The sequence below is a fragment of the Triturus cristatus genome, chromosome 6 (assembly GCF_964204655.1).
Source record: "Triturus cristatus chromosome 6, aTriCri1.1, whole genome shotgun sequence".
Taxonomy (NCBI): Eukaryota; Metazoa; Chordata; class Amphibia; order Caudata; family Salamandridae; genus Triturus; species Triturus cristatus.
In genome coordinates this window covers 1,663,384,916-1,663,529,094 of record NC_140589.1, presented here as the reverse complement: position 1 = coordinate 1,663,529,094, position 144,179 = coordinate 1,663,384,916, and the positions used below count along the sequence as shown (strand labels likewise).

General features: G+C 44.9%; 1 long non-coding RNA gene across 1 annotated transcript; it reads right to left on the bottom strand.

Annotated features, from left to right (window-relative positions):
- Positions 1–45,731: 45,731 nt before the first annotated feature.
- LOC146821775 (uncharacterized) lies at positions 45,732–117,498 on the bottom strand. The gene is made up of 3 exons (XR_014962773.1): positions 117,290–117,498; positions 88,117–88,176; positions 45,732–46,665 (listed from the first exon to the last, which is right to left on the bottom strand). It is a non-coding gene; the product is annotated as an uncharacterized LOC146821775 (long non-coding RNA).
- Between the last annotated feature and the right edge of the window lie 26,681 nt (positions 117,499–144,179).

The window sequence follows — 144,179 nt, the reverse complement described above, 5'->3', positions numbered from 1 at the left end:
TCAGTGATGTCATCAGTGATGTCATTTGAGATGTCATGAGTGATGTCATGAGTGATGTCACTGACCATGTCATGAGTGATGTAATATGTGACGTCATCAGCAGTGGATTGCGGGCGCGCGAGTTATAGTTAGCTGAACTAACTATAACGGGGGAATTTCAATGGTTTTGTACGAGTGAAATGTCCAGCTAACTATAACATGTGTGAAACCTATGGTTTTTTCAGTGAATTTGCAAGGTTTTTTAAATGCTAATTCCTAACTATAACGTGTGTGAACCTATGGTTTTTTCAGTGAATTTGCAAGGTTTTTTAAATGCTAATTCCTAACTATAACGTGTGTGAAACCTATGGTTTTTTCAGTGAATTTGCAAGGTTTTTTAAATGCTAATTTATGAATGTATTATTATATTTTTTAAATATTTATTTTACAATAAGCTACCTATGTATATAGTTATAGATTGACTGTATCCTGTAATATGGAATGGCTCAGCTCTTTTTTTTTTAATTTGGATAAAGTTGAACAGCATAGTTAATATCTTCTATAAACTTCTAAACACTTTAAAAATTTTTGAAGGGTTTTTGACCGTGCGCACCGTGAGCGCATGCGCGCGTGCTCCGTTCGCGTATGTGCGCGTGCTCCGTACGCGCGTGTGCTCTGTACGCGCACACGTGCGTATTCCGTGCGCGTACCGTGCGCACACGGCAAGTCATGTGATTAAGTAACAACACTTTTCATTGGTTTATAGTAGTTTCAGGTCATGTGATTAAGAAACACTTTTCATTGGTTTATAGTAGTTTCAGTTCCAGAAACTTCCAACACCACACCCACTCCCCTCATTATTTCTTCTGATTCCCTGGGAGAAGGAGCTGAGCAGCTTTTCCAGTACTCCAGTACTTGAGAATGGCAGAGCAGCAGTCATCTTCTGGGAGGGAGCAGGAGACCATGGTGCCACAGAGACAGAGGAAACAGAAAGACGCTTTTATATGGCAATTTTTTACATTTCCAGAGGGGCAGAAGAAGGTGAATGCTCCGAAAGTCACCTGCACTATTTGTGGTGTTGTCTTATCAAGAGGAGATCCTAAAAAGAAATACTCTTTTAGTATTTTCACTATGATTAGGCACGTTAAAGGAGTACATCCTGTGGCTTATGTTCGAGCTGCTAGAGACCACCCTCCAGCAGCTCAGCCGAGCACATCCGCAGCAGCTCAGCCGAGCACATCATCGGCAGCTCAGCCGAGCATTTCATCTGCGGCGGCAGCTTCACCTGCTTCTGTTCCTCTGGATATGCACCCTCTGTTCAAGAGGGTGCATATACGGTGCAATGCGTGCAATGCTCTTCTCTCTTATGGTGACACCAGCATTCCCCTAATAGAGAGCAAGATACAGCAGCACACATGCGGCACCCCATAATTTTTTTCATTTTTTTGTTCCTCTGTTCCTCAATTAACACAACGGCTCTTTTTAGAGCCACCTAACATCTAAACACTTAAATTTGATTTTTAATTCTATTTTTTTAATGATTTTTTTCCGCCATGCGCACACCTCCCGACGGTGCGCGCACGGTGCGCGCAACTCACGATTTAAAAAAAAAAATAAAATGTTTTTTTCACCCTTTGGGGTCCTTCAGGGACCCCCTGACAAAAGCTAGGGGGTCAGGAACTCTGTACCCTGCCCCCTTTTCACGTTCTCCACCTTTCTTTTTTACTGTCACACACAAAATGGAGGACGACACTTCCTGATTTCGACCGATTCGAATGTTGACTGACATGTAACCACCAATCACAATTATGCTCGCGCACGTTATGGTGCTCGCACGGTGCTCACACGGTGCGCGCACGGTGCACGCTTATAGATATTTATGTACTTATAACTGCAATTTTCTCAGGAACTACTGAACAGATTGACACCATATATGCAAAAGGCACATCCCTAACCTGAGGACTACCTCTTTGCCAAATTTCAAGTAATTCCGTTCAGCCGTTCGGGCTGTACCTTCGACTAAAGGTCCTATGGGAAAATGCATGGGGAAAACGCGTTTTGGGACCCCCCCTTTTTTCTCAGCCCCCGCTTGACGAATCACCCCGAGACTTTCAGGGTAGGAGCTGAGCGGAGCGCCCCATTAGTTTTGAAAATTTCGCGAGGATTCGTCAATCGGCGCCAAAGTTATTCAAAATAGAATTTTGAGATTTCCTATGGAAACTCGGTCCTAACTATAACTATAACTATCTACTGGCGACCGCCAGTAGATAATATATATATATATATATATATATATATATATATATATATATATATGTATATATACCGACGAACGAAAAACTTTTTTCACGTTTGAACAGCATTTGAAAAAGTCAGCCCCGACGAAACGCGTCATGCTGAGTGAAATAAAGGCTTCCAGACCCTGAGTGCTCCCAGTTTGTTCCTTGAAGTAGGGGCATCCTTGTTGGTTTATTTTACACGTGCATGCCATCTGCACGGATGAGGCACCCGTCACGAAAGGAGTTCAGCAGCATAGGTGGCATTTGAGGGAAGTTCTGTACGGATGCTGCCGGAACCGCCGCAACTTGAGAGGACTAATGTACCTGCCAAGAAACTGGTTCGTGACAACACGGAAGAGCACAAACTACTATATTTTGTGCCCTCAGACATAATAATCTCGAGAAATGCGGCTGACGAATGGGCTGGTGTAAAGAACAATGGGACTCCCGAAAAATTTGCAATGGCAGAATGCGATCTTTGTTATAATTCCCTTCCCATCACTCATGGAAGTTTACTTAAAAAGAGATACCGCCGTGACAACATTACTACGAGGCCGGTAATGACACCCACACTCAAAGATGGCGGCCAAGAACATTTAGGAGAGACTGCCTTCCAATACAGTCCTTCCTTGCTGAAATTGCGAAGGAGGAGCCCTGTGAGGTTTAAGAATCACCGACAAACGAAAAACTTTTTTCACGTTTGAACAGCATTTGAAAAAGTCAGCCCCGACGAAACGCGTCATGCTGAGTGAAATAAAGGCTTCCAGACCCTGAGTGCTCCCAGTTTGTTCCTTGAAGTAGGGGCATCCTTGTTGGTTTATTTTACACGTGCATGCCATCTGCACGGAGGAGGCACCCATCACGAAAGGAGTTCAGCAGCATAGGTGGCATTTGAGGGAAGTTCTGTACGGATGCTGCCGGAACCGCCGCAACTTGAGAGGACTAATGTACCTGCCAAGAAACTGGTTCGTGACAACACGGAAGAGCACAAACTACTATATTTTGTGCCCTCAGACATAATAATCTCAAGAAATGCGGCTGACGAATGGGCTGGTGTAAAGAACAATGGGACTCCCGAAAAATTTGCAATGGCAGAATGCGATCTTTGTTATAATTCCCTTCCCATCACTCATGGAAGTTTACTTAAAAAGAGATACCGCCGTGACAACATTACTACGAGGCCGGTAATGACACCCACACTCAAAGATGGCGGCCAAGAACATTTAGGAGAGACTGCCTTCCAATACAGTCCTTCCTTGCTGAAATTGCGAAGGAGGAGCCCTGTGAGGTTTAAGAATCACCGACAAACGAAAAACTTTTTTCACGTTTGAACAGCATTTGAAAAAGTCAGCCCCGACGAAACGCGTCATGCTGAGTGAAATAAAGGCTTCCAGACCCTGAGTGCTCCCAGTTTGTTCCTTGAAGTAGGGGCATCCTTGTTGGTTTATTTTACACGTGCATGCCATCTGCACGGAGGAGGCACCCGTCACGAAAGGAGTTCAGCAGCATAGGTGGCATTTGAGGGAAGTTCTGTACGGATGCTGCCGGAACCGCCGCAACTTGAGAGGACTAATGTACCTGCCAAGAAACTGGTTCGTGACAACACGAAAGAGCACAAACTACTATATTTTGTGCCCTCAGACATAATAATCTCGAGAAATGCGGCTGACGAATGGGCTGGTGTAAAGAACAATGGGACTCCCGAAAAATTTGCAATGGCAGAATGCGATCTTTGTTATAATTCCCTTCCCATCACTCATGGAAGTTTACTTAAAAAGAGATACCGCCGTGACAACATTACTACGAGGCCGGTAATGACACCCACACTCAAAGATGGCGGCCAAGAACATTTAGGAGAGACTGCCTTCCAATACAGTCCTTCCTTGCTGAAATTGCGAAGGAGGAGCCCTGTGAGGTTTAAGAATCACCGACAAACGAAAAACTTTTTTCACGTTTGAACAGCATTTGAAAAAGTCAGCCCCGACGAAACGCGTCATGCTGAGTGAAATAAAGGCTTCCAGACCCTGAGTGCTCCCAGTTTGTTCCTTGAAGTAGGGGCATCCTTGTTGGTTTATATATATATGTATATATATATATATGTATATATATATATATATATATTTTTTTTTTTTTTCTTCACAGAAAAACACCAAAGTTTAAAGGTGCATTATAGTTAGATCAAAATGTCAGATGAAAAATACTGTGTACATGAACAAGACCACTGAAATTCAGCAGTTACAGTTATCTCAAGAACCTATAACTTGTACCTTATAGTAATTATGACTTGCACCACTGCCATGCACAGTGTTGCCATCAATGATGTCATTTCAGATTCTGCAGTGATTTTATCAATTATGTCATAGTTTCATAGTCGTTACATCACTCATGACATTGTCAGCGACATCACTGATTACATCGCTATTGACATCACTGATGACGTCACTGATTATATCATCCAGTGATTGTGAGTGTTTTCTAAAAGTTTCTGAGTGTTAAAGATATATAGTAGATACTACAAATGTTAAATTAGTAAACTTTGTGTACTACTAATGAGAGACACTATATGTAATACATTTTATCAAGTGGCTGTGTGACTGTGTGTATCCATGTGTGAGTAGGTGTCTGAGTGGCTCTATAGATGTGTGAGTGGTTTTTTGGGCAAGTGAAAGGCTGTAATGGTGTGTGAGTGGCCATATGGTTGAGTGAGTGACTGTGTGTGTGTGTGGCTTTGTGGGTGAGTGAGTGGGTGTGTCAGTGGTATATGGGTGAGTGAGTAGGTATGTGAGAGGCTGCATAGGTGAGGGATGTGTGAGTGGCTGTGTGTGTGAGTGAGTGAGGGCATAAGTGTTGTATGGGTGAGTGAGTGGGTGTGCAAGTGACTGTATGGGTGAGTAAATATGAGAGTGGCTGTATTGTGAGTGTGTCCTTGTGTTAGTGACTGTATAGGTTAGTACATGTGTTAGTAAACGTATGAGTAAGTAAGCGGTGTGTGAGTAACTGTATGGGTGAGTCAGTGGCTGTGTGAGTGGCTGTATGGTTGAGTGTGTAGGTGTGTGAGTAGCTGTATGGGTGGCTGGCAGTGAGAGAGTGGTTGTATGGATGAGTGAGTGGGTGCATGAGTGGCTGTATGGGTGAGTTATTGGTTGTGTGAGTGGCTGTTTGAGAGAGTGAATGTGTGAGTGGCTCTATGGATCAGTGACTGAGTGCTTGTATGGGTCTGTAAATGGGAATGTGAGTGGTTGTGCGGGAGTGGGAGTTTGAGTGGGAGTATGAGATGTTCTATAGGGGTGTGAGCAGGTGTGTAAGTGGTTCTGTTGATGATGTCATCAGTGATGTCATCAGTGATGTCACTGACCATGTCATAAGTGATGTAATATGTGAGGTCATAAGCAATGCATTGCGGGGATGCAAGTTATAGTTAGCTCAGCTAACTATAACCCCTGAAATTCGCTGGTTTTGTACGTGTGAAATGTCCGCCTAACTATAACGTCCCTGTAACCTTTGGTTTTTTCAGTGCGTTTCTATGGTTTTGAACCTAGTAGTCACGTTTGCAGAGTTGTGAAGAAAGGGAGCGGCACCTCCGACTAGCTCTCAGGAATTCCGCTGTGTAGGACTTACAGGAGGTACCACGAGGGATTCTCCTCCCTCAAGGTCCCTCAAGAGTAAAGTGGACTTCATCCCCCAACCAGTAGTGCACCAGTAGCCGAGTTTGCAGAGTGGTGGGGAGAGGGAGCATGGCTTCCGAACACCTCTTAGCAATCCCACTGTTTGGAACTTACTGGAGGTAACAGGAGGAGTAGTTGGCTCCCAATGGCATTCTTCGGAGGTAACTACCCCTCCTGTTACCTCCAGTACGTCCCACACAGCAGGATTACTGAGAAGTTGTCAGAGGCCACGCCCCCTTTCTCCACCACTCTACAAACGCAACTGCCGGCGCACTACCAATTGGGGGATGAACTCCTCATGGCTCCATAGGGTCTTTGGGAGCCAACACGCCCTCCTGTTACCTCTAGTAAGTCCCACACAGTAGGTTTGCTGAGAGGTTTTCGGTGACCATAGCCCCTATCTCCACCACCCTGCAAACGCGCCTCCAGGTGCACTCCTAGTTGGTGGATGAAGACCGCTTGAGGGTCCTTGGTGGTCAACTAGCCCTCCTGTTACCTCCAGTAAGACCCATACAGCCGAATGATCATCAGAAGTCACACCCCTTTTCTCCACCACTCTGCAAACGCGGTTCCTGGTGTACTATTGCTTTGGGGATGAAGTCCACTTTAGTCCTGAGGCCCTCAGGAGGCAAGGGGACCTCATTCCATACCAGTAGTGTGCATTTTCAGAGTGGTGGATAAAGGGGGCTGGCCTCCGACAACCTCTCAGCAGTCCCACTGTGTGGGGCATACTAGATGTAACATGAGGTCTTGTTGGCCCCTAAGGACCCTCAGCAGCCAATGGGAGTTCATCCCTCAACCAGGAGCGCACCAGGAGGTTGAGAAAGGGGGCAGGGCCTCCAAAACGTTGCCAGCTTTCTTTCATTTTTAGGAAGGGGGACCTCGTGGTTCCCCTTTCCTGGAACATGTTGGGTCCCAGGGGACCGATCCCCCTGGTGCCTGTCCCTTTTTAAAAATTGTAATAAAAAAATGGGAGGGAGCCACGCCCCACCTCCGGGATTGATATCGGTCCCAGGGACCTCATCCTCAGGGCCCGGCATTTATATATTTTTTCAAAGGGAGAGGGGGGTGCGCAGCCCCCCTTCCCAGGCCTATTTTAGCCCTGGGGACCCCATCCCCCGGGACCAGGCCTTCATAACTTTGTTTTAAAATGGGAAGGGGGACCACATGGCCCCCCTCCCCAAGCTGATATTACCCCAGGGACCCATCCCCTGGGGCATGGCCACCTCGTTGGGGGCCACTGAAGGGCCCCAGGGTCTCTGTTGGCTTCCCACATCTTGCAGGAGCCAGCATTGATTTTGGACAGAGGAAACTGCTAAAATGGCAGTCCCTGGGGCAGGGGGGTCTGTGAGCCCCCCATATTATTGAAATTAGCACCAGGGAGGTGGTGGCCCCCGGGGCAATGGGGTCCACTAAGGCCCCCCATACTGTTTTGATTGGCCCTGGGGCAGGGGGGTTCTTGAGGCCCCCACACATTATTGGAAATAGCCCTGGGGAGGTGGTGGTCCCTGGGGCTGCAAGCAGGCCCAGGGGGACCACCTGCATTCATAATGAAAAGTGCCTGGGGAGGTGGCTTTAATAAGCTCTAGGAGGGGGACCCGTGTGCCCCCTTCCTATATTTATCATATGCCCCCCAAGACCTAGCCCACCCGGGGGTTATTTAAAAGCAAGCGTGGGAGCCCGCACTTGCTTTAAAAAAACAAATAATGGCGATGAATTCAAAATATCGCGATTTTGCAGCAACATTTAAAATAAAATGCTTTTATGCATTGGCGGGGTCCCAGGAGGACCCCAATACCATGGCAATGGCTTGGGGGTCAGGATATTCCTACCCTGTCCCCTTTTCTTTATTTTCTTTTTCTGGGGGCACTCTGTGAAGCCAAGATTCCTGGTTGAACTGTTGGCAACGAATCAGAGAAGTGCATATCCCAGCACAAAATCGTCTTTTTCGCAAAGGCTTCACAACCAGAGATATCACTATAATTTTCAACTTATATTTCTAAAAAACTACTGGACAGATTTACATCAAATAACAAAAAACACAATCTGTGTAACAAAATCTACCTTTCTGCAAAATTTGGTAAACAAAGGTTCACATTAGAACCACCTTTCATGGTTTAAAACAAAGATAAATTGCATCTTTCTGTATGTATAAGAAAGAGTATATGTGAGTGAGTTTATTCCTGTGTTAGTAGGTGAGTGGGTGAATGAGTGAGTAAGTGGGTGTGTACATGGTCGAGTGAGTGACTCTATGGATGAGTGACTGAGTGTGTCAGTGGCTCTATGGGTGAGTCAGTGGGTGTGTCAGTATGTGTATGAGTGAGTGAATGTATGTACTAGTAGCTGTATGAGTGAGTGACTGGATGTGTGAATAGACATATGGGTGAGTGAAAGGATGTGTGAGTGACTGTATATGTGAGTGAGTGGGTTGTCAGTTGGCGTATGGATGAGTGAGTGCATGTGTTGCTAGCTATATGAGAGAGTGAGTAGGTGTGTGAGTTGCTATATGGGTAAGCGAGTTGATGTGTGAGTAGGTATATGGGTGAGTGAGTGATGATATGAGTGACTACATGGGTGAGTGAGTGGGTGTGTGAGTAGGTGTATGGGTGATGGAGTGGGTGGGTAAGTGAGTGCCTATATGGGTGAATAAGTGGTGTATGGACGGCTATTTGGGTGAGGAAATGGCTGCCTGAGCGCTACATGGATGAGTGAGTGTCTCTATAAGTGGTAGTATTGGTGAGAGAGTGGGTGTGTGAGTAGCTGCATGGGTGAGTGACTAGTTATATGAGTAGTTGTATGGGTGGCTTAGTCATTGTCTATATGGGAGACTGAGTGTACATGTCAGTAGCTGTATAGGTGACTGGCTGTTAGTACCGATACAGGTGAGTCAGTGGCTGTGTTAGTGAATGTATAGGTATGTGAGTGGGTGTGTTAGCATCTGCTTGGGTAAATAATTAGGTGTATCAGTGGTTACATGCAAGAGTGATTATATGTGTTAGTGATGTATAGGTGAATGATTGGTTGTATAAGTGGTTGTATGGGCCAGTGAGTACTTGTGCCAGTGACTGTATAGGTGTGTATCTGCGTGTGTTACCATCTGAATGAGTAAGTGAGTGGGTGTGGGAGTATCTGTATGGGTCAGTGAGTCTATGTAGTAGTTGCTGTATTGGTAAGTGTGTCAGTGTGTTACTAAATGTATGGGTGAGTGAGTGGGTATTTGAGTGGCTATATGGGTGAGTGACCGGGTATATGAGTGGCTGTAGACTATTTTGGCTTCACAACCACTGGGGAGAAGTGGGGGCTTCGACTCAATACATAAATCAAGGATTTATCCCAATCAATAGCATAACCGGAGTACTTTTGGAAAAGAGTAAACATATGTAGTACCCTGTGGATGGAGAGGCGGGGTTTAGCTAGATAAAGCAAGATATCATCAGCGTATCCCTCCAGTCTACTAACCAATTAAGACCCCTGATAGGGGGATCCCCCCTAATCCAGATAGCCAGTGGTTCAAGAGCCAAAGCAAAAAGCAGTGGCGACAGGGAACAATCCTGTCACATGCCTTTTTCCAATACCAAGGCCGTCAATCGGCTGCCATTTACTGCGGCCCGAGCTAGAAGACGTACCCAAGACAAAAAACGAGGACCGAAACCATATCTTTTGAGCGAGCAAACAAGAAGGGCCATTCGATCATGTCAAACCCATTTTGGCGTCAAGCGACATGATTACGGAGCCTTCCTGTATAATGGAGGCCCGCCCCAGAACTCCGTACATGCAACGGAGATTCAATGCAGTGTTTCGTGCTGGCATAAAGCCGGATTGATCCAGGTGTATCAGCTTGTGCAGGTAGGGTGAGAGACGCCGAGCCAGGAGTTTAGCCTGAATTTTGACCTCTGGGTCCAGAAGGGAGATGGGTCTGTAAGAGTTGCACCGTTCAGGGGGTTTACCCTTTGTGTGTATGACCGCGATTGTCACGAGACGCTGTGTCTCTGGTAACACCCCTTTCGTCACACTCTCGTCATACATTCACATGAGAAATGGCGCAATTGTGAAAGCGTTAAATTTGTAACGTTCAATTAGAAGACCACCAGGGCCCATAGCTTTACCGGACTGCAAGGCACCAATCGCTATCGACACCTCTTCGCTCGTCAAAGCAGACTCAAGATCCACGACATCTTGAGGTTTCAAGACAGGCAAGTGCAGAGTAGTCAACAGTTCCGCCGTCTCAACCTGAGTGGATGAGTGTGTGGTGGTATAAACCCGCCCAAAGTAATCGGCGAATGCTTCTGCAAACCCAGCTCCGTCATATATTTCTCTGCCCGGATGATCTATGAGTTGAGCAACCCACCTCTTGGCCATTTCCCTCTGGTCAAGCCACGCTATGTTTGTTTGCCTTGTCGCTTATGTTATAGACCCGGTGTTGTGTAGCCCGGTATTGGGCCCTCGCCGCCTCTTCCGCAATATCCCTACACTCTTTTTGTTTAATAGCCAATTTGTGCGCGGTATCCGATGTGCCTGAGGTCATCGAGCCACTCTCTAGATGGGCAATCTCCCTCTCCACCTCCTCCATCTGCTTACGTTTTTCTTTTTTATGGCCTGCTATCTCCGTGACCCCACAACCCTGGACACAGTCTTATAGGCCTCCCAGAGTATAACATCTGAGTCAACTGATCCGTCATTTTCATCAAAGTAATTCTTGGTTGCTTTCGCTAGTTTGTCTCTTATTTTCAGCACTCTAAGGTACCAGGGACTAAGTTTCATATCGTGACAAGAGGGAGGTGGCACCCCCCATAATATGCCAAAATCAGGGAGTGATCTCAGATGCCCCTGGGAAGGAATGAGATATCGCCAAACATGGGCAATTGGGAGGCCCTACCCAAAAGGTAATCTATGCAGGAGAGACTCCCATGTACCCCTGAGTGAAATGTGTAGTGTTTGGTTGAGGGGTTACAGGTCCTCCAAACATCTGTCACGCCTAGCGCCCCCAACAAGTCCGTCAAGAGTTTACCAGTTGGTTCCCCCCATTTAGTAGGCATACGGTCAAGATCGCCATTTAAAGCTGCATTGCAATCGCCCCCCATCAGTACATCTCCCTCAGATAAACTCAATGTGTGCGGGCCCAAGTCTTGTAGTGTAGGAGAATGAAGTCTAGGGGGCACATATAGGGAGGTTACATTAAGGGACTGACCCTCCCATCGCCCGAGGCCGTTACAAATCTACCCAACGCACCCCGTGTGACTTTTTGTACATTAAAAGGCAGGGAATTGCGTGCCAGGATACACACTTCTCTGGACCCCTAGCGTAGCTGGCATGAGCCACTAACTTATAACCCCACCTGTTAAGAGCACAATAGGAAACTCCCTAGATGTGTGTTTCCTGGAATAATACAAGGTCAGGGGTGTGGCGCTTCAAAAAGTGCAGTAATATACATCGCTCGATACGATCACCCAAACCGTTCACATTCCAAGAGATTAATTTAAGTCGGCTCAGCGGTGGAGCCTCACCATAATCAGCACTCATTCACACTGGGGTGGTTAGCCTCTTTGATCACTATGTCAAAAGATACAGATTTTGGAATCTCGAAGTGTTCAGTACAGAAATCGCTCAGAATTGGTTTGAGTGGTAGATGTAAAAGAGCAATCTTCACACTCACGGTTCCATGTGTATCTCAGTCCAAATAAGTATGACCATTATAAATTCATGTGCATCTTGTTGACTGTTGTGAGTAAATAGTCCTGATCCACTACATATATCTACAAGATCTCAAATGCCTGAAGCTCAATGTATTACAGTCCTATCACTACATAAACATTGCGGTAAACTACACAGTCCAGAACATAATCTCTTCTGCAGTTGCAGTTCAATTGCATTTATAAGATGTGGTAAATGAAAGAGTATATTGAGAACAACATTTGCATAGCAGTTGACACAAGAAAAGTTTGACAACTGGTAACCTACAATATTTCCCTCGCTCTCCAGTTTTTTTCTTGTTAACACCTTACTTGTTGTCTCTCTTTTCCTGCATTTCAGAAACAACAGGAGATACTTTTGTAAGCTTTCTCTTCGGAAAGATTATCCATTTTTCATAAATGGGATACTGATCTAAATGATGAGCATATACAATTCTTAACTGTTTGCACTCTTTTACGCAACTTGGATTAGCGCTTATTTTGCTATCATCAAAATCAACCAAAAATCTTCTAACTCAAGACAAAGTTACATATGACATACCTTCTTTGAACACACTACTACCAATATTAATAAAAGCTGTGTCTACACTTAAACCTTGGAATTTATGGACAGTTACATCATATGGTAGAGATGCTGGCAACTGCTTCTGCAGACATACACATCTTTTACAAGCAAAAAATATACAATACACCTACCAATCTGCTTCATGCCAACAATCTGATAACATTTTATTGCTAGGTATTCAATCTCATTCTTGTTTGGAAAGTTATTGAAATCTATCCCTTTACCCATAGCACTATTTACTAATCCATTCTCAACCAATTTGATGCTGTAGTCCTCTGCAGGTAAGTTGTGAGAACTTCAATTAAAAAGCTTTTCCCAGTGCCAACTTGACCACTGATATATAATAGTATTGACTTAAATAACAAGCATTTACTTTCCTTTTTCTTGTGGAGTAATCCATGCTCTATTTTCTCTTTTACTTCCATATATATTTATTTCTGTCCATCCTTCAGTTGTCCGACTAACTCTTCTAAATCAACACTTTCCTGTCTCTCTTGTTGCATTGCACTTCATATCTCATTCATGGCTATTGCAGCTTCGTTTTCAATAATTGGTTGTCCAAGAGGATCTTGAATTTTTTCTTCTGAACCTTGGCTGCTTTGTTAACTCTCCTTAGCTATCTCAGCAGGAATTGTTTCTTTCTGTTCATTCACATCATTTAACATTCTCAAATAGTTTGGAAACACTGAACACTGAATGCTGTCTTTCACAGCACTGAAAAAATCTTCGTAGCAGTTAACGTCTCCCCGTAATTCTGATTTAGAGCTGCAAGGCTTGAGGAGTTGTAGAAGGGCCAAATAAAAAAAAAAACAGTTGTTTGTCTGGAGTTTGGCAACTAGGTTTTCTGTGGTTAATAAGATTTCCTATTTGTGTGTTGGACCAAACAACCATCACAACCAACTACTGCATATTTTCCTTCATTTGTGTTTTCTGTGACATTGCTTCTGTATCTGTAGTGTTGAAGTATTTGATAAAGACACATGTTTTCAAGATGTGGACTCCTTCTCGGATAGTATATGTCCAACATAGTTGATTTCACAATGTCTGTACTTTCCAGTTCGAATTCTGCTAGGTACTTAATTTTCAGGAAAGACTTCATCACTGTATTTCGTGTGCTTCCAAGGCCTAGACTTACCCAAACAATTCCCCTTGACTTTGAGTGTCTCTCTGTGGGAAAGCATTTTCAAGCTCAAGCTGTACAATTCCTTGGTTGGCGTCTTTTCTGCAGAAATCACCTCCCACATCTCCTTCATCTCTGTCTTATCTAATTTTGTAATGTACGAAGTAACATAATGAGCAACAGCGATTGAGTTGTCTGCAACAAATTGTATATCCATATTTGCATTCCACATTTTCAGAATCACTGGGACACAGTCATTAATATACTTGGAGGCCTCTGTTCTTCTCAGGTTGTATGTGTTTTTCAGTGGCTATCATGCCAGTGTATGTCTGACTGCAGATAAAAAGCTGTTCACTGTTCCTTGGGAAATGACAGGTCGTAGAAATCTCCCAAAACATCTTATGTAAACCTTTCCTTACATCTGTATTTTCAATGACAGTACTTGCCACATCTGTGTGTTTGAAATCACAAAACTTATTGACTCAGGCCTTTTTCATCATTGTGTTTTGGGATGGCGCATGTCACATACTGTTCTATAAAAGAGAATACAGAGTCATCACTGTTTCTCCCATTTTTTATCCATAACAGCATGTGAATATTAGGAGTACCTCTTGCTTGGTACTCTTTACGACCAAAAGAAATCTCTAACTTTACCATGAGAAGGAGTTCTTTTATTGCAGATGAAAGACAGCATGGCTTGACACCTGTGGTTAAAATATCTACAAACATTAGCAGGATCCAAAGAGCAAAGTTCTCCTCTGTCTTCACATGGATATCCTCAATGTTTGAGTTTGCTTCTCTTAAAAATTCAAGCAAGTCATCCCAGGCATACTCTGCACAACTCAGTGTCACAAACCAAGTAGGAGCACCTAGGTTTCTCAGCATACATTTAAATTCTCCCTGATGATGATACCAATGCTCATTGGTGCCACGTTGGCACGCAATCAAATTAATCAAGTTGTATTCCAACTTCTTATTCCTCCCATGAAGTTTTTCAACAAATTCCTTAGTAGAGAGATTTTGTAGGTTACTCCTGTCTTCAGTATATGATCTACAGCATATGATAGTCAAGACAAGTCAATATCAAATAGAATATGGAATATATATGGAATACAGTGGTGAAATCTCAAATCCAGTAAATGTAATCTGGTTGACCTGTATTCAGCTGCTGTTATTTGCATGGAGTGGTCATCATACTGGCCACCTGCTCCAGTAGGAAATAGTTGTGGAAAACAGCGAACCTTTCAACACTCATGGGAGCTCCTTTTACTTGTTTGATTTGAAAGAGATCAATAGCATCACCAATAACTTCTTTAGAATGCTGTGGATGGAGTATTATAGTGTTCACAATTTATTTCTGATGAGGATTGATTTACTGTTTCAATCTGTCTACCTGAGGGTAATGTTTCATCCTCCATACAAGTTACATCTTGAATAATGTCAAAATTTTTGTAAGAAATATTATTTTCTATTTGGTATAATGTTGCTTTTTTACTTTATTACCATCCACTAACTGATGCCAGATTTTCTTGTTCTTGGTAGGCCTACCATTTACTAGAATGATAAGTGGTTCATCAATATCTCTCGCTATCCCTACAGTTTCAATATTCCATTTAAAATCTAAAGGAAAGTAGACAACTCTTCCTTTAAGGCCTTTCTGTAGCTCAGTTGGAGGCAGCTTTCCTGTCTTTGGTTCCATCCAAACTATAGCCTGGAATGGGCATATATTGTACGAGAATTGATCCATAAACATTTAATTCTTTAAGTTGTTCTGGAATTGATACTAATGCTAATTTGTTATGTATTGCTGTAGCTGGCATTTTGTTATCCTCTAACATATCATAACAATACTTACATATAATTTGTCGTGTGGACAAATCAAAGAGTTCCTCTTCAAATTGATAGCAAATTCTTTCCACGCAAAACAACATTTCGAGTTTGGCTTTTGTAGTGAGTGCTTTAACAACAAAAACAAAAACAGTTTGGTTTCTGTGAGGCAACTGTGTTAAAATGTGCAATATCTTGTATAAAGTTATCAATACCAGTGTCTGTGTCCTGTTCCTTTACACCCGCACATACCAACTCCTCATTGTCCCTAGACTCTTGTTCATGACCAAAGAAACAAAACAGAACATATTCACAAATGTTTTCTACTTCTGTTACTGTACTCTTCAAAAGAGCTCCATTCATTTCACCCAAACATAAGGCAGGAGTTTCCACACAGTAAAGTCTCCTAATTAATTTTTGCATTTTAAAGTGGTGAAAAACGAGCTTTCTGAAGTGATAAAAAGTGCTTCTGCACACTTTCTAGGATAGACATGCCAGTGTCCCTGTAAATTAGTATTCTTCCTTACTTTCCATAGATCTAATCTTTGAAAACTTGCAATGTTCTGTTTCAGACCTCTGCATGGAGACTTGTGTAGGAAAGTTCTCAATATATCATTTGATTCCTGAAGAACTCTGCAAATACTGCTGCAGTTCCATTTATAGACAGGCCCCTGTCTTAGTCTTCCTTGTACCTATTCAGCTATCACTTCCTCAACATTCCTAGGAACCACGTTGATTACTAATTGGGGTGATCGAAAACTGGATGGGAAAGGCGCTCACTAAGTCCAGTAAGTATTTCGTGGCTCAATTATTTGTGCTATAGGTGCCACGGGAGGAGGTAATCATCCAACACCTCACCATTCAGATCAGCAGATCTGTACAAATTTTAAAACAAGCCCTGGCACACATTTTTAATCATTGAATCATGTCAAAAACATCAGTTTCCAAATGAATATATAAGGAAAAATGAACAATTTAATAATTTTTCTTGTTGAGACTCCAGCCAACACGTGTTTCGTCGTTCCTAGGAACCACCTCCTCTTTTGCAATGAGAGTAAAATCTTTAACTTTATAACATCAACCAGTTGTTTCAACTGGATGTACTGCGTTCTCATAGAAGTAGCTTTCTTCATTAAAGAAAGGTTCAGTACTGGGCGTATACTTCCACTCACCTCTGAAGATTTTACAGAAATTACTTCCATTCACAGGTATTTTTTTAGCTGCACCTTTTCATAGACAAAACTATTTTATCCAATGCTCTCATTCTGCTCAGAACTTTTTTTAGTTATTTTTCAAATTTGCGGATCCATCGTGAATTCACAAAACAAAAGCAGACATTCAATAGCACATTTAAAATTCACAACTGTGTGAGTGACTCTATGCATCTGACTGAGTGCCTAAGTGGGTCTGTGAGTGGATAAGTGAGCATCTGAGTGCATCTGTGAGTGGATGGGTGAGTGCCTGATTTAGTATGTGACTGGATGCATTAGTCTCTTGGTGGGTTTGTAAGTGGGTCTCACTGGGTCTGTGAGTAGGTGCAGTGTATCTGAGTTGGTCTGTGAGTGGGTATATAAGTGTCTGTTTGGGTCAGTGAGTAGGCACATGAGTCTCTGAATAGGTCTGTGAGTTAGAGCGTGACTGTCTAAGTGGGTCTGTGAAAGGGTGTGTCTGTGTTTGAGGGGGACTGTGAGTGTGGCATGAGTGCCTGAGTAGGTCTGTGAGTGGGTGGGTGAGTATCTGAGAGGGTCTGTGAGTAGATTATGAGTGTCTGAGTGAGCCTGTGTGTGGGCGAGTGTGTGTCTGAGTGAGGGAGTCTGTGAGTTAGTGTGTGAGTTTCTGAGTAGGTGATTGTGTTCATGAGTCTCTGAGTGGGTCTGTGAGTAGATGTGTAAGTATCTGTGTGGTCTCTGAGTGGGTGTGTGAGTGTCTGAGTGGGTCTGTGAGTGGATGCATGAGTGTCTGAGTGGGTCTATGAGTGGGTGTGTCAGTGACTGAGTGGGTCAGTGAGTGCGTACATGAGTGTCTGAGTGGGTCTGTCAGTGGGTCCATGAGTGTCCAAGGGGGCCTGTGAGTGGGAATATGAGTGTCTGAGTGAATCTCTGTGTGGGTGAGTGAGTGGATCTGTGAGTGGGTGCATGAGTCTCTGGATGGGTGCATGAGACTCTATGAGTCAGTCTGTGAATGGATGCATAAGAATCTGTGTGGGTCTGTGAGTGGGTGTGTGAGTGGCTATGTGAGTCTATGAGTGGGAGCATGGGTCTCTGAGTAGGTCTATGAGTGGGTGTGTGAGTGTCTGAGGGGATCTGTAGGTGGTTGCATGAATGTCTGAGTGGGTCTGTGAATGGGTGCATGAGTATCTGAGTTGGTCTGCAAGCGGGTGTGCCAGTGTCTGAGTAGGTCTGTGAGTGTGTGCATGAGTATATGAGTGGGTCTGTGAGTAGGTGCATGAGTCTCTGTGTAGGTCTATGAGTGGGTGTGAGTGTCTGAGTAGGTCTGTGAGCAGGTGCATGAGTGTCTGTGGGAGGGAGTGTCTTGGTGAGTCTGTGTGTGAGTGAGTGTGTGTCTGAGTGGGTCTGTGAGTGAGTAAATGACTTGTGAGTGGGTGAGTGAGTGGGTGCATGAGTGTATGAGTGGGTCTAGGAGTGGGAGTCTCAGAGTGAGTCTGTGTGTGGGTGGGTGAGTGGTGGAGTAGATCTGTGAGTGTGTGCATGAGGGTCTGAATAGATCTGTGAGTGAGTGTGTGAGTGTCTGAGTGGGTCTGTGAGTGGATGCATAAATGTCTGCGTGGGTCTGCGACTGGGTTTGTGAGCGTCTCTGTGTGTCTGTGAATGGGAGCATGAGCCTCTGAGTGGGTCTGTGAGTGGGTGCATGAGTGTCTTAGTAAGTCTGTGAGTGGGTGTGTGAGTGTCTGAGTGGGTCTGTGAGTGGGAGCCTCAGTGTCTCTGTGGGTTTGTGAGTGGGTGTGTGAGTGTCTGAATGGCTCTGTGAGTGGGTGGGTTAGTTTCGGAGTGGGTCTGTGAGTCCATGCATCAGTGTCTGAATGGATCTGTGAATGGCTGTGTCAGTGTCTGAGTTAGTCTGTGATTGTGTGCATGAGTGTCTGAGTTGGTCTGTGAGTGGGTGCATGAGTGCCACAGTAGGCCTATGAGTGGGTGTCTCAGTCTGAGTAGGTCTATGAGTATTTGCATGAGTGTCTGAGTGGGTCTATGAGTAGATGTAAGCGAGTGTGAGTGGGTCTATGAGTGAGTACATTAGTGTCTGAATGAGTGTGTTAATGTATTTTTTTTTAACATTTCAGCCATATTCAGGAATCTGTCACGATTTTACATGAGGGGCAGCGCTGAGCTTCGCAAAAGATTTGCAAATATCGCATGTGGGAAAAACAGTTTTTCAACATCTTGTACACTTAAGGGGTCCCACAAAGACCCTTATATTCCAACCATGGGGTCAGGGTCTACCCTGGCCCCCCTATTGCTTTGAATATTTATTTTGAACCCCTCGGAACCATGTCCATTACATAAAATGGCAGCCACAACCTTCTACACAGGTTGCTGCCAGCCAATCATGGCATTGTTGTGGGCACATAGATTCTCAAAGCGCTGTAAACTATTAGTGAAGGATTCACACAGCTAGATAGACAAATTTATTTTTACCTTTAATATCTCAAAAACTATTGCATAATATGACACCAAAAACAACAAGCATTGGCATAGCCAATAGGTCTCGCCTTTGGGACCTTATAAGTGTTTAGCCATGCAACAGTTGATGTTGTTGCACCAAGGATATTGTGCTGCATAACTAAATACTTATAAGGTCCCAAAAGGAAACCTGTTGGCTATGCCAATGCTTGTTTTTATTTGGCACATTGCACAGTTTCCTATCTGACTGCCTCTGTGATTATGTATATTCTGGCCAATGAACTTACTTATGCAAAGAGGGAAGGCAAACATTGAGGAGCCATTCTACTTATGTACTTTACTTGCTTATAAACGTTACTACCTTTTATCTTGTGACTTTACACATCAGTACTACGTATGCACTTACATGCATACAATTCCTGCTACCTTTTACCTTATGAGCGTCCACAACCTTCAATCCGACTACCTCTGCGATTCTGCACATTCTGGCCAACAATTCTACCTTGCCACGGGGCAGGCCAGCACTGTGGACCAGTTACATGAGAACACTTTACCTGTTTAGGTTTTTGCTCACCCCCAACCTGAGTGTCCCTGCGATTCTGCACACTCCGGCCAATGATCTTACTTATGTCAGGGGGCGGGCGCTAGGAACAAACGGCTCGACACATGATCTGCTCCATGAATGAGGGTAGAACTATCCCCCAGAGTTCAATCAAACATCATTGGCTCTACTCTCTACTATGCCTCAGACCACGCATTAAAAACGTATCCTTGTATATTAGCGGCACATAAATGTGATTTTTTTTTTTTATAGCTGGCACCGAAATATTTTGTAATTGTATTGTTTTGTATTGCACCTCTGGGTTAGCTGTTATAAATGTCTTTTAATTGTGTGCAGTGGTTCTAATTAACCGAACAATAATAAACATACTTATCTTGGGAGGAAAACCGGGCAGTTTGCTGGGATGAGTAGCACAGTGCATATGAGGGAGGAAGGGTAGAAGTGCCTAATATGAAACAGCATTTATGAGCATCCTAACTCAAGCATATGGTACTTTGATGTGGGCTTACTTATACCATGTGAGTGGTTAAAAAGAAGGCCTGGTGTTGCCTGGTGAGGTGGGTCTGGTGTGGTACTCGAATTACTTGATTAAGCTAAAGTTCAACTAAAATACACCATTTTTATATAATAGGTTTTTTCTACCTTTGACCGCCTTTATAAAATATGTTAGATCTTCTAGTTAGGCACATTGCTACCTATGGCTTTACATATATTTCATAATGTCTAACTGCTATGTTCTGTCTTATTTATGTACATTTACAGTAAAGCAACATTATTCATTGATAGTGTATTTCTACCTCATATGTTATATACTCATGAGGTGTGACATCAAGAGAAAAGCACAATGGATATAAATACGTTTGCAAAGCGAATTCACACGGTTTTATTTTCACAGCGTGAATTGTACTATAATAAGGTAAAAAAATATTAAATAAAGCATGCACACAAACTCTTGGAGAGAGGTCTACTACAGACATTTTTAGCAAGAACATCTATGAGAAACATTCTGCCAAGGTCACATTTGCCGCATAGGGGCATATTATCAAGCCAGGCGATAAAATTATCGCCGCTTTAGCGGCAGAAAACTGCAGCTAAAACGGCGATAATGGGCTTGATAATATGCTCTATGGAAATCCAATTGAAGCCCATGTTAGACGTCCTTCACATTTAATCGCCTGGATTGATAATATGCCCCATAGTCTGTTTTAGCTGGAAAAGGAACACAACAGAAACGAGACCCCACCTGTCAAAGGGCAGTCTGCAGTATGGAAAAATACAAGCAATAACCAGGAATGTGCAACAGCTGTGAAACTCTTATTTTTGGCAAGATTTTACTGCTAATGTAGACATTAGCTAGGACTATGAAAAGGGATTCCATCAAAGATTGCCACATAGTCTGCTGTCAAGTTTCATATTATTTACCTCTTGTGCCTTCATATTAATCACAGTGATTTTTATGTCTGCAATTACACATTTACAAATATTCTGCATTAAAATGGGGCTTAATATCCAATTAACACCTTTATAAATATGACAGTGTGGAGTTCCTGTGTGTACATCTTTGAGGAAAGGGTATGAGCAAGCCAGTCGACATATGAATATATTACTGGCAGTCTCAAACAAGATCTTATAGCTGCCCAATACGCATTATTTCTGGGTAAGTTGTGGATGAAGCATGGTTAACAGCCTGTACATTCCAGGCTATTTCTCTGTCATACATTAAGATCCTTATTCTCAGGAGGTCAGCTGAAAGCATTATATTGGTTGAATATGAGGGCATCATTTATAAGATAATACATGAGACACTCAACAACATGCACCAACTCCCACCAGACAGCAGTTAACAGGTGAACTATTGGGTCTGAAATGCCTGACGATAAGTGCGGAAGCTGTTATATGCTTACCAAGAAGCCTTCAGAAAACACTCATCTCAAACCTTCCCATTTTCGCCTTTGCATCACCTCTATATAACACGAGTGAAGAAAAAGAAATTTGATTACTCATAGTCTTGGAAGACTCACACAGCCAAGCCAATAAGCACGCGAAAAGAAAAAAAAAGTGATCGCGAGCAAGTTCGGCTGCGACTTGAGCAAAAGTGAAAGTGATCGCGATGCACTTAATGACCCGTGAAAGACAGATGGCGGCTGCGCGCGTGCACGCTCGCGTGAACGCAAGCGCTAGGCCAGCCAAATTGTGGGGTAGCACTTTGAAAACCCACCTACTAAATGTCTCGCAGGGCAGCGCATACGCTGGCTCAGAGAGACCTAAAAAGGGCTATTTCTGGATCAAGAGCTATCTTTCTGCCAAATTTGGTGTAATTCCGTCCAGTGGTTTGGTATATAGTCATGTTCAAAATCCCTATGGGGAAAACGTGCTTTGGGACCCCCTTTTTTTCGGCCCCGCTTGATGGATAACCCTGAAACTTTCAAAATAGCAGCTGAACTGAGCATCATATTAATTTTGAAGGTTTTGTGAAAATTCTTGAAACGGCGGCAAAGTTATTGGCAATATATAAATACGCAATGTTAACATACCTTTGGTGGGTTCATAGTGTGGTCTGGGACCTGATGAAGCTACAAGTGTCTTTATTTGTGGCACATTTGATGCTTGTTGTTGAAGAGATGTGTTTAAGAGAACAGGGAAAAAGCTTCTACACTAGTGGTGGCTTACACACACTGCCCATCAGTGAAAATTAGCTCTGACCTAGGCTTCAGTTCAGGCTCATATATTTCTTGACTTTAATCATGTATCGCTTAGAAGCTTTAAAGCTTGTGTGTAAATTATCCCTGTTTAAATTTTGACTTTTTCCAGGAGTAAATTACAGCTATGAAGAGGGTTCATAGTTTCAGTTCATGTGGCAATCAACACTTGAGTGTTCTCACTTTCACTCGCAGGTTTTCTACTCCTGCATATTTTTGCTAAACACTAGGGGCCTCATTAATGAAAAGTGTCAAAAAACAGCGATGCAACACTTTTCATTGCACCCTCATTGCGACACCATGGATGAGCCGCATTTACACTATGGCTCTCCATTGCTCAAGGATTTACCAGATACTTCAGGAACCCTGACGTATCTGGTGGTGCAGTAATGACGCATTGCGGTAATGTGTCGGTCAACTGACGCAACTCCAGCAATGGTGTCATTACACATGGGTGAGTCCCATGTAAAAGGCCCTGCAACACTCTTTACGGCTGCTTGAAGCAGGCGTAAAGATTTGATGCAGTCAAGTCGTAGAAGTGGTGCGGTGAAATCTCAGAGATTTCAATGCACCACTTCAACGAGCCTTTTTTACGTGGGGACGTCCACCCTGCATACATTATACCTGACACAGGTAATGTAGCGCAGGCAATTCCAAAGTGACGCATCTGTCTAGATGTGTCACTTTGTAAATGGGGCACAGTATGGCGCATTTTGATTACGCCGCCGCAGCGTCACTGAAACGTGATGCAACAGCGGCGTAAAGGCTTTTATAAATAAGGACCAAGAGAGTTAGAATGTGGTTGATGCTCAACAAAATTGCCTGTTTTACATCTTAGATAGGCAGTGACATATGTACATGGCTTATGTCTGGGGAGGAGTCATATTTTGTTTGACATTTCTTGGCATGTTACTCTATACTGTAACCATAAGTGGGTGGGTCCTGCACATTTCAGACAATTTGCAAGAATAGCATTGGGGTTAGAGTGCAACTTAAGCATTTTTTCCTTTAAATCTAATATTTTCCATCTAAACACTTCTTTCTCCCTGGCCTCAAAAAGAAAATGGGGATGTCAGAATTTGACACACTTGTACCTTACCTGCCTCATCCAAGCGTACTTTCTCAAGTGCAAGGAACCATTGGAAAGCATTACAAATGTTTGTGAATACCCAGAAAGTTATATCTTTACATGTGTACATAGCTAGCAGTGTGAGCAATTAAGAGAGTTGTGGGCGTGGTATGCCTTTCGTTGCTTGCAGTGAGCAATTTGTACTGTGTTCTGTGTGTGGCCTGATGTTGGTGGAACTTTGGGCGTAAATACATTGAGAAGGTGAAATAATGTTATCATAGTTTTAACCATCTTTATTTATCATTTTATGACCAATACATTCATTATAACAAAAAACATTGTCACAAATTATTTCTATTGGATGCAAAATATTGCATACATGATGTAGAGTTTAGAGCATAAATTTAAAGAAAGCAAACCTGTTCGGTTCCAAATAAACCATGCCCTCTGAATTTCCTCCCACCTTTCAGGAACCTCTGCTCCGCTCACCTCGCCCGCACGCAGACACCACACATGCACATCCACTACCGGGGGATGCTTCTTCTCCCACTTCATCGCCAAGTACTGGAACACCCTTGCTCTCCACCTCCATACTTCACCCTTGGTGACCCACTTCAGGAAGGGACTCAAGACCTGGCTCTTTGACTGACTCCCACAGCACAGCACCTGGATACCCTCTTGGGTAAAATGCTGTGCAATATAAGTACCGCTTGATTCATAATTCCCACAAACAGATCCTTCTATGATGTCCTATTCCTCAAGACCCAACAGGTACCATTGTGTCTTTTCTCTGTTACTTCTCCAATGTTCTTTGTCACCTGTTTCCCATTCCAATAATTTATTGGTTTCCAGTTTCTTTTGGTTCAGATTATTTTTTTGTCATCTCTGTCAATTCCGTCCTATTTGCCATAGCCCTTTTGTAGTAGCTACCATGTGTAGCTCCTGTATTATAGCCAATTCGATAATGTCCCATTCCCTGCATGCCACTGTCAGACCTCAGTGGTGTACTCAATGAAAGGCTATGCTGTGCTAGAATGTTCCCAAGGATTGCAAATGTATTAGTCATTTTGCTCTTTTGTGGCTTTGGTATTATGGCCAACAATCACTGCCTTATTGAGACAATTGGTATTTTACCTGTTACAGGGAGTAATCTGGCCGCTATGCTATCATGCCATGTGTGTTAAAGAGGTTGCAGCAATGCGCATCTGGGCCAGACTGGAATATCCATGGGTATATTCTCTTGAGTATCTGCAGGGTTACATATGTGTGGTGAAAGAAATGAAAATATGTGAATTTGACCATTGTGTTACTCAATGCAATTCTTAACCTGTTGCATGTCGCTTCCCATTCTTTGTCTTCCAGGGCCTGCTGTCAATCTTCTTCTCATGGTTGTTGAGTTCTTAGAGTAGCCTGTCTGCCTTGATTGCCCTGTATAACTTTGACACCCATCTACAACCTTTTCCAGACTCCATCATGACCTTCAACATTTATGAGGACCTGGCCACCTACAGGAACTTCATACGTATTTCCATGGCTTTCCCTCCTCAGTTCTTTTGACTCAAATTGAAACATTTCCCAGCAAGTTCATTAATACTGTAACAGCATCCTTTTCATAGCCTATGTATGTGTTTCACATGAAAGTCGTAATTAGAATTCAGAAAAAGAGTAATCAGTTTTTTTAAATATTGTATAGTATTAAGTTTCATTATATAAATCTATTTTTTAAGTGCGTGATTACCCAGTAGAGTTCTACTGTTTGGAGTCCTTTTTCAGGTGTACAGTTATTATTGAATATTATTCTGTAAAAAGAGAATCATTAAAATATAGTTGTAATCATTTATATATTTTTTTTTAAAGGTGGTGACTCTCGTGAGACGCCCCTGGGAGTTGAACACACAATCCCCTGCATCAACTCTGAGGGGGATTTACTTCCTAGTCGGCTCTTGATACACTCTCATGAGATCGTACATTTGGGATCAAGTTACGAACAGTGTTTTCCTGTAATTCTCAACAAAATAACAGATTACAGAAGTTGATTATGTTAGTAAAATTGATTATGATTTGTTCCATTGAATATATAAAGCAATAATAGTTTTATGATATCGCAACGAGCTCAAAGGACTCTAACATACAATCCCCTGCGTGGATTCTGAGGGGATGTACTTCCTGTTCAGCTCCTGTGTTCTACCCACTAGATAATGCGTTTGGAATCAGGTTAATAATAGTGTTTTCTTGTCAATCTGAAAACATTATGACATAAGAGATGTTAATTAGCTTGGAAAAATTGATTATAAATTGTTCCCTGAAATACATAAAGCAATAATATTTTTACGATTTCACAAGATGCTCATGGGAGTCTCGCGAGAAGTCCAGGAGAGGAACCACATCCTAAGAAAGGATTGTGGTTCATATGGATGTCTTTTTTTCAGAAGAAGATGCCACCCGTTTTGCTTTATTTCACTTTTGGATTTTGGTAACAGTAGACATATTTGGCTTGCTCTCCTTTCCAGTTTACCTCTCTTCACAAATATGTCGTTATCAGTTTCAGATGAACAGTCAGCCTCTGCACCAGCTCAGCTACCCAAGGAACCCTTGGTAAGGCAATTCTTCGAAATGCAGCCAGGTGGCAAGAAAGTTTCTTTGAAGTACATTACCTGTAAACTTTGCAGCAAAGAGTTCCGCTGGTCGAGCAGAAATAAACAATATAGCATGAATACCACAAGGATGTAGAAACACCTGAGGTCAATGCATCTGCAAAGGCTTGCGCGGGCAGAGTTGGCTCGTGCTGTAGAGATATATAACTCTACAGGAGCTTCAACATCATTTGCTCCAGGAGATACTGTGCCTACGCATGTTCTAAGTGCACAAGTGGACAATAACCCTGCTTTTTATAATGAAGTGCTATTTTGCTGCTTGTGTAAGCAGATCATTTTTTTTGTCAGAGACAAGCAGGTATGCCCAGGAATTTGTCCAAAAGCACAAGGCCCCCTAGGCAGTGTTTTTTATTTACGAGTTTTGTTAAGTTTTTCTTATTTTTGTTTTTAAGGAGATCTGTTGGTGTTTGTTTAACACTTCAAGATGAATGTTTTGTCATACCCTTTAAAAAAAAAAAATATATATATATATATAAAAAATTGAAAACACAAAAATGTTTTGTCGTTTTTGAAAATATTAACAAAAATGCATCTTTTCCGAGCTGCCCTATAGTTTCATGTTCTATGTTGTGTGTACTATGTTTCTCTTTTTTCTCTTCTTGTGAGACTCTCGTGAGAGCCAGGCAGGCAATCCCTTGCATGCAGTCTGAGGGGGCAATGCTTCCCGGTCTGTTCTCATGAACCTCTCGCAAGATCGTACTTTTTATAATGGACTTTGCATTTTTACTGAGTATATCCTGATGTAGAATGTAGTAACAGTGTGTTTAATTTAATGAAATGCAATCCATTATATAATTGTGGGGAAAAATAAATTACTTAGATTTATGAAAAAACCCACATGTTTTATCCGCATGAGACCAACATTGGTACATAGCACACATTGATACGCATTTATTTTATTCAAGTCTATTTATTCATATTAGAAAAAGTGTAATCACTAATTTTTTAACGATCCCGCAAGAGTCTTGTGAGATCGTAAACTATTTTTTCAACAAAAAAAGTACATTTTCCTTTATTATAGTACTTATGACTTATAGTCACCATTAGTAGGGTGTGGGGAGAAATTAAACTCTCAAATAAGTCCTTTTCACAGTATAACAGCAGTGCACTGTAGAGTGTAAGGAAACACTGAGATCTCACTGACACCTTTCCACAGCCTAAAAACTGTGTATAGTAGACTATGGAGCCTCTCCAGTGATACCTTGCATGAAAGTAACCAGTGTCTAGAGAAGGGTGTAAAGCAACACTGCCTCTCCACTCACACCTTTCCCCAGGCTCAGCAATGTGTATAGTAGGGTGGGGAATGAACACACCTCACATTTAAGACGTTAGTATTCCATAGTAAGTGTAACAAGTAATGGCCTCTCCACTGAGATCTCCCCGTGGAAAATAACCATTTATATTAGTTTGTGGTAATGAATTTAACTGTCCAGTCACATCCCTCCCCGGGATGACAGACATATACAGTAGTGTGTAGGCAAAGATTCTCCACTAACACCTATCACCAGAACAACATGGATGAGCAGTACAGTGTTGGCAAGGAGTGCCATCTCTGCTAATACCTTTCCCTAGACCAACAGGGTTATGCAGTGTTGTCTGGAAAGGGAGGGACCTGTCTACTAACACATCTTATCAGGGTGAGAGGTGTCTGTAGTAGGGTATGAGAAAAATGTATCTCTCTGCTCATACATCTTCCCATGTTGACAGATATGCATAGTAGACTATGGGGAGGATGTGCCCTGTTTGCTGACACATCTCTGTATGATACGTTTTCCCAATAGAGTGTGGGGGAGACTGGCCCCTCTCCTGTGGCCTGTGTCTTAGATGATGGGTGTGCAAATCAGGCCGTGAAAATCAGCTTACATCTCTGGTCACAGAATGACAGATGTACAAGAAAGGCCTCGGAATGAAACTTACCTCAATGCTGAGAAGTCTGTCTTGGATAACAACTATAGAGACTATGATGTTTAAACACACATCCCTGTCGGCTATGACATCTCTTCAGAGAAATATATATGCAAAGTACCCGTAGGTAGTGGGGTATAGAAATGGAGTATTCTTTCTGCTTAGCTCTGTTTCTTGGTTGATTGGTGTGAATAGTTGAATGTAGGGACACACTCACCTCTCCCTCATACTTCTCCCCGTGGGGACCATGAAGTATAGTAGGGTGTGCACAGTCAGAGACTTTTCTGCTTAACTTCTCTCCAAAAGCAAATTTAGTAACATGTGCAAAGTAACTGCCCTCTCCACTATCACATCTCCACCAGCTGATAGCAGTGCATAGTACTTTGTCAAATCCACTATCTTGTATGAGAGGTCTGTGTACTACAGTGAGAACAAGGATTGATCTCTCTAGTGAGACCCCATTGTTGCATGAGAAGTCATCATACTTGGGTATTCAAACAATGACCTTCTCCATTAACAACACTCTGTAGCATAGAAGATATGCATAGTACCTTATAGATATACACACATGCAGCAGCACTTCTGCGTTCCCTGAAGATGGAACTGCCAGTTTTATTCGACTTAACAATACTATAATGATATTCAAATATATAACAACTATTAAGCAAACAAATCAGTAGTAATTTTAAACTTTATTACAAAAAAACAATTTAGCAACATTACAAAACTAAATCAACCACTACATTAACAAACCATATCAACAATTATATAACAAGCAACACAACAAACTTTACTAATTTATAATGTCTTCATCACATTATGATGAGCAGCATCGTGGAGCTGCACCACCTCAGCCACCTGAACTTGGCAAAAAGAAAAATTGGTGTGGCAGTTTTTTTATTTTGAGGTCAGCTAGCAAAAAAGCCTCAGCAAGGTTTCTCATGTGTACAGTTTTTAAAAAAGAGTTTACAAAGGCCAGTAAGGGCAGAGTTAGCTCGTGTTGCTGAACTACAGAGCTCTTCATGTTCTTCCACATCTTTTGAACCGGGATACACTGTGCCTGCTCAGGTACTCACAGCTGAACAAGACAATAATCCTCGTCATGACAAGGATCTTCTTTGCTACTTATGTAAGCAGATAATTTTTTTCCTCAGAGACGTTTCCATTTTCCTCCTAAGAAAAGACAAAATAACCAAAAAGATAACATTTCCGTACTAATCCTTAATTGATTACAGTGATACATCACTATACTGTTTACTACTTTTTTTCACCCACAATCACATTTTATATCTAGTGCACCGGTAACTTGTCATTCCTTTCTCCTGAAAAATTCCACAACCTCAACCACTCTATTTTAATATTTTCAAAATTAAATTATAACATGCCATGAACTCTGCTTCCATAACAGTTTAGAAAGTGACACATTTATCTTCATACACTTGTTCTAGCACAACAGTGTTTTACACTAGAATATCCCCACTCAAACACTTCATAGGGCTAAAGTATATGTACAGTGAGGTTCATAAAACACTCGGGGTTCAATCAATCAGTGATCTTATAAAGAATGACTACTCACCCGTGAGGGTCTCAAGTCGCTAAGTGGGAAAGGGGGGTGTCTACAGTTCAGTTGAAGAGCCAGGTCCTGAGGTCCTTTCTGAATCGTGGCAGTGGTGGTATTGCCTTAGGTGCAGAGGCAAGGAGTTTCAGGTCTTCCAGCGAGGTAGGAAAAGGATCATACTCGAGCCCTGGTCTTGTGGATCCGTGGAATGGTGGCCAGGGCTAGTTGGGTTAAGCGGAGATGTCTGTGGCAGTGTAGAAGGAGAGGCGGAGGTTGGAGTATGCTTGTCAGCATTGTCGAGGGCTTTGTAGGCATGCGTTAGAAGCTTGAAGATGATTCTTTTGTTGACCAGTAGCCAGTGAAGGTCTCCCAGGTAGCCGGTTATGTGTTTGTGGTGCGGGATGTTCAGGATGAGTCTGGCAGAGGCATTCTAGATGGTCTGCAGTTTTTGTGGGAGTTTCTGGGTGATGCAGGCGTAGAGTGTGTTGCCGTAGTCGAGTCGAGTTACTGATTAATGCATGGGTAACAGTTTTCCTGGACTTGTTGGGCACCCATTTGAAATCTTATGGAGGAGGTGGAGCATGTGGAAGCAGGAGCTGGTATTAACACTTTCCACAATCTTTCTTTTATAGTTCGAAAAACACGGCTTCCTTTACATACAAGTACATATAGTTGGAATGCTGTATTTTTCAACAAAATCTGCAATACTTGCTGATATCTCCCTACATTCTAATGTCTATGTCTATCTCTCAAAAGCTATATGTGGAGATCTACACCTCCGTAAACAGTTTTTCACTCTGTAAACATGGTGTAGAATAAGTTCAACAACATTTGTACACTTACTAACACTTAACAACAAAGTTTATAAAATATATTATTAAATACTGGAACTTGAAGTTCTTTCTTCAATGCAGTTGAAGACACCAGTCTCTTTCAGTTCCACATAAATTAAATTCTGCCAAGCACAACTGAAACAGACTTCCTTCTCCTCCAAAGCACTGAGGACAAACTGAGCTATCTCTGGTTCTGCACCAAATCACATCACAGCATTTCTTCAACTACGTAATAACAATGATAACTATTGGTTGAGCCTTGGCCCTTTTTTCGACTTCTCCCTATACGATCTCATGAGACTCTCATGGGATTGTGAAACACCTTGTGGCAGGACCAGTAACTTTCCATGCAGGTCTCGTGATTGTCTTGTGGGATCACACCAACCTCATGCGGCAAGCCTCACACCCAAAAGCTTGCTCTGTACTCTTGTGAGACTCTTGCGGAATTGCAACATACTTGTAGGGAACTAGTAGTATGTGGGAAGGACTAGCCTCTTCACTGTGAAAGGACTACCCTCTCCTTTTTTTAAAATCTCACTCAAATGACAAGTATGCATAGTAGAGTATATGAAGGGACTGGAATCTCTGCTGCAACATCTCTCTTGGATGACATGTGAGCATATTATGGTGTGTGGAAGGACTACCCTCTCTAATGAGACCTCTCTGTCAGATCACAGATATGCATAGTAGGTTGTGTGGTGGGACTGGCCTCTCGGCTGAGACCACTCTCTGTAATGATGGGTGTGCATAGTATGGACTGGCCTCACCTGTCAGACCTCTCTCAGATGAAGGATGTGTGTAGTAGGGTGTGGGGAGGGATGGCCTCTCCTTTCAGACCTCTCTCTCAGATGGCAAATGTGCGTGGGAGGATGTGTGGAGAGAGGCTGGCACTCCACTAAGACCCCTCTCTTGAATGGCGGGTGTGCATAGGATGTTGTGTAGATGCACTGGCCTTTCCTTTCACACCTCTGTCTGAGATGACGATGCAAAGTAATGTCTGGAGAATGACAGCCCTGTCCTTTCAGAACTCTCTCTCAGATGACGTGTGTGGACAGGGACTTGCCTCTCCTGTCAGACCTCTCTCTCAGATGACGGGCATGCATAGTAGGGTGTGTATGAATAACTGTACTGAGATATTGCCAACAACCACAAAATGTACATTCTTTTGTAGTTATTCTTTTATTCTTTCTTTATTGCATCGCTTGTCGTGTCTCTTTAAACAGCAAATAGAGCCTACAGCCAACATGTTTTGCGCGCATACTGTGCTTACTGTGCTTCTTCAGGGCTGTCACCAAATACAGAAATTATACATACAAATAAAAAACTCATCATAAATTCTTCATATTTCAAAAAGAAAAGACAGATGTTGTAACACTTGAATATAATTACTATCATCAAAGACAAAAACTATACATCAATAGGTTTTCATAGAAGCAATCACCATGTTAAACTTTTATGTACTAGAATGGATAAAGTTATAACATATAATCATATTGTGCGAGTATACATTGTCCACCATAAACATTTCACGATATCCTTAAATGGATTCTTTGCCGTATTTGTGGAATATAATCACTAAAATGAACTGCAATTGTATAGGCCTACCCAAGGAATAGAATATCTAGCTTGGTTTATTGAATATTCACAGCAGTGACTGAACTTCCCATTGCATCTGGGTATTTTAAATAATGTTGTAGTTGTCATTGAAGACAGAACTCCTTTCCCTCTATGTTTGTATATCATGAATCACTACACATTTCTTCCGGGTTCTTGATTTATATGGGCTTCATATGAACTGTTTCCTTCATCTACCTCGGGCAATTACAATATTTTCTAAAATAACCTGAAGCAATGGGAAGTTTAAGGGCTACCACTTGACCCTCTTCCCCAGCAGACGGCCACAGTTGACGAAATATATCATCTGAGAGAGACCATGAACAAGATTTTTGGTACCTGGCCAGATACCTCTGGAGTGCCTTTGACCCCTAAAGATCTGAGGTGGCTACCAGTTGGAGCCCTTTCGGCTGATCCTTCCCATATGCTGACCGTGCCACTCAACCTCCAACCAAGGGTATGCTTATGCTCAAGTGTGGTTCCACCTTCTATAGCATCAGTGCAATACTAGAAGCCGACGATTGTTGCACTGTGACCAATGCCACATGCACAAGCCTCAAGGCCAGATCCAGAGCCAATAGTTTTCCAAGATTCCCAGGCTCTACTTCACCAAGAATGCATTACTGTGCCCACTTCAATCAAGAAATATAACCCAAGCATGATGATGGATATACTACTGTTTTTTTATGATGGTGCAAATGTACTTGAAGACCTTCGGGAAGCCAGTGGCCTGGATTCCTCACCAGTCACTGAACTACACTCCCCTAATCAGGCGATGGCAACTGAAGTCTCTGCCTCCTTTACCAACGTCATTAGGAGGGTGAATGGAAGTCCTGGACCTCAATATGCATATGCAGGAAGTTAAAACAAATATCTTGATGGAACTCCTGAATCTTGGACAAACTAGCCAGGAGCCTCTTTTGCTTAAATGCAGCCTTCACTGATATGTTGTTGGGCACCTGGGCAGAGCCAGGATATTGCCCTCTAGTAAACAGGCAAGTGGCAAGACGATATGGCCTGCTCCTGGGGACACAGATTTTCTGCTCCAACGCCCCAACACAGGAAGTTTAGTAGTATAGGCATCCTCCAGCCACCTGAACCAAAACTCGTTCCATGCCACCCCACCCAATAGGGAATTAAAAACATACCAGTCATGACTCATGCCTTCAGGGACAGCACTTGCTCACATTGATCTCCCAAATAACACATTCTAGACTCTTTCCCTCTTCTATCCCTCCTTTATCCTATTCAATCTAACTAACAGACTGACATGTTCACCGTTCCAATTGACAACTTATACTTCCCTATACTAATCTACCACTAATCCACTTTGTGTTCTAGAATAGCGTGCTACTCACCAAAAAGCACTTAAATGTCTTGTCAGGGGTAGTCAGCATTATATAAATACAATTGCAATTAGAACTACTATGGGGCAGTATGACGTGGGAGTACATCTGTTACCACAGGAGGATGTTCTAGCCTGGGAATACCTTAGAAAGGTACTCCACTCCCAAAAATGTGTGAATTTGTAGGTATTTCAAAAAACATTAATCTGCCAATTTCCACAATGGAGATGGCCTGTGGTTTACTCCTGTCAAAGACAGGAATTAATCTGCCTACAGGATGGGAATGGGCAGTCAGACCCCTAAACTGTGAGATGTGTTAGGGAAGGGGTTTCTCTGAGGTGAAAAATATTTTCACTGTGGAGACAAAAGAAAAAAGTTAGCAAGTGCATTTATGCAGAGACGGAATCTATGCATGTCTATTTGCTCATGCACAAATGGCATTCGCAAAGAATTCCAGGAGTACTCCTCTGAAAGCTGTGACTGTCACAGCTTCTCATGAATAGTCAATAAAATCTTTGCACATTCCAGAATGATAAATACTCCAGATATAATAGACAACCTACTGCAGTAAGGGCCTGGTGTGCAAAAGGTACTTTTGCGGTTGCAAAGCCTGCAATTCTCAAAATGTCAATTTCCTATGTATTAAACCCATTGTGCAACCCATACTCAACACCAAATAAGAAGGGGTGTAAATAGGGTGTTCCTTCCTAACTGTGATTCTGTATGATATTATCAGTATTTTGCGAATGCAATTGCTGTCACAAACTACTGATCAGTTATTAAAACCTGATAAGAGGTTGTAATTGATTCACAAGTCGATTTGAGACCCCTTCCTCTTTGAGAATCGTGTCAGACGATCTCACTAGGAGCTGCCTGCTCCCAAACAGGAATCTCTTTTTTTTTCAAAGCAGCATTGGTCCCTTTAATAGACACAGACTGTTTTTTTAAAAGAATGTTTCCTCAGGGACAGAGGTCTGCTGTTCCTTGTCAGTCTCCAATTGCATCACCTGAATCTGTGTATGTTTCTGATCCATCAAGTACTCCCTCACATGTACACATTTGCTAGTTGTCATGTGAGGGAGTACTTGACGGATCAGAAATATACACGGATTCAGGTGTTGCCGTTTGGAGATATTGTAACCCCACCTAGAAATGGATGACTACTGTGCCACAAGATAAATGAGGTGGCTATCAACCCGAATGGGACTTCTTATGAAGCCATTGACAGAGGGAGATATTTGTCCTATTTTCATATAGGCATAAGCCCTGATGAAGTTCAACTGGCTGTAACCTTGGCTGTTTTTATGAAAAGACATCAAAATCTCAATAAAGGAGATAACTAATATAAAAAAGAACTGTGGACTTTTTGTTGTTGGGTGCACCATTCTGTATTTTGCCTTTACGTATTTCTGCTTAGCAGTGGTATGAAGCAACTGCTGATGCCTTGGATGAAGAGCACCATTTTCTAATTGAAAGGAACTGTGTGGGAGTTGTGGTTTCAGAGGTCAGCAGTTGCATCTGGTAATCTGCAAATCATAGATCCCTGGTTTACAAGTGGTGGAAAGTACATCAGGCCTATCTCTATCTATCTCTTTTTTTTCCTAATCGTGCCCCTAGTGTCTTGATCTGTGCTGGGGAGACTGTAGAAATTTCTGTGTTCAGGCTGCAAACTTGGTGGTATAAACGTTTACTAAATAGTGCCCAAATCTCCATTTTTGCTACATTGGTGGAGGCTTTAAAAGCCTATTTTTGATTTGTTTTAAGTGACCTTTCGCAATGGCACCATTATATACTTAAACCAAATATACACTTAAAACAAATCAAAAGTAGGCTTTTAACCTCTTGAATGCCCATGACGAGATGGTCTCGTCATGGGCCGCGGTTGCGCTGTGCCCATGACGAGACTATCTCGTCATGAGTCCCGCCCGCTAATGAAATGCCCGGCACAGGGCGTGGAAAGGGCGGGGCACTCAAGGGTTAAAGCCTCCATCAATGTAGCAAACATTGAGATTTGGGCACTATTTAGTAAACGTTTATTCCACAAGTGACCTTTTTAGATGTCCAAGTTTATGTCTGTGAGGGAAAGATTGAAAGATTGAAACCAAAGCATATGTGAAGCAGACTGCAGGCAACTCAGTGTTGCATGCAACCAGCTCCCACCCTCGACATCTTGTACAGAGCATCCCCTACTGTGAGATGCTCAGGCTAAAGAAGATTTTCAGTAACAAAGAGGACCTCAAAACAGCACAACAAGCTAGCAAGATGAGATTCCTAGCAAGAGGCTACTTGCATAAATTTGGTCATGACCAAAAGCAATGCAGTAGCCAGGTCAGATCTCCTCACAAATTTGAAGCTGCTAATGCATACTCAGCCAGCTTTAAGAACTGATATGGAGTCAAATGAGAGTGAAGAGGCATTCAGAATGATTTTATACTTTAGCAGACAGGAAAAGGTGATCAGAAAAATCATCAAAGGAAACTGGCCTATAGTCCTCAATGATCCCATCATAGGACATTTGCTGCCTACCGATCTAGCTATCACCTATAACCGGGCCCCATCAATGAGGGACTGCTTGGTGAGAAACAGTGTTGATTGCCAGACAGGAACCACATGGCTTACACAACGGAAGGGATTTTACAAATGTAAAACTTGTAAAGCCTGCCAATATGGTATAAACAAAACATCGTACTGCGTTCCATTCGGCAGCCATGAACGGGCTATAACCAGGGCACTAACATGTAAGAGTGATCATGTTATTTATGTACTGGAGTGTCCTTGTGGCCTGTGATATGTGGGAAGTACTAAGCTCCAGGGCCACAAGAGAATACTTCAGCACACACGTGCCATCAAAAATTAGGATCAGTCTTACCCTGTAGCCCGGCACTTTAGAGACACCCACAACTCCGATCCAAAAGACCTTAAGTACTACCTTATTGACTCGGTCCCATCTAACAAAAGAGGAGGCAACAGGGAAAGGATTTTAAGGAAGATAGAAACCCGATACATCTTAGACCTTGATTGCAAACACCCGGGCGGATTAAACACCATGGAGGACCTCTATGCATGTCTTTAAGTAAAGTTGGGTGAAGTCAAATGTACAAATTAGAGGTACCGCTTAGTCAAAGGACATTATGTATTTATACAAGGTATTTTGCACTATTGATAAACTAGCCGCCCCCTCCCGATCAATTTTACAGTTTTTAATTCAATCTCACTTTGGTGTTATGTGCACATGCATTTTTCATACTTTTACAATTTGACAATATGTTTACAATATGAATGTTTACAGGCGCTAGGACCAAACGGTCTTGTGTATAAAATGTATTAAACATACATTTTAAAATTGGGTTCTTAGCTATTAGGTATTAAAATAATGAATATGGATTTTTTTTGATAATCAGTTTTATTTTCATTTTTGACAAAAACAAACAAGCAAATAAAATGACAGCATCCATCTTACAGAGTAAATCGACTTCCATCACCCACAAAAAACGCCCTGTTACTTGGGGGAGGCGAAGCTGACAATTTAAAACAGTAGGTTTAGCCATTTTCCCCAAACCCTGTGGAACTTCACGAGACAACCGCGTGCCTCAAAGAGGGGCTTCTCCTGGGCCGTGCACCAATCCACTCCCTGGCACCACTTTCGCAGAGTAGGGGGGTTGGGCTGCGCCCTGGCCCCTGCATTATCTTGCTTAACCACAACGACCGCCGTTCCCAGAAAAAGCTTGTCAGCTCTAGAGCTGTCCAACCGTCAAATGCCCCCAGAAGAAGGCGTAATGTATCATGTGGAACCTGCCAACCCAAGGTCTGTGTGAGCTCGGATTCCACCCCGTCCCAGAATGGGTCGAGGCCTGGGCACTGCCAGACCATATGGTAGAAGTCTGCTGGAACTCGGCCGCATCTTGTGCAGTCCGGGGATGGGCGCAGTCCCGCCCTGTGTAGGCGCTCGGGAGTAAGATAGGCCGTGTGGAGATTGTAGAGTTGAGTGAAGCGGAGTTTAGAAGAGGTCGTAAGGGTTTTGGAGGGCATCGCGCCAGTCCGCATCCTCTAGGGGGCCCAGCCATCCCTCCCAGCGGGCCCTGAGCGAATCCAAAGAGGTTGGGCCATTGTTCACCAGGGAACGGTATATCCGTGACACTCCTCCCCAGATTGCCCATCATAACTTGTGCCTCCAACGAGCTAAACTCGGGTACTGATGCACCTATTGGGATATGCACAGTGAGGGCGTGGCGGAGTTGCAAATACTTGTAAAATTGGGAGGTGTGAAGAGTGTGGCGTTGCTGTAGGTCAGGGAAGGCCCTAATGTGATCCCCCACCCAAACATCTCCAAGCAGGGAGACCCCGACGTCGTCCCACTGCCGGAAACCTGTGAGGGTCGATGCCTCTTGCAACCACATGCCCTGTCAGAGAGGTATGTGTTGAGTGTGTGTCCTGTCCCAGCACGTGTGTCTTAGAGCAGAGCGCCAGGCAACCAGGACCACTCTAGTGATTGGTATCATCATCTGTGGTATAGGAGCCCCGTACAAGTAGGCTTGACTATGTGGAAAGTCTATATCTCTTAGTTCTGTCCGATAGGCCAGGTCAGACCACCCCCAGTAAACCAGTCATGGATAACGAGGAGTCTGATAGCCAAGTAATAGAGATGGAGATTCGTCATGCCCATGCCTCCGTCAAAGGGTGGGCTCCTGCAGTGGGCCAGGACAATGCGCGGCCTTCCCCCCCATAGAAACCGCGTGATCAACCCGTCGAACTCTCGGAACCAACCACCGGGGTGAATATGGAATTTAAAAAATGTTTATGCCAGTGAGTAACTAAATGTGAATAAGAAAACCCAGCCGACGCTCTTCATCAAACGTTATCACAATCAGCAGATGATTATTATATTTCTACAATTATTCAATCATGTAATTTCAGGTATTATATACCATGATTGTAATGCTGTGATAATAATGACAAACTATCGAAATTGGCAACAAGCCTACTACGGTTCTAGAAAAACATGTGAATATATTGTCTATGTCCATGAGTACTAAATAATTGCACATGTCACTTTAAAAAACTATGGTTAAAAAAGCTAAATTAAGCTGTGGAGCGCGTCATGTGATCAAGGCCCACCGGGGCTGAAATGTGTAATGGCTGACAACTGCTGATGGAAAAATAAAGGAAATTATCTGCACTTATCTGAGGTCCGTGCTCCAATCCTTGTTGAGGATTCACAGGCGGTGGTTGGAGAGATGGAGATATATATCTATATCTAGAAGCCCATGGAACCTGCACTGATGAAGCCAATTGCAAGGCTTAAACGCGTCTGCCCAAGTGTTTCATAGACTTCATTTTCCTTGCGCATCAAAAGCAATAAAGCCATTTTTATCCCCGGAGCTGTGTCGCGCTTTTTTCCTACTTGGGAGAGAGCATTGGACTTTATGTTTAGCCAGAAAGCAGGCGCTGGCTGGCGACGCGCCCTCTCGATCTGGTGCAACGCGTTCAAACCTGCAAAACTTCGTCTGGTGCATGTATCTGCAAACGCGTCGCCCCCTCAACAGTTCTGATGTATTTTGGAGTGATGGGGAGATAGGAGGCAATACTGATTGCCTGATAAAGGGAGATGAGAAATGGCCGAATATTTCCAGGCAACTGTGGCTGTTTTGGAACCTGTAGCCAATGTATATTGGGGCATCACATGGTGTCAAGAAAGCCTATCACTGAATAGGCTTCCTTAACGGACTTCCAGTACCAGCATGCACCTGCCAGATGGGTGAGCACAAGGCAATTTGCACATTGTAAAGGTGGAAGAGGAGCGAGAGACCATCTGACTAGGAGTGGTCTCGTTATCAGCATCACATCGCTTTGCCCCCTGGAAGATCTAGAAGCCCATGGAACTGGCACTGATGAAGCCAATTGGAAGGCTGAAATGCGTCTGCCCAAGCGTTTCATAGACTCCATTTTCCTTGCGCATCAACAGCAATAAAGCCATTTTTATTCCTGGAGCTGTGTCGCGCTTTTTTCCTACTTGGGAGAGAGCATTGGATATATAGATATAGATGTGTATATATATATATATATATATTTTTTTTTTGTTAAAAAAACATAAATACCCATTGCCCATTCAGGGCTATATTAAAAATCAGTTGTACAGGATGTAAATAGTTGTATATAGGCTGTACAGAATGAATGTCCAATATGCAATTGTAAATAACTAATAGCAGATACCATGATTGAATTAATGAATTGTATGGTTTATGAGACATCTGAAGATGGCCGCTGTTGAAACCTTTGGATCTGCTATGTTTTATATTAACCCCTCGTTGCTTTCTACACGCAATCTGAATGAACTGCTTTCCCCTTTCTATGCTTATGATTTAATTTTAAAAAAAAGTAAGAGTATTGTTTACCCTACCGACATTGACGAAGGCGTGTAGCCGAAACGCGTCTGTCGGGTGTTTTATGTTTGTGGCAACAATAAATGAACAGGATATAAATCTTTTAGTGTGCGCCTCATTTGCGGTCCGTGGAGAGTATGAGTGTATATATATATATATATTACCTACAGGAGATATATTACCTACTGGCCAATAGGTAGTTATAGTTAGAACCTTGTTTCCATGGGAAAAGCGTTTTTTGATTTGCCAATAACTTTGGCGCCGTTTGACGAATCTTCATGAAATTTTCAAAACTAATTGTTCACTCAGGTCAGCTCCTGTGTTTGGGGTGATTCGTCAAGTGGGGGCCGAGAAAAAAGGGGGGTCCCAAAACGTGTTTTCTCCATGTTACTTTCCATAGGAAACTTTAGATATGGCTACAGCCTGAACTGCTGAACGGAATTACACCAAATTTGGTAGAGATATAGCTCTTGGTCCAAAAAGCACCCTTTTTTTAAATGGTGTAAATCCGTTCAGTAGTTTTTGAGATATTTAAAGATGTACAGATATCGATATTTGAGAAATGTGAGATCTGATTGGCTGAGTCCTCCTGAGGATGAGCTTGCCTCTGATTGGCTGCCAACACTTCAAACCAGGTGTTGGCAGCCATCTTGTGACTCAGTACGATTAAAGTACGGTAAAAACACCCTGACCCCCTAGGCCTGGTCAGGGGGTCCCACAGAGACCCCAGGGTCCAAAAATGCATTTAAAAAAAAATCGGACAGATTCGCGCACCCGGCAAGACTTCAGCCGAAGATTTTTATAAAAAACGAAGCGCGGTCTCCTGCACTTTGTTTTTTAAAGCCCCCCGGGTGGGCCAGGTCCCGGAGGGTATTCATGATTTATGTATCGGGAGCCTCTGTAGCCACGGGGACCGCCACCTCCCCGGGGCTGTCATGGAAAAATGCCCCTCCATGCTGCCTCGGGGACCGCCACCTCCCCGGGGCATTGGTAATTATGTGGGTGGGCCTTACAGGCCCCCCAAGCCCCAGGGACCACCACCTCCCCAGGGCTTAAATATAAAGGAAGTGTGGGGGAATTGAGCCCCCCCACACTGCCCTGGGGACCACCACTTCCCCAGGGCACACTTTATTTAAATGTGGGAGTCCATTGTGGGCCCGAGGACCACCACCTCCCCGGGGCCATGTATATGTTGGGAGGGGGGCCGCACATGCCCCCTCCTGAAGCCTTTCATGGCCCTGGGGACTGACACCCCCAGGGGTGGCTCCAGCAATGTCCCGGGGTGCCCACCCTCGGGACATTGCTGTTTGCAATGTAATTGCAAACTCTGCTTCGCTTTAAGAAGCTAGAGCAGGAAACCTGCTGTCGCTTCCATGAAGCAAAGCAGAATTGCTTTTGGACAAGGGAAGCTGCATGTTAGCTGTCCCCCTTGCCCAAAAGCAATGCCGGCTCCCGCAGGAGGTGGGAAGCCGGCTGGGATCGCGGGGACATTGGGGTTCCCCCTGTGGTCCCCAACGTAAGGGCTGGCCCAGGGGATGGGGTCCTCGGGGCCAGAAGTGGCCTGGGAGGGGGGCAACGCATCCCCCTCCTTTCATTTAAAAAAAAGAATGGCCGGGCCCCGGGAGATGGGGTTCCCGGGCCCAAAACTGGCCTGGGGAGGGGGGGCCGCTTGGCTCCCCCTTCCCTATAAATGTTTTTTTTTTGCAACCTTTGGTACGAGACATTCCTTCTTTTATAAAAGACACAACTGATGTCCTGAAGATCATTGACGACTTCACCGACACAGGTCATGTCAACTACCTTGTCACTCTCGATGTAGAGGCCCTCTACACTAATATTCTGCAGAGGGTAACTCTGGCTGTCATTGAGACCGCCCTGCGAGCACTAGATTGGTCGTCACCCACACCCGTAACATTTATTGTTGATTGTGATACCCTGGCTTTGACTGAAAATGTCTTTGAATTTAATAAACAACTTTACCACCAGAGCCAGGGTACTTCGATGGGGAGCACCTTCGCTCCTAGTGTAGCGTGTCTCTATATGGCAGCCTTCGAAAGAGACGTGATTTTCAACACCTCTAATCCTTTTCGGGATAGCCTCACACTTTGGAAACGATTCATCAACGACATCCTGATCTTCTGGCATGGGACACACACCAACTGTGTAGACTTCATTAAATGGATTAATGAGCAGAATGAATTTCTTAGGTTCTCCCATACCATATCAGAACGGTCCATACCATTTCTAGATTTAAATATCACATTGCTTTATGGTACCCTAAGCACAACTCTATATAAGAAACCCACCGATCGCAACAGTCTATTGCGTTATGACAGCCACCACCCCAAAATGTTGAGGGATAATCTACCCTTTGGCCAATTTTTACGCATCAGACGCAACTGCACAAGGGTTTCTGGTTACAGTACAGAGGCAAGAGTGCTATCATCCAATTTGAAGGCCAGGGGATATCCCGAGAAACAAGTTCTTAACTCCATGAAAAGAGCTAGGAATAACCCACGGGAATCACTTCTTGAAACACGAACTAAACCTAACACCGACATACTCACCTGTGTTACCTCTTTTACACCAGACTCTACAAGAATTAAGAAAATCATCTTGAGAAACTGGAACATTCTAGACACAGGCAGTCTGAATATACCGAAACCTAGGTTTGCTTATAAAAAGGACACAAAATCTCAAAGACCTCCTGGTCCATACTAGACCCAGGCCGAATACAACCAGCAAACAACGCACCATGTGGGACCTTCCCGCGGTAACTGGTCACTTTCCCTGTGGTTCATGCATGGCATGTAGTTTGACCACCACTACTAAGGGCATCACTTTCAAAAATGATTTCCACTGGGTGTTGACCAAACTCACAAACTGCAATACAAAAAACTGTATCTACATGATTACAAGTCCTTGTGACCTTCAATATGTAGGGATGACCACGCGCACGGTAAAGACCAGGATAACGGAACACAGAAGTAACATACGTTGTCAGAGAGTTACTACCAGACTATACACCCATTTCAAGGAAGCGCAACATCCCGCTGACTCAATGAGCTGGGTAGTTCTAGAGGCTCATCCACAGATTTCTAAACACACACTGTTCAGGCTTGAACAGAGATGGGTCCTCAGATTATCTACACACTTGACTGGCTTGAACGATGACATTCTATGGGCTGCACTCGCTTGATTGGAACTTCCTGTCCCCAGGTCTAGTTCCATCCTTTGTCTACCTCCATTTTCATAGCTGTCTCTACAACCAACACCCCCCCCCACCAATTGTTCTACTTTATGAGAACCCCTTCGCTGTCTAGCGACCTTGGGACTATTTTTATATTTCTTTATATTTTTGTATTTTTATACTCCCATACACATACTTTGTCTACTGATGCAATTTTCCAGTATGACACCTTGTGGAGGGTTCATGAACGGGTGCCCTACATACTCAGCCCCCTTTCCCCCTCCCCTGGTTACCTTGCCTACTGTATACTCCACCGGTGCTCTTGATTTGTTTTTCCACGTCATTCACCTTCCGTGTGTTATTTTATTCCATTTGGACTACATTACCAGTCCCCCCTTGTATTTCATTTTAATATTTTATTTTATTTTTTGTATCGCTGCTGCGTCCTCTATCGGGTCCCATAGATTGTACTGTACCATCACCCCGTTCCATTATGGCCGCCGCCGCCGACTCAGCAGTCCTGTGCCTTCCGAGTATTTTCCCTGGTCACATGACCTCACACACGTCATCATTGTGCGGGATATCAGGCCCGCTCTTCGTCACACCTTTCACCATCCCAGGTCCGGCGGCATGGGTAGGTTCACTAGCCGCAGTGTCTTTCTACGCTGGTGAGTACCGTTTGTTCTAAGCCCCCGTGCGCTCTCCTACCCGGATCTCCAGCCAGGCGAGAATTTATTCGAGGAGCGTTATGGCACACACTCCATGTTTGGTACTACATTGGCGCCAACGTCCATGGGCTGTTCTCGCTGCCCGGGGGGGACGGTTTGGGGGCTTTATACCACAAGGAGAGTCTGGTCCTTTTACCTTGCCTCTCTTGTTACCATCCGCCACTAGACCGCCCGCTTTTGGTTGCTTGTTCACCATGGTTGCACACCACACCGCCCATGGGAGTGTGTAACTGGTTGGTGTCTTATCCTCCTTCCCATTGTTTCTCTCCCTCATGGGGCTTCCCGAGCAGCGACACGCTCCCTCCTCTGTCGCCTCTTCGACCTCTCTTTCCCCTAACTTTTGTTTTCATTTTACCGGCATCCGCCCCCAGGACCCACATCGGAGTCCGCATATGCCGCCGGCCACTGCTGCAAGAATTCCTTGATAGCAATACAGGTGAGCCTCCACCATGGTCCTCCTATCACACCCCACACATCTTTACTGTGAGATACCTTTTAATCTCACCTTTCTGGTTGGTACTACATTATACCGCCATTTCATTGATTTAATACCTTTTTACTTCTTTACCCTCCATGATATTTCCTTTTTCGCTTTGTATTTTATAAGACAAGAACCTTTTTTCATCATGTGAGTGCACCTGCATGTATTGTTTATTGTCATTTCACGTCTTGTTGTTCCAGGTTACCTTGCTGAAACTGGTTAGGTATGTAGATTCTTCACGTACCCTCTACTGTAGATAGTTCTTTACACAGATCCTGAGGAAGTGCCCTGACCATTATGGCTACCATGGCATGAAACATGTTGATCTCTTTGAGAGTAGGGCTTGCATAACTAGTTACATAAATCACTAGTTTCAATACCCACCTCAACCTAATTTTACTTAGGCTGTTTACCACCATAATAAAAACTCTTTGCTTGTGGACTAACAGTACCTATTTTATATTCACATACTTATCACTCACATCAACACACACTAGGGCCCCTCACCCCCACTGCACCCACCGGCAGGAACAAAAGATCCCCGCCAAAGAGCCCCATTATTGGGTGCCCATCAGATATTGCAGCGCTGGTCTGACGAGGGGCAGGCTCAAATGATGAAGCATGACACCTAGCTTGCTGGGTGTGTGAGAGCCCTAGTTCCAACAAGGTTTTCCTTTCCCTTTCCCCCTTTACCTGTTTCGACCTGCGTCACTGACAGCCAGGTCTACCTTTTCCCCTTGACATATGACAATACATAGCTCTCTCCCCCTTCTTCTCTTTGTTAGAGGAACTCTGTACCTTTTTGCATTTATTATTATGGGGTACCCCGGGGCCAAAAGTGGCTCAGTGAAGGGAGGCCACGCGGCCCCACTTCCTTTTGTTATTTAAAAAAAAAAATAAGGCCTGGCCCCATAGGATGGGGTCCCCTGGCCGTAATTGGCCTCTGGAGGGGGGTAAGCGGCCCACCTCCAAAAAATGTATTTAAAAAAACTAAAGGCTGGCCAGTCCCCGGGGGATGGGGTCCCCGGGGCCAGATGGGGCCCAGGGAAGGGGGGCCATGCGGCCTCCCTCCCATAAGATAAAAAAAATTAAATAAAAAAAAGAGACTGGCATCTCGCTGGAGGCCCCGCCCCCTCCCTGTATGACTCTACAAATGCACCTCCTGGTAGGCTCTGCGATGGGGGATTTATTCCCCATTGCAAGTGAGGGTCCCTGGAACCAACCAGGCCTCCAGTAAGCCCCACATAGTGGGACTGCTGAGAGGTGGTACGAGGCCACGCCCCTTTTTACACCAATCTGCTCCTCTTGGCGCACTGCTGGTGTGGTGATGAAGTCCCCTTGTGTCCTGAGGACCTCAGGACTGAAGTGGACTTCATCCCACGTTTGCATAGTGGTGGAGAAAGGGTGCATGGCCTGTAAAAAACTTTTGAAATTCACTGAAAAAAACATAGGTTTCAGGGACATTATAGTTAGAAATTAGCATTTAGCATTTAAAAAAACCTTAGACATTCACTGAAAAAAACACAGGTATCAATGACGTTATAGTTAGTTGGACATTTCACTCGTACAAAACCAGAGAAATTCACCTGTTATAGTTTGTTGAGCTAACTATAACACGCGCCCCCGCAGTGGTCTGCTGATGACGTCACATATTACATCATTCATGACATGGTCAGTGACATCACTGATGACATCACGGAGTGCAGGTCACCAGCTCTGGTCACACATATACCTAATACTCACCTGGGCCCAAACCACATTCATACAGTAAGATAGTAAAACCTCGCTGGCATCAGTTTCATGTAAATTACCTGTAACTTTGTTATTCACCTTTACCAAGTCTTACCAACTCGATAAATATAGTTTCCTTCCTCAATGAATCAGGTTGCTGAGATAGATTAAGGTAGAATGACATTTACCTCTGTGCTCTGAATAACCACAGACTCCAAAAGTTTTGAAAACTTTTATCTAAATTAATTAATTCATTTGTGAGTCAAAATTCAATTACAGTAACCACGTTCATATCAAGAGGCAAAATACACCAAATAATTCATAGCAAAACTAAGATGATCAATGATGACGGTACCTGAAAAAGGAGGAGGGGGAAGAAAAGAGAATAGGCATAACGGACAGATTTGCTGATTATATTTACCTATGGTCTAAGATGAACTCAACTCCATAATGGGGGCCAGATAGAATCTCCAAGCCAGGTTACAGGTAGAAGATCGGGCAGATTCAGATCGGATAATTTCTTCTAAAGTACAACGCCAGCATTGCATCCCTCTCTGGCACTACTCTCTTCGGGTGTCCCTTTCCCGCAATCCGTCTAGATGAGATCAGTATCTTGAACTGTCGGACAGAGATTCTGGCAGCAGCAGGGTCTGAGACAGCGTCTCGGACAAGAACTGGAGCAGCATACGCGTTGGGTCAGTGATGAGCCGGAATGACAGATCTGACAAGTCGGACGAGGACTCTAGCTATCTTACCTCAATTATACTGCTCTTGATTCGTGTACCACCCCTTCATGTATCAATTCTTATGTTTTCCCTTATTCTGGTTGGTCAGGATGAGGAGGTGAGTTCATCACAGCACTTAAAATGTAAGTTTTTCTTTATGAGCCATTGTTTATGTGCTCGCCCCTTAATTTTCTTTTCCCATAGCTTTATTCCCACACGCATTTCACATTACTCAGTAAATTAAACATTTTATTCAACATTGTTGCTCTCGCTGGGATCATCAGTTGAGCTTCTCAGGCTTATTCATTCAAGGTGGCCTTGGCTGTGTGACACGGGAGCCATCATTGTTTCTGGACAGTCTCTATGCGCATGCATGCAGTTCATATGAGGTAGGAATTCCAGTCACCCTCCGAGGCCCAAATAAGAACTAATAATAAAGTCAGAAAAAGACACGTTATAACACAAAAACAAATAATTTCACTGTATACCACTTATCTCTATGCTATTCCCATTTACTTATTTAAATCTTTTGCAATAGTGTTTAATAAAACTTACGAGTTTTAGTTTAGCAGTAGCAGGTGCATTAGCATGTGAGTTCGAAGCGGCCATTTTTAGTGCCATTGCGCAGCTGCAAAAGTTTCCCACCAAAAGCGACAGAGTCATACTACATAGATGCAGTAGATGCATGCGCAATAGAAATCCCGCGTTTTGTCGGCCATTTTAGAACGGGTTAGTAATGCACATAGAAAAGCTTCCCCTAGATAAAATGTTCGTGGTGTATTGCGGTTTTAGTATTCACAAAACAAGTTGGTAATATTATTACACGTTATTTGAGAGGATTGAATCCAAGCAAGTTTCTTTCACAAATCCTTGCTCCATCACTGATGACATCTCAAATGACATCACTGATGACATCACTGATGACATCATCCACGTGATAATCTGATTCACCTCCTCACACCCTAATATAAACTTTGATACACCCACTCTAAAATACAGACTACCATTTTCAAAACCATAGACACATCAATACCAGTTACAGCATACCCACTCACTGATTCCTAGGTCTACACACACATCCACTCATTCACCCATACAGCCACTCATACATGCAATCACTCATCAATACAGCACTATCATATGCACTCATGCACCTATACAGACACTCACACACCGCCATTGATTCATAGTTACTCACACACCTAGTCAGTCATGCAAAAAATCAATCACACTCCCACTTACTCACCTATACAGTTATACACACACCACCTCACTTATTTATACAGAGACTAACACATACTTACTCTCTTATACAATCACTGATACAAGCACGCACTCATCCATACAGCCACTCTCACAATCACTCACTCTCACATATAGTCATTTATATACTTTAACACTCACATATACTGCCTTTCACATATGTTGTTACTCACACATGTACCACTGAGACATCCATTTACTCACCCACACACACATACACACACTCACCCACCCATACAGCCCTTCACAGATGCACTCTTGAACCCATACACCCAGTGAAGCACCAACTCACACATCTATGCACAGAGTCCCCCACCCATCCACACACTCAGGCACCCATTCACATACTAAGACAGCCAATCAGTAACCCATATAGACACTCATGTAGCTACTCACCAACCCAAGCAGCCGCTTACACACCAACTGACAGACTGATACAGACATTCACTCAGTTTAGTCACAAACCCATGCATTCAGTAAGACAGGTTTAATCACTCACTTATACAGTCAGTCAGCTCAGCTCCTACTAAATCATCCATTCAGACACTATACACCCACTCATTCTTCAATATACCTAGGCATATATATTTAAAACATATTTAAACGTAACAGAAACACACAGTCACTGGATAATGTCATCAGTGATGTCATCAGTAATGTCATTTGAGATGTCATCAATGATGTCATCAGTAATGTCACTGACCATGTCATGAATTATGTAATATGTGACGTCATCAGCAGTGCATTGCGGGAGGGGCGAGTTATAGTTCGCTCAACTAACTATAACAGGCGAATTTCTTTGGTTTTGTACGAGTGAAATGTCCAACTAACTATAACATCCCTGAAACCTGTGTTTTATTCAGTGAATATATATATATATATATATATATAAATAACTATTCTTGTACAGTGCTCAATGTTTTGCATCTAGGTTAGCGCTCTGTGAATCCCACACACATGCATAGGTACGTGCAATATGTCACAGCAGCAACGACGCAAGCCCTTGTGTCATGAGCTATGCCAGTATTTTTGATGTAAGTGTAATCTCAAACAAGCTTACTCCTGAGAGACTCATTTCTATGAAAAGAACATCTCTGCCTGAGCTCAGCAGTGGGTCCATAAAATCTCCATGAATGCCTTCCATACATTTTATTTCAGTGGCTGTCTCATAAACTGGAGCCTATTTTTGGAAGGGCTGATGGTCTACTGCTGGAAGACCACATGGCTTCTTTTTATTGTTAAACAATGGTTCTGCTAAGTTAAAATTGACAATGACCATATTTTCCACACCATTTTTATATAAATATTGTCTCTCTCATGTGAGACTCACAGTAAACCCAGCACTCGCTGCACACTTTCACAGCTTTACAAGGGAAGCGGTCCGCCAGGCTCCAAAGAACCAATATAGCAACTGCAGTATTTATTTTTGTGACATCCAGAGCCAGCATCCTACCGAGCTATAAAGTTACTTTGCAGCTCAGTCAGAGGCCGATACTAATCTCAAATTTTGGACTATAACTGAAATGTTTCATACAAAAAAAAAAAAAACATGATGAAATATAGAGCTTTCAAGACTAGACACCGCGGGACATCGACATTCACCAAGTTTCCTTAGCTTTATCCCTCGTTCTTGGTCTCTGTCCCTCCATCTTTGTCTGTTTGCTTCCCGTTCTATAATTTGGAACAGTTATTGTTTGAAATGGCACCTTACCAAACTGCCAGACCAGGGCAGTAAAATGATTCACTGAGTCTCGCGCTCCTCCACCAGTCATTCATTTCCTCAAGCTGACAATCCCCCCCCCGCCCCCCAATCACCACCGCTTCTCTCGGGAGCCCTTCCCTCCTCGCGGGGCAGTTTCTGGAAAAAGGAATCAAGGCCAAGCTCAACAAAACTACTGCTGCGTAACAGCCCCACCACCACCACCCCCAGCTCAGGGCCGCGAGGAAGAATGGGCGCCTTATATGGGACAGATACCGCTCGGCTTCCTGGAATCCTGTCCTTGTCGACCTCCGCGGAGCTTTTCTGCATCAGAGCGGATAGTAAGTCTGTCAAGCACCTCATATGGATCAAACCCTTATTGAAAACAACAGGAAACTGCGACAGGTATTACATTCAGTGCACTGAGGACTTTGATACCACAGCATGGGGCAGTAAAGCTTGCCATTGCTATACATGCATGCATATGTCAACAGAGAGTTACCGCAGATTGCATGTAGATAAATGTACTTATATATGTATGTCTGATTGCAGACATTCTGGACGTAAGCTAATAATATTGCAGCAAAGTTAACTCTTCAGGTATGCAGCGTTAATGGGCCGTTCGCCTTCACCATTGCATAAAGAGTCAGTCAGCACAGCGCGTGCCCACTGTACGGCACAGAATACATATGGTGTGAGAGCACTTTTCATTCATCCGCTAGACCATAGTTAGGCCGTGACCCAGGGTCAGGGGGAAGTTCGACTTCATGACCCCAGAACGCCATGTGTGTACTTGTGTCTTTTTCCAATGATAAAGTGAGTAACAGCTGTGGAAAACTCACCCCCTCTGATGTGGAGCAAAACATGTTTCATTCCCAAAAGAGTCTACTCCGATGGACTGTGTGAAGTGCAGAATGGTTGTCGTCAATAAATCTTAACATTTGTTTGTATGTTGCATAACAGAGCGTAATAATAATACAAAATATGTTGAATTTATTATGTGGTTAATTAAAACCACTACAATAAAAAAGACAATAAATATGACTTCAATAATAAAATAAAAACAACAACTGAAAAGCACTACATAACGCTGGCTTCCCGCAATTTTTTTTATCAAGTTAATTCAACCAATGTACAATTGATGGTGTATTGTGAAATATAGTTAGGTTCAGTTGCAGGACACATCAGTACTCAATAAGGCCGTCCCCTTTCTTCCTTCCACCTAAGGACATCTTTTCACCTTCATCCTTAATGTGAACAAATCTGAACTTTTACTGATTACAAAGACTTGTTTGCAATTAATAAGGGGCTCAAACGCTGTTCACTATTTGGGAATTAAGAGGGTCACAACCCAACCTTTGCCAGGTGCTTGCTGTTCTCTTAGTTTCATTGGAAGACTTCTGCTTTTTGTATACCGAAATATAACATTATTTTAACTTTCAACTGTCTATATTAATCCACACGTTTAAGACCAATTGCATAAAGAATGCTTGAAGGACATGGGGGCGTGGCTAGATGGCCAACATGGACCTTGAAAGTGCTCTGCACTCCGGCCCCCTTGATTCGACCACATTTATGTGGCAACGTTGCCATATCATACCCTATCTGTGCCCCAAGATCCAGTGGACGATGCAGATTACCTGGAACCTCTCAGAAGCTGGCTCGTGCTACTGACAAGCGGCATACAGTAATTGGCGACCTCCCGAGAAGCCTGTGCGGTCCTGATGCCCTGGAGCTCCTGCTGGATGGCCACCCTCCAGTGAGGAACCCACTGGAGTACCACCCCTACCGCGGGACTCTATGATGTGCTCCTTCTGTGGTCGGTCTTTCTGCGCGACCCTGCAGCGACTGCGGACGGAGGCTATCGGGTCTGCCTGGACCACATCTGTGCCATACTGTAGCGGGGGACCAGAATATAGTTGGAGCCTGAGAGCAACAGCGGAAAGGTGCCTATCTATCCGGCCTTGCCTGCTACTGTCGACGCATGAAAGATGCGGAGCCATCCTGACCCATGACACTGGACTGCAGCAATACAGGCGGTAAGTCGCCTCTACTGCGCCCTGCGGCCTGGTGATAGCCCTAGTGGCTGGGTGGAGCTACTGGGCATGGGGGCTGTTTTGGGCCTAGGACCACACCCGCACAGAGCCCTGCCAGATTGCCTTGTGCGTACCTGATCTACCCGGGGGACCTGAGGGGTCTATCTGCTTGCCTCCGCTGGCCTTCCTCTCTAGCGCCGCCCTGCCACCTGCACAGAGCCTTGGTCCTACCTTGCGATCTGCCTGGAGGGCTGCGGGGGGGAATGGGAGAGAGGGCGCCTCTGGGCTCAGGGGCTGTGTCGGGTCCAAGCCTGCCCAGCTGCTATACTTGGCTGTCAGCACCTCTACCTGACTGGACTGGCAAGCCATTTCGCTAATGGTTAGTGACTTGCATGGGGCTCCTGAGGCATGAGTGCGCTGTTGGGTCCGGGGGCTGCATCGGGCCTAGTCCCATCCTCGCGTCTTACAGGAGCCTCGTTGGACCGTTGCCCGCATCCTGGATTGGACCAGTGCTATGCTGGGTGTGGACCCGCGGTCAACGTGCGGGCGCTGGCGAACACGGGAGAGTTGTATATCAATGGGGTAACCTGATAGACCACTGGACTCGGGTAAATAGTGGTACTTGGACAAGTAGTCACAGTGGAGAGATTTTGCAAATTAACAGAAAACACATATGTGGTTAATAAACATAAATTGAGACAACACCAAAAATGTAATGCGATGAATCACTGTGATTTAATCAATTAGGCTAAGGTTGTCAAGAGGATCAGTAGTTCAAAAGACAGACTGAATTATACATTCAAATTTTTTCGGTCAAAACAGGTGCATACAAGGTGATAGGTGGGGGTCAGTGCAGGTGAAGTGCAAGGGGAAGGTAGTGCATCTATGTACATCCACATTAAATTTCTGAAACCTATCCAGCCAGATTTCTGGCAAATACACTAAATGTAACAACATAAACAACAGATGCAGTTGTGATATCACTGTCATCCAGGTTTGAGATGGAATGAAAAAAGAAAAGTCGACGTTTCAACCCCTGTGGGGACCAGCAAACTGTGAGTCTTGGGAGTGGGGTCTTCTTCAGGACCAGAGGATAAAAGGGGTAGCACCTAGGGAAATCAGTATTGGCATGAAAAGCTATGTCAGTGGCCAGAGCTAGCAAATTGTGTACTGGCTGTTTTTGAGTTACCCGTCTCAAGTGCCAATGTTGAGAGGGCCTTTTCACAGAAAAAGTTTACATGGGAAGGAAAAAGTAAGAACACATGACCAAAGACTCACTGAAGAGGTATTGTGTGATGTACTACAACAAGTTTGATGTGCAAAAATGTACTTGGATCTCATATACACTGTCTATATAACATGCACTATCAGTGCAGAAAGCAAGCAATAATAAAAGCAAAACGTTCCATAAAAACCGGAAAACACTGTTTCTGTTGTTTTAATGGCGCAAAAATGTGTAACCACTGATAACCACTGTTTTTTAAGGTATTACAATCACTTGAAAACACTGAAGAAACCCCACCAGAATTTACTACAAATAGAAACTGAAAACCGGAAAGCCTAATTATAGAGCACCGCAAAGTGATGGGTCGACAATGTGGTGGGCCTGCCTCAACCTCCTCGCAACCGGCCACCCTGACCATACACCAGGATCGGGGGAAACGTGCAAAGGATACGGTGCCTTCACCGGTGCTAGACACCAAACTAGACTCCGTGCTCAAAGCTGTGGAGAGGTTGGCCACCTCTCTGGCCCATACCAGAACCTGGCTCGAAGACCGTATTGACAAAATCACTGTGGACTTCACTCTGCTGCAAGATGACTGCCGCAAGCTTGTGAACAAAGTGCGTGATGTGGAGCTCACTCTTGCAGAAGACCACCCTACTGTCACAAACACTACTGTCATGGTACGTCCATCTTCTAGAACGCCACGCCAAAGATGCAGAAGGACGCCCCCTCAGAAACAAAGTACGAGTCATTGTCCTGCTTAAGGGCACAGAGGTATCCTACGCAGTGGAATACACTGAGCAGTGGCTGCGCACCCTGCTCCCTCTGGGCTCGCTTTCTCCCTTTTTCGCAGTTAAAATGGCACACCTGGCTTGAGACCACAGCCATTCCTCTTTCGCCTCCTCAATTACAAGGACCATGATGCAGTCTTGCATGAAATCTGCAGGCATGGTAGAGGTGCGGCTTGATAATGCTGCTTTTCTCATTTTCCCCCGACTACGCAATGGGAGGGAAGAATAAACAGGGATCCTTCCTATAAGTAAAAAGCCACCTACGCAAACTGGATATCCTGTACTCCCTTCACTTCCCTGCCCCCCTCAGAGTCACCGCTGATGGTGTTACACATTTCTTTGATGGGGCGGAAGAGGCCTGGTCTTGGCTGGAGTCTACTACCTGACCGGGGGTGTCCCCGAAACATGAGGAAGGCGCACCCCCCGCCCATCCTCGCATGAAAGCCCATAAGAGAAGACGTCAACACGCCCGACCCGCTTGGTCTTCCCAGCCTCAAGCAGTACCAAATCTGGAACAAATGATCCAGGAACGCAGAGAGCCCCTTCAAGCTGCGGCCACGTTGGGTGCCCACAGATCGGATCGAGAATTGGACGCCTCTCCCGACCTCCTCCTCAGCTATGACAGCTCGCTTGCAGTTTTGCCCCTCAGAGAGGAGTCTAGGTTAACCCCAGATGTCACACCTCGAACGGTAGATGAACTGTTCTAAGATGTTGACTCTATCATATATTGTGTACGGAAATGTGATACTCTGTGCGCCTCCTACATCCTAGAATAATTTGCCTAAACGGCCCTAGTTGACCATTTGCTATAACACTTCATGGGCATCAACGCATCACTCCCCTACTCCAATTGTGTGCATGACATATTATTTAGTGGTCGCATCACAGCAACACAGGGGGTCAACAACGCAAGAACGCATGAAACACTCCATGCGCTACTGGCGCATCACACTGCCACTCTCCCTGTCCAAATCAGTTGTTTTGTTGTAGTGGATACATTTTCCCAGTTTGGGCGGATACATGTTGTCCCTCTGCCCGAACCCAGTTATCACATGTTTTGCTTCCCCCTTCTCTTTCGCTTTTCTACCCTCCCTTTCCCTCCCCTTCACAATCTCTGGTTATAGCACATAGCTGTCCATGCCCAAGTGATACAGACTGCAGCAGGTGCAACCTCCTGCCTGCTCCCCCTGTTTGTCACCCTGGCCCCTCCCAGGTGTGGACCATGCATGCACCTATGTGTCCCTCTGTAGAGAATGTCATTCATTAACATCCTCTCTTGGAACATAAGGCTGATGCACACCCCCTCGCGTTGCTATGACACAAATGCCCATCTCAAGTGATGCAGTGTTGTTGCAGGAAAAGCACCTCACTTTGTCGTAGACACATCGCCTCTGTTGTAGGTGGTGCAGGCAGGTATTTGCCACAAGCTATTCAGCGCACACCAGAGGGGTGTTAATATGGGTGAGGCCAGGGACCCATTACTGGGTGACGAATCCCTGACAGACAAGGACGGGCTATACGTCTTTGCACGTAGCCGTCTAAAGGGACGTCATATGCTAGTTGGGGTGATATACGCCCCAAATTCTCAGCAGGCTGCATACTGGCATTCTCTATCAGTTATCTTAGCGCACTGGAGCTCCCTTCCTTGGCTTATAGGAGGACATTTTAATGCTGTGCTAAACTCTACTCCAGACAGTTCCTTCCCTCCCCTCTCCCGCACAGCTGCAATGTCCAATGCTCAATCACTAAACGACTGGCTCTCTCACTGGCACCTAACGGATATCTGGTGCGCGCTAAATCTTGCATCTAAACTCTATTCATTTTACTCTCCTCCGCATAACCTGCACGTCCGCATTGACCGCTTAGTAGGGTCTGCAGCGCTGTTTCCTGGCTGCCATTATATTGACGCACTCAGATCACAACCCTCATCTCAAGTGGACAGGTTCTGACCAGACTACGCGCTTATGGCGCCTTCAGCCGGCAGCCATGGAGGACCCAACCTATCGTACAGCCCTTGGTGAAGCTGGAGGCACCTACTTTGATATTAACACAGGCATAGGAATGGAGGCAGGCTTGGAATGGGGGGCGCACAAGGAAGGGTTTTCGGGGCCAGTGCCAAGGCCTGACCTGGGGCATCCGCAAGCAGCTGTACAAGGAGGTGTCACAAATTGAACGTTCGCTTCTCCAGCTGGAAACTACTTAGGTGTCTGATCCCATTGGGGCCCACCCCTTATCACCGGCAAGGCATAAACATGTGGAACTCCTAGAAAGCTCATCATGCCTGAATTACGCCGTCCACTCTGCCCGCACGCACTCCTCTGTGGCTAGAGCTGGTCGCCTGTTGGCATGGTTAATTAGGCACAAGCAACCACAACGGCCAGTCCTCATGCTGCGCTTGAGTACTGGCCACCTACTTCATACCCAGTCAGACATACCTGCTGAGTTTGTTGTACATTACAAAACACTATATGGCACTATATAGTGGCGGATTCGCGCAACTTGGAAGAGTTTCTCTCTCCCCTCCCTTTACCTGCCATCACTTCACAACAATGGGATGAACTAGACAAACCAGTCACTCTCCTTGAAGTGCAAGAGCCCATTAGATCGTTGGCAACCGGGAAAGCCCCCGGCCCGGATGGCCTGCTGGCTGAATACTATAAGGCATATTGTTAGATCTGGGGGTCTCTAGTTGGCAGAGGTAAGTACCTTAGACCAAATAGGGACCTTTGCTTCTAGTCAGGGTACAGGGACACACACGGTAGATAACCCCTGCTCACCCTCTAGGTAGCTTGGCTCGAGCAGTCAGGCTTATCTCCAAGGCAATGTGTAACGTATTTGCAAGTAACAACCATAATGACCCCCCCCGGTACACCACAAATGTAGACCACACAGGTGAGTATATCAAAAATATAACTTTATCCAGTTTCAGCAGTAAAAATCAATTATCATAACGTTGCACATTAAGCGCTTTCTTGGGTTGTTAGGAACATAAAAGGATAGTCTCTAGTCTCTTGTGCGAGGTAGGTTGTGTTAAGAATATGTCGTTAGGCTCTCAGTACTGAAAACACCTTTTTCAGCTATGCCCCTGCACTTATAACTGAAGCGCTCCTCTCCGGCTGCTCTTCCAGGCAAATGCACCCCGGGCGTTGGTCCCCGGGCCCCACAAGCTATGCGGGACGTTCGGGGGTTAAGCGGGCTGTCACAACAGATACCAAAGCTCCCTCTCCCTGCACGGACTCACCAGGTTGCGGGTCGGGGCGCAAGGATTCAGCGCGTCAGAGCCCTCCTCCGGGACAGAGTTCCTGCAGCTCACGGACAATGGCCAATCAGGTCGCGGCTCCCTCGACGAGCCCCCAGCGACGACGTCAGACATCACCGGGCCTCCGCTAATCGCAGCGCGGTTCCTCCGGCCAAGCCTCCGCCGTCAACCAATCCGGTCGCGGCCTCCCCGCTTCGTTCTTCACGGTCTATGGAACGGAGAGGCACAGCTCCTGGTCGATCTCGGGCCCCCGGGCCGTGGCGGTGAATTGCGGGCAGGACTTTTCAATGCGCCGTAGCACAGGTGCCGATAAGCACGTCGATCTTCTCAGTGCGGCAGCCGGTTTCAGGCACAGATCAGCGCAGCTCCCTCAAGCAAGCAGGGAGCAGTCAGCGCACTTCACGGGACACAGCAGAGTCTTGAAGTCTCGGCAACCTTTATGTCCCTGGGTTGCCAAACAGGAGGCCAGTTCTTCTCAGGTCCTTGGAGATTCCAAATTGCAGACACAGCACACAGCAAAGTCTTGGTTAGGTCAAGTAGGCAGGGTCACAGCACACAGCAAGACCCCTTCTCCTCCTCAGCTTCAGTTGTTCAGCAGGACAGGTCAGCCCTTAGAGCACACAGCAAGGCAATCTTCCTTTAGTCCTTCAGCGGTCCGTCTTTCAGCAGAGGTTCCTCTTGATTGTAGAATCTGAATATCTGTTGTCAGGGGTCCTGTACTTATACCCCTAAAAGTCTTTGAAGTCTTTGTGCAAGTGGGCCCTGAGCCCGGTCTGATCCAGTTCTGGGTGTTGCTGGAGCACTTTGTTTTCCTGGCTTCTTCTTTCCTTTCAGAGTGAGGAGCAGGGTCGTCAGCCGCCCAGCAGGAGGTGGAGCCAGCAGTGTGGCAGGCAGGCACAGCCCTATTCACTCCCAGGTGCTATCTCCTCCCTCCACTCTACTTGCAAATGCAGTCATTCAGCAAAGGGCTGACTCATCCAACCTCCTGGGGGCTCCGCAGCCCCTGTCACTCTCAAACCAGACAGTCAATCCACAAGCATGCCCAGGCACACAGAAGGGTCAGACAGGAGAACAGCTACTCTCTAAAAAGTACTGTTCTCCAGCTCAGGATTTAAAAACAACCTCTCCTAAAAGATGTGTTATTAAATGCTGAGCTCAGGGATATCAAACACTCATGTCTTATATTGTTCCTATGAGAAGATAGGCTGATAGCCATTGGCACCAGCCTCCCCCATGTTAGCCTATGGAGCAAGATAGCCTTGCAGCAGTGAGCACACAAAATGGCCGTTGTTCACTACCAGAGCATGTTACCTGCACTAGTACATGCTCTACCTTTTACATACACTGCACCCTGCCCAGGGGGGTACCTTGGGCCTTCCATAGGGATGACTGACGTGTACAAAAAGGGAAGGGTTAGGCCCGGCCAGTGTGGACACTGGCCAGGAGGACATGGCAGTCCGGGGACTGCAGGCAGGCCTGCGGCGGCAGTCCTGAGACACCATTTTAGGGCTACGCAGGTGGGTGGCGCAATCAGCGCTGCAGACCCACTAGTAGCATCTGTCATCACCAGCCCTGGCACACACAGTGCACTTTACTAGGGACTTCATGGTGATACAGATATGCCAATCAGGTATATCCAATCAATATGATATTTTACACCGGGAGCACTTACACTCTGGCACTGATTAGCAGTGGCAGAGTGTCCAAAGCATCTAAACCAGCAAAAACGAAATCCAGCACAGCGTCAAAAATCCAGGTAGTAGAGGCAAAAGATAGGGGAAAAACCCACGCCAAGGATGTCAGGTCTAACACATATGCTGCAGGTCTGGCCCTCTACGAGGCCTAGCAAGAGATGTCTTGGCTCCCATCATCACTTCGTGAATCCCTCTTGGTCTCCTTGCAAAAACAAGACTGGAACCTGGTACAACTGGGCTCCTACCGCCCCCTGGCACTTCTTAATACCGATTACAAAATATTAGTGAACATATTAGCAGAACAGCTGGCCCCTCTGGTCTCCACATTGATACATGTTGACCAAAATGGGTTTATCCCATCCCGCAGCACGTTACTAAACCTGCACTGCTTTAACCCAGATCTCTTGACTGGGGGTGAAAGTTCTGATTTGTTCTGCATTCCGTCCATCAATTGTGTGTCTTTTGCTTTCTCACCCTAAGTGCGCCAGGTATGCCCAGACGTGGGTCCTGGGCTCACTGTGCCACTGGAATCAAGCAATCCTAGCTGAAGAGGAGTGAAACCCCGAAACCAGTCCTAGGATGCTTGTTTCCGGTCCAGGGAGAACCTGGCTTGGCAGTTCGGGCTGGACTGTTCCCATGAGGCACAGGGTCAAGACTGATTTGCATATGGCCAGGTCTAAACTGGGGTGGTGTGGTGAGCAAAAGAATGATGGATTTAGCCCAGATCTCTTGACTGGGGGTGAATGTTTTGATTTATTCTTCATTCTGTCCATCAATTGTGTGTCTTTTTCTTTATTCAAGTGGCCAGATACGCTCCAGTGCTGTGGCCGGACTCTGGGTGCTTGCTCCTAGACCTGGAGAAAGCATTTGATACATTGGAATGGGACTGTTGATTTGCTGTACTAGCTAAGTGTGGTTTGGGCTCTCGCTATCTCTGCCTGGTTAAACATTTATACACCCTGCCCACTGCAAGAGTGAAAACAGGGCCCTATGTGTTCAATCCAGTGTCCATTGAGGGAGGTACTAGGCAGGGCTGCCCTCTGTCACAGCCATTGCTATTCCACATACAGAATTGGCATTGCTGTCCAGCCTTAGGGTTAACTGGGCCAAATCATGTTTGTACCCATACGATCCATCCACTGTAGACCCTGGGCTAGCCATTGCTGGCCAACAAGTTTGTTGGCAACCAGCCGCTTTCCCCTACCTTGGTATCAGGATCTATCACCTGCCTGATGACCTGCTGGACGGCAATGTCAGACGCGTGACATCTGCCATACATTCGCAGATGTCATTCTGGCGAACCCTTCCACTGACAGTTATGGGTCGCATTGCCCAGCTAAAAATGGTGGTGCTATCCAGGTTGTTATACTCCTTAGTGAATATGACGATCCATATCTGCCCCTCAGTGTTTCACTCTTTTGAGAGCGTGATGCGCGAGTTCATCTGGAACGGTTCTCACTGCCGAGTCACGCTGTCCAAGATGTATCTACCGATGGATCAGGGAGGCCTTGCAGTGCCCTACATAGATCACTACTATTTAGTGGTGTAACTCCAGTGGGTCACCATATGGATGAGTGGGCAGTACACAGGGGATACGGCCGCGCATCACCCGGCCTGGTCGAGCTCATCCATTCTCCGAATATTTCATCAAGGAAGCTGGGACAAGACCCCAAAACAACTAATGCTGGCAGTGGCTCATAGGTGCTTTAAGCGCGCCTTATTTCTTACTAAGGACTGTACCCCATACACGCCTGACCTTCCCCTCCTAGGCTCGCCAAGAGGCCAAGGCTGGATCATGAGTGTAGACATCCCAGCCTAGGAAGCAGTGGGACTGCAGGAATTGGGCAACCTTTACAGAGACAGGCAGCTGATACCATTCATGATGCTAGTGACAGATGACGGACCCCTGCTCAATGCCTCGCTACTCGCGGAGCTGAGGGTGCGATGGGATGACATATCACAGAACTGACAATGCACCACACTATTCAATACTTTCATACCATGGGCACGGGGAGGCAGCTTTTCAATGGGTTTGCTGACTCACTGCCCACACACACAGCACATCAACTGACCTTGCTTAGGAATTGCTGGAAAACTTCCCTACAGAAACCCAGTTTTGACAAAGAGACCATCCTGCAGGGACCAGCTCATATACACAGAAATGCAAGGTTCCGCCTCATACAGCTCTACATAATTCACAGAGCATGTCTTATGCCGGAAAACTTAAACATGTATTTTTGCCACAGGGACGCCCAATGTCACCGCTGCTAGCTAGTTAATGCTGACCTAATTCATATGCTATGGGGTTGCCCTGCTCTGGTCACTTACTGGCGTACAGTCACCATCCATCTCACAGATTGCACCAAACGCACAGTGGCAAACACCTAGAGACACCCATTCTGGGTCTATACCGCAGATCCAAGCAAAAAAATGCATAGTCACACTTCATAGATCTAAGCTTGATCACTGTTAAATGCTTGATCACCAGGCGCTGGAAAAATACTGCCCCCCCGGGAGGCGTGGCACTGTTCTTTCACTAATTGGGCACAAGCTGAGAGTGTAGCCCTGAGGCGGGAAGATGCCTTGGGCTTTCGCCAGATTTCCGCTGGCGTCCGCCTGGGATGCCATGCTTCTGGACTTACAAAAACCCTGTCAGGGGATCCACTCCCCCGCCTCAGAAGTGCAGAACCGAGGCTGACCTCACATAGACACCAACTGCTAACACCTCTAACCAGACTGACAACCAGCGCCCCCTACACCTAACTTCCTATCGCCCATTAATACATGCATTCCTCAACTGGGTGGGTTACTGGCCGCCAGAATTTTAGAAGCGGGCACAAACCAATATTGAATTGCTTTGGCATACAGTTTGATACTTTTGTTTAATCTAATCTCCCTCTAAACCTCCCCCCCACCCACATGCAAATCCAAGTTACTTTGAGGCCACTAAGAGGCGTAGTTTTGCCTGGTCACTGTGTGCATGGACTCTTTTAACCGTGCTTATATCACTATTGCCTCATTACTTTCCTGCCTGGCAGATTGGTAGAAATGTATCTTATGTCTTTGATCAGTTGTTGATTCGACAGTGTAGTTCATGCATTGAACTCAGACCATAATTGCATGTGTTATACCCCCTGTTTATTCCACAAAATATGAATAAAGATATTTAAACAAAAAAAAAGAATGCTTGCAGTGCATGGCATGTTTTGTAAAGTAGCACTAGCTTTCCACATGGGTTCACTGTTCTCCTGGTTTTGAAACTCTGTGACTACATGCCTGGAGTACAGCCCAGTGACTTGAACATTCATCTGGTGTATAATAAAAGGTATGAAATATGCAAACATGCAGTGCCGTTTGCAGTGCTACCACACAAATGAAGAAGGGAGGATGGTTGTGAGAGGGTGGGAGTCCCTCTGGTGGGAGTCCCTCCCTCTCTTCCCCTGGGCAGATGTCACACCACAGATGGGGGAGCGGGAGGTATGCTTCAAAAATACAAATAAATCATTGTAATGAGCAATTATCTAAAATAAATGGATTGTGGTTGGTAGTTTTTGTTAAGTTGTATCTTTAGGGCTATAAAATATAGCAAACATGTGGATTTTAATGAATCTCCTATATTTATTAGCATATATACATGCCCCTATCCAGGGTCAGATTGACCGTTCCACCTCGCGGCATTTACCCAGCAGGCTACAGGATTACTCAGCCATCAAATGCCATCTGCACCGCTTCCTTAACCAAGAGACCAGACCTGAATCGTCTGCTTCAAACATTGTACCACCTTCGCCGTCTCGAACCTCTGGACTCCTGCAGATGCCCAAGGTTAATCTGTGCCTTCTTTACTGTTGCATGCAAAAAGAACAGATGATAGACGGAACGCTGAGCAAACCAAAACATTCACCCCCAGTCACAGATCTGGGTTAAATCTAATTTTTTTTTGTTCATCATGCTATTCCAGTTTAGACCAGCCATATGCAAATCAATCTGTCTTGACCCTGACCCTGCTTCTCATAGGAACAGTCAAGCCTGAACTGCTAGGCCAGGTCCTCCCCGGACCTGTAAAAAGCAACCTGAAACCAGTTTTGGGGTATCACCCCACATCAGCCAGGCTAGTTGGAATCCAGTGGCATAGCGAGCATGGGCTCCACGGCGGGGCATACCCTTCCGACTTAGGGTGTCAAATGCAAAAAGAACAGATGATGGACAGAGTGCTGAGCAAATCAAAACATTCTCCCCCAGTGACAGATCGGGGTTAAATTCATCATTTTTCTGCTCGCCATGCTATTCCTGTTTAGACTCAGCCATATGCAAATCAGTCGTTGCCCTGCACCTCCTGGGTACAGTCCAGCCCTAACTGCCAGGCCAGGTCTCCCCTGAACCAGAAACAATGATCCTGGAACCGGTTTCAGGGTATCACCCCTCATCAGCCAGGCTAGTTTGAATCCAGTGGCATAGTGAGCACAGGGCCCACGTCTGGGCATACACTTTCCCCTCAGGGTATCAAATGCATCAGTCATGTGGAGGCAAGATAATCTGCCCTCCCTTCCCCTTCGTCGCCAGTGAAATTAAGCAGACACCACACAGGAGCTAACACCATTTATTCCTGCCCCATCCACAGACTCCTGTCAACTGTCCCCTACAATCAAATCGCTCTCGTGTTCCAAGTTCAATTGCACCTGGAATGCTGCTGAGCGGAATGCTGCTGAGTGGAATGCTGCTGAGCGAACATAACAAATACCACAGCACTCTGGCGCCATTCTAGTCACTCCCTCCTCAGGTGGGGTGCTGTTTTTGCCAGGGCTGCTTGTGGTTTTTAGTCCGGACTTTTCACTCTTGCAAAGAGGTGATGAGCAGCAATTTTGTGCAAAGGAGAGTGGGTGAGTAAATGGAGAGAAGTGAGTCACCAGTGGGATGCTTATCTGACAGGGAAGGGGTGTGAACCTCTTGAATGCATCACATTACCAAGCGCATACAATAAAAGCCATTGAATGAATAGGGCGACCACGTCTTTTTCTTCCTAGAGGGCAGAACACTGCACATGGGGTACAGCCTTATCCTCTGTAGCACTGTTACAACAGGGACTTAGTTTAATACTTTATGAACAGCTGAAGAATCACTACTTTGCGTTTTATTATACAATATGAAGACGACACAATGTCCCGCTCTGGAAACGTGATATGCATTTTACTGCAAAAGAGAGAAAAGTCGGTCAGAGACAGGAGATTTGTGTAGACCGTGTTTTTGTATGCTTATTGATATAGTGTGTGTATTTCTAAGAGTTATGTTTGAAACCATGCACCACACATTCATTGGCCTCCACGGTAAATTCCATAATATAATGAATTAAATAAAATAAGGAAAAAACAAGCAAGGGACTGACTGGACCACTGAAATGCTAATTATGGTTAGGAACCTTTTTTTGGCCCTTAGCAAATATAAATAATGATTTGCATTATTCTTTCCACTTAAAAATTGATTAAGGGCAACATTGTCTTGTAGTTTTTGGGCTATTCTCACACACTTTCCAAGTCTCCAGAAACTGATTAACTTCATAGCAGTGCTTAATTTGAGCCAATGATTGCAAGTGGGGATCACAGGCACTTATTTTTGGAGACCAGCAGTAATATTTCTTCATCAGTGAAAAAACGGAGGAAGAGAAAATGGAAAAAAACAGACAAAGGGAGTAGGCAAGGTCTGGCAAGAATGAGATAAAGCGGCAGAGGTGCCCGGTAGTGGATTAAAAAGACCTGAGGTACATTCAAGACTATACGCCCTTGGTATTTGGTGCACATATTTTAATTAGCACCGCCAAAGCAGAACTTTGGGCCCCCAGCACTCACTCTTTTACAAAGTAAGCAATGCTCCATGGTGTGATTCACTGCTGGACCACAAGGGCCGTACCAAAGCCAGATTTTCAAGATGCCTGCATAACATACCAGATTGATAGCATTATAAACTCATCTATATAATAACAATCCTCGATTTCTCGCATGGTTTCCGTCCTCATAGACCAATGCTAGACAGCCATGGCTAACTTTGACTGGAATACAACAAGAAATTCATATTGGTTCAAGTGAGGATTGTTTATTTCTTCTCAGCAAATGAATGGTAGGCTGACCAAAGAGAAATACTGTAGTCCAGCAGAGCAGACAATTGATTTGTGGCCTGTTTAGTTATGTCCCATAGTCTAGTCCAGGGTTCTCAAAAGTCGGTTCTGGCGGGCAGGATCCATGCCAGATTTTTAAGATAATTACATTTAGAGAACTGTGGAAATGTGGATTTTTCTGATCAGTTATGTCCCCTATCTTGGACCCCAACGGTTCTATATGCATGTTACAAGTACATGTATGTTCCCTCCAGTTCCAGTTTCTAAGACGCAAATATATGTGTGTCTACCGTCGACATGTTCTCTGTCAGATCCGCCATCAATGGGCTGGATATTCGATTCCTAAGTATAAAAGACCACCGACTTTATATGGCTAAGTTACTCCATTTTTACAGTTCAGGCAAGTAGGCCCGATTCTGTCCTCAAAGCCTTTCCCTGCTCTCTGCCTCTGACAGCTTCAGCTTGAGCTTGCATCTGTGACCATGAACTTTGTCTCATTCTCTGCGCGGCTCACGAAGCCTGACATCAGCCTATTCTCTGCCAAGAGCTGTATTTCACCTTCGAATTATCTGCTTCCCCCTCAGCCGATGCATTCCTGCCTAGTAGTTTAAGTAAACATTCTTCCAGTTACCAAGCAAAAGGCCCGGCTTCTCTGTCTTCATGCAAGTAATTCATAGCCCTGTTACCATGGAAAGTTTCTGCCCCTTGCATCTCATATAGACACTTAGACGCTTGTACACGCACACAGTCAGTATAGACTAGATTCTGTCCGAGAGTCCTTCCCTTGTGGATAACACAGTTCTTTAAACATAGGATATTAGATATGATTTGGGATTAGGTTGACCCCCCAGACTTCTCGTCTCCACATGTAGAGCTAAATGTCAAGTCCCCTTCACCCCTAATTGCACGTCTATCACACGTCATGCTGCTGCGCGCGCATCTATGCCAAGTATTATCTTATAGATCCACCTATGTCTGATAATCCTGACCAATCATGTTTCTCTTATTCCTTATTACGCCTAGTTTCGATTACATACCTGTCATGTCACTCTTCTTATCAAATGTTACGCCTTCTACATTCATTTCATTGTAATATACTTATTATAAAAATGCATGTCTGTCAATAAAGTATTGTACTTCACTTCCTGAACCCTCGTGGTGACGGAACCTGAAGGCCGCGACTCGAGTCGGCCATTTTGAATGGAATAAAGCCCATTTAGAAAACCTCTTATACCACGGATTCTGCCTCTTGTTATTTTGAGCTATTTTACTTTATTTTAAGATTCCGTATGAAATTCAGTCCGGTAAAGAAGATATTATTTACCACATAATGGCGCCCGAACAGGGACACTTTCTCATCTCACGCGCCGGCGGTGCGTTGCAGGCCCGGTCTCCTGCCACAGCTGGACGGACCATAAACGCGTACCAGCAGGATTTCCTGTAAGCTCCCTCCGGTCAAGCGGGGGCGACTGAGGCTGCGATCAACCCAGACGAGGCGGTGAGAAGTGCGAAGTATCCCGACCAGAGCCTAGCTGAGAGAGCAAGATCCGAGGTATACAGAGGCCCACCAGGTCTTTCGAAATCCCGATGTCCAGAGGGTCCGCTGTCCGCAGTTATCGAGTCCTGTCCATTCTCTGAGGCCTTCCGTTTCAAGGAGCTACTCGGTGAGTACCATCGCCGGGGAGGCGTGTTGACGCGCACATAGGTTGTGCCGGTCAAGACGGATTTGGGTACACAAATCCGGTCTGCACTGTTTAGCAGTGTATATGTACTGTTTAGCAGTATATCAAGTATTCCGAAGTATTCAGTTATTGTCAAGAATTCAGCGTGGTGATTAGTTAGGCAGGCTGTCATCATTGTCGATCATTGTTACAATGTTTAATGTTCAATGTTTAAAGTGTTCAAAATATTGTAGTATGAATGACTGTTCATTGTTCACTGTTCATTTATTGTGTTTTTCGTATTAAGAAAATTCAAGAGTAAGTATCAGATCAGTTGTAAATATGCCGCTCTTCTCGAAGTTAAGACAGATTACTACCAGAAAAGGGGTGCTTGAAGAAGCAGTTCCTATTCCTCCTAGGGACACTCCAGGGCATTTTATGTACCATAAACATGGCTTAGATGCCATATTGTTTCTTGATCTATGGGTAGATTATACCAAGGGATTGCCGGAAAGTCAAAGGTGGCCCGTAGCGGGAACCTGGGATGCAGAATGCATCATGAAAGTGGAGGAAGAGTTATGGAAAAGAAAGGTCAGACAGTCACAGAAAGACGCTGTTGAGTTATGGCGTAAAGAATCTCATAGACGAACAGAAAAAGCACGTAGACAAGAAGAGAGGAGTAAAGAAAGTTCAAATAAAGTTCAAGAAAATCTATTAATTAAGGAAGGTATCCGAGTGAAAATCAGAACAAGTGAATAGACAAAGAAATGCTCTTATGAATGGTATGTATCCCCTTCTCGCCGAAGGACTACCTAAAGCTGTTACAGAAATACCAAAAGACTTGCCACCCCCATTATTTCCAATTAAGGTACATCCAAAGGGGCTTCCCAGAACCGCAGAAGATGTTTTTCTTTCCTCATATCTAGATGACGCAGCTCCCGAGTATGCTAACGCCACACCACATAGACCGTCTGGCGGAGGGGTTCAACGTCAGGATCAGGTATCTGTCCCCGTGCAACAGCAAGTCCCAACACAAGCTTCGGCAAGCACATCTGTTTCCGCATCTGTCTCCGCAGTCGACTCTACAGGGGTATCGACACCCATAGTTGCTGTGTCACGTTCAACGAACCCATTCACACCCGACGCCCCAGATGGGGCCACGGGAGGGGCTAGCAATACCTTCACACCACCTAGAATAAATAAACTTGTCTTTCAAGAGTCAGCACATTCACGTACACCTAAATTCGTAAGTGAACGTACGCTTAAGGAACTTCTTGTAAATTGTAGATATGACCCGGTGGTTGGTAAAGAGGACGAAATGGTCCTGGCATCATTACGTATTAGGCGAGCCGCAGAGTATTTAGCGAGGTTACCAGGGATGACTACACATCTGGATAACATATATCATTTTGTTCAAACAGGACGAGATCCAGGATGTATTAACAGAGCTATGGAATTCCAGAAAGTAGAGATACAGGGGGAACTGTTACGTTTCCTCATAAACTGTGTAATCAGAAATCAAGATCGTTCGGGGGTAGACCCGAATGCAATGCTTATTCTTACAAGATGGAGTCAGAATATATCAGAAGGGAGACACGATAAGCAAAATTGTATAATAGCCATGTGCCGAAAAATACGTAAAGAAATAGAGCGTATTCATGAAGAAAGATTGGGAACAGACGAGTTTGAGCAGGATGAAGTGTCCGAATCAGGGAATTCCGCAAGACAGTCAGAGATCATAGCCTATGTAGGCAGAGGAAGATCCTGTGAAAATACTAGATGTTTTTCTGATCCCATACACTCTGTATGTCCAAATAATAGCAGAACGTATCCGACGCCTGTAATAAATCTGAAATCTCCTGAACATTCGTTTCAAGCCGCAGATAAGATACTACGAGAACGAAGGGGTTACCACCTCCTCGATTCCATGGATGAGCAAGAATTAGCCAGATCAGCCGTTCACTGGATTGACAGTCCTGAAAAATACGGTGATGAGACCGTAGCACACACGTTTTTTAATCTCAGTACAGATGAACAACGTTTAGCTGGAATCTATATGATTCAGCAACTCCTCATATTATATAAGAGCCAACATGCTGACCCCGGTCCTTTACCTGATACATTAACGGAACTACTCACGAACAGATGGAGAGGCTCTAGTAACAAGCTAATTAAAGAAGATATTATTTACCACATAATGGCGCCCGAATAGGGACATAGGGATATTAGTGTCACGTAAACAGTATGTCCTTTTTGTAAATCCAGATTCTCTCTCCCTGCCCCGCAGAGAAAGAGCACCGTACTATATGGATAGACAAAATCCTTTACGAGAAGTGCACCCAATAAAAGGCGAAGACAATGAGTTTCACCGTGTATTTGTTTACACACCCATATCAAAAATGGAATTATTAGAAATGAAGAAAGTAGTACCTAGTCACGACAAGGACCCAGCGGGTTTCCACCGAGAAATTAAAGACATGTTACTGATGGGAGAGTACACCTTTCCTGATATTATGACGATATTAAAGGTGCTTTTGCCTGCTGGCATTTATGAAAAACTGAAAGAAAAAGAGTGGGAAGTAGGAGACCAAAAGATAGACTGGACAGCATTAGCAGAGGAAGAAAGGGGCCGAACTGCAGGTTCGGGGCTCGGGGATAAAGTTAAACTGTTACCAGGTTTACTAGTACAGGTACTGCCACGTTTATTAACTACAAAAAAGGAAGATTGGGGTGCAATCACAGCCTGCAAACAAAAGCAAGATGAAGACACAAGCGATTATTATGCTCGATTTGAAAAATGTTTTGGTATAAATAGTGGTATAAAAGCAAGTAGTGACTCATATCCACATTTATTTGTGACAAAATTGGTGGAAAATGCATTGCCTCCAGTGAAGAATAGAATATTGAAATTCGAGAGTACCTGGCAAAGTAACACTCCGTCGCAAATGCTACAAATGTTACAGTATCATCACAATAGAATTAGGGATGAACAAGAACATGAGCATAGACGCATGAAGGATACAAAAATGAAAATGCTAGTTTCTCAGACAGTACCAGCAGATGGTCACAAAAAGGGTGTGACACATTCTGGTGATTCTGCAGTTCCTGTAAAAGGAACCTGCAATTACTATAAACAACTAGGCCATTATGTACATGATTGTCCAGTCCTGAAACGTAATATAGCTACAGGTATTGCAAAAGAGAGACCACGATTAGTTAGACAAGATCAGAATGAACAAGGAGCTATGCAGCATGGACAGTCCATGCCAGTTCAGCAACAGGCAATGCCAGCCTCACAGCAACCCATACAGTTTGTGCCAGCTGCACCACCGTTGCCTGCTACTGCCACACAAACAACGACACGACAAATGTATCAGACTGCACAGTATGAATACCCTGAATATCAGCATTACGCATGAACCAGCCTAGAGAGGGAAGTTGACTTACCGCTCATCGAGATTCCTGTAGATCAAGAAGGACCTTATGTACATAGTGAATTATTAGGTCAAAATAGAAAATTCTTACTCGATACAGGGGCAAGTCGAACAACAATAAAACGTAGTGAAGTTCCAGGGGCACCCCTCTCAGGCTCTCAAAATGTTTCCCTTGGTTTTTCAGGAAAACCTATTGTTAATGAAGTATCACAGCCTCTACCACTTACGATAGGACCTTTGACACGAACTACAGATTTATTGCTTACTAAGTCATGCCCAGAAAATCTGTTAGGAATTAAAACTCTGAAAGCACTAGGAGCCATAATATGTTGCTCTCCGGAAGGAGTAAGGTTGTTTTTACGTGATTTTAAAGGTCACTATGTGTCTAGAGACATGGATCCCCGATTACAGACTTTACCAGTACATCTATGGGCACAAGGCCCTACGGATGTTGGCTGCATGAACATTACACCCTATCGAGTTACATTGAAAGCAGGAGTGGTACTACCACGAATGCGACAATACAAGTTACCGCATGATGCTGTAGTGGCTTTGCTGAAAATCATTGATGAGCTGATTGCCCAGGGAGTAGTTATAGAAACAGACTCCAATATATGTAATTCACCGATAATTCCGATTCTTAAACGAACTGACCCTACTGCCCCACCAGTATACCGATTGGTCATTGATTTGCGTGAACTAAACAAATGCATTGTACCACAATTCCCTGTGGTCCCTGATATATCATCATTGTTGACAGCAATTGATTCCGAAGCAACATTCTTTACTGTAATCGATCTCAAGAATGCCTTCTTTAGCGTCCCAATAGATCCGGAAAGCCAATACTTGTTCGGATTCAGTTTAAATGGGCGCAGCTTTAAATTCTCACGCGCTCCCCAAGGATTCACAGAAAGCCCCAGCATCTACAGCCAAGCACTGAAACGAGAACTTGACAGTATACACATGCCAGTCAATACTGCACTGCTTCAATATGTCGATGATCTGCTGATCACCGCAAGAAGCGAGTCAGAATGTGAAAAGGCTTCTCTGACAGTTTTACATTTTCTAGCCGACAAGGGGCACAAGGTGTCTCCTTCTAAGCTGCAATTCTGTGTCCAGCGAGTTATTTATCTTGGTCACTCGCTGTCCAAGGAGGGAAGGCAGCTTACACCAGATCGCATCCAGTTAATTGCTAACATGTCAATACCCCAGACACAAAAGGAGGTGCGGGCTTTCATAGGCCTCACTTCATATTGTAGGCAGTGGATCCCTCAGTACGCATTTCTAGCAAAACCACTCATTCAGTTAACCACACAGGAGGCAGCCACATCGACTGTTCTCCCTTGGACTCAGGAACATACACAAGCTTTTGAAAGCCTAAAGGAAGCTTTATGTCAAGCACCTGTTTTAGCAACGCCATGTTATAGCAAACATTTTACACTCTTTGTTACAGAACGCGAAGGTACTGCCTTGTCAGTACTCACTCAGGATCAAGCAGGATCACGCAAGCCATGTGCTTATTTTTCCAGTACATTAGATCCCGTAGCTCAGGCTTTGCCTGCATGCCTGAAATCAGTGGCAGCGACAGCCTTAGCTATCAGACAAAGCGATGCCATAGTATTAGGACACCCATTGACAGTACAAGTACCACATGCAGTAGAGGTTCTTGTGAACCGAACACAAACACAACACTTGACCATAGCAAGACTTACCGGTTATGAACTGACATTGTTTCAACCACACATAGAGATCCGACGGTGTAATACATTGAATCCTGCTACACTATTACCTGTAATTGGAACAGACCCACTAGCTCATGATTGTGTTGAAATCATTGAAATAAAGACGAAACCTAGACAAGACTTGACAGACGTTCCATTGTTAGATCCAGACCTGACGTTGTATGTAGACGGATCATGCATGAGAGCAAGTACAGGAGACTTAGTGGCCGCGTATGCAGTCACAACAGACACTGAAGTTATTGAGACAAATTGTATAGATACTTTGTCAGCCCAAGCAGCAGAACTTATTGCTCTAACACAAGCCTGTATTCAAGCCACAAATAAGAAAGTTAATGTATACACTGACTCACGTTATGCATTCGGAGTTGTACACGACTTCGGCGTGCTGTGGCGAGAGAGAGGTTATTTAACCTCCCATGGTGCCCACATTCAGCACGGACCCCTCATTCATGCTTTGTTAGACGCAATACATCTACCCACTGCTATATCGATTATGAAATGTAAAGCACACACGAAGGTTACTGATACCATTTCTCAAGGCAATGATTTAGCTGACAAAACAGCTAAACAGACTGCTCAGAATCGCACATTAGACATGACAAAGCCAATAGTTCAGACACCAACACAGTGTATGACAATTAAGGACCCCGCACTTGACGTAATTGACATACAGACACATGCCACAGCAGAAGAAATAAAGAAGTGGACTGAACTAGGAGGAATCCAGACAGATCAAGGATGGATGACGAAGGAGAAATCTGTATGGTTTCTCCCTGATTCCATGGTTCAAGCCATTATAGCTACAGTTCACAGTCCAGCACATTTAGGAGAGAAGGCTATGCTAGACAGCATTCAGCACATTTGGTTCAATAAACATTTACGAGCAGCAGCTAAACAAAAAGTTCGTACCTGTATGATATGTTGTCAGTTTAATCCAGGAAAGAGTGTTCCCGTAGAGCAGGGTGGATTTCAGCCTCCTGACCATCCTTTTGAAGTCCTCCAGATGGATTATATTCAGATGGAACGTTGTCGAGGATTCAAATATGTTCTCGTAGTTGTCTGCGCTCTCTCCCGTTGGACAGAGGCGTATCCCGTATCAGATTACACTGCCCCGACTACTGCCAAACAGCTAGTTAGAGAATTCTTCCCACGGTACGGTTTACCACGTGTTGTATATTCAGATAACGGTCAGCCTTTCTCATCCGAATTAATGAAACATGTCTCACTCTTGTTGGGATATCAGTGGAAATTCCACTGTGTCCGACACCCCGAGGCAGCAGGTCTCGTGGAACGACATAATCAACTTTTAAAAATCAGATTGTCTAAAATATGTCAGGAAAAGGGTGTGGACTGGATAGTAGCCTTACCAGTTGCGCTATTTTACATGAGGATGGTAGCACACTCTCGAACAGGGCTATCGCCTTATGAGGTGATCTTTGGTAGGCCACCGAATATGTGGGGGACGCCTATACCCCGTAAAATAACTGATGTTGACTGTAATATGCTGACAGATTACCTGGCTTCCTTGATGTCTGCACTACAATCTTGTCGTTCGCAGGTAGTCGCAACTTTTCCTGACAACACCGAGGTGAAACCTCATGACATAATTCCCGGCGATTATGTTCTCGTCAGGAATTTTGATCGGAAAACCCAACTGGAGCCAAGGTGGAGGCTTCCTAAGTTGGTCCTGCTGACGACCAGAACAGCTGTGAAGATCGAAGGGAGGAAAGGCTGGGTGCATTCCAGCCATATAAAAAAATTTCATGGACTTCCTCCTGACACAAACAGTACTCCCCGTGTGTCTTCCCCCATTGACTCAAAGCTACCTTTGGCTGAGGCCAGTAGCACCGAACTCTATAAACAGAAACTCAGGTCCAGATCTAAACTGTCGGACGATTTGATTGTTTAAGTCCTCTCCAAGGTGAAGCGGTTGAATCTGTCCCGACATGTATCCCTTAGGTCTGAATCATGTAGAGTCCAGAATCATAATGAAACGACATGCTTATTGTAAATCACTGCGTAGCCACTGTATTGTGACTTTATTAATTTTGTTTTTCTTGAGTTTTTTAATAGTTACTGCAAGTATATTGTTGCATATGTATTATCCTGTTTCTAAACGTGCTTTCAATATAACTGGAGAACATTCTTTTAGAGACCTACCGCCACATGAGTTGTCCTATAGACTTGCGCTGCGCAATAACACATTCATTAGTATGTTACATCATTCCCATCAGACTAGTAATGCCACCAATTGTTGGGTGTGTGGCCGACTTCCTCCCTATCAGAATAACAAAGGAGTTCTGCCTTTCTTTCCACATCCGTTTACACACAATGGCTCCTGTGGAGCATAGTTTAGTTTATTAAATACCATAGACCCAGACACAGCAGTTTATCAACAACATTGGATATGGGGAAATCTGAATCTAGTTTTATTAAAAGTCTGTCACCCTAATAAGGAGGGTCACCCCAGTAGAACAGGAACTGATTTAGAAAATGAAGTGTATAAATTAGGTAATTTTACGCCTAATCTTATGATTTTGAATGTCAAAACCGAAGTTGAACTAATTCTGCCCACTATGTCAGTATTTCCAGCTAAGGGTGAATTATGTGTGAGAAAAGTTGGTTCCATACATATGGGCCATAGTAAATGTGTTACTACAGTAGAATATAGTGATCAAGGTAAATCTTCATTTAGAGCTTCTCGCCATTCTTACTTCATATGTGGCCAGACGGCATATATGCGTCTGCCTCTAGATTGGGATGGTACCTGTTACATAGCATTCCTTTTGCCACCTGTTTTCCTAGCTCCCCCTGATTATTATCGAAATGTTCATTTAGTACACAATAGAGAGCGAAGAGATCTCCCAGTTGTCGATTATACTGAGACAGCATGGGACAAATATGTAGATTTCAATAAAGGTATCTTTCCCTATATAGGTACTATATCAAATAGTAAGCTGATACGCAGACTCACCAAGACTCTTGAAGCTGTAGTAAACGAGACTATAGCCGCCCTAGGCAATCTGACAGAGGAACAATCAGCGATGAGAATTGTAGTTCTCCAGAATCGTCTTGTCCTTGACGTCATCCTGGCCGATAGGGGCGGAGCTTGCAGGGTCATCGGATCCAGCTGCTGCATATTCATACCAGAAAATTCGCCATCTGTATATAAAGCTATAACACGCCTTCATAAGATTGTAAGCCAGATACACGAGAATCCAGGCACTTGGACGTGGTCCGGGTGGTTTTGGAGTGTGATATCAGCCTGGGGATGGAGAGTTCTATCCTTCCTAGGTATTGGCCTTCTCATACTATTCAGTTGCTGTCTATGTCTACAATGTGGACCAGCGATCTGTGGTCTGTGTGCCACATCGTGTATTCCACCACCAAGATTTCATTCAAGATCACGGAAGAAGAAGGAAGAAGAAATGATGCTCCATGAGCAAATCAATGGAATGATGAAGATTGATGTCTCTTGAAGGGCAAGAAGGGGACAAGGAGGGAATGTGGAAATGTGGATTTTTCTGATCAGTTATGTCCCCTATCTTGGACCCCAACGGTTCTATATGCATGTTACAAGTACATGTATGTTCCCTCCAGTTCCAGTTTCTAAGACGCAAATATATGTGTGTCTACCGTCGACATGTTCTCTGTCAGATCCGCCATCAATGGGCTGGATATTCGATTCCTAAGTATAAAAGACCACCGACTTTATATGGCTAAGTTACTCCATTTTTACAGTTCAGGCAAGTAGGCCCGATTCTGTCCTCAAAGCCTTTCCCTGCTCTCTGCCTCTGACAGCTTCAGCTTGAGCTTGCATCTGTGACCATGAACTTTGTCTCATTCTCTGCGCGGCTCACGAAGCCTGACATCAGCCTATTCTCTGCCAAGAGCTGTATTTCACCTTCGAATTATCTGCTTCCCCCTCAGCCGATGCATTCCTGCCTAGTAGTTTAAGTAAACATTCTTCCAGTTACCAAGCAAAAGGCCCGGCTTCTCTGTCTTCATGCAAGTAATTCATAGCCCTGTTACCATGGAAAGTTTCTGCCCCTTGCATCTCATATAGACACTTAGACGCTTGTACACGCACACAGTCAGTATAGACTAGATTCTGTCCGAGAGTCCTTCCCTTGTGGATAACACAGTTCTTTAAACATAGGATATTAGATATGATTTGGGATTAGGTTGACCCCCCAGACTTCTCGTCTCCACATGTAGAGCTAAATGTCAAGTCCCCTTCACCCCTAATTGCACGTCTATCACACGTCATGCTGCTGCGCGCGCATCTATGCCAAGTATTATCTTATAGATCCACCTATGTCTGATAATCCTGACCAATCATGTTTCTCTTATTCCTTATTACGCCTAGTTTCGATTACATACCTGTCATGTCACTCTTCTTATCAAATGTTACGCCTTCTACATTCATTTCATTGTAATATACTTATTATAAAAATGCATGTCTGTCAATAAAGTATTGTACTTCACTTCCTGAACCCTCGTGGTGACGGAACCTGAAGGCCGCGACTCGAGTCGGCCATTTTGAATGGAATAAAGCCCATTTAGAAAACCTCTTATACCACGGATTCTGCCTCTTGTTATTTTGAGCTATTTTACTTTATTTTAAGATTCCGTATGAAATTCAGTCCGGTAAAGAAGATATTATTTACCACAGAACCCTGGTCTAGTCCGCAGAGGTCAATAGTTTTGCCTGTGTTCATAGCTCGTCTTTTATAGCTGAAGAGCAGTAAGGCTAACCCCAGAGAGAGAGAGAGAGAGAGAGAGAGAGAGAGAGAGAGAGAGAGAGAGAGAGAGAGAGAGAGAGAGGGATATCTAACAAAACATCAGTATAACTAACAAACAAGTAACTCAGATGTCCTCACCAAGTTAAGATAAAAAGATAACATGTAATAAGCCAAACAAGGGATAAAGGAAGTTGTAACCTTTTTACGATGAAAATACCATGTTTAAAAACTCATCTACATTTTATCCACCTGCTCCAGAGCAGAATCAGTGAGCTTTGCAAAGGCAGATTTATGTGATGTGAAAAATTTGGAATAACTGTAATGATATTTTTTACTGAAGTAAAAAGAGCAGAACCTGAAGTAATAAGTTGACCAATAATAAGGGCCTAATTATTTATCTTGTTAATAAAGGGGTGGGGAATCTGTGCTACTTACTGGATAGGGAAAGTACTGTGATGAGGTTCTGAGGGCACAATCAGATGCCAATAGTTATAGAGAATTGCAGAATGACCCCATATACGGTATGATGAGATAAGTAAAAGATGGCCGCCACCTGCATGTTCATGCATGCATCACATGTGTTGACCATTTCTGATTGTTTTGTGTAAAACATTATTACGAATATTGTCCCAACATGGCCACAAATGTATATATGGGTATATGTGGATTTACATGCACTAACAGCCACATTAGAATGTTTTGTGTAATTTTCTTTCCAACTCAACAACTATTTTGCCCTGGAAAGGTGCCATTTCCTTGATGCAAGTTGTACTTTGCACTGTTTTGTGCCACTGTGCATCACGGGCTCATTATATGGCCGATACTGAAGCAGATCAGTGTAAGCACCCATAGTTGTTGATGAAAAGCCTGATATATTAAGATATTCAGATCGGGCTCTGCATAATCAAAATAATGCCCCTTGAAGCAGTCACACAGATGGAGAAATGTTTTCATTTCTCTAAAAATTCCACACATTGCATGTGTGCTGCACTGCACAGCATATATCCAATATGTGAAATGCTATTGAAATTGCTAGGCATTAGAATTTGTACTAGAAAGGTATACTTCCAATACGAAGCCTATGCTAGATATTACCTGCACACCTTTTTACCACTGCGCAAAGGTTGCGTGTGGTGGTAGGCAGCTTGTTTGTGCACAAACACAGAGGATGAGAGCAGCAGCAGGACATTATAAGCAAATATAGCTCTGTGGTCCTTTTCCCCCCTTGCACAACACAGTGCAGCAACTTTTGTTGCTGCTCTCCCTTGCACTAAAAATTAATACATTGATTGATTCATAAGCACAATGGCTAATTGTACTGATCATAATCCAGCCTTTTGGTGGTCTTGATCTGATTGGTGCTTTCAGGGGACACAGTTGATTTCCCTAAAAGTAACGTGTGTGTGTATGTGTTTTAAGTGCTCCACGGGTCCCCTTCCACCCATAAGCAGTGGCCACCAGAGACTTCAATCTGGCAAGAAGATCCTAAATGTCCCACATTGCTGAGTGTAGCTTTTTCTGCTCATCTTTGCTGTGGAATGCTTGGCAAAAATGTCTTGGAAGGTGGTAGAACAGAACTGCTTGGTCCATCTTTCATCCCGACTGAACTCAGATTGAATATTCTTTGTAAACCCTTTCCGATTTGTGTGATTGGCCACCCATGTTTTTATGATTAGAATTATTATGTTACTGGTACAGATGAAAAACAGAAAGATCCGGACAGGCACAGCAGTATAATCTACAAGAGAAGGTGATTCATAGATCCATAGGGTGGGATAAAGAGCAAAACACTCAGACAGACACAGAAATGAGTCACAATTAACATCCACACCAAATGGAGCTTCCAAAGTAGCCTATAAGTTATGTTAGGTTGTGTTAAACACATTTGTAAAGCTCATGGCTGCCCCAGCAACAGGGCGACCAGGCGCTAGCGGACAGGAGGCCAGAGAAAATAGGGCTAGATGGAAGAGAAAAGCCAAGTTTTAATCAATTTCCTGAATGCCCAGTGATCTTGTGTACTACGGGCAGCCAGTGGAATGGAGTTCCATAAGGCAGGAGCTTGAGCCTTGAAGGAGCGTCCCCCTGTTCTACCCCTGCGCACCCGAGGAGTGCAAGTCAGGTACTGGTTAGCGGAGCGCAGTGCTCGCGATGGAACATATGAGGTGCATAGTTCTGTAGAATTTGGGGACCCTGGCCATGTAGAATCGTATGTGTGGTGCAGAGAGTTTTAAACTGGACTCTCTGTTTGATTGGCAGCCAGTGAAGACGATGAAGAAGATTGGAGGTGTGGCAGTACTGTGGTAGGGCAAAAAGAATGCGTGCCGCCGCATTCTGTACCCGCTGGAGCCTTTTAATTACTGTTTTATTCACTCCAAGCAGAAGCCCATTACAGTAATCTAGGCGCAATTGGACTACAGATTGAACAATCAATTGGCGGGTAGGGGCATAAAAAAAAAAACAGAATCGGTTTTAGGCCGCGTAGGAGGCCAAAGCATGTACCAGCCACTTTTTTTGTGTGAGGCTCAAATGAGAGGGCGTTATCAGTCAGGACCCCCAAGTCCTTGACTGCAGTCTTCGGTTGGGGAGGGGTACCCAAAGCCGCGGGCCAACATTGGTAGTCCCATTTATGGGTATCACGGCCTACCAAGAGCACCTCTGTCTTGGCAGAATTAAGTTGTAGATAGTTGTCCGCCATCCAGTCTGAGATGGCCAGGACAGCCTCACGGAATTTCAGTTGGTCTCAATCAGGATTGTTAGAGAAAGTGAATACCAACTGGGTATCATCAGCGTAAGATACCATATTAATGTTCCGTGCTTTGGCCAAGAGTGCCAGTGGGCGGACATACACATTGACCAGCCACAGCTAAGGGGGTAGATACTGGACAGATAGGAAGGGGCATGGACCTGAAAGGAGCGCTCGGATAGAAAAGAGGTAAACCAGTCCAAGGCCTTGCCTTTGACCCCGATATCCCCTAGCCGTTGGAGTAGAATCATGTGGGAGACCGTGTCAAAGGCCGCACGGTCAAGTGGATATAGTGTTACCCTCGTCTAGCATTGCCCACGACTGCTCTGTGACCGCCAGAAGGGCTGATTTCGTACTGTGTCTGGACCAGAACCCATTTTGTGAACTGTCTAGAATCTCATTAGCTTCCAGATATTTGGTCAGGGTGATGTTAACATGGGACTCCATAATCTTGGCCAAATATGGAAGCAGAGAGATTGGCTGAAAGTTCTCCGGCAGAGACGTGTCTAGTGTGGGCTTTTTCAACAATGGAATGACCTTAGCATGCTTCCATGACTTAGGGATCACTGCCGACAGGAGCAATCTGTTGATGAGTTCCCTGCCCTCAATCATGAGACAGTCGTAGAATTTCCTAAAGATTTCTGGTTTTATAGGATCGTCAGGAGAGCCTGATTTAACCTTAGCTGCCAGGACATCCAAATCTGTAAGTGACATGGGTGGCAGATCTTGTAGGGAGTAAGGGAGGACTGTTGAGGTGGAAATCACCAAAGATTTGGAGGCACCCCGCCTCGTGTCGAGTGCGTTGTGGATGCATTCTACTTTATTAATGAAATACCTCGCCAGTGATTCACATTGTGTATTAGTGGATATGGTATCATTGGTTCCTGTCGGGGATTTTAACACATCTTTCATAAAAGAAAGAATAGTTTTAGAGGGGTTGGAGCTTGACAAAATCAAATTGTCATAGAACGAGGCTTTAGTCTTTTGAACTAATTTGTGGTAGGCTTTAATTGTCTTCTTATCAGCATTTTTTGCCGTGGCATCATAAGTACTCCTCCAAGCTTGTTCCAAAATTTTACAGAGTCTTGTTGTACCAAGCGTGCGTTTGTGTGCACTTAACACCGGTCAGTTTTTTTGGGTAGACAGTGGTCAAGCATGTTGTTGAAAGCTCTATCGGCTGCTTCCAAGTCAGTAGGCCAATCTGGGCGGGGTGAGTTTAAGGCAGCTACAAAGGTAGACTCGTGCAATTTGTGCCAAGGACGCTTCATGGATAACTGACAGGGGATCCTCAGGGGAGCGCCTACAATACAGAGGCGCATTGAAATAAGAAAGTGGTGCGTCCACGTCAGAGGGAGGGGTGTGTTGACTGTCAGAGTTTGAAGATTCAAGAATATCGGATCAACTAAGTGGCCTGCCAGGTGTGATGGCCCCTCCATTAACTGAGTCAGTTGGCAGGCATCCAGGTCGCCAAGTATGCCTAGGTTAAGTTTATTCATTTCAGAAACGTTCTCCATGCAAATGCTGATCAACCCTGCTCATCCCTGAGCTATAGTTAGAACCTCAGAGAGCTTTTTTAAAACTGAAGAGCAATGGCTGTGATTGACTGGTGTCTAGGGAAGAAAGAATATGGGGGATATTCACAAGAAATGGTGAAAACTATTGCTAACCTCAGTTAGCGTGCATTTTCTTATGGCTGTGTACCGCTTGGAACTATCGCCGTGTTAGCGGCATATCATAATACGCCGCTAACAGGTGGTAGTTTCCTCCACCGGGTCAAATGTCCGGCGATAAGATTAGCGTCACAGCGATAAAAATCGTCACGTCAATGTGAAAAAAGTGGCGATGGGCCAATTAGCGACCAGGAATGGCACACATAGTAGCACCAGCGCAATTTTTTACACTTTAGGTGGGAAAAACCACTATAAAACGCCCGCCAAGCAGCCCAAACACCCAAAAAAAAGAGAGAAACAATTGAGATTAACCATGGAGGAAGCTGGACCCAGTACAGAATCCAACAACAACCCCACAAACTCCCAGGAGGACCAGCCAGAGACCCAGGGGAAGGGCAAGGAAAAGAGGAAGAGGAAAACCCGGTTCAGTCTACAGGAAAACCAGGTCCTGATTGCGGAGGTGACAGAAAACCAACAACAACTTTTTGTCAGCTCCACAGTGTCATTGGGCACACAAAATACAATATGGCGGTCCATCGCTGCCAAGGTGAATGCTGTCGGAGAGGTGAGGAGGACAGTTGATGACTGCAAGAAGCTCTGGCATGATGCTAAGCGCAAGACCAAGCAGAGACTTGCAGCCAATCTTAAATCAGCAATGCAGACTGGAGGTGGGAGTCCAGCGCCACAGGAGTAGCTGGATGCGTTGGAGGAACAGGTGTCCCAAGTCATCAGCAAGGAGACGGTGGTTGAAGTTCCGGGACAGGATACTGCTCAACATGACCAGACACAACACCGACAGGGTGAGTAACAACCAGAGCCTGGGGGACGGGGGAGATGGGCCTAATGGCACCCATGCACAATTAAATATATTGCAGTGCACACCCACAATGACTGTGGATCATATCCCGGGCACCCTTGGCTCTGGTGGCATAGACACATATCACCCTACTCACCCAATACACTGCAAGACACATATTGGTGGGCTCACAGACCTGGAAATGTGCACATAAAAGTCTAGCAAATATAGTCCAAGTATCAAATCAGACCACAAAATAAGGGCCACATGAAAGAGCAAAGGGTCATATTGATTGGATATATGGCAGGGTGTCTAAATGCCCCCCTGCCTCAACACCACGCATATGCATGTTCCTGTATGTCTGAGTCGTGTGCAAGATTGTGCTTGTGCATCAAGGGTGACACTACTACACATACAAAATCTTGCACACAACTCAGACACACAGGCACAATGGTGCTTGTGTGCTGACATTGCTGGCGACATGCCCACTCATGCAGATGATCAGTCACATACACACTGCATCCTCATTTTGGCGTCAGAGAGATGTGGGCCGGTGCAGACCAGTCGTATATGCGTGGTATTGAGTCAAGGAGGCCATGTAGACATCCTGCCGTATATCAACTCAATGTTCCCGCTTTCTTGTACAGGAGATTCAGTCCTGTGTACACCAAGTGAGAAAGCATCTAGTGATTCTGCATACCATACACACCTGCATTGTCACAACAAAGGGATAATGTAGGCTACTGGCTAAAAGGTGCATATCCCACAATGCACACAATCAGCAGACTTGAGTCAAAATGTGATGAAAAACAATGAGCAGCGGGGATCTGCCTACAACACTACAGTGCATGGACAATGCATTTCAGGAATGTGTCACCCAAATATGTACCACATGACTTGTCCATGTGCCATACTCACAAAACTACAATGTCCCTGTACAGATGTATGACAACGTAAGTATGACAACAAGCAAGGATAGCAAAGTAGCACCAAATAATGACAAGTAGCTACATGGCACCATCATCCGTCATGACAAATAGCACTCCTCCACTATCAAGTGTACACATCTGCCATACAGAAAGCTGCATTCCACATTAGTCCTGGTGTGAGTTGCCCATTACACCATTATGTGCATGTAAACCTATCAGTTTGGTAAGTCAAAAGTGTCAGTGAAAAAATATGCAGTCATGGTCCTTATCATCCACACGCAAAGCCCGGCATTCAAATTTCTGAACCATTACAGCATGTATCATCCATGTGACCATCTGTGTGGCAATAACACAAACACATGTCACCCTGCCATTTGCATCTGTTGGGAGGGGGGTGGAGACAGGGCCTGAGACCCACTAATACGCCTTAGTAAATCCACATCCATCAAATCCAGGCCCACTCATACACCACACGTGGGGTCAAGGTTGAGTGTAATGGGTGTTGACACTGTCTGTACAGCCAGCATAAACAATGGAAACTCAACCTGCACTATACTCACAACGGATAAGCCAACAGGAGGGCAGTAAGCAATGCATTCAAGAAAATACTTGACTGATGAAATGCGCACAAGATAAAACACAATAGCCTAAGCTACCTGGATACACATGTATACCGCATTGTGCAGCACACATAGAAACAGTAAGAAGGCCTTTGTTGCAAAGGTGCATAAAGGGGGCCCTCCTCACACATGACTATTCTCGCACCAAACCCATGCACATGTGCAGTAACCAGCAAAGCTGGCTGTCTGTGAGCCACACTGACAAAGCAAGTGACAGTGCATGATGAATAGCATGCCTGACCCCCCAAACATATTAACATGGTGCAGGCCACGTCACTGAAGTGCCTGAGTGTGGACTTCATCCTTAAAGGAACAGGTCACACTCTGACACTTCCTCGTGTACATACAACCCCTAATGTAAACAAAACATCTGCTGACAAACAATGCACAAGTTTCCCAAGTCTGACCAAGACCCATATTTACCCCACCTTGCAACATCTCACCATTGTAAAGGGACATGAGTGAAAGGCCCACTGCCCGAAAGGGATAAGGGGCAGCAATACCAAAGCTGCTGGGGCGACTCTACCACAATGCAGTGCGCACCCACATATCAATCTGAGCTACTCAACATTGTCTACAATGTGGGACAAATTGCATCACTTTCACAACTTAACAGAGGACACAACTGGTGCCGCTTCTGTGTAGAAATTAGCCATTCGCATGTGTCATAGCTGTAAACTGTGAGATTACAATGTAAAACTACGTCACATCTTTGATGTTGCACTAATAATCACTATCCATCAAAAAATATGCATTTCTTCCCAAACTGTCACAATGAACATTGTCATGCAGTCTGCTTGTAAACTCATCCAATGTATGTTCATACATGAAACACACAGTTAAACTGCATCTCCCCTTTACATTGCAGAGTGCGAAAGATCAACTCCTGAACAGCAGCCTGTCCCACTCTTCACTGATGAAGAAGAGGAATTCTCCACCATCAACACTGACACCCTCCAACAGCTGCTACACTCCCTCAGCACCCCATCTCCAGGAGCAGGGCAATTCAGCAGCGTTGTGCAAACTCCACCCCCTGCACAAACCACACAGCAGCAAGCACCTACCACCTAAGCTGTCTCACAGGACCTTGAGGACCCACAACTGGCATTCCAAAGCCGTGCGGTAGAGGTCCAGCAGGAGATGGCTGATCTGGTGAGGGTGGGGTTTGACAGCCTGGTGGCCAAACTTTATGCCATACGTGGGTGTCTGAGTCCCATTCGGGACCACCTACAGAACATCACAGACACCCACAGTCCGCTCCATGCCCTCCGACATTCCATGGCTGACATTGATGGAGTCATGACTCAGAGGCAAGAACAACTGTCCAGTCAGAGTGGCTCCAGCGATGGCAGCCAGGAGTTGAGCCGCATGCGTCAAATAATGGAGAACATGGAGCGGATGCAAGCGGAACAAATGGCTGCCACAGCTGCACATCAACACAATGTAGCTGGAATCTTTCATTTCCTGCAGCTGATCATCACTGCATTGTGCAGCAAGGTTTGGCACAGATGAATGCTGCTGCAGCTTCAACATTCACATCTCCGCCCCCTGATATGTCAGTGCCTCACAGTGCTGCAGCCAATCTACCACCAAACCCATGTGAGGCACATGACACATCAGAGGACGAAGATGTGGATGAATCTGCATTTTTGAAAAGAAGAAAGCAGTAGCATTCATCTGTGCCAAATGGCCTGTTTCTCCTTGGATCTGGGCTCAGCATCATGGCCTGTAACATTATCTTCCACTGCCCCAATACACTCTGTGACACTCACCTTGGACCTCGACATGGACTGCCATAATATGTCTTGTTCCCAAAGACACAGCAATCAGCCTGCAGCCTGAAGTCTGCCTCCCTAAAATTACTCTGACTGGCCCTCCACTGGCCATTGATGGAATGTGGCGATTGTTTGGCCAAGTACTGGTCCAGTCTTCACTAATGTCAACAGACTTGTAAATAAAAAATGTAACTCACACAGATATGTGTTGTCCATGATCAATTAAGTATAGGGGTCTCTAAAAATGTAGACCCAATTAATCCAACAAAAGGTACACCAAGGGAAATAAGGGAAATGTACATGTTTAACTGTGACCCAGATAGGTAGTGAGATGACCGGGTATGTGTGAACTAGCTGTGTTCTCATTGCTCCAATACAACAATCTAGCAACATCCCAACTTAGCCCCATGTCTATTAAGGAAATAGGCATGTTTGCAAAAATGTCCAAGTCTGTTGCAGGTCACAAGTAGTGTCCCCGTTTACAATTGCTAAAAAGTATCTCTTGGCACATCTACTCACACTCTACGGGGTGGATAAAGCCTTTTGTGACGGTGCACATTGCATGTCACATCCCAAGATTGCGCACACCATATTCACATTGATGAAGATTCGTAAGGACACATGTCTACCAGCAACCATTGGAACCACAATGTCTGCCTCAGTCAAGTAGGGTTGACAATAGGGATTCACCCCAAAGTGCAAGGCGACAGTCAGCCCCTTCCTGTGGACGAACAAGGCTTACAAAATAAGGAATCCTCTCATTCTGCGACTACTGTGACCAGATAGGGCAATGTGTCTAGGGATGTGTGGTGCATTGTACGTAGCATATAGTCAGATGCAGTACCACCATTTCAAGGGTGGCATCACTATGAGCCAATGCTAAAAGTTACAGCTGGGAGAAGTGGCTATGACACTGGCATTACAGAGAGCAATGCTACATTTCCCCTCATGTGTGCAGCAGAACAGTGTGCCTGCACAATAACGGTATCTGGGACGAAATCATGACTTACCAACATTAGTGATTCATAAAAGGCATTTGGGAGAAGGGAAGTCAGTATACCTAACTATACTACTCCTAAAAGCCATTTGTGAATGCTGGAAATTGTGAAGTCATGACTTACCCTCAGATGACTTTTGTGACTCAGGCCCACTGCTCTGCCGTATGCCGTTCACAATGGACCCACAAAAAGACAACTTCCTGCGTGTCCCACAGGTTGAACCTCCATGCACATGAACATATAATTCGAATGAAGCTCACACCCTTGCACAATGCAGCAAGTGTGCCAAGGTCTGTGCATTGTAGATGGACTCTGCACCAGGAGCATGTGATATGCAGGGGCTTGACAGGATCTGTGGTACCCTGCGCATACATCCATCTCCATGATGGATAACAGTTGCAAATGCAATATCCACTCAAGACAATGTCCCTACGTTGTGTTGTAAATTGGCAACAATGTGCTGTCCAACTCCGAGAGTCACACCTAAGATGTTGAACTTCACAAACGACTGTACCTAGCATAGGCCGTAAATCCTACTTGTCAGCCTGTTATCCATTGAAGTTTACTGTGCTCACATCTAAGGTATACTGACACAATCCATCTTGCCAAGTTACATCTCATGACTAGGGGTGGGCGGAATTTGCATAGTCGCGCTATGCAAAGCTCCGCGAAACGGTAAATAATCTCCACGGACACGCAGAAATTCCGCAAAGCCGCGGAACGCAGAATTTTGGGCAATTCCATGTTCTCCGCAGAACACGAATTACCCAAATTCCGCAAATTCTGCGAGTGGAACGGAATTTACCACTCAGGCTTATTCATGACCACACTTACACATTCAACGGATTGTCCAGTGATGGTATGAGTTGCATACAAGATAATAAGCCACACTACACAACATCACCCCTGACATAAGTGCAAGCAGAAATCAAAACTAGTAACCATTTATTATCAGGGCACAAAAATTAACTACCCTAAACTGACACTAATCATCACTTCTACTAACATTATCTAAACTAACTCGAAAAAACAGGTAAATTACCTAAACTATCTACCCTAACTAATCCTAAACATGCAAAAACATATCTAAGACATCAACACCCCACCCACCTGACGAGGAGCAGCCCATATGATGAAGCATGACACCTTGCCGGGTGTGTGAGGGCCCTATATTCCAAGAGGATGAATCCTCATCCTCCTACTCTTCATGACCACACAAAAGCAGTTTTCCCTTGTCTCGTAATTAGGAACAGCATACCTTCTGTTTCTTCATTAATAATGGAACATGTACTGTCAGAAGCAAAAAAGACTGTCAGTGTCAAATGATGGTGCCGTGACATACCCTGACTGAGGGTGACATGTACAAGGAATTGGAGGAGGGAGGCATTAGCCCTCCGTGTGTAGCACCACCCTCATCCTCTCCTGTAACACAGTGCTGCAACAAACGTACAATGCTCATTGGCAGGCCTGCATGTCCCCCATCGACTGTGGGCAGTTTTTCAAGTCTGCGCAAACACAGGCACTCTTGTACAAGAGTGCAAGGGTGTCTGTGTGAAGGGGTGGCTTGTTAATGTGTCGGAAGGTTACCCTACCTGCGTATGAGCAATCCTGGAACAGCCCTACTCACACTTTCATCTGTGCTGCATCATGCAGCACACATAGAAAAACATCAGGTGGCTAAACACACACTTGTACATGAAGCGCTGGCCCTCACTCCACCACTACATCACAATAGGTGACGTGTTGCTGCCGAGAGGTGGAAACATCGTTTCGTCAAATTTGTCAATCAGGCATGTCTTGGATCCACTACGATCACTCCGTTGAACATTTTAACTACGCAGGCCTCTACAACTCAAACAGTTACAATGCATTCCCCATTGTAACAGCATGCTGGAGTCATGATAGTTACTATGTTGTAATGGGTAATGCTTTCTCACAGATAGCGTTGTAGAGCCCTGCATTGTAAAATATATGGCATAGTAATAAATGCAGAGCTAAAGCATGTGGTGTAAATGCATGCGGAGTAATGTCACCAATTCGGACAGAGGGGCTCATACACCTGAGCCTGAGTCGACCAGGGAATGACATCAAGGAGACAGCTTGACAACACCATTGCAGTGGCCAAACATGCCAATGAGATTCATAGGCCCATCTTTGCTAGGTGTTTGGGGAACGTGCCATTGATATGCTTGGCTCAAAGCTACGCACTGCTACTCCAGGGAAGCTGGTATGCAGCATACCTACGAAATCACACTGCCGACCGGTGGCTGATCACGCACGGCCTGAAAACGACTCCCTCCTTGTGCATGATAGGGCCCACTTGCACAGTCATCTCAGTCAAGGATGTACATGCATTCCATGTCTGCTCATACTCATCAGCAACACCACTTACATGTCTCCTCTCCTATCTGTACGCTCTGTAATCCACATGCATGTGCTATTGTGACAGAACCCATAGATCAAATTTGCATGTGTATCACTGACTAGGGATATGCACAGTTACATCTGGAAGACAAATGCATTGCTCTAACTTCACTTACATATTTGTACACACTTCTGACTTCCACAATACATCATCACACTGTAGGCAAGGTACATTTGATACACACACATACTGCAGACCACAACATCTTTCATTTGACCCTGACATTCATGAAATGGCACTATGCCAATTTAAGATAGCCAAACTCACCAGTGGCGAGTGGGTCCATGAAGCTGTCGATGTTCCCCTGTGTGATGAGAGGTCGCCCAGCTGTGAGACATGAAAAGAAATGTGTGTTGGTATCAGACGTGAAATCTCACGGGTCATATTCATCATACAAATCATCACCATGACTGACAATGCTCCGTAACTGTACTGTTGCATTTCATGTTGGCTACCTGATGGAGTCTACTTTGCCTGCCATTCACACGAGACCTGTGAATGCTGAGATGGGCACAAAAAGACAATTATGCTAGCAAACTTGCACACACTAGTTGGGTGACACATACACAATGCCCCATTTGTACATGCAACATGATGTAACACATGCACTGTGTACAATGGCGTTGCTGCAGATCACACAAGGCAGTTTCACAGATGTTGGTGTTGTATGACACTCTGGAGATGTCCTATTTCCTTTGATCAATTTTTCCTATCTCATACATTGTCACACAGAGACTATGTACAAGGGCAGCGTAGCAAACATGCCAAATAATGATGAGGGCAGCCTTTTTACACTTCCTTTTGTGCAGCACACAGGTCCCAGAAACAATGCCTTGGATTGTTTATGTACAGTCACAAACAATCTTTGTCATGCACGCAGTATTGCGCAAGGGTGCCAGCCTTGGCACATTGCTAAGTGTTGCGCCAGCGCAATGGGTAACACAAACCTGCACCCTATGCTTGTCGATATGAAGCAGCGTTGTGTTGCTGAGGTGCCAACTTTAGGCGTGAATGCATGACGTCTCACGCCTCACTATGCCACATTTTTACACTTGTACAACAGTGGTCCCACACGGCATTTATAGGTTTGCGTTACTCTGTTCATTTTTAAATTTAGTGGTAGAACTTACCACACTGTAGGCAAACGATGACTCTCAGGTGGTCCAACAGGTCACCCTCATGGCCCAGGAAATCCTGCCAGCGGTGCTTCTATTGGTGCACAGTGCGGTCCATGCCAAATACACGCAGCATCTGCGCCCGCACACGCTCCCACCTGACCTTCCTTACACTGACGCCATATCCAGAGAGGATCTGGCCTCCCCACTCCACCATCAAGTGCAGGTAGAACTTGACGAGCCAGAGGAAGCCCCCAATGCCCCCTCTGACATCCTGCCCTTCCTGCCCACAGCCACCATCTCCCTGCACACACCTTAACCTACAGCCAAAAGGAAAGAAACCAAATAGAATAACCCCAAAAAATACAAAGTAAGTTAACCACCCCAAGACAGACACCCAACAATATTGAGGACAAGAGACATAAGAGCACATAAAAACAAGTACACCACACTTCACAGAAACACTACCAACAGGACACAGGACACAACAACACTATCTAAATCCCCAATCTGCCCCCACAACACCAAACACCTCCAACACTCTCCACAATCACCAGCAATGTGCTCAAAAGAGAAAGTGAAAGTGCACAGCACTCCTCCTGTAAACAGGAAGCATGTAGACACCCCTTCCTGTGTGTTTGCGGCCCGTTTTTTTACAAAGCAGTGAAAATCTGCACGCAAATAGGCTTAGGGATAATATTTTGTATTGTTCAATGTGTTTAACGATGGATTTTCCATTGCGAGTATGAAAAAAACATCGCATTGATGTTAAGGCGGGCAGATTTTTCACGCTATGTGTAGGTTCTTACACAGATGGACAGTCTTACATGAAATTTCATTTCAGACCCCATAAAACATGATGAAGAGCTTGTTTTAACCCCAAATGACACCATAAAATTCATAATTTGCCCCAAATGACACCCTAAAACTCATATTTTACCCACATGACACCCTAATATTCATATTTTACCCCAAATGACACCCTAAATGTCATATTTTGGCCCATATGACACACTAAAAAGTAGATGTTAGTACCAGAATGGACACCCGACAAAGTCTAGTTTTACACAAATGACACCCTAAAAAGTGACTCTCTGTACAGAGGAGACATATCCACCATCAAATTATAATTGTGATATTATTACCACTTGATGTTAAACTTACACTTGTCAGAGTGATGTACTTATGCAGAGGAGAAACATGCACACAGGGTATGTGTGTGGTGTTTTTTTATTTGCACATACTGTGTTTGGGGTCATTTTGAACAGATATATGATTGCTAAGGACAGTCAGGATGTGCCGTCCTCAGGTGAAGAAATTGTTTATGATTCCGTTCCTGCTGCAGAAGCCGTGGGGTGTGCTCCACCTGCCTCATCTTCCTCATCATTCTGAGCATCGTCCGGTGCATATGGCACTTGGATCCATGGGGCATTGGTGCGTACACATATGTTGTGCAATACACAACATGCTATGATTATCTTGCACACTATTTCTGGGCTGTACAACAGTCTGCCACCTGTGAACATGGCTCTCCTAACGTCTAGCGCTACCACTCACCCGCCCCCCCTTGCAGTCAATGCCAGGTGAACGTTTAAATGCCAATGGCCCACACCAGACACGGCTCATGTTCAGTTCTGCTGCTGCCGCTGCCGCCAGACCGCCCAACACCTGCACTTTCTGATCCAGACCTGCCACAAAGCAACAGTCAGCGGCACCCTCACCTGCAGGGCCCACAGAGGGCAGGAATGCTTCGCCGACACCATCAACATCATCACACACCATCTACTCCATGGACTACGTACTCATTCCTGAGCGGAGCCTCCACCTCACATACCACAACAACTTTAAATCCTTTTCCCTCTGGCAGATGCTTGCTAACATCAAACTGAGCCAACTCTTCACCACACTGAGCCACAGGGCAGGGCACACCTTTGACCCTATCTTCACATGTGGAAACTGCGTCCACTTCATCAACACCACTCAACGCCCATGGAGTGACCGGCACTGCGTACACTTCCTCGTCGAGAAACCCCATCACACCCAAACCCACAGTAGGCCCCACACAAAGTTACTGGAGCTGAGTCACAGAGGAGCTGGTACACTCTACCATCAACAGCAACACACACACCGCTGGAGCCAACACCAACAGTGCTGCTCGCGATTTCCACACATGTATCTCCAACTGCACCTACACACTTGCCCCAATCTGCTACTCCGACATACAGCATGCAATGAATGCTACCTCGGTCACCAACAACATCCAAGATGACAGATACGTCTGCAGACTACTGGAAAAAAACTGGAGCTACATGAAGGGAACCATTAGACGCCACCACCTACAAGGACACCAAGCTCATAGTCTCCCTCACCAAGGTGCCCACACACACCAGACTGGGCTTCCAGGGAGGATTGCAGCAAGTTGCAACATGGATGGTCAACAGCTGGGGGGTGCTCTACAAAGAGGAGACATTAGTTCTCATCCTCGTGACCACCCCATCAGCACGTGGCAACACCTTTTGGGCCACCACCTTCGGCAGCCCCCCCAAGACAACTCTAGGTACCTAGGCATCGTACTCGTGTCCCCCCCTCTCCATGAACAAAAAGGTCTACGCAGTGGCCTGCAGCTGTTTCAATAACCTCTGCATCCTCCATGCAACCTTCACATGGTTCCCCCCCCTTCAGGTAGGACAGTCACCAGCGCAGTCATTGCCTTCAGGCTGAACAACGGAAATGCAATACATGCCCACATGGACATGTCTGTGCTCTGCAAACTCAAGACTGTCCAGCACACCACAGCCACACTCGGCTTTGTGTACATACTTTCTTCATAGGTCAAGGACCTCCATCGCACATACTTGGTTCCCACCCCCCCACATTTGCAAATGTATGGCGGAGGGGCTAGGCCTTTGGGGATGGTTTGTCTACATGGCTAACCCCAGTGTTGTGGTGTCTGGTAAGTGGGGATGTTGATTGACAAGTTGTATGTGAGTTTGGAACGTGTGCATTCTCACATTTGTGAGTTCTATGATTGTGGAGTTGAGGTGTGTGGTGTGTTCAGTTAGTACTTACCAACAAGCAGTGCATTTCCATATATGCCATCTTGAAAGTGCTGGTTGATGCTGGACTGCCGGAAGATGTAGGAATCATGCACACTCCCTGGGAACTTGGCTATGACACTGGTGAACAGGCCCCAGTGGTCCACTATTGCCTGCACATTGATGGAATGTGTGTGCTTTCTGTTGCGGTATATGTGTGCAGTGTCTGCAGGTGGCACAAGTAGGACATGTGTGCAGTCGATCGCCCCCAACACCTGGGGGAAGCCAGCTATAGCGTAAAAGCCTTGATTGGTCTCAAGCTGTTCCTGCGCAGTGTTGGGGAAGCATAGGTGCTGGGGTATCAGGCTGATGATTTCATCCAAGACAGTTGGGCGGAACTTGAATGGGCTGGCTGTGAGACTCCTTCAACTCTGGCAGTTGTTGGTTGGAAGGTACCAGAGACCAACATGTGCAGCACTGCAGGCAGCTTTGTTTGCAGAGAGATTTTGGTTATCTGCTGTGTTGGTGCTGTCAGCCTGTGGGCTATCTGGGTCAGGATGCGGCGGATGGATGTCCTTTTGAGCCTGTAGTGGGCAATGACATCCTCTGGTGTTAGGTCTGTGAGGCTGAGGCTGAGGAGATGGACCCGCTATCTTATTTGGTGCTGCCTCTGTGGTGGTCCTGGGGAAGGTGGCAGTGGTTGTTGTGGCCTTCTTGGTGCTCCGAGCTGCATGAGTAGTACCTCCATGGTATCAGTGGGTCTTCAGATGAGGCTCTGGGCTAGTCTCCCTTATTTACTACTCTTTATCACCATTTTTAAGACCTCCCTTTATTCTGGTCTTAAGTCCCAGCCGCTAATGGGCCTTAGCAGCAGTTTTTTTATCACATCGCGGGTCCGGGTCGAGCGTTGTGAATAGAGCAAAAGTGGGGTTAGCGTGCGTTTTTGCACAGAAACACCTGCATTGCATATCATTAGCGATAGTAATAACTAACATCGTTGGCGATGCTGGATGCGGCCACTATCGCCAGAAAGTTGTCGCTAACGGCTGACGATAAAAATATCGCCGCATTAGCGGCAGAAAAGTGCTGCTAACGCAGCGATATCTCCTTGTGAATATGCCCCAAAGCTTCAGAAGGAACTCTCCAACCCCAGCACCAACGCCAACGACATCCCGCGCTCACAAGGACTGTGCGACTCACTAGCCATCTTCTTCCACCGCAAGATCGCTGACATCCACGACAGCTTCAACACCACGACCGCCCTGACTACACCAGACTCCACCTCCCCTGCGAACACCACCAGTGCCAACCACCTGACCTCCTGGTCCAACATCAATGACGACGAGACATGCAAGGTCATGAACTCCATCCACTCAGGATATCCGTCAGACCCGTGCCCACACCACATATTCAACAAAGCAGACACAGCCATCGCACCCCAACTACGGAAGGTCATCAACATCTCCTTCGAAACAGTGACATTCCCGGAAAGCTGGAAGCACGCCGAAATCAACGCCCTCCTCAAGAAGCCCAAGGCTGACCCCAAGGACCTCAAGAACTTCCGGCCCATCTCCCTGCTCCCGTTCCCGGCGAAGGTCATTGAGAAAATCGACAACATGCAATTAGCCCGCCACCTGGAAGACAACAACATCTTGGACCCGTCCCAGTCCGGATTCAGACGAAACCACAGCACGGAGACAGCCCTCATCGCTGCCACAGATGACATCAGGCGCCATCTAGACAACGGCGAACATCAGCCCTCATCCTCCTAGACCTGTCAGCTGCCATTGCACTCTAAAGACACGCCTCCAAGAAGCCGGAATTCAAGAGAAGGCCCTTGACTGGACCACGTCCTTACTCTCCGGCAGAACCCAGAGCGTCCGCCTCCCACCCTTCTGATCCGAAGCCACCGACATCATCTGTGGTGTCCCCCAGGGCTCATCCCTCAGCCCAATGCTGTTCAACGTCTACATGGCCCCCTCGCACAAGTGGCCCGCCATCACGACCTCAACATCGTCTCCTATGCCGACGACACCCAGCTCATCCTCTCCCTCACCAAGGACCCACACACCACCAAAACCAACCTTCACGAGGTCGCCGACTGGATGGGGAGCAGCCGTCTTAAGCTGAACTTGGACAAGATGGAGGTCCTCATCCTCGGACCCACCCCCTCAGCCTGGGATGACTCTTGGTGGCCGACTACAATGGGAACAGCACCAACACCCACCGACCATGCACGCAACCTAGGATTCATCCTCGACTCCTCCCTCTCCATGTCTAAGTAGGTCAACGCCGTCTCCTCCTCCTGCTGCAACACCCTCCGCATGCTCCGCAGGATCTACAAGTGGATCCCGACCGAAACAAGAAGAATGGTGACACAGGCCCTCGTCAGCAGCAGACTGGACTACAGCAACCCACTATACGCAGGAATCCCAGCCAAACACCTACGACAACTACAACGCATCCAAAACGCCTCAGCCCGACTGATCGTCAATGTCCCCCCACCGCAGCCACATCACCCCCCACCTGAGAGACCTACACTGGCTCCCCGTCAACAAGAGGATCACCTTCAAGCTCCTCACCCAGGCACACAAAGCACTCCACAATGCCGGACCAGCCTACCTGAACAGCAGACTCAGCTTCTACACTCCCACCCGCCAGCTCCACTCCGCCAGCCTCGTCGCTGTCCCCCGCATCCAACGAACGACCTCCGGCAGCAGATCCTTCTCCTACCTCGCCGCCAAGACCTGGAACACCCTCCCTACCCACCTACGGCAGACCCAAGACCTACTCGCCTTCGGAAGACTCCTCAAGACCTGGGTAAGAAGCGCGCTTTACAAGTTTACAAGTACTCAGATTGATTGATTGATTGAATGAGACAGTGACTTTCAGGCCCAGGGTGCTCGAGTCATCTGGGGTGGAAAACCAAGAAAATGGCAAAGAGAATAGTGAGTGTGGGAAGCTGCACACAAGCTATGCATGCACTGGCAGTCTAAAAACACTAGAAGTTTGTCTGCTGAGCAGAGAGACTGATGAGAGACACAAATCTCAGTGGTAAAGTGTTAATGTTCTCTCATGTTACATATACATTTTCATCCGAAAGCAGTAGATGGTGTAATCTGCAGCATGTCCAGACATTTATGACCAGCCAAATGGGGTTAGGTACACTCTGAAGGCGAGCTTTAAACTGCAGCAGGGGGCAGAATCGGTGCAGGCAGATCTAGAACTCTTCGAGAGGGACATCCCTCTGCAAAAAGAAGAGTTCACTTATAAGTAAGGAGAAAGAGGGCTTTGATTCATGGCTCCTTTAATACACCGGAGAACTGCTTCAGATGACTGTATTACTGTGTAGAAGGGACAGACATGCACAGTATGCCAACATTGTTTATAATCGCTTTTGTGCAGCTAAGCATGTTAGGCTGTAAGTGGATAGCTGCCTCACTCTTCCTTCATAAAAAAGGTTTTTAGTAATTTTAAAAAAATGTCTTAGAGTCTGTGGGAAATTTTCCTCTTATTAAAACCTAGGTTTTGAAAGGAAAAGCACGATTTGACATTCTGGGCATCAAAGAAGAGGTACTGAATGTTAGAACATTTTAAGAAGACGCAGGCTTTTTTCATTAGTGGTTTATGAGACGGAATGATTCGATCATCATTCACCATCACTTACATTTTTAAATGAAAGACAAAGGTTGCTGTACTCGCAGAATTGCACTCTTGGATACTCTCATTTCACACTAACAAGAAACAGTGAATTAAACTAGGACCGTTCACACCCATATTTTACAGGGATTATTTGCGGGGTATCACTTCTTTTCAATAATTATATGTGACCATTATCAGATGTAAATATGATTTCATTTGCCAAATGTATGAAGTTGATGCCCAAATTCTAATTGATCTTCATCATGACAGCCCAGACTCCTCAGCCGACTGCCTATGCTTGCCAGCTACAACACCAACAAAACAGAAAACCTAACATTTGGTATGAAAAACCTACCAACCAGCCCATTCACATGACTCCTCGAACCCCTTCCTGCACAGGTCAACCAGATCAAAACCTGGGGGGCTCTACTTTGTCCAACAAACTCAAGCAATTGCCAAACATGCCCCTATCATTTCTACAGCATATCTATTCACATAAAACTTCTATCGCAGGAGCAGAGCAGCGTTATTGAACAGAACGCGACTGCCTGTTGTTGATAACACTTGTGTTTTTTGTGCTACTCCTTTGTCATGAAATGCATCCTTGTGTCTAAAATGAATGCGAGGACACATTTTGTACTTTTTACCACTAAATGCCAGATCTGCATTTCACTTAAGTTTGCACACATTTTCCAAAAGTTTGTGTAATTACACAAAAAAAAATCATTAATTTTCCCACACCTCTACAAAAAAAGTCGATTTCATAGAACGTCTGTGTCAATACCTAGCGTGTTTCATACTACTTATTAACCTTCACAAAAACAATGTCCAATATTCAGATATCAAATAACAGCACCAAGCACTTCTAGCTACAATGTGTTGAGAGACGTCAGATGCTCTGCTGTGTGAGCCGCAGGAACTGGCCCTGCTCCCTGACTGCTGCCGTCCACCAGTGGAAGGTAGAGCGGAGCAGAAGGCTGTCCTCACAAGTGAAGGATAGTATAGCATCGACTGCATTTGCTTCTCTGAGGAAGATAGGGGGAGACGTCCACCATCCAGAGAAGAAGAGAGAGAGGTGCGAGAAGCTACTGCACCTTTGACCCCATTTGCCTCCATGTGAGAGAGAAGGGCAGCACTCCACATGCCTGGCACACAATAATAAGGCCTCGCTTGAAGCACCCGCCTCCTAAAGACATGTTTGGTTTACACAAAGGTGCAGCACTACTACTGACAAGGGAGGCAGCGTGAGGGCAAACTCATCTGAGATGCCTGCACAAGAAGGGGCCCACCTAATGCACACCCTCTCACACACAGATCTGAAACACCAACAGGTCTCAAATTAAGTCAAATATGTGCCATGGTTGCCACACCAGACTTTTTGCCCCTGTAAGACCAAAGGCCATGTTGGCTGATTAGAAATATAGACGACCACTGAGAGGTGTTGTTGGCCGGTTCTAGAAGATGGTGTACACCGTGTACCCAGAAGAAGAGACTTGAGCGAGAAGAAGTCTCGCAACATAATTGAAAAGAAAGTGCATGCTGAATCATCAATAAGAAAGAAGAGAAAGGATTGTGACCAGTCAGTTCACAATGGGAAACCTGACAATCGACCAAGCCTAGAAAGAGAGAAGATGAGGTGGGACTAGGCCTAGAAGTATCCCCCATAACCGATTTGTATCAATGACTGTGAGTGCATCTATCGACACAAGCGAGCCTCTGATGTGGAGTGACGATGACCTGGTGACAGCCCTGTGGGTGAACGAGTAGTAAGCCTCACACACACGCGTACCGAGACTCTATCCCAAGCTTTCCAGACCAAACATCTAGACACGGTACTGGCTGCCGAGTGAACCATTTCATGCATGCGAAGAGCTAGGTGCCTTGCACAAGTAAAGACAGAGTGCAAGTAAATCACAGAGCCTCCATGCTATGAATACCATCTGGTCACCATCGCTCCAACAGTCGACAAACCAAGGAAGAATCCATGCAACCATGAAGTTAAGTTGTCAACGCCTATCATACAGGTTCACCCTACTGGTCACACCATCATACCAGTTCCTGTTAATTGCATCACCTCTACTACCTGTGGAATCATTTTACAATCAGAGTAGAGTACGACACAACTGAAACATCAAAAGCCAATAAGTTCCCATGAAACTCTTAAACACCCATCAATCAGCGACTATAAGCTCACCCCAGCTACATCCCAATCCTGTCATCTTTAGCACACCTTCACCATGGCCCATCTACCCCTATGGTTGCACAAATGACTAGGCAGTAGGTCCTCAGGTGGCCTTGCAGCATCCCAGATGTGGCACACACGTAGCCCCAGCACAGACCACATGCAGTCCCCTGGCGACCCATACTAGGGGCCTCCCCAAGCGAGAGATAACCTTGACCCTGCTCTCCCGATGGATACCAGGACATAGTGGGGCCTCAGATCAGAGAACTCAGAAGGTCACAGACGATATTCCCAGTCACTACAAGACTGTCATCAGTGAGTCACGCAACACCCCAAAGCAAGCTTTGTAACAGGCTCACATAACACTCCTGGTGCATCTATCTTTGAATGTTTGACCCTAACCATGAACTATCCTGAGCATCAGCAGGGTGGGCCGTCTCAATACTCCAGTGGGTATGATCTCTAAAGAGCTCAGGCTTCTTTGCAGCAATGTTCTCCCAGGTTAAATTATGAATGAAAGAGGAGATGTCCTGTTGAATCCACTATCATCAGTCCATGCATCTACTGCTGTCCTGCTGATTGACTTAAGAGAGGTATAGACTCAATGTCTAATTTATTTTGTTTTGTTTACACAGATTGGACCTGTTCTTTCTCGTGGTTTTTGGGATGAATGTAGTGTTCTGCTGGACATGTAACAAGACACCCCTCTGCTGAGGCAAACTACACCCATCCCACACCCATTCATCACAGGCGTCACCGGTCAGGTGACCCTGTTAATAAACAGGCCCGGGAGCACAAGCCTGAGGCCAGTTACAGATCATTACCAGTGGTGTTTAGTAAGATGTGGGTCTAGGGCCCATCATATCACAGGGGCCTTCGTTTGTTTTCTTTGCCTGGCTCTGCCATGCTTTGCTTTTCCAAACATGGTAAGGGCACAGTACTCACTTTCCCCTGTCAGTGGCACATTCCATGTCAGACTTTTTCAAGCTAACACTGGCAAACGCTGCGGAGAGGATAATGAAACTGAGAGCATCTTCAGCTAACATTGCGTCATTGTGGACCAGCCGTTCTGGCGTGACGTCCAGTCGTCCACCATAGACGCAGTTCAAAATGGCGAATCAACGAATACACGGACGTGGATTCAGCACAGCGGGCAGCACCTCAAAACCACCCTCCTCTAATTCAAATCCTTTGTGTCCCGTGAATTGTACTTTTGTTTTGCATGCAGCTATCTTCTGGTGAGTATTTTAAAAGTCACTAAATGAGGGCTTAGGTTTGCAAAGTGGAACGTCACGTTATAGGGGAACTCAGCCTCTGGCGTTTCACAACATAGCTGATATGACTTACTTGCCAGGCAGCCGATGGGCTTGTAATACTGTATGTGCATTGTTTCATGTTTTGTTTCATGTTCGATAATAGCATGACATTTCAAACTTGCAAATTGAGGTATTACGCAGCACAATTACGTCCCAAACCAATATCCACTTATGAAGTAAGCCTAGACCAAACGATGCCATGTTTTTCACATTATCTGTGAAGAATTGGCTAACTAGTGTGCTCGAATTAACAGTTAAACGGTCTCGCAAACATTGCGCCGTTGTATGTCTGGCCAAAATGCACTGAGATAATGGATTTTCAAGGCTTCTGTCCATGTACCTAATCATTTACGCCAGTTTAAAACGGAATATGCACACTGTAACAGTTAGAAAAAAACATGTGTTTATCTTTGAGAAGAATGGGAAACAGATGATGTTTTCATGCGTATAACAATGCATCAGTTCTACAGCCGTGTACCATGAAGTTCTTCTGACAGAAATGCAAAAATATATATGGTGCTCAAGGAGGTGATCAAAAGGCCTCTGCGATACAGGTGTCTTTGATTCCATCACATTCCTATTGTATCGCTGCAAGTTAAACAAGTCTTTCTACCTACCTGTACATTTATGTTTAGCAAGCGTATGCCTTTACCATGCATGCTTTTATCACGTAAATGTAAGTATTTCACTGAAAATATAAACCATTTCTATATATATTTACAGAAAGGGTTTATACTTACCTGTAAAATACTTATATTTACTGGTGAAACCTTTACCTTGCATATGCCTTTACCATTCATGACTTTACAACGAAATTTGTTTTAAAGGCGTGCGTGGTAAAGGCATGTGCTTTGTAAAACAATGTGTAGTAAAGTTTTTTTTTTTTTTGTCCTCATTTGTCAATATGCCGAAACCATCAGCAAAAGAGTCCATTTCTACTAGGGCAGGGGGCACCCGCTCTCTCCGTAAGGAGGAGATGTTTTAAACATCCCGGGTAGCCTAGGGGAAGTATCTCCCCTGCTCGGTCAAAAGGGGCTGACCTCACTGACACAGGCAAAGGTCGTAATGCAGACACAGATGTGCAAGAGCCTGTAAAGCATATTAATAATCATAGGACCAGATGATTTTGGAGAAGCGGAAAGAAATAGATAACAGCAGAGACAAAATAGCCAAAGTCCAGTACTTAATTCTAAATTCTAACTTAGTGGCGGTCATGGCTACAATCTATCTAATTTCTATAGGTTCCTAACCATTTATCCCATAATTCCCAGAATTTTGTCTTCTTGCTTAGCCTAATCGCTCGATCAAGATTAGCCACCCTTTGTACTGAAAGGATCCATTCCACCTCTGTTGGGGGGCATGGAAGTATCCATTTATTACACAATTCCCTTCTTACCAGCAGTATTAGGACAAAGATAATAGATTTTTGAATGTTATTAAAGCTCCCATTATCTGCCGTTCCTGTTAAAACCCCAAAGATGACAATATCTAGACTCACCTCTAGTTCTTGCTCTAGAACCTCTGATAAAATCTTACCCACTTTCTCCCAGAAGGACTGGATCGAGGGACACTGCCAGAACATATGTCCTTCATTTGCGTAATCTTCACCGCATTTCAGGCATTTTCTTACTGTCCGACTTCCCATCTTTGATAGCCTTCGGGGTGTCCAGTATGCCTTGTGGACAGTAAAGAGATGATTTTGTTTTATGGGGCAGATCTCACATATCGCCATAAATAAGCCATTGATACTTGCCATAATAGCTCATGGTCTTTTTCCGGCAGTTCCCTCTTCCAGCTTTCCATCGATACCTTCTGGGGCCCTTCTTCTTCCTGAATAAACAGCCAATACCATTCTGCAATTTCTTTCAGTGCCTTGGGTCGTAATTTTATTCTTGATTCAGCCTCAGAGTTTGGATCACCCTTTTCTTCTATTGTCTTTGCCCAGCTGGCAAATTGGTAGTATTTAAATTTAGAGACAGTGTTATGTGTTGCCTCAGACAATCTCTGCCATGAAATTAAGTTGAAATCTTCCAGAAGTTGACCCCAGTACTTAATCCCGTTCTTTCGTAGCAGGATTGCTAGGGAATCCAAAAGACAAGCTAGCGTACCCGGGGAGTCCCAGACAGGGGCAGAATCACTGTAGTATGGTTTTTGTAAAGTAAGTCTTATATAGTACCAAATCTTGGCTGCGTGCTGAAGAATCTTTAGTTTAACTTTTTTGAAATATTTGGGGTGACCAAATTTACAAAGAAAGTATTCTGGTTGAACTTGGGAGTCCTTTACTAGAGCTTTCAGGTAGGGGGCTAGGCAGGAACTATCATTTAAAAGTTGGCGTAGTAAAGGTTGTGCGTGGTAATGGTACTTGTGTTGTAATGCCAGGTTGTAATGGCTGTTTCCCCTCAGATCTAAAAGGCTGATCTACTGACTTGAAGGCAAATGAGATAGACAACAAAGCCATCCCATCATGACCAATTTGGTGACCCAGTGGCCACGCTAAGATTATTTTATGTATAGGAAATAATAGGTTAGGCAGCAGACAACAAAAGCTATCTGTAGCCGAGACCTAAAACAAGGGAAATGTTTAGACTCTAACCCAACACCTGATAAACCCTACAGTTTTCCAGCAGCGGGAGCCTTCAAGTACCATCATTGATCTTGTCAACCTTTCACCAACTCTTCTTCAACTGTAAGAGTGAATTTCTCAGTGTCAGCCCAATAGATTGTATTAGTTATCTGCTGTTCACTACAAAGTTAAAATTTCCGTCCACTGGCTTCAGTTGCATGAGTCTTGAAACAAAGAATCTGTAGTTTTGTTCTCAAGAACTGTTTGCTTTTTACTGGTTCTAAACCTCACTCTATCCCCTCTGCTGGTAACAATCAATTATCTTAAGACCTAGTGACCCAGCTAACTTATCCATGACACTTACACGATTGGGGGCTTTCCAGTATTACTCAAGTGTGACTAAGGAAAGTCTTAGAGTACATGCCCACGATGCAAATGATGACATTTGTGGGGCCATAACAAGAATGTAAGTGGGTATGTAAAAAATGCCTTGATCTTAAATACTGAGCACATTCTTCATATCCTAGATGGTGGTAAATTGTAACGTTGATATGCTGAAAGGAATTGACACAATGGAAGTATGAATCCCATCACAGCATTTAGGGCATCAAGCGCTTTATAAGTTAGATAAATATACTAGTGGGTCTCTGCAGTTCCATGCAGACCCTATTGACATTTCATCTTTCTATCCATTTAGGTTCCCTGTGTGTCTTCACTTTTCTTGGCTCCAGAGGGTCCCTGAGGACTAACTACACCTCCTATTACCTCCAGTAAGTCCCACACAGCTGGATTGCTGAGAGGTCTTCGGAGGCCATGCTCCCTCTTTCCACTATTCTGCAAATGTGCCTCCTGGCACACTACTGGTTGGAGGAAGAAGTCCACTTTACTCCTGAGGGTCCTTGGGAGCCAACTACCCCACCTGTTACCTCCAGTGAGTCCCACACAGCTGGATTGCTAAGAGTAATTACACTAGATACGGTGGTATAAGTAATAGGATAAAGGTGCCTATAGGTAATTACACCAGGTATTATGAAAAGTGACCTTATTTGTGACAGTGCTTCAGGGTTAGAGAGAACCACCTGCCTCCCTGGATTTTGTGGCAAAAACAACAAGATATCATAAATTATATATCCCAAGCACACGTAAATTTCAACTGATAGTTTCAGAGGTTGATCACACATAAAGCACAATAAGTCAATCCGTTTCTTTCTGTTTCTTTCCTACTTTTTAGTTGGTCTTCACGTTTTCAGTTAGTAAGCATTTCCCAAGCCAACATGTGTTTCGTCGCCTCAGTACAGTTGTACATGCGGCTTGTTCACGGCTGAACAGATTTACTGTATTGAGATTTAAAGTGAGGCGATAATTCCAAGCCACACTACTCCTGTGGCGTGAGGGGAAATCCTAATATGGACTGCTAGGCCGGTTTCCAGAGAATAATCCATTACTTTGCCAACTTATTATCCAACGCTGGAGATTGTACATAACGAGCCGCCGATAAGCGGGCTCTTCTCCTCACGCCGGACTCCAAAATGCAAAATTGGCAAGGGTATGCCCAGACGTGGGTCCCGTGCTCACTACGCCACTGGAGTCAAGCTATCCGGGCTGAAGAGGCGTGAAACCCTGAAACTGGTCCTAGGATGCTTGATTCCGGTCCAGGGAAGACATGGCTTGGCAGTTCGGGCTGGACTGTTCCCATGAGGCACAGGGTCAAGACTGATTTCCAGATGGCCATGTCTGAACTGGGGTGGCGTGGTGAGCAAAATAACGATGGATTAAACCCAGATCAGTGACTTGGGGTAAATGTTTTGCAAATGTGCAACATTCCGTCCATCATCTTGTGTGTTTTGCTGTTCGTTCTATGTGGGAAGGGTATACCCAGACGTGGGTCCCGTGCTCACTACGCCACTGGAGTCAAGCTATCCTGGCTGAAGAGGGGTGAAACCCCGAAACCGGTCCTAGGATGCTTGATTCCGGTCCAGGAAAGACATGGCTTGGCAGTTCATGCTGGACTGTTCCCATGAGGCACAGGGTCAAGACTGATGTGCATATGGCCATGTCTGAACTGGGGTGGTGTGGTGAGCAAAATAACGATGGATTAAACCCAGATCTGTGACTGGGGGTGAATGTTTTGCCAATGTGCATCATTCCGTCCATCATCTTGTGTCTTTTGCTGTTCGCCCTATGTGGGAAAGGTATGCCCAGATGTGGGTCCCGTGCTCACTACGCCACTGGAGTCAAGCTATCCTGGCTGAAGAGGGGTGAAACCCCGAAACCGGTCCTAGGATGCTTGATTCCGGTCCAGGGAAGACATGGCTTGGGAGTTCGGGCTGGACTGTTCCCATGAGGCACAGGGTCAAGACTGATTTGATTATGGCCATGTCTGAACTAGGGTGGCGTGGTGAGCAAAATAACGATGGATTAAACCCGGATCTGTGACTGGGGGTGAATGTTTTGTCAATGTGCAACATTCCGTCTATCATCTTGTGTGTTTTGCTGTTCGCCCTATGTGGGAAGGGTATGTCCAGACGTGAGTCCCGTGCTCACTACGCCACTGGAGTCAAGCTATCCTGGCTGAAGAGGGGTGAAACCCCGAAACCGGTCCTAGGATGCTTAATTCTGGTCCAGGGAAGACATGGCTTGGCAGTTCGGGCTGAACTGTTCCCATGAGGCACAGGGTCAAGACTGATTTGCATATGGCCATGTCTGAACTGGGGTGGCGTGGTGAGGCAAACAACGATGGATTAAACCCAGATCTGTGACTGAGGGTCAATGTTTTGCCAATGTGCAACATTCCGTCCATCATCTTGTGTGTTTTTCTGTTCGCCCTATGTGGGAAGGATATACCCAGATGTGGGTCCCATGCTCACTATGCCCCTGGAGTCAAGCTATCCTGGCTGAAGAGGGGTGAAACCCCGAAACCGGTCCTAGGATGCTTAATTCTGGTCCAGGGAAGACATGGCTTGGCAGTTCGGGCTGGACTGTTCCCATGAGGCACAGGGTCAAGACTGACTTGCATATGGCCATGTCTGAACTGGGGTGGCGTGGTGAGCAAAATACCGATGGATTGAACCCAGATCTGTGACTGGGGGTGAAGGTTTTGCCAATGTGCAACATTCCGTCCATCATCTTGTATGTTTTGTGTTCTCAATTGCCCGTTCTCGTTGAGAAAAGCTGCTGCTCGAGTGAAAATCTACTCGAGCGGCAGAAAGGAAGCAGCGCCCACTTGCACTGTGCATGGTGCCATTCGCGATGATTGCACAACATGCAACATGGCCAGGAGTGAACGGTGTTCCTACCCTGCCCCTTTTTTTTTTAAAATCTTTTTTTTGTGGGACTTGGCTTCAAGTAGATTCCCAAGCTTGCTGCCAACACTTCAACCAGGCCAATCAAATTTCAGAAGGATCCGCTAGTCCACTGCAAGGACTCGCATCCCCAGATATCTATATTTTTTAAACTTATATGTCTCTAAAACTACTGAACGGATTTACACCAAATCATAAAAAAACATGCTTTCTCCAAAGTTTGGTGTAATTCCGTCCAGCAGTTCAGTCGGAAGTCATTTAAAAAAAATCAAAATCTCCATAGACATAATATATGGTAAACGCGTTTTATGATCCCCTTTTTTCTCAGCCTCTGCTTTAGGGATCACCCTAAAACTTTCAACACAGCAGCTGAACTAAAAAGAGGACAAAGTTATTGGCAAAACAAAAAACGCTTATTGTACGGAACCTTTGGTCCTAACTATAACTACCTCCTGGTGATTGCCAGTAGATTATATATTTATATATATATATATCTATATATGTATATATATATATGTATATATATATATATATATATATATATATATATATATATATATATATATATATATATATATATATATATATATATATATATATATATATATATATATATGTTTTACATAGGATAGAATCCGAGTATTTCTCCGAAATAAATCCAGCGGCACACCAAGGACAACACAATATACATTTATTGTGTCACAAAAACAGAACTACGCGTTTCGGCGAAGCCTTTGTCAAGTTACTGACCTGTGCCCAATTTCCCCTAGAAATACAGGTCAAGGTTCATTAACATAGAAGAGAAACTTTACGAGCGCTCTGTTCGAGACAAGAATTAATTGTCAAATACATTCTTAAATTATAATGTGTCATCTATATACAGTTGGAATTCCCAACTATATAATAATGTGCAATTTCTTTACAGTTTAACATAATAAACACAAATTATAATTGTTTCAAAGGCAAGTGCCTATGCCATCTATTATTGCACATTTTTTTAAAAAACACAGAGCCGTTTCGTAATCCACTTGATTATAAGGAATAATTCGAGATGAACCTTGATACATGGCACCATAAAATTCATTTAAAGTACGGAACTACTAACGAATTGAATAATTATTTTTATATCGGTAATGGTAATGTACCCACAATATTGACTTTTGATAGACAAATGTATATGTATATATATAACAGCTGAATTTCTTTGTTTTTATGCTTACTAAATTCAGCTGTTATAGTTAGATTTATTTCAAGTAACTGTAACTCAGGCCCTAGGGTAACTATAATTCGCGCCATCGCCATGCACAGTTTTCTCATCAATAATTTTACTTCAAATGTTACAGTGATATTATCGATGATGTCAAAGAAGATGTCATAAGGGATGCAATATCTGGGATAATTAGCAGTGCATGGTGAGGGTATGAGTTATAGTTACCTTAAGGCCATGTCTGTATACATGTCCCTGCTCCCTCCTTTTAGCCCACCATATTTCATGGACTTGCCACTGCCCCTTCTATCTACTTTGAATGTTCTGTTGAGCTGCCACTGCCCCCATTTTTCTCAGCCCCTACTTGGTGGATCACCCCCAAACTTCCAACACAGCAGCTGAACTAAAAAGGGGACTTTTTTTTTATCTCGTGAAGAGCAGCGCCAAAGTTATTGGCAATACAAAAATAACTTTTCTTATGTAAACTTTGACCCTAACTATATTTACCTACTGGTGATTTTTGTTTTTTAATGGAGGGGGGTGTGTAGTCCCCCTCACCAGGCCATTTTGGGCCCCGGGTACCCCACACTCTGGCACTTGGCCTCTAGGCTGGGTGCCTGGTCCCAACCTAGGCCAACCCCAGCACTGCCAATGTTGGGGTCCGCATGGGGAGCCTGAAGGCCACTGCGGTCCCTGCTGGTTCCCTGCCTCCTGCAGGAGCCGGCATTGCTTTGAGACACAGGGAGCTGCTGACATGCAGCTCCCTGGATCCCAAAGCAAAGTGTCCTGTTTCCCTTCTCACTTCACAGCAGGCTGGGAAACAGACAATGCTCTACTTTCAGCAAGCAAGAGCATTTTTGCTCTTGCTTGCTGAAAGCAGAGCTGATTTGCTATGGTTTGGTGCGAGCAGTGCTCCCACTATGCCATAGCAAACTGCAATGTCCTGGGGGTGGGAACTTGGGGCATTGCTGGAGCCGGTCCTGAGGGGTAGTGGTCCCCAGGGCCATCTCAGGCTCCTGGAGGGGGGTGCGTGGCCCCCCTCCTTTGTGAAATAAATCCTGGGGAGGTGGTGGTCCCCGGGGCCTGCAACGGACCCCATTCATTATTCTATTTGTGCCTCGTGGAGGTGGTGGTCCTTGGTGCTGCGTGGAGGGACCAGAGCGCCCTCCCACGCATTAATATTTATTTTTGCCCCAGGGAGGTAGCGGTCCCTGGGGCAGTGGGGGAGGCAGTAGGGCCTCCCCCACAGTTTTTTATTTAGAATTAATTAATGCATGTGCCCTGGGAAGGTGGTTGTCCCCGGAGCAGTGGGGGGGGCTGAGAGGGCTCCATGATTTGCATAGAACAGGGCTCCTCTGCATATAATTAAGTTACTGCCCCAGGGAGGTGGCAGTTCCCAGGGCTTTAAAAAGCGCTAGAAGGGAGGGCATGGCCAAGATGGCGGCGTGAGCAGACGTGTTGCTCTAAAGCTCCTACCAACGGCCCGCTAAAGCACCGGCTTTTGGCCGTCTTAGCTGTTGCTGGCTTAAGCACCGGGGCTGGCCTGTCTGCGGGGCTTGCGTGGCACTTTTCCGGTGCCGTTGAGGAGCCCAGGAGAACGCAGTTCTAGCGGTGCGACATGAGCGGCTGAGGCCGCGACCTACCCGCGGGGCCGCAATGTAAGGCCCTGAGATAACCGGCGGTGCGGAGGATTGCCTGGGCGGTGGAGAGGCGGGCTCCGTGAGGCCCGACCAAAGCAGCGGCCAACGTAGGTGATTCCGGGCCATCAAGAGAGAGACAACGGATGGTAGAATCGGAGTGGCGTATCGGCTGAGGTCCTGCTGTGGAAGGGGGAGGAGACGGGTGCTCCCGCCCGCCATCTTGTGAGTGTCTTTGCAGGGCCCAGCCAAGCACGAGAACTGTTGAGGGCCCGGTGGCGATACCGGTGCCCTCCCGTTGCGGCGCCGCCGAGGGGGCGGTCAGCGACATTGCCCACAGCTCAGCGTAGGGAGAAGGAAAGACGTGGGGTCGGGCGGCCACAGAGCGCCGGAATAAGAAGTAGAGGTGGCCCGGCCTGAACATACTCCCAGGGCCACAGCCGGCGATACGTCTGACAGCAGAAGACCCCCTACTTTTTCAGGAGTGGGGAAGTGGAACCCTGCCGACAGCACTACAAAAAAAAGAAGCGGACGCAATTTTGCAGTGTGCGGGGGTGAGGCTGCGGCCTGTTGGAAATCCTGCGGCCTGGTCCAGGCCTCCCTGCCGGGTGATTCCCTGAGTGGAGGCGGAGAGCGGACCAATTCAGCGAGCCCACCACGGGGTTCGACGTCGGAGATCCCGGCGGAGACACAGGTGGCACACCATCCGCCGGACACAGGGGAGCGCACCAGAGGGACGTGGGCGAGCCCGACGCTGGTCAAGGGCCCTGGGGACCCAGTGGAACATTCCCACGCCAGAGTCAGCAGTTGATGGGCCTCAGCTGAAGGAGTATCAGCCTCACTACACAGAGCTGAGGTGATGAAGGACTTTCTCAGGCAAGTGACACTTTTCAAACGTGCCTAGGTGGCGGGGAGGAGCGGCGAGGGAGACCACCACTGACAGTCGTGGACCGCTCACGGACCGGGGTGATCCCGATAGCACGAGGCCGAGGTGCTGAACCTCCTTAAAGCAGTCTGCGGGGGGAAGGTGCCGGGCCCCCTGCTGTGGACCACACAGTTACCGCGTAACCCTGACCAACTTGTGTCTGTGCCATGAAGTTTGACAGCGCCATGTGCTGCAGGGAGGTCGAGCACCGCAGAGCCCTGCATCCCTGGAGGAAGTAGATTCGGGGCCCAGGCATCCAGTGGTAGGGGGAAGGGAGACGCCCAGCTACTGCGCACAACCACGTGTGTTGAAGGGAGGCACGGACAGAGACGGGAATCGTTCCAGCCAGCTCGGGTTTCATCTGGACTTAGTTCTTGGCACGACATGTCCTCCTCCCGGGGTCACAGAGACAGGACCCTGGCAACGGGCGCTGACCGTCCCGCGTCCGAGGGGAAGGACGGTGCGGAGCCGATCACTAAGGCATTTCTAGAATCCATGTTTGTTGCACTGAGGGAGGATATCCACACACTCAAACGGGAATTCACTGCAGAGATTAAGGATGTCCGCAGAGACATGGATGGCATCGGCGAAAGAGTCACCAAACTGGAAGACAAGCGTGACGGGAGGGACACGGAGCTCGCGGCATTGCAGCAGGAGGTTCTCAGGATTCATGATCAGCAAGTAGATCTTCAGACGCACCTCGAGGACCTAGAAAACCGCTCCCGGCGCCACAATATTCGGATTCGAGGTGTGAAGATGGACGACGACACGAAAGACCTTTTCAGGTACACGAGGGAGCTCTTCAATCACATTCTTGGTAGACATCTCGAGACGGAACTACGCCTAGACCGAGCGCATAGAGTGGGCCCTGTGTGGGCCCCGTCGGCTCTGCCACCAGACATCCTGGTCTGCGTTCAGGACTACTGCACCAAAGAAGATATCCTCCAAAAAGCGTGCCAAATGCACCCCCTGATGTTTCGCGACCAAACGCCGGTCTTGTACCAGGTCTTGTCAGCACTCACTCTACAAAAACAAAATCTTCAAGCCCATTACTGCACATCTTCGGCAACGCAATATCCCTTACAGATGGGGTCATCCATTTTGCCTGGTGTTCCGCGTGGACAACAAACTATACCAGTTACGCTCCTTATCAGGAGCTTGTCAATGGCTGGGTGTGGAGCCCCCGTGGAGGAGAGCAGCGAAGAGAGCCCTAAAGCAGACGTGGATGACTCTAAGCCCCGAAGGCGCCAGCAGGGCCGACGACGTTGCCCCAAGATGCCTCCTCTTGCAGAAATAACGAAGGGTCAGCAGTAAGTTCTTGAGACTGTCTCAGCGGAACTGTTCAAATCCCAACCGGGCTGAACTTTGTAGCTATAAATGGCCGGCTAACAGACTTGATTCGTGCCCTGGCCCGTTGGTGGGAGGGGGGCTTTTTGATTCCTTGCAGATTACCCAAATTGCCTCATTTCCATTTACCAACGGATGATGGACAATATGTTACTATTCTCTTTTTCAATCGTTGTTCTTTTTGGGATTTTTCGGGGGGGGGGGTTCCAGTGTTCCTTGTCCAATTTCTTATCAGAGATAGCGTAGACCCATACAACAATGGTGCTCTGAGACAAACGACCGCTCCTCGCTTCTGTAGTACAAGCAACAGCACTTTACCTAGGCCTTTGGTTTCTCTGCCACTATGAATGCCTGCCAACACGCTTAAAATACTTACCTTAAATGTGAGGGGTCTTAATAATCCGGTGAATCGCAAAGCGGTTCTGTCATGTCTGGAAAACGCCCAAGCAGATATCTGTCTATTACAGGAGACACACCTCTTAACCAGGGACTGTCATCGCCTCCGGTTCCGGACATTTCCAACTCAATTGTTTTCCTCAGGCCCAACTAAATCAGCTAGGGTGGCTATCTTGGTGGCTCAGCAGTTTAGAGGGGAGGTCTTACATAAGGAGGCCAAAATAAGGGGTAGACTACAGGCTTATAGATTTGTCTTAGGCAACTTAACATTCACCATTGGCTCCCTATACGCCCCGAATGATGGCCAAGAACAATTCTTGCACTCCGCCCTTACTGAAGCAACGGCCACAACAGACCACAACATCCTCCTGGGGGAGACTTGAACCTAGTTTTTGATAACGCTATGGACAGATCTTGCCAACGCACACATCAAACAGGCGCAATCTCCACAGAGGGACTAGCCCGTCTGCACGACCTGGGTCTCAGAGACTTGTGGCGTAGTTTCCACCCCCAAAGTCGAGAATATTCTTATTACTCCAGCGCACACAAAACCTACGCTAGGCTAGACTACCTCTTGGCATCCACACCCGTACACGTGCTAGCAACGGGGTCGAAATAGGAGTAGCCTCCCTCTCAGATCACGCACCGGTAACTGCCACTCTCACTCTCCAATCCATACAACAGCCCTTCAGGGTATGGCGTCTCATGGACACTCTGCTACACCGCGAGGAAGTGGTTAAACGTATACAGCGCTCCATCACCGACTACCTCTCTCACAATGCTAATACCGACACAACCCTTGCAACACAATGGGCAGCACTAAAGGCGGTCATACGGGGGGAGTTGATAGCCATTTCAGCAGCGGATAATATAGAGCACAGGCGCAAGCGGGAAGAACTCACTCAACAAACTGGAGAGCTGGAACAGATGCACCAAAGGTCGGGGGCCCCTCGAGTGTGCTGTCAACTACAAGCTGTGCACCAACAACTCGCGGCGCTCGACTGGGATAGGGCAGAATATGCAGTATTGCGGCTGCGACATGCCTACTATACAGGGGGAGAAAGGTGCGGGCGCCTTCTCGCCCATAAACTGCGAGAGACCCAACAGAAACAGGGGGTTCAGGAGATTTGTTGAGAGGATGGTAGATGTGTCTCGGAGGATGGTGACATCGCCAAGGCTTTTCGCGATTTTTATGCTAACCTTTATGCCTGTTCTCCACTGGAGAGCTCAGATGGGGCTGCCTTCCTTGACTCCGTTACCCTGCCAGCTCTGACTAAAGCTCAGGCGGACTATCTCGACAGAGGCATCCAAACAGAAGAGGTCATTGCCGCCATCGCGCGCCTCAACCTGGCAAAATCCCCTGGGCCGGATGTCTTCTCGGCTGTTTTTTATAAGACTTTCTGTGCCCTGATTGCCATTCTCCTCATTCAGCTTTTTAATTCCTTCGCCATCCCCGGAGCGATTCCAGGAGACGTCCTAGAGCCCTCCATAGCCGTGATCCCCAAGCCAGTGAAAGACAAATCCAAGTGTGGAGCGTATCGCCCTATCTCCCTTCTTAATACAGATCTCAAATTGTATACGGGGATCCTAGCTGCCCGTCTTGCACCCCATATGCCTGGCCTTATTGACCCGGATCAAGCAGGCTTCATTTACGAGTGGCAAACCTCTGATAATACGAAACGTGCCCTACACCTCATCGAGAAAGCCACGCGTACACATGGAGAATATATGATGCTCGCTATCGATGCCAAAAAGGCTTTCAATAGAGTCCACTGGCCTTATTTGGAGCAGGTTCTGGAACGAGCGGGGATAGGAGAGTAATTCCACATGTACATCTTGAATTGTTATAAATTTCCAATAGCTACAGTCCGTGTGAACAGACATACGTCCTCCCGATTCCCCATTGAGAGAGGCACAAGACAGGGGTGTCCTCTGTCGCCTCTTCTTTTTGCCTTCTATATGGTGCCTTTGGCCCAGAGGATGCGGCATAACCCAGCGATCACCGGGATTAAATTTGGTGGCTATGTTCATGTGATCAGTCTATAAGCCGACGATGTTTTGATATCATTGTCTAACCCTAGTCGAGCGCTACCAGCGTGCCTAGCACAGGTTGCAGGATTTAAGGTGAATATGGATAAGTTGATAGCCCTGGATCTCTCCCTGACGCGACCCACCCGTGAATGTCTTCAGGGTCTGCTCCCCATCCAATGGGCGATGGACACGATCCCATATTTGGGGATCAACTTGGCTTCCTCTCTCCCGAAAGTCGTTGCCACCAACTACACACACCTGCGACAGAAGATTTGTTGGGAGCTTGGTCAGTGGAAACACTATCCTCTCTCATGGCTAGGCAAAATAGCAGCGGTCAAAATGACCATCTTACCTCAGATCCTCTATCTGTTCCGTACTATCCCTCTCCGACCGCCTCCAGGTTGGATACAGCAGACGCAATCGGATCTTGCTCAGTTCATCTGGAACAGTCGGAAGCCATGACTAAAACAGATGCTAGCGACGCTCCTTCCGGAAAGGGGGGGTCTCGGGATCCCCGATCTCCAGCTCTACTTCCATGCGGCCCAGCTGCGCCATCTGGTTGAGTGGAGCTGCTGGGAGTCGGAGAAACACTGGTTGTTTCAAGACCAGGCAGTAGCTGCCAGACCCCTGCAAGAAATCCCTTTTCTCCGCAAGCGCCATAGACCCCCCAATTTATATGCCTCATATATTACACGAGTTCCCCTAGAGGTATGGGACTATACTAATATCAAGCACAATCTCACCACCTTCCCGTCCCCGCTCACCCTTTTGATGGACAACCCCGACTTCGCCCCAGGTATGGACATGATAGCCTTTGCAAGGTGGGAGACCCTCTGGCTACCGATTTCTGTACCATATGTATGACGCGGATGGAGTTATTCCATTCCATCAATTTAAACGGGAATATGGGCTACCTGAAATGGAGAGACACCGCTATCTGCAAGCATGGCATTGGGCACTCCATGATCAGGTCCGCTCTGAGGCCGATAAACGTCTTTCCACCTATGAACGTTGGCTTATCACTCGCACATCGGATAAAAAGCTCATCTCCGATCTGTACAAGATGCTACAGGCCAGATATGCTCACACTTACAATTCCGGCCGTGCGCGCTGGGAGAGGGAACTAGGCAGGACACTTAGCCACAAAAAGTGGGAAGGGATATACAATAGAGCCCACAATTCAGCATATCACATGGGGCTAACTGAAACCCTCACAAAGGTAGCAACCTACTGGTATTATACCCCAGAGCGTCTTCACTCAATAGATCCCAAACGGGAGGGGACGTGTTGGCGGGGCTGTGAACACGTAGGCACTCTGGTGCACCTATTATGGGACTGCGAACATATCCAGCCTTATTGGAAACAGGTGATAGACGAAGTGGATAAGCACTTCAATACAGAAATCCCACGTTTCCCAGACCCTCTGACCTATCCACTACAATCCCGTAGAGGTCGCCAGATGGCAATTGCGCTAGGGTCGGTGATACAAAATATACTCACACACTGGCGCACTTCCCACATCCCAACCTTCACAGGTTGGCTACATCGCCTGTGGCATGTTCTCGGTATGGAGAAGCTGACATTGATAACGACAGGAGAAGGGTCTAAATATGTTGAACTGTGGCAACCCTTTCTGTCCCTCTTGGCCTCTGAGTTCCGAGAGGTCACCTGCCCCCGATACCTCCGCCTATTGTGCCTCTCAGATACACAACAGACAGAGAAGTGATTAGAGCCGAGTACAGTTTCAGGCAGCTTAGTTAGTGGACATGGAACACGGGTGAGGGGGGTGAGGGAGGGTGGGGGGCAGTGGGATTTACAATGTTTTTTTTTCTCTCCCCTTTTTTTATTTTTATTTACATTGCATGTAAGGTTTTCCTGTTTAGGTACAAGCTCAATGTTATACTTGCGGACCTGGCTTGGCCTTTTAAGCCATATGCTATGCAATGTAGATGATATGACAGCTAAACCTGCATGATTATATTTGTGTTTGTTGGAAATTTCAATAAAAAGATTTAAACCATAAAAAGCACTAGAAGGGGGGTCCCCATGCGCCCTCTCCTGTATTTATTATATGCCCCCAGGGCCTGGCCTACCCGGGGGTTATTTAAAAGCAAGCACAGGAGCCTGTACTTGATTTTTTTTTTATGTTGCAGCTAATTCATGAATATCACGATTTCGCAGCATTTTTTTTCTTAAAATACTGTTATCCTGTGTTGGTGTCACAGGGAACCCAAAGACCATGGCTTGGGGGTCAGGGTATTCCTACCCTGCCCCCTCTTTTTATATTCACTTTTTTTGGGGGGACTCGGTGAAGCAGAGTCCCAAGGTGGCTGCCAACACTTCCTGGTTGAAGTGTTGGCAGCCAATCAGAGTGGTTAATTTTTCCACAAAGGTTTCGCAATCAGAGATATCACTATTATTTTTAACTTAAATTTCTAAACAACTTCTGAACGGATTTACACCAAATAAGCAAAAGGCACTTCCTTGAACCAACATCTACCTCCCTGCCAAATTTGGTGTAGGTCAGTTCAGCGGTTCGGGCTAAGGTGTGGCTAAATGTTTCTCTGGGAATTAACATTACAAATGCACCCTTATTTGGCACCCCCATTTCTCAGTCCCCTCTGCACGGATCACCCCCAAACTTTCCATGGCACACAGAACCAACCTTGACACTTTCTTGAGAAAATGTCATGAAGATTGGTCAAACGATGCAAAAGTTAGAGTCAAGTCAAAAAATGAGTTTCCTATGGAAACTAGGTCCTAACTGTAACTACCTACTGGTAGGGGTGGGTGGAATTTGTGTAGTCGCGCAACGCCAAGCTCTGCGAAACTGTAAAAAAACTCCGCAAGCACGCAGAGTTCCGCGAACACACGGAATTGCTTGTTCCGCCCATTCTCGATGCTTTTTTCCTGTTCGCGAATGCTGTTTGCGTGCTCGGGGGGAAATATCTGGAGAACACGCATTTTGAAAGCGCGAACAAGCAAAACATTCCGCAAAGCTGTGGAACGCGAAATTACCCAAATTCTGCAAATTCCGCAAGCGGAGCGGAATTTACCGCCCAGGCCTACCTACTGGTGACCGCATATGTGATTGTATATATTTTTTTCACAGAAAAAAATAAAGGTGAAAGGGACATTATAGCTAGTAATTGTAATAATATGTTATTTTACATTTTAAAAAACTTTGGCTATTAAATGAAAATCTAAAGATAAAGGGAAGTTATATTTAGGTGAAAATGCCAGTAAAAAGATACTATTTTAAACACACAAAACTACTGAAATTCACGAGTTACAGTTATCTCAAGTATCTACCCCCCACCATGCACAGTGTTGTTACCAGTTATGTCATTTCAGTTGATGCAGTCATGTTATCAATGATGTTATAGAACATGTCATGAGTGATGTAACATATGAGATATTTAGCAGTACATGTACACCATGTATGTGGTCATCAGCGTTAGCGCACACAGCCATTAGGCTGCGACAGTCGCTATCACCAATGTTAGCCTATGGCTGTGTCTGCCATGCATGCGACCGCCTACCGCGTGGTCGACTTCCACCAGCGGCGTACGATCGACATGTCCTATTAGCAAGGTTAGGCCTCTGCCAAGTTACCAGTTGGGAAAACTATATTGGTGACAGTTAAGTGTGTCACCACCATTGGAAATGAGGACAAACATGTTTACATTTGAAATGCTCTATTACCATGTCATCTCCAGTTCAAAACTTCATCTGTTTAGTGCATTACAGTGTACATAGGCAAAATGTGCGTGGCACACTGCACATCGCGGTTGGCGGCATTTCACATGAAATGTTATGCTACACTCACTATAGTATTAACGAAGAATTTGGCAACCTAGTAAACACTTGGAGCTTGGGTAAATCGAAGTCAATAATCAGTAAAAGTGCGTACAAAGTATTTTTTTAACCAAATGGATTTATAAAGCCCTTATTAGTAGCTTATAGCAAATCAATTGATAAAATTAGTTAAACTCATTCAAGGCGAAATAATCATCAAAGAAAAACCAAAACGTTTTTCAACTGTGCAAACGTGTGTATATACTTTTAGAGTACAAATTTGTGTAGAAAGTTTTTATTACAAAAAAGGCTACAAAATATCATACACAGGAATACAAAAGTGAGTGAGATCAATTTCTCTTTGCGGCAACTATTTTCTAATAAACACTTTTATTATAACCCATTTCAAATATTTACAAATGAGGAACACATCATTGATGATACAATGAAAAATTCCAAAGAATCTTTTACAAATGAAAATGAGCAGGCTTGTCGACATTTCGGTCTTTTCTTATGCTAACGTCTTTAGGACCATCTTCAGGACGAGATGTTCTTATGTGAACTAACGACCCCTATGTAAAATGAATAAACCCGGAAAATTGTGTGTACCAGTAAAGTATTATCATAAAAATAGAAGGTAAAAGATATACCCCTGCGATGCGAAGGGAAATAAATGTGTCGGAGAAGCAAATCCAACGGAAATATATGAAAGGTCAGGAACAGGAAATGTATAGACCCTTTTCATAGAGGCAAGATGGCGTTTGAGTGACATCTCTGCCTCGATGCTCCGCTGATCGGAACCCCCAATCACTGCCAAAACAGCTTTGTATGCCTTCTATCCTCCTACACTAAGTATGCAGTAAATCAAACGCCAATGCAGCGGAAAAACCTTCCATGGATGTTAAAAGTATTCCTCATCTGCACGCAAGGATTCGTGCCCTCACCTCTTCCCAGCCTCGAGGACGCCGGCACGGCTCGGGCTTCCTGGATTACTCCTGACCTGCATGATCTTCCATCAGCACAATCAGAACGCAGAAGTTCAGCGAGGACATACAACGCGCTCTCTACCAAACGGGAAGCTACGAGGATTACACAGTGCTTGGGATGGTACAGCAATCTTCTGGAAACTGGAGTAGATTCTGTGATACTTTGTTGCAGCGTCTGGAACGGCCACAAACAAGTAAAGATGGCTGGCAGGGGGGTTAAAACTGTCAAAGGGAGGAATGCATCCACGCCTAGCGCTCAAACAAAAGCAGCCTCACAATCCAACTCAGCGCTGTCAGTCACCCGGCAGAAAAGGCTGGACACACTGGGCGCCAGAAGTAAAAGCGGGGAAGAGAAAGGGGAGAAGGGGGAGTGCATTGATAAAAGCAGCGATAAAATCGCATGTGAAAACCACTCAGAAATCACGAGCCTAATAAAAAAGGTCCAGCTAAATCACACAAAGAGACCAGCTATTCTCAAATGTTAATTACTAGCAGTTTTGGTGCAACAGGGCCTAAGTCTTTAGAAGAAGCTCCACGTTTGACAGCAGAAATAGTGGAGCAGATTGAAGGAGCACTGACTGACCCGAGATTGCCAGCTGCACTGTATGTATCAGGGCCTCCAGGTACCCCTTTCCCTGCAGATCTGGGGGATAAAACAAACTGTGAGGCTCATTCTACACCTGTGACCCAGCCAGTTGAGGGTTGCATTGCAGACAAGGCGGCAAGACTTAGCAGTAAAATCAGTAACTCAAGGGATGGTGCAAATATCGCAGGTGGAACTGTAGAATCTGTAGCAACACCGCAAGCTGCAAGCAAGGCACTCCAAAGCCATTCTTTCAAAACGCCTGACAATCAAGACAAGTACTATTCATTAACAGACGAATCAGAGCTGTCCAACATAAGCATTTCAGTGTCAAGTGGGGATGATGGTCCCAAATGGTACAGTAGCTCTAACACGGACCCTCAGAAAAGCAAACATGGGTCGAAAAAACCGCAAAAAATGAAAAATGGAGATCGTCAAAAAAAGAAACATGATATCCCGGACAAAGAAAGTGCTACAGATTTGAGGTGGGACTATTCTGATACTCAGCTTACAATATTATCTGACTCTATGGCCGCCTCAAGTGGTAATCAAACAATTACAGGTGGCAGCTTAAGCGGAGACAATGGCGGACCAAAGAGCGAACCAGCTCTGGCAGTTGTTCTTCAATCTATCAAAAGCTTCCAGGAGGAAGCCAAGGCAGATAGCCGTAGATCACGCTTGGCTGCCAAGAAACTGCAAGGGCTGTCAGGAGGGTCGGTAAAACCTGCGCTGAGATTGCAGATCGGATGGCTTCCGTGGAGGAAAGGACGGAGCATTTAGAGAAAGATGTAGCCACGCTTAAAACTCAAAGAGATGAACACAAGAGTGTTGTTAAAGATCTTATGTGGAAGATGGAGGAGCAGGAAAACAGGCAGCGGTGCAACAATCTCCGCTTCCTAGTGATCCCGGAAGGAGTGGAAAAGGAGGATCCCAGAGGCTTCATGATCTCACTTCTCAAAGGGGCTTTTCCAGAGCTACATTCCTGGGACTGGGATAAAGAAGTTCAGAGTGCACAGATTACCTCTCTCTCCTGCCAAACGCACTCCGACAACGCAGCAACATCCTCGTGCCATGTTGTTGTTTTTTGGCAACTTTCTCCTCCGTCAAACTCTCTATGATTTGGCCAGACCCACAAGCAGAAGAACCTTTGATGGAATAACTTTCTTCACTAGACCTGACTTTGCGCATGCCACAGTCAAACGCAGATGGAGGCTCAGGCAGCTGTTTACTCCTTTTTGAAAACTTGGAGCCGATGTATGCCCTCAGAATCCTGCCAGACTTAAAATTGTATATAAAGGGTCCACTCGTAGTTTTGTTTCAGAGAGCCATCCTGAAAAATACTTAGAGGAAGTTTCTGGAAATAAATAGTGGTAGCAGTAATATAATGTTCTTAAAAACCATAAGGACTTCTATCCTGGCTTTAAGAAAATCATGAAGCTGCATTATCAAAGAAAATAGTCGTTAATGATTCTGCAAATTCTTCCTTTTTTTTTCTCTCTCCTCTTTTTTAGGCATATATATTATTTAGGTTAAATATGGCTTTTTTTGTTTTTTTGATTGTGTAGACATGAAGGTGTTACTTATGGGGGGAAGATCCAGTGGACACGCGGGGCTCTGTTGTCTCGGATGTCAAACCCCTGGCCTTGGTTAGGCCAGGTAACCTCAAAAACTAGTGGGGGTGGAGGGTGGGAGAGTGAGGGGGGTGAACCGTGTCAGACAGGCAGTTAAAAAAAATGATATGAGTAACAATCTTTGTCTAAATTGGTTTGTTGTTAATACCATGATATTTGGCAATATATAGGTTGTACAGAGCTCTGAGCATGGAGGCTCATCCGGTATGCAGGCTCTAGCCAGATGGGAGTGCTATGGGTTTTGTCCTTGAATATCTGCGGACTTAACGATATTAAAAAAAGGCAAAAAGTAGCGGTAGGATGACAGGCATTGGGTGCCAATATTGTCTGCTTGCAAGAAACACACATCGAAGGCTCACAAACACACATTTTAAAAACACGTGGGTTTAGGTTGATATGCGCAACAACGCAGGGTGCTAGGGTCCGTGGGGTAGCTATTTTAGTCAAAGGGAGTGGACTTCTGTTTAGTCGATCTAAAGCTGACAAATTTGGCCGCTGGGCAGTCACTGAATGTCAATATGGGAGGGGGCAAAAGTGTACACTTTGTGCAATATATGGAAGCAACACTGATGATCTGATGGTCTTTGATTAGATCTCAAATGAACTTACGCACTGACCACTTCCCTTAATGATTTGCGGGGATTTTAACATTGACGCTCCTAATGACTGGTCTCTGAAAGAGGATTGGCAATATGCTGGCCGTAAACCTAAAGTCTTTAGGGCCTTGAAGACTATGTGTCAGGCACATGGGCTAGTGAATGGTTGGCAGACTTTAAAACCCAATGATCAAGGGTATACTTTTTTTCCTAATCCCCATCTCACTCATGTAAGAATTGATTACATACTTATCTCTAACTCACTGAAATCGAAATGCCAATTGGAGAAGCTACCACATGTCCTATCGGATCACAACCCATTAATTTGCACTTTATAAATAAGTATGGGTAATCTACCATCAAGGTCCTGGACCTTCGAGAAATCCCTGCTTTTAGATGTTGACTATTGTTCACAAATGAGAGAATGGATCCCAAACTTTTTAGCAGATAATCTAGGGAGTACGTCAATTGAAGTTGTCTGGGATACCTTAAAAGCAGGAGTTCGCGGGGAAACACTGACATTCTCACTAAATGCCAATAAACTGGCTAGGGAATCTATGAAGTTACTTCAGGAGAATTTAAGGTTGGCCGCAGAGGAATTGGTAAAGGTGACAATAGGAAACAGCGGGGCAGAGGAACTGGCAAAAATACAAAGTCAGGTTGCCATTGCTATGGCAGCAATTACCAACACTCTTACCAACAAAGCTGTTAAAAAAGCTTTGCCACAGAAGGAAATGGTTTACGAAGTGAATGAACAAATAGGTCACCAACTGTCCGTATGCACAAGGCAACAGACCTCTGCAAATCTGATACGAGAGATATGGGATCCTCTGTTAGGCCAAATAACTGACCCTGAACTTATAACAGATGCCTTCTGGCGTTTTTACCGGAACTTATACACTGCGGAGGTAGGGGGTGACCTATTAGATATCGAAAGGTATTTAGATAAGGTAGATAATGAAAAATGTGATGATGTAGACCAGGCAACCTTAGAGGATACACCGGACACGGAAGAAGTTTTAACGACAATTAAAAGTTTGGCAAAAGGGAAAGCAACAGGAATGGACTGTATCCCAACTGAATTCTATGTCACCTTTTGGTTCAAATTAGTAGTATTTTCACAGATCTGCTTATACATATTTTTAAAGGTGGCCAGCCTCCAAGCTCTTGGTCTAGGGCTAAGATAGTTATTTTTCCCCCAAAAAACAAGCCTACTGAACAACTAGGCTCATACAGACCAATTACTCTCATTAATGCCGACTCAAAGACCTATTCAAAAATCCTGGCCAATAGAATTGCACCCATCTTCCATAAAGTAATGGCCAAGTTCCAACACGGTTTTGTGCCAGGGAGATCCACTATAAATCATATTCAGAGAGTGATCACACTGTTTGACTGTATGGAGGTTGTGGGAAACCCTATGGCATTGGCTCTTTTGGACGCCGAGAAGGCATTCGATAGGGTCTCCTGGCAATATCTGTGGGCTGCCATGGCTAGGGTTGGAATCAAGGACGTGTATATCCAGGCAGTGCAAAAAATGTATATTAAACCCATAGCGGCAGTAATGGTGAATGGGATTTTAACTAAAGAATTTACAATATCACACGGAACACGACAGGGTTGCCCATGTTCACCACTTTTATTTGCCATATACATCGATCCCTACATTCGTAGAATTGAGGGAAACAGGGAAATAAAACCTATTTGGTGACAGGATTATCCCACCAAATCCCTAGCTTATGCAGATGATATAGCTGTGGTAACTGCCGATCCTAATATGGCCATGATAGCCATTGAAAGTGAGGCTGACAACTTCGGATTAGTTTCCGGATACGCACTGAATCAAGGGAAAACACAGATAGTATTGAACAACAATGCTAATATGAATGACATCTGTGTAATAGAAAAGGCTACATATTTGGGAGTTTGTATTTCATCTAAACTTGATAATATGGTTACTCTAAATCTAAAACCAATGATGGACAAAATGCAGTTAGATCTCCAACGCCTAGGTAACTTGCATCTTTCTATCATTGGCAGAGTTAATGTTGCGAAGATGGTGTTTTTTCTTAAAATTCTATATCTATTTAGAACGATTTGCCTAGAATTTTCAGCTCAATGGTTTAAATCAATAGAGCGTATGTTTTCTAGCTTTATTTGGGCGTACTCACAACCTCGGCGGGCATTTAAATTCCTCACACTCTCTAAAGATAGGGGAGGGTTAGCGCTCCCAAACTTAAAAGCATATTATTGGGCTTGCGTGTTATTATATAGTAGAGAGTTAATACAGAACATGGAGGGGGCGAAGGGACCCAGAGACAATACACCATCTATTTTCCAACTGGTCCTAGGTAGTAAGAGTAGAGGATATCTATGGCGTCATCTACTTGACCGCTACCACAAGAAAGTCAGATATAAAATGCTTTATAGTGGGTTTAAGGTACTGAAATCGGTAAGTAGAATGTTTGGTATAGGGCGAATATCATTTTATAACCCGATCCTCCCGGACATTTTCAGAGGTAGCTGTATAAATAAATGGAAAGAGGAGGGAATTGTTCAGATAGGCTGCCTCCTTTCTGCTACAGGAATACAATCTTTTGAAGAACTAAAAAAAGATTTCAAGGTGGACTGGCGGGATTTTTAGAAATATCTCCAAATCAGAGATTTTTTGTCACGAAAGATGGGGGAAGGGCACAATTTGAGAAAGTGGGTATTGTAGAGAAATTAATTCACATTAAAACAAACACTATTGGGGAAATATACTCTCTCATTAATGCGGTATCCCCTGGCGATATAGAGAAAATTGCATGGAAGTGGCAGGAAAAAGTAGGAATGTCTAATGATGAGTTTAATTATTATACACAAAAAGGATCAGCACTATTCAATGAGTTGTAACAGTTAACATCAATGTTCAAGAGATAGTGGGCACACAAGAAAAAATGTTCAGATTCCTGATGTGGATTTCTTTAAGGATTTTCTCTTTATTATATTTTTTCTTTAGAACAGAAGACCATACCCGACGCGTTTCGTCTCGTGCAGAGACTTCTTCAGGGCTTCACAAAGTATCAAAAGAATGTATTCACACAGACGCTGTCGATTTCAACCATGTATTAAGGAATCCCAGTTTTGATAGACCTTTCTATGATGGACAATATCAGCAATGGCTTGGTAGCCCGTCGTGTGTGTGTTCCACAGTTACAGATCTGTAACTGTGGAACACGCACGCGACGTTGAATAGTGCTGAACCTTTTTGTGTATAATGTTGCCATAGGATTTGTTTCCTAGTTAAGGAGCATAGAGGGGAGTGCTCCTTGGTTCTTTGCACTTCATGTGATTTCTAGGACACATTTCATTGTCAAGTGCGGTCTCTTATAGCCTCTACCCTCATTTCTATTGTATTTATGAGTTTAATTATGCATACTTCATGTCTCAATCTATTCTCACGTCAATGAAATTACAAGCACAGTTTTTTAAAACTTGTTTTTTTTATATTATACGCCTGATAAAATTGCTAAGTGGGGGAGTGGTAAGGGGATCTGCTGCCCAAGATGTAAGCTATTTAACGCCGACAGCATACATATTTTTTCCACATGTGTTGAACCAACACCATTAAAGAAAGAGATAGAGAAATTCTTGACCGATGTACTCCAAATTGAAATAGCACTGTCTAGTGATGTTATCTTATTAGGGGTGGCAGATCCCAGTAATGCAAGGGTAGGTCATGAACTTATTTTTATTGCTATGGCAGTTTTAAGAATTTGCATAGCCTCAGCATGGCTGGATTCTGTGGCCCCCTCCTTCCAGCAGTGGCTAGCTAGGCTGTTAGCAATCTCCAATATGGAAGTTGCCATCTATAAACGGAAGGGTAGGAAACAGCGTAGAAGAGGGGTGAAGATCTGGTCCCCCCTACTAGACTGGTGTCAGTCCTAAGATAGCCTGTAATCGACAGAAGACTATTTCTTAGTCTTGATAATACTATGTTCAATGGGGCATTCTTCTTAAGAGTGATGTATGTAACAGTTATAAAAATTGTAATTGATTGTATTCTGTAATAAGTTGACAGATAAGGTTATAACTTATGATGAATCAGGGATCTGTATGTATTCCTGTCTGACAGGGGAGGGTGGGGGGTGGGCTTGGGGTGGTTTTTTGTATTTGGAAAAAACTGAATAAAGATATTAAAAAAAAAGGAAATATGTGAAAGGCAACAAGAGAAGGAGTTTATTACTCTGAATTTTGTAAAAGAAGTGAGGAATCGATCACCACTATAGTACAAGAATAAACAAATAATCTAAACTTACTAGGACAATGAATGAAATGACCATATGTACAGGTCATATGGATGATGATTCACAAAAAAGGAGATCAGAGTGGCCTCAAAAATCTGTGGAGACAACAGGAACAAATGACTATACCTCCATGGAGCGAAAGTAGGGGTTTCCAATAGAAATGGAGCGCGAGGAAGGAGAGTGGCAATTGCGAGGAGGAGGCAGTCACAGCAGGTAAGTGCCTTTAAAAAAAATTATAATTAAATAGGGAGGGTGAGTTTTGCCTAAACTCTGTGTTCGCTATGGAGTGGGTAGTAGGCAAAACTCTGTGAACTCCGCTGGTGGAGCGGAGTTACCCCCCAGGGTTAGTAGTGCCACAAGCCAGGGAACAAGTGTATCACAGGAGGAAGCAAGCTATCAACGTGTAAGTTGTCTGCTTGGTGGATTTGTACATCTCAAACATCTGTGCCCGGTTTCCAGGATCTGCCCATGATGCCTTCATACTGTGGAACAGCACCATACCCCAGCTGATGTCACAATTACTATTGGAGAGGGCCTGGCCTGTAAATGTGATCTGTCCAATGCTGCGTGGGTGATGCCAGGTAGCATGATCTAAAAGTGTGTAACTCATTGTTGCAGTTCTGTCTATATTCCATTTAGAAGACTTAGCGTATCCCAACCATCCATGGTTGTTGGTACCGCTGAGAAATCCTTATGCGCCATGGGAAGTCCGCTTCAGTGAGGCATATGGAAGAACACAACTGCCAGCGAAGCGGGCTTTCGGGCTCCTGAAGGCCAAATTCAGATGTCCGGACAAGACTGGGGGAGCCCTCTTCTACTCACCCAGGGCCTGCTGCGTACTCCACAACATTGCCCTGCAACAGAACATCCCATACATCACAGAGGATGCAGGCCATAAAGACCCACCGGGTGAGGAACCTGAAATGTCAAATGATGATGATGATAGTGGTGAAGAGGACTTAGCTAACTTGCATCAAGATCTTATCCAAAACAACTTCTCCTAAGTGTAAGTATGGTGTAAGATGTGAAGACTTTGACTATTATTGCAACTCTTGTAGTGATGTTGTGAGGAGGATGTTCATGCTACATACTAGGAAGATATGGGTCTGGAAATATCTAGGGAAAGGTGTTTGTATTGTAAGTGTAGTTTTGTTCAGCTGCAAATTTTTCTAGAATTGGTCTATTTGATGTGTGCCATATGTATGTTTTCTTAGCACATTTCTCTGTGGTGGTCTGTTTTAGATTCCTTTACCATGGCATCTTCATTTGGACATTTCAGAGTTGTGAGATTAGCAGATATATGATACTGTTCAGACGTAAGACACGGACATGGATTGGTCCTAGGAAGGTCTATCACAGACTTTGGATGTACAAAGCTGGTACCAAGACAGTTTGCACAGTTATAGGATGGAAGTTAAGTGGCTTCCATTGCACTTGTTCCTTGTGGTGTGTTTTTTCTAATGACATCATGTGATCCAACACGATGTTGTGTTGGGCCCAATTCACGCTATTCTGCCTTCACATTGGCTAAATCCTCATTGGGCATGAACTGTATGTAGCTGTTGATGTGTCTCCTCATTGTAGGCCAAAGAACTTGTGACACATCACTGACATTTGTTTGTTACATTCCACGTGATGCAAGCAACAATGGATGGAAATGACCCTGTTGTCAGAAACTGTTGTACTGAGGAGTCTGTTTATTTCTTTATTTAATGTCAGATTGCTTTTGAGAGGTAGGCAATATGGCTCCTAAGTTATTGTTGCCTATTATTTAGGATATTGTCAGATGTATACCCTCCTTCCATGTTGTGAAAGTCTGCAACTGATTATGTCATCACTGACACAGAATAACTGAATCATGTCTTATTTGCTATGTTTCTGACAGCATGTCAACCTATGATTTGAACAACAGAATAAAGATGCTCTCAGACCAGACACCTGTACGTATGTGTTGTTGTGACATAGTAGTGATCCTGAGCTAGACATTGTTTACAGTCAACATACCCATGCATCCAGAAATCCCTAGTTTTGATGTTGCAAAGTTCACATGGTAGTACATTCACATTTTTATATGCGAGAATTACAACAGGAGACAATGATTTGATGAGGTACGTTTTTAATAAAGTGAACAAGGATAAGATCAAAAAATTAATCACATATTACACAGTGACAACAAAAAATGGAGTCTTCAGTCATGGTGGATGAAACCATTGATGTAGAGTCCAAATGTATCCAAAGTCCAACATATTCCTTCCATCAGATATGGAAATGTGGTCAGGAATAGCCCACAAAGTGAATGTGTAGCACACACAGAAAGACATTAGGGGCAAGGTTTCTTCCTGGGAGTGATGGGTGTCTTGCCATCTTGAGCTCCTGGAATTTTGGGTGGATGTCCCCTCTTTCTGAAAGAGTGGAATTCCCAGCTGCTAAGATGGGAGCGCGTGCAGGCGTATTCTCCTCTGGCATGGTCTCCCTGACTGTGGCTGCGGCAGATGTTGACAGTATGGATGCACTTGGATCACAGGAAGGGGGAGTTGCAGGTAGAAAAGCCCTGCAGAGGGTGGTGTTAATGTCCTGCAGCACCCTAACCGGGGAGGCCATGTTGGTGTTCATGCCGGCCACCTCAGTGCGGTTGTCGGACACCTTGGTCTGCATGCTGGCAATCTCCTTGTATGTGTCCCTCTGCAGCTGCTTCATTTGGAGTGAGAGGGCCTTATGAGTAGTTGTAGTCACTTCAATCTCACTTTACCAACACTTGAGAAATGGTAATCTGCACGATGAGTGAAGATCAGTTATAACTTGGCAGACAAGTGAGAAGGGGCAAAAGGAGTCTAGCATCTTGGTTAGAGTTGGAGTGACTGGGCCTCATGGTAGTTATAGTCACTTAAATCTCTGTTTACCAACACTTGATAAACGGTTATTGTACCATAACTGTTGACTACATGAATTTGGGATGGACCATACTTTTAAATATTCACTCATATGATGAGTCCTGGATTGATTTTTGTATGGTAATGCACTTACAGACAGCATTGCAACATTCGGCATGTCATGGAGTTAGATACATGTGGTCTTATATGCAACGGTACACATTGACACAGACAAACCAACATCTCAGATACTTTGAGTATTGCTTTTTAGAAAAGTAGATAAAGAACACAATAGTAAAAGCAGAGTTGAGAGCAAACAGGACATTGTGATATTGTGACAGTTATTGAAGTGTTACTTACCAGAGTCCACTCCCCTAGCTATTCCTGTCAAGCCCTCAGAATGCAGGATGGCCAATACTTTCTCCTCCCAGGAAAAGAAATGTAATGGGGCCTCCAGGTAGTGATTGTTGTGCCTGGTTCTCACACTCAACCTGAGTTCAGTCCACTTCGTCCTAATGTTGATCTGTGTGCACAGGGTCGTACTAACAGCATTCAATCTGTTGACTATCCTGTCCCACATTTCCATTGTCCTACTCTAAGGATTTCATCCACCATGACTGTCAACTCTTGCTTAGTGAAGAGTGTTTTTTTGCAAGGCATAGTGAGAAAAATAAATGTGAGTGAGTATGTGAAAGGAAAAACAAACCAGTGATATGATACAGGTAAAAAGGTGCAAAACAAAAATTACAGGTGGTGGAGAGTGCTAAATGGGAAGTAAAAAAAGGGTAACTGAGAAAAGGACAGCCTGTCTTATGGGCTGCAGTTCGGAAGCTAATGATTCTGGTCAGGGATGGGGTGTGTTTTATAGTGTGATTTGCAGGCGTGTTCACTTCCTAAAGCCCATCAGTGATGTGATTTTTAAATTCATCCAATGGCCACAGTTGTGGGGATTTTTTGGGGGTGTACCACAGAGGTCTACCGCTGTCGGGTAACTGCCGTTTGTTTACCGCCACAGGGAGACCATGAGTATGACTGTGTATTCGTAATACGCTCAGTGGGTGGACGGAGAGGCCATCCGCTAGTCGTAATGTGACCAATAATTCCAAGGGCGGCTCTTTCTGCCCCTGGGATTACGATGACAGGTTTCGGTAGCCTTTCTGTGCTGGACTTTCCAACACAGAAAAGCTGTCGGAACTCGACTTTGTGGGCCCCCAGAAGGGCCCCCTTGGGTGCCCAGCTTCCAATTGGAGGCCGAGGGGGCATCTATGGTGCCCCCCTGTTGATCCCTGCACCCTGTGTTGTTTAGTTATTATAGTACATTTTTGATATTACATATTTTTAGTTTCTTAATTATTTGATGCATATATTTATATTTATGTGCTTAAAGTTAATTTTTGTGTTATAAAATGAATATAACATTGCAAACTTATTTAATAATTAATGTCTTTGGAGTTTAATTCTATTTTTTGTTTAAACTAAAATGAAGTTTAAATATTAGTTTATAATATATGTCTTTACTTTTTGTGATAGTAATTTAATCAATAATGTTGTCGACATTTTTGACATTTTATATATTTATTTAAAGGTAATCATATTTTTGCTTCCAACATTTATGTTATTGATATAAGTAGAAATAGATATTTTTAACGCTGATATTTTGTTGATTGATATTTGTGTTTTTGTTAGTTAAGTATAGGAAACTATTATATTTTTATCAACAATATTACTTTTTCAATATTTCTGTGAATCGATATTGTTTTATTGATATTATGTCATTGATCCATACAGCTGCAGCAACATTGTAGCACAATTTCCTATCAAGGAGGCTGACCACCATGAGGAAAATTATACATGAAGATCCAAGATAGCCATTGTCTCTCTAGACGTGCAAGAATCCTTAGCTTACTGGGAAATATAGCTCAGTGCTTGTTCTCCACTGCACATCACATTTCCAACACATGCACAAACTGAATCCAGTCACTCACACTCTGAAATGACCTTCCACCTTTCCTACATTGAAAGAAACTGAGTTTAAATGCCTCAGAATACTTCTTCCTTGCACTCAAACCAGACTTGAAGGAAATTGTCCCCTCTAACTCTGCTTCCTGACACAAATAAAAAAGACAAAGGTGAGAAAATGGCTAAACACACCCTTTTGGGCATTTTGACTGCCAAGTAGTTGCATTCAGGTTGTTCAGTGCTCCAGAATGCTTCACAACTTTTTCTGATGTCTTCAACAATAACAATAGGCTTGTAAACCTGAAAAAAATATGAATCTGAGAAAGAAGAGGTTGGCTATAGACAGTCAACTTTGGCTTAGGTTGAATGCATCTGGTTAGCCTATGAATGTAAAGAAGGCATCAGCCATCCTTGACTTTTCCTCTCCTAACAATGTGAAGGATATCCAAAGGTTTCTTGGATGTGCAAATTTTTATCACACATTTTTTCAGACTTTTGAACATCTTACTGGTGATATTTCTTGAGTCTTAAAGAGGGAAAGTGGGAATGGGGGTTGCTTTGGTACTCTCAAGCAGAAGAAGCATTTTCTACTTTTAAGTGACTATTCACCCATGCTGCTGTTCTGCATTATCCTGATACCACAAAGCATTTTACACTGGAGGTGCACTCCTGACAGTGTCATAGGAGCTGTTCTCTTGTAATAAAAAAATAAATGCTGTTGACAAGAGTATCCAGTTTTCTACCTATTTCCTGTTTTGTTAGAAAGGGAAGAGAGTGCTGTATTGTGGGGAGTTACTAGGAAAAGGGTTTGCTTTCAGTTGCAATATTTGATATGTGTTCTAAAGAACCTTTTGAAATATGGACTGATTTTAAGAATTTACAATGTCTATGAACTTGCAGTATAAGCACAAAATGACAATTTTTCTGCTTACAATGATTTATTTTTGAAGTTTGCATAACGCACAGCTACCCCCTACAAAGGTGTACCGGCACTGATGCAGTCAACTGAATAGAAAGGAAAGGGAAGAAGCTAGATGTAGTTGAAAAGCCAGGTTTTGAGGGCACGACGTGAAGTAAGCCCAGTCTCCAATAAGTGGATGGATAGTGGCAGGGGGTTCCAGAGTTTAGCGGTCCTGATTGCGAAAGCTCTGCCACCAGTCCTTGCCTTGCGAAAGCGGGGAGAGACAAGGAAACATAGATGGTTGGATCTCAGGGTACTGGTGTGATAGTAATGTTGGAGTCTGTTTCTCAGATAAGCCGGGCCAGTCCCCTGGTTGCTCTGAACGCCAGAGTCAGGTCCTTGAATTTAATGCACCTGAACATGGGTAACCAGTGCAGGTTCTTCAGGTGGGGGGAGATTGAGTGGCGAGAGGGTATCTTGCAGATCATTCTGGTCGCAGCATTCTGGACCATATGCAGTCTGCGAGTCAAGTAGGTGGGGAGACCCAAGTAGAGACTGTTGGCGTAGTCCAGGTGAGATGTAATAAGTGCATGGACTACAGTTCTACGACATTCCAGTGGATGAAAGTGGAGGAATTTCCGCATAATACATAGCTTCCAAAAGCAGGAGGAGGAGACTTGCCTGATTTGGGCTTTACATGAGAGCTCATTATCGCATCTTAACCCCAGGTTTCTTGCCGAGACAGACTTAACTCTAAGTCAAATTCCTGGTTCAAAGAATGTGTTGTCAGATGCTCTGCATTCTTATTTTCCCAAAATATCACTTAGGTTTGGTCAACCAGTTATTCATCGGATGGGTGGTATTCAGTCTTTCACAGAAAGAGTTAAAGAGGGGCAAGAAAGATTTATTCCTAAGGAGTTTATAGATCTTCCTCTCAAGACTCCCCTTACAAGACGTAACAATTTCTATTACGGCCACCAAGCTATATTTATCCATTCCAAGAAATTGCAGCTTGATGTGATAAATGTGTAATATGATTCAGTTAGTTTAGGCAATAAACGAGTCAAACTGTGTTGGATCTTCTTTTACCTTTATTTTTTGTGGCCTTGAGTTTATTTGGATGTTCAAGAAAATGGTAAGTCTTGTCCCATTTGTGCTCAAAACAAGCTTTTAAAATTCTTAACCTTTTAGATATGTATAACCCTTAGCACCAAAACCTTGGCATACAATATCTGTTGATTTAATAGCTGCCTTGAATTGCCTAAATTAAGGCAGTCAATCCATTTCCATTCCTCTATGCAATATAGTTCGCATAGGAGAGTGTTCAATAACCTTCCAAGACATGTCATCTGTTTTGTGGTACACACATGGAAATATTGAACAAGACGAGTGTTGAGGGTAGCAAAATGGGTCTGACTGTTATGTTGCAATGAATGAGATATGATTTTATGTGTGTATGTATCTTACAATGGGGACGATAAATGGTTTAAGACACATTTGTAGAACTGAAATTTGTGTGACTCTGTAGTGTGATTTGAACAGTATCATGTCAAAATATCTTAGGACCTGATTACGACTTTGGCGCAGTCGCGCTGGCTCTCCGCCGACACAGCTGCACCAAAGCCGCACAAGGACCGCCTGCCTTTTTATGAAATGAACTTGTGTAAGGCGGACGGTCCTTCACCTTTCCTATTGCGGTGCCTGGAAAACAGGCACCGCAATGGGAACGGCAAAAAAAGTTCCAGCATGGCATGGACAATGACGTCCATGTCGTGCTGGAACTTTGGGGGAATAAAGACAGGGGGGCATATGTGTGCCCCATAAATGTATTCCCATGGTGGTGGGGGCATCGTGGCTATGTAGGGCACCCTTTGTTCCTCCACCACCAGCCTTTTCATGGTGGGGCTCCTGCCATGAAATGGCTGCCGGTGGCGGGACTCGCAATATGCTGAGTGGGACTGCATCAGTCCCACTCAGCATATTACATTATGGTGTAGCTCTGCCACCGCCAGGGAACGGCTATTTCCTGGCACACCCTGTGGTCCTCTGCTACATTGACTTTTTAAGTCGTAATGCAGTGGATGGACCACCGCCACTGCGACTGTCGGTTTTACTATAGCCAGAGTCGTATTCGGGCCCTTCGTTTTGAATATACGTGTACTGTGAAAAATTGGGTTGTTGATTGAATGGGATGTTAACCATGCTCAAATAACAGCCACAATTCCTCGTCACGGTGAACCACAGAAGTCACTAAATTAAACTGTGCTTAACCCTTTGGTAGCTTGGCACAAAAGCAGTCAGGTTTACCTTGGAGGCAATGTCTAAAGTATTTATGCAGCACACAAACAGTAATAAAGCGAAAACACGAACAAGAAAAATCCCACACCAAGTTAGTAAAATAGCGTATATTTTAATAAATTATTTGACATCAAAATGACAAAAATCAAATTAGCAGAACCAGAGTAATGTTTTTTTAAAATTTAAGGTAAATACTAGCGCTAAAAGATCAAACCGCAGACACCTAGTTGCACAAGACCAGGTAAAAATGTGTTACAAAAGTGGATTGAGCCCAATTGGTGCTTACTTTCAGACTTGTCTGAGAAGGTAAAGTTCAGCGTTGCAAGTCTGCAGGCGATGCCTAAGGAGGAGGCGTAGTCATCAGGGAGCCGCTGGATGAAGTAGCTGTGAACATTTCTACATTCAGACTTGGTGCCTGATTATGAGTTTGGCGATCAGTGGACCGCCAAACTGACGGTGGTGCAGCAGTGGCGGTGCAGCTACTGCCGCACAGGTGGTCCAACCACTGTATTACAACTTTGGCGGTTGGACCGCCTCTACCACCAGGGATCCACGATTCCTTAGTGGTGGCGGTCAGGGGCAGCAACATGCTGGTGGTGCCGCTGCGGCACCACCAAGCATATTGTGACTTTCCAGACCTCCACACTTTTCATGGCAGGGAGTCCACCATCAAAAGTGTGGTGGTCAGGAATGTATGGGGGTCCTACAAGGCCCACTGGTGACCCTGTGCTCGGGGGTGCATGCAGGGGGGCACAGGGTTTGCCCTCATGCACATGAACCCCTGTTCCTGCATGGCTTGGACTGCACAGTCCATGTTGTGCAGGAACAGGGTTTGGTGTTCCCCCTGTGCTGCAGTTCTAAGATTCACATATGGACCTTAGAACTGCACCGCCGTGGGACCTCCAAAGGACCACCCACTAGACCACGAGGAAACTCGTAATCGGACGGTCGGCGGTCGACTTTGGCTATGTGGGAGTGGGGCAATGGCATGGCGGCCCGCTCCTATACCACCAAAGTTGTAATTAAGCCCTTAGTCTCTTTTTTAGAAGTCAAAAATCTCCAGTGGAATGAAGCTGGAGGCACTAGTTGATAAGAGTTCCACGAGGCCAGATACATCTTTGGCGAAGGTTCGCTGAACAGGATTTGCTGCTGCAGAGAACAACTTAGCAGGAGGTGCCGCAAAGTCAGGCTGACCAGCTATGACACTAGGGCAGATAGCCAAGCAGGTTGGTCCCGATCTTCTCTCAGTTCTCAGGGCAGTTTTTAGCCCAAAATTTCGTAAACCCTACGTTTTGGATTTTGGCACCTTTAACACCACCACCAAGGGTCCAGGACTGGAGGGGCACCACTTGGGGAGTTAGGACTTACTCAGGCTGGGTCCAGGTGCAGGTGAAGGTTCAAGATGGCTGGATCCTTTTCTGTCCCTGAGGCTTTGTTCAGGAGGACTGTTAACACGCTCTTGGAGTCACTTTAGTAGTCCTGGGATCAACAGTGGAACAGGGCTCAAGCAGCAGGGCAGTGTTCTGAGGGCTCAAGGCAGGCTTCAGGCAGCAAAGCAGTCCTTCTAGGTGTAGCAAAGCAGTCTTCTGAAGTACAAAGCGGGCCACAGCAGCAGACAGTCCTCTGAGAGCCCTTCTGCAGATCCAGAAAGTTAACTGATGAGCAGGCTGAGGGTTCCATTTTTATACCTGGTGCTTTCTTTGAAGTAGGAGAAGTTTTGAGAGAATTACCTTTGAAGTCCTTGAATTTTCCTCCGGGCTGGCTGCATAAACAATGCAGTTTTGACAAGTCCTTTTTGTGAAGGCAGGCACAGCCTATTCAGCTGCAAGTGGACTTGTGCCCAGCTCAACCCTTCTATCCTGCCAATAATGAGCCACCTAGACACAGCTAATCCCTCTAGTGTGTGGTTGGCTGGGAGGGATAAACTAAGTTCAACTGTGAACTGCTCCCTGTCATGTGGCTCAGGAACCGGTTGCAGGCACCAAATAGTTAGGCCAGGAAAACGACAACTTTCTAAAAGTGGCATTTTAAAAATTGTTACTTAAAATCCAACTTTACCATTAAAGAAGGTTTCAAATTACAATTTCTCAGACACCAAATATGAAATGTTTACCTGTTTTCGATCAAAAGTTATTAAGTGTAATAAGGGAACCCAATGCTATTCTATTGAAGAGGAATGCCTCACAGTAGTGAGAAACAAATGTAGGAGTGTTTCACTGTCAGGACATGTAAAACGAAAAAGTCCATGCCCAATCTTTTAACTACAATATACCCTGCCCTTTGGGCTACCTGGGGCCTACCTTAGGGGTGACATATGCAAGGGAAGGGAAGGGAAGGGAAGGGAAGCTTGGCAAGTGTGTTCTATTGGCAAGTTGAAGTGGCAATTTAAAACTGCATTCAGGTTGCAATGGCAGGCCTGGGATATACTTTAAGGGGCTGCTTAAGTGGGTGGCTCAATAAAAACGAGTACTATTTAATTTACAGGCTCTGGGTATATGTTCAATCACTTTACTTGGAACTCATAAATAAATAAAAAATCCCAATCAGGTGTAAGTCAATTTTACCATGTTTTAGGGAGTGAACACAAACACATTAGCACTGGTTAGCAGTGGTAAAGTGCACTGAGTCATAAAGCCAATGAAAACAAATTCACTAACCTATGAGGGGTGAAGACAAACAGTTTGGGGGGGTGACCCTGTAGAGAAGGCCAAGTCCAACGTGTACAAATACTACAAGATCCAGAGCTAAAATGCTTAGTAATAGGGGCATGACCCTACTGTGAAGAAATAGTCATGGTGGGCGGTAGCTCTTATAGTCAGATCCTTGATGTTTTCCCTTTCCAAATGTTTTTGAATTATTTTTTTAGCTTGTTACTGGATAGATTAAACTGAATGACTAAAGTAAACCTGCCCATGCTACCTTCCTTTTCCCCATGAGATAAGAAGGTTTGTGAGGGAAAAAGCAAACTTGAATATGTATCTTTTTCAGCAACTATCTAGAAATGAGAATGTCAGATTCTATAAAGTAGTCTGTTTTGCAGGTACAATGTTCTCATAGTCTAAAGAATTTTCCCATGGGAAGGTTGCTAGGTAAACTACGAGGGTGTTGATTAGAATAAGTCAGGATGGAATTCCTTTCAGTTGGTTTTCTATATAAGGTGGTGTAAACATTGTCGCTATTGCACCCACTAGTAAGATTGAGAAATTGAATAGATCTTTTGTTAAATGTCATAATAGTTAGATGCCAAATCAGCAGTTTTTCAACAAGTTCAAGTCTATAAATCTAGTCTCAAAACACTTCCACATAAAAAAAACAGAGAGTTATCTTGGATTAAATAGGTTTAAATATATTGATGCTCATAATTGGCCATGCAAAGATTCACTAGGTTTGGGGCAGAACTGACACCCATTACAACACCTTTAGTTGGTTGCAATTATCCTAAAGAAAATAAATTTAAAAAAATTTAGTCACTGCTTTTTCTGCTAAGCTTATGATGAAATTGGTTGGTACCATTACTATTTTGTTGTGAGGGCAAACCATAACATACAGTTACAGTCACCTCTGAATCCATTTATTTGACAGTAGAAACAACGCTCACTGATATGTCACTCTATAAAATTGGAGAAAATATTTCAAAAACTTGCACACAATTTTAAAACAGGTTTTGAAATCACTGTATGACAGATCGTGACTTGGCATGTAAAAAGAAAAATTACTTTAAACACAATAAAAACATAAAAGGGACTAAAATCTGTAGAATAGCATCAATATCTTACTGTACTTTGACTGAAAACAAAAATGTTCAACTATTTTGCAAACAATTTGTGTGCAATAGCAGAAAGCCTCTCGGTCAATCAATTTTACTGTAACTAACAGTTAGGTTGTCTGAATAAAGCCAAGCATTAACAAAGCAATAGGTCTCAGTTATTGGTTGCCAATGCTGAGCTAGTGCCAACTAATTCTGCCAATGCATTTTAGTGTCTGCAAAAAGGAATGTTTTTTGCAGATCACACATGAAGCTATGGCTGCTCAGAGTGATGACTATTTGCGTGCATACATCAACATGTAGGTGTTCATATACAGCTTGATGCAGCCGCCATTTTGTATATTTTTCATTTACTGTTCCAAGATGGTGAATGCCAATCCTGGAGCATTAAATCAAAGCAATGAATTTAAACATGGGAAAAGAAGCATGTTGCAAAAGGAACTGCCCGGCAGCAAATTGCAGCCCTTCAAATAATAAAAGAAAATCTTTGAAAAGATCACAAATGCAAGGGGTAGGAGAGCACTGAGGGGTGGGAAGCAAAAGGAGCAAGATGCAAGCAAATGAGACTGACAATAAAGACAACCAATGGAAAGCAATTGGCTTGCCTCCGGCACCCTGTAAATGTTGGTATTGCCCATTTTATGTTTTTGACAAAAGACAGCTAACAGCTCTCTGTACAAAAAAAATTTGCTGAATTTTTAACAGCATGTTGTCAATGTTTGCTCCACAAATGACTTCCTTTTATATCTGCAGATATTTTATAAAGTAGAATAGGAATCAGCATATTTTCAATCTATTTAGACTGACTTTGATCAAAGAGGGCTTGGGAAACTGACTTAATCAATTAAAAATATCTGTCTTGTGTAACTACAGCTTAACCTGAATAATTATGAGGCGGGTTATTTCCTGGCATCATTGCCACATTCCTGCCATTCGACCATCAGACTTCACTGCGGTATTCTGCTGGTCCATTCAAAGATCTCAGGAAACTCCATCCGAAAACACACTCTGAGTAACCCCTAAGGGGAACAAAGATCATTGTAATAAGTGGGTCACACCAGTTAAGATTGTTGCTGGAGTTCAAGAAAATTAGTCCTCCAATAAAGGTATCAAAAGAGAAAGATTGTTCAAAACATATCACTTAAAAAGATAGTTTTCAAGAGCTAAACCTCATTCAGGTCTGCACTAAAAAATAAAAATAGAATAAAAAAAGACGTTTTTCAAATTTGTGCTCCACATGTTGAAGTTCTTTGTTCAATTGATGTGTGCTTTACTGCCCCATTTTGAAGAGGAACCTGCCACTAGAGTTGATTGGACTATCAGCTAAAATAACCTAGCCCTAAAGTGGGAGAACATTTTTCATTGAGTGTTGCAACTGTTTAAAACAAATATTGACATAGAGATAATATTAAAAATGTCTCCTTTACTGGAGACGCCCACAATATCAAATCCTACTTTTCATTGTGACTTTCATGGAAATTTTCTTCTTGTACTTTGCACCTTGTGCCTTCCATAGAACGCATGTTTTAGAGTCTTTTATCACTTTTGAAACTTCATAATAACTAATCACTTTATTTTTGATAAACTAATTTTGAGAGTTTCATAATTACCTAATTTTCACGTTTCAACTACTGTCACTTTGGTGTATATTGGTATCTAAACATTTCATAATATTCTATTACATCTGCGATTTAAAGATCTTAAATACCGATGAATAAATATGTGGGTTTTATAATGATATCCACTGGCTTGTGTGATATATATTTATTTAAATTTTTCGTTTACTCTCCTGGGGTCCTCTCCCTTCTTGAACATCTTAACCTTGACTAGGGCATTAAGGAAGGTGATGGAAAAGCAAGGGTATAGAGAATATTGGGCCCTTCTCTTAAAGTCTGGCGCATCCTAATGTAAGTTATTGAATACATTACACATGAAAATTAAATTATGTGAATACTTTCTTACTACTTTTGAGGCTACACCAGTGGCTGCTGACATCAACTGAGGGAGGGGCGGGCAAATGAGTGGGTGCACGTGTGGGCAAACAAAATTAAAAAAATAGGAAAAAAGAAAACACTCACCAGATTGTGGCAAACAATGTCCTTCTCACTCCGGACCTCTGCTGCTGGAACTGCAGTGCAGGCCCCAGCAAACTCCCTCGACCAATCCTGGCCTGCTCACATACTTGCTTTTGAGCAGCTACCTGAATGGTGGGAGCGGCCTCTTTCGCGCTCCCCAGAGCACTGGAGGCTTGCACTTGCTTTCAACCCAGCTGTCAAAAGATAGCTGGGTTGAGAGGTTTAAAGTGCGCATGTCTGGCTGGCCATCACAAGACGGCCCACTAAAGAGACATGCACTTTTAAACAGCACAAAGGCATCCCTCTGCCTGCCAATCCTTTCTGCTGTGACTCAGCAGTCCGTCCCCCATCCTGATGCCCGGTTCAGGATGGGCTCATGAAAAATAAAATGGTAATGAATTAACATTTTATTTTTTTATCTCTGGGGCTTTGGGGGGCACTTAAGTGGGGCAACGCTCTTCTGTTCCAATTGAGGAGCCACACCTGGACTACACTGGAAAATACCAACTGCCCACTTGTGACCATGGGCCATATGTAGGAAGCCCAATACCGGTCGGTAACGGCCGATTTTCGGTAACTATCCCGTTACCGACCGGTATTCAGGCTTTTGGTATGTAGGGGGCTCATTTCAGGATTCGGTAATTTTACCGATTCGGTAAATACCGAATCCTGAAATGATATGTAGGGGGAATGTGTGGGTGTTGTGGGGATTCGTTATTTACCACCAACTAAAAGTTGGTGGTAAATGACGAATAGCAGGAAAAAAGCATTTTTTTGCACTTTGAAGTGTGCAATGTGGCCTCCTGGCCCATAGGAATCAATGGAAAGCCAGTTACCATTACCAAATCGGTAAATACCGATTCTAATTTACCGACCCATTCCGAATCGGTAAATATTACCGATGGATTACCTACATATCATTTACCACTTCATAAATACCGAATCGGTAAAATTCGGTATTTATGAAGTGGTAAATGTTAGCCTACCTACATATGGCCCCATATCTTTTCTGGCAGCTCAACGCTGGCTCTATCACATGGTGTTTTCCAAAAATGAACCAGACAAGGACATGCATTCTAGTGAAGCATGGATTTTAAAGGAAAAAATGAAGGGCCTATTGTATGCATTTTTAATAAGAAAGTGAAACTTTAAATCCTGATTTTGGAATGGCCCCATAAACTCACTACCTGTCATGTAAAACTTTACAGCATTTGTAATCTGTGTTATTCATTGGCAAAGCCACACATAGAGAATGCCCCAGTGATGTACTACCAGCTGACAACTTCAGGTCTCTAGAATTCCATGTGGCCACCACTAAGCAGCACAGAACCATTATTCAAAGTTATGCTATCCCACCACACAAAGCAGAATTTCCACAGCTATCAAATAAAAAATATAACTTTTGATAGTTTTGTTTTTAAATGACATGCCTAGAGGAGTGTTCATGCAGTTAACAATATCACTTCATAGACCATGTCCTTTTGTATCAAATATTCTTTCATGTATTTCTTTTTATAACTGCTGTTGTGCTTCACATGCTTGTTATATAATGGTCCGTACACATACATTTTAAAAAAATCTGTTTTCTTGAGACTCACTTTTTGATCCCTCTTGTTTAATCTGCTTGCATCTAGGTTATTTTACAGAAAGTGCTCTATGTCTCCAACTATCTCTGTCAGTATTGTGGTTTCTACTGTAGTGACCAAAGGAGCAAGGAAAAAGGGTAGAAGAAAGAGCTTTACCTCTTTAAAAAAAGGTCCCTTTAAACAAAAGTATGCCTTATTAATTTTGAGTCCGGAGTTACTGGATTCCTCCTTTAATTTGGTAGAAACCTTTTTATACTTCGGTCTGGCTTCTTCAAACCCCTGTCTTCTCTCTTCTCTCCAGGGTTTTGTGGATGGTCTATTTGTGGAGGCTCAAGCCCTTGAAAGAAGATAGAACATATATCAGGCAATTATGTTTGTTTCCTTCCTTTCCTTTTCTTCTATATCCTTTGACTCTTATTCTCTCTTCTTAGCACGTTTCTTTGCTCTGTTAATTGCTGTTTCACTCACTTTTTTTCTTTTAATGCATCATGGATGTTTTTTCTTTGTTTCTTAAAATGGGACTCTTTTTCCTCTATGGATATCTTTTACTAAGCAAAACAAGCATTTGCAATGCAATAGGTCTCACATTCACGCGAGTTTGAGCTATTGGCATTGTATATGACAATGCCTTTTATTTATGTTTTGGGTTTTTAAACAAAAATAAAAGGCATTGCCATTTACAATACTAATAGCTTACACTCTTGCAAATGCGAGACATATTTCATTGCAATAAAGGGCCTTCTCAGCTGCTATATTAGATTGTAAATATCAGAGGAAGAGACTGGCCTGCGACGTCTTCAAAGTAGTGATAAATAGTGCAGTGAAGATGTGTGTTGTAAATTACACAGACACAAAGTGTAAAGTGAGAGTTACTTATGATCCAAGCTATAAACACTAACAAAGTGCTCCAACACCTTTCGCTCTGTGATTACACTGTCACGGCTGAGGAGGAAGAGCTGGAGGGGGGCTATTTCCTGCCCTCTCCATGATTTGAGCGTGCAGTGTGGCATTGCGTAATGTAATTACTATCTTTGGCCTAATAAAAAACACTCCAGCTGTAGTAGGGCCCTAGCTTCACCTCCTGGTGCAGGGCGGGCTGTGCTTTATGGCAGGCATGGAGGGAGGGAGGGATGGTCTCGGCTGCAGCTCGGGCCTTGTTCAGTGCCCCTTCTATTACTTGTGAGTGAAAGGCGCTGAGGTGGTGGTATTGGTATTGGTTATGGTGGTATTGGCGGTGGTATTGATGGTGGAGGTATTGGTATTGGTGGTTTTATTGGTATTGGTGGTGGTGGTATTGGTGGTATATGTAATGGTGGTGCTGCTATTGGTGGTGGTGGTATTGGTGGTGGTATTGGTGGTGACCGTGGTGGTGGTATTGGTGGTGGTTGTATTGGTGGTGGTGGTATTGTTGGGATATTGCTAGTGGTAGTGGTGGTATTGGTGGTGGCATTGGTGATGGTATTGGTTGTATTGGTGGTGGTATTGGTGGTGATGGTATTGGTGGTGGTATTGGTATTGTTGGTGGTGGTATTGGTGGTGGTGGTATTGGTATTGGTGGTGGTATTGGTGGCGGTGGTGGTAGTGGTGGTATTGGTACTGGTGGTTTTGGTGGTGGTGATATTGGTGGTGGTATTGGTGGTGGTATTGGTGGTATTCATGATGGTGGTGGTATTGGTGGTGTTGGTGGTATTGGTGGTGGTGGTATTGGTGGTTTTGATGGTGGTATTGGTGGTGTTATTGGAGGTGGTGGTATTGGTGGTGGTGGTATTGGTGGTGGTATTGGCATTGATGGTGGTATTGGTGGTGGTGGCATTGGTGGTATTGATGGTGGTGGTATTGGTAGTGTGTTGGAAACCGGGCAACCGGGTTAGCAGTCACCAGGTTCCCAGCACAGTGGTAGCTTGGCTCGAGCGGTAAGGAAGACAGGCACCGTGTTAAGCGTACGTCACACCCTCACAATAACCATGCGTTCATCCGTTCCAAAAACGACACTACACCGTAAAAATTATGAAAGAAAGTAGTTTGTCTTTATCTTATTTTCTCTTAGTTGCAGGTTTCAAAACATACATACAATACCATAAGACTTTTCCTGAAAATAGCAGGTCAAATAAATAATACCACAGTGGGGTTTCAATAAATAGGATCAGGTCATAAATAAGCAAGGAATAAATAGGGGTGCAATAAATACAGAGGGCAAATAAATACTGTCAGACAATAAATACAATGCAGGAATAAATACAGTCAGACAATAAATAAAACGCCTTCAATAAATAATATAAGCAATCAATAACAATTGCAAATCAGATCACATTTATGAGGTAGTTTGGTTTTACTATGCCCAAGTACAGCTTGTGGTCACTGGGGTGGCCTGGGGATGTCCCACCTAGAGTGGTCAAGGCTGGGGCCTAAGCTGAGGTAGAATGAGGGTAACCTAAGGTTCTGGCTCTCCCAACTACACAGTCCCTCACACAGGTCCCTGCACCAGTCTCAGTTCACCCCCTAGCACTCCCAGGCTGGTTCTAACACCCCTCTGGCCCCTAGAATGGTCTTTTAGGGCTCCACAGGGCCTCAGATGCCCTTTCTACCACTTCCTGTCCCTTCTGCGAATATCGGCTCCGCTGGTGCCGAGTCGACGCCGTGAGATGGTTCCGGTTCGATGTCGCGTCGATCTGTTCCACTTGACGCCGGGTCGATGCCGTCTGGCGGTTCCGGTTCGATGTCGCTGGGCGGCCTCGGTTCGATGTCGCGTCGATCTGCTTTACCTGACGCTGGGTCGGTGCCGTGAGGCGGCTCCGGATCGATGTCGCTGGGCGGCCTTGGCTCGATGTCGTGTTCCGGCGTCACAGGGTCACGGTCTCCCCGCTTCCGGGTGTCTCCGGAGTGCGACCTCCACTCCCGACCTCCGTCGGCTCCACCTCGGGTTCCGGCGACTCCGGAGTGCGATCTCCACTCCCGACCTCCTGCGCGCTTCACCTCGACCTCAGGCGACTCCGGAGTGCGACCTCCACTCCCGACCTCCTGCGCGCTTCACCTTGGTTTCCGGCGACTCCGGAGGGCGGACTTCACTCCCCCGTCGACGCCTCACCTTGACCTCAGGTGACTTCCTACTCGACCTCCGGTGACTCTCCACGACCTCCGTCGGCGCCCTCTCTCGACCTCTGGCGGCTCCGGGTACGACGTCCGCTTTCTGTCAGTGCCGCTTCTCCACCTCGGGCTCCAGGTCTCCAGGCTTCTCGACGTCAGGACTCCAGGAGGACACTGCTGTACAGGTCAGGAACTTGCTGTTCTTCCTTTGTAAGGCCTGTTCCAAATGTTCAGGTCCTTAAGATGGTTTTTCTGGTCTTGGTCCCACACAGGGCTCTAGGCTGGGCTTGGTCAGTAGGGACTAGCATCAAGGGTGGGTTTCTGGACCCCACTCCAAGCACTGGTTTCCACCCCTGCTGCCTCACTCCTTCCTCCTTCTGAATCTCTGTCCTCTCTCCTCTCCAGTCAGGTGCCAACTGCCAACTGCCTCCCTGAGATGGCTTCCCAACATTCTAAACCTGCCTCCCACTATCCCAGGATTCTAGAATGTTGGAGAAGGTTCTAGTAGGTTCCAGTGAGTTCTGGCTATTTCTCAGGTGACAATGGGTGGCCACCATTTTGTGTCTCAGGCCCTCAGACAGAAGTTCCAGGGGTAGGGAAAATGGCTCCCCGACCCTGCATCAACACTAAAAAGTCTGGTGGTTCCCAAAAAGGAAAAATTACAACAGGGTTTGAGGCAGAAAGGGGGACAAAATAAATAATGATGAGGAGGGACCACCCAAAGGGCTGACAGGTCTAACACGGTGGTATTGGTATTTGTGGTGGTGGTATTGGTGGTGGTATTGGTATTGGTCGTGGTGATATTGGTATTAGTGGTGGAGGTATTGGTGGTGGTATTTGTGGTGGTATTGGTGGTGGCGGTATTGATGGTGGTGGCATTGGTGGTGGTGGTGGTATTGGTGGTGGTGGTGTTATTGGTATTGGTGGTGGTGGTATTGGTTTTGGTGGTGGTATTGGTGGAGGTGGTATTGGTATTTGTGGTATTGGTATTTGTGATGGTGGTATTGGTGGTGGTGGTGGTTTTGGTGGTGGTATTGGTGGTGGTGGTGGTATTGGTGATGGTATTGTAGTTGGTGGTGGTGGTATTGGTGATTGTATTGGTTTTCAAAAGCCTGTTTTATTAACAACAAGACCACCACCAATACCAGCACCAATACCAATACCACCACGACCACCAATACCACCACCACCAATACCACCACCAATACCA